General features: G+C 43.6%; 22 protein-coding genes across 42 annotated transcripts in view; 18 read left to right on the top strand and 4 right to left on the bottom strand.

Moving 5' to 3' along the window:
* The first annotated feature begins 10,459 nt into the window (after nt 1-10,459).
* LOC102699346 (small G protein signaling modulator 1-like) lies at nt 10,460-19,082 on the top strand. 5 transcript variants are annotated; one of them, XM_015832638.2, is made up of 13 exons: nt 10,461-10,616; nt 10,948-11,326; nt 11,455-11,645; nt 12,482-12,580; nt 13,161-13,264; nt 15,253-15,776; nt 15,888-16,061; nt 16,141-16,263; nt 16,344-16,432; nt 16,520-16,720; nt 17,368-17,784; nt 18,531-18,614; nt 18,696-19,082. In XM_015832638.2, exons 3-13 carry the CDS (start codon nt 11,481-11,483, stop codon nt 18,720-18,722), a joined length of 2,007 nt encoding a protein of 668 aa, XP_015688124.1. In that variant the 5' UTR covers nt 10,461-10,616; nt 10,948-11,326; nt 11,455-11,480; the 3' UTR covers nt 18,723-19,082. The 5 variants fall into 5 exon arrangements, with proteins under 5 accessions (XP_040380178.1, XP_015688122.1, XP_015688124.1 ...); XM_006643556.3 differs by having other exon boundaries at nt 15,253-16,061; XM_040524244.1 differs by having other exon boundaries at nt 10,460-10,616; nt 11,397-11,645; nt 15,253-16,061; nt 16,344-16,720.
* Nucleotides 19,083-35,345: 16,263 nt separating this feature from the next.
* LOC102699902 (monocopper oxidase-like protein SKU5) lies at nt 35,346-38,519 on the top strand. The gene is made up of 5 exons (NM_001361322.1): nt 35,346-36,451; nt 36,572-36,937; nt 37,007-37,085; nt 37,664-37,866; nt 37,961-38,519. The coding sequence occupies exons 1-5, from the start codon at nt 35,406-35,408 to the stop codon at nt 38,052-38,054; spliced, it is 1,788 nt and encodes a 595-aa protein (NP_001348251.1). The 5' UTR covers nt 35,346-35,405; the 3' UTR covers nt 38,055-38,519.
* A 1,464-nt stretch (nt 38,520-39,983) lies between these two features.
* Nucleotides 39,984-45,213, top strand: LOC112163589 (uncharacterized). The gene is made up of 8 exons (NM_001361323.1): nt 39,984-40,595; nt 42,535-42,626; nt 42,708-43,408; nt 43,685-43,755; nt 44,026-44,115; nt 44,202-44,381; nt 44,570-44,668; nt 44,773-45,213. The coding sequence occupies exons 1-7, from the start codon at nt 40,215-40,217 to the stop codon at nt 44,630-44,632; spliced, it is 1,578 nt and encodes a 525-aa protein (NP_001348252.1). The 5' UTR covers nt 39,984-40,214; the 3' UTR covers nt 44,633-44,668; nt 44,773-45,213.
* Nucleotides 45,214-47,764: 2,551 nt separating this feature from the next.
* On the top strand, nt 47,765-52,241 carry LOC102700375 (R3H domain-containing protein 1-like). Its single transcript, XM_006643560.3, has 6 exons — nt 47,765-48,253; nt 48,488-48,711; nt 48,823-48,894; nt 49,519-49,604; nt 50,853-50,927; nt 51,029-52,241. The coding sequence occupies exons 1-6, from the start codon at nt 48,230-48,232 to the stop codon at nt 51,541-51,543; spliced, it is 996 nt and encodes a 331-aa protein (XP_006643623.1). The 5' UTR covers nt 47,765-48,229; the 3' UTR covers nt 51,544-52,241.
* Nucleotides 52,242-53,354: 1,113 nt separating this feature from the next.
* LOC102700654 lies at nt 53,355-57,594 on the top strand. Its single transcript, XM_006643561.3, has 14 exons — nt 53,355-53,480; nt 53,641-53,723; nt 53,811-53,882; nt 53,991-54,069; nt 54,328-54,395; nt 54,612-54,713; nt 55,312-55,401; nt 55,472-55,546; nt 55,643-55,675; nt 55,757-55,837; nt 56,276-56,329; nt 56,406-56,477; nt 56,550-56,624; nt 56,947-57,594. Exons 1-14 carry the CDS (start codon nt 53,444-53,446, stop codon nt 57,094-57,096), a joined length of 1,071 nt encoding a protein of 356 aa, XP_006643624.1. The 5' UTR covers nt 53,355-53,443; the 3' UTR covers nt 57,097-57,594.
* Nucleotides 57,595-58,096: 502 nt separating this feature from the next.
* On the top strand, nt 58,097-65,101 carry LOC102700932 (sphingosine-1-phosphate lyase). Its single transcript, XM_006643562.3, has 15 exons — nt 58,097-58,490; nt 58,562-58,607; nt 60,311-60,462; nt 60,594-60,653; nt 61,193-61,417; nt 61,522-61,663; nt 61,888-61,938; nt 62,030-62,121; nt 62,995-63,121; nt 63,238-63,253; nt 63,593-63,700; nt 63,776-63,830; nt 64,396-64,542; nt 64,636-64,714; nt 64,809-65,101. The coding sequence occupies exons 1-15, from the start codon at nt 58,306-58,308 to the stop codon at nt 64,929-64,931; spliced, it is 1,608 nt and encodes a 535-aa protein (XP_006643625.1). The 5' UTR covers nt 58,097-58,305; the 3' UTR covers nt 64,932-65,101.
* A 5,339-nt stretch (nt 65,102-70,440) lies between these two features.
* LOC102701207 (putative pentatricopeptide repeat-containing protein At2g01510) lies at nt 70,441-73,516 on the top strand. The gene is made up of 3 exons (XM_015843652.2): nt 70,441-70,880; nt 70,962-71,035; nt 71,118-73,516. Exon 3 carries the CDS (start codon nt 71,163-71,165, stop codon nt 73,494-73,496), a length of 2,334 nt encoding a protein of 777 aa, XP_015699138.2. The 5' UTR covers nt 70,441-70,880; nt 70,962-71,035; nt 71,118-71,162; the 3' UTR covers nt 73,497-73,516.
* Nucleotides 73,517-73,534: 18 nt separating this feature from the next.
* LOC102701760 (probable bifunctional methylthioribulose-1-phosphate dehydratase/enolase-phosphatase E1) lies at nt 73,535-76,842 on the top strand. The gene is made up of 6 exons (XM_006643565.3): nt 73,535-73,626; nt 73,982-74,104; nt 75,135-75,616; nt 75,705-76,219; nt 76,322-76,440; nt 76,583-76,842. The coding sequence occupies exons 3-6, from the start codon at nt 75,446-75,448 to the stop codon at nt 76,678-76,680; spliced, it is 903 nt and encodes a 300-aa protein (XP_006643628.2). The 5' UTR covers nt 73,535-73,626; nt 73,982-74,104; nt 75,135-75,445; the 3' UTR covers nt 76,681-76,842.
* Nucleotides 76,395-79,500, bottom strand: LOC102701482 (snurportin-1). Of its 2 annotated transcripts, XM_006643564.3 has the most exons (8): nt 79,164-79,500; nt 78,809-78,992; nt 78,476-78,726; nt 78,237-78,351; nt 77,939-78,031; nt 77,174-77,317; nt 76,967-77,081; nt 76,395-76,480 (listed from the first exon to the last, which is right to left on the bottom strand). In XM_006643564.3, the coding sequence occupies exons 1-7, from the start codon at nt 79,475-79,477 to the stop codon at nt 76,968-76,970; spliced, it is 1,215 nt and encodes a 404-aa protein (XP_006643627.1). In that variant the 5' UTR covers nt 79,478-79,500; the 3' UTR covers nt 76,395-76,480; nt 76,967. The 2 variants fall into 2 exon arrangements, with proteins under 2 accessions (XP_006643627.1, XP_015699139.1); XM_015843653.2 differs by lacking the exon at nt 76,395-76,480 and having other exon boundaries at nt 76,802-77,081.
* A 149-nt stretch (nt 79,501-79,649) lies between these two features.
* On the top strand, nt 79,650-88,667 carry LOC102712315 (serine/arginine repetitive matrix protein 5). Of its 6 annotated transcripts, none has more exons than XR_005811774.1 (6): nt 79,650-80,775; nt 81,314-81,827; nt 82,987-84,796; nt 85,249-85,355; nt 85,492-85,574; nt 88,586-88,667. XR_005811774.1 is itself a non-coding variant. In XM_040523830.1 (3 exons), the coding sequence occupies exons 1-3, from the start codon at nt 79,764-79,766 to the stop codon at nt 84,398-84,400; spliced, it is 2,940 nt and encodes a 979-aa protein (XP_040379764.1). In that variant the 5' UTR covers nt 79,650-79,763; the 3' UTR covers nt 84,401-84,973. The 6 variants fall into 6 exon arrangements, 1 of the variants encoding a protein (XP_040379764.1); XR_005811775.1 differs by lacking the exon at nt 88,586-88,667 and adding an exon at nt 86,963-87,144; XR_005811773.1 differs by lacking the exon at nt 88,586-88,667 and having other exon boundaries at nt 85,492-86,524.
* Nucleotides 87,226-88,586, top strand: LOC102702043 (chaperone protein dnaJ 20, chloroplastic-like). Its single transcript, XM_015843291.2, has 2 exons — nt 87,226-87,961; nt 88,120-88,586. The coding sequence occupies exons 1-2, from the start codon at nt 87,551-87,553 to the stop codon at nt 88,156-88,158; spliced, it is 450 nt and encodes a 149-aa protein (XP_015698777.2). The 5' UTR covers nt 87,226-87,550; the 3' UTR covers nt 88,159-88,586.
* Nucleotides 88,668-89,489: 822 nt separating the features above from the next.
* LOC102712593 lies at nt 89,490-93,244 on the top strand. 2 transcript variants are annotated; one of them, XM_015835834.2, is made up of 7 exons: nt 89,490-89,989; nt 90,053-90,146; nt 90,219-90,376; nt 90,469-90,556; nt 90,666-91,954; nt 92,561-92,665; nt 92,754-93,244. In XM_015835834.2, exons 1-7 carry the CDS (start codon nt 89,762-89,764, stop codon nt 92,832-92,834), a joined length of 2,043 nt encoding a protein of 680 aa, XP_015691320.1. In that variant the 5' UTR covers nt 89,490-89,761; the 3' UTR covers nt 92,835-93,244. The 2 variants fall into 2 exon arrangements, with proteins under 2 accessions (XP_015691320.1, XP_040379777.1); XM_040523843.1 differs by lacking the exon at nt 92,754-93,244 and having other exon boundaries at nt 92,542-92,626.
* A 409-nt stretch (nt 93,245-93,653) lies between these two features.
* Nucleotides 93,654-95,706, bottom strand: LOC102712870 (non-specific phospholipase C6-like). Its single transcript, XM_040523845.1, has one exon. It carries the CDS (start codon nt 95,384-95,386, stop codon nt 93,782-93,784), a length of 1,605 nt encoding a protein of 534 aa, XP_040379779.1. The 5' UTR covers nt 95,387-95,706; the 3' UTR covers nt 93,654-93,781.
* Nucleotides 95,707-96,044: 338 nt separating this feature from the next.
* On the top strand, nt 96,045-97,068 carry LOC102713146 (thylakoid lumenal 17.9 kDa protein, chloroplastic). The gene is given in 3 exon segments (XM_015835874.2): nt 96,045-96,304; nt 96,395-96,533; nt 96,664-97,068. Coding segments are annotated over 3 exon segments (780 nt in total). The 5' UTR covers nt 96,045-96,068.
* Nucleotides 97,069-99,930: 2,862 nt separating this feature from the next.
* On the top strand, nt 99,931-103,863 carry LOC102702501. Of its 2 annotated transcripts, none has more exons than XM_040529980.1 (2): nt 99,931-100,047; nt 102,230-103,863. In XM_040529980.1, exon 2 carries the CDS (start codon nt 102,258-102,260, stop codon nt 103,596-103,598), a length of 1,341 nt encoding a protein of 446 aa, XP_040385914.1. In that variant the 5' UTR covers nt 99,931-100,047; nt 102,230-102,257; the 3' UTR covers nt 103,599-103,863. The 2 variants fall into 2 exon arrangements, with proteins under 2 accessions (XP_040385914.1, XP_006643631.1); XM_006643568.3 differs by lacking the exon at nt 99,931-100,047 and adding an exon at nt 101,918-101,990.
* Nucleotides 103,864-104,645: 782 nt separating this feature from the next.
* Nucleotides 104,646-107,008, top strand: LOC102702786. Its single transcript, XM_006643569.3, has 4 exons — nt 104,646-105,295; nt 105,830-106,070; nt 106,207-106,324; nt 106,491-107,008. The coding sequence occupies exons 1-4, from the start codon at nt 104,757-104,759 to the stop codon at nt 106,580-106,582; spliced, it is 990 nt and encodes a 329-aa protein (XP_006643632.2). The 5' UTR covers nt 104,646-104,756; the 3' UTR covers nt 106,583-107,008.
* Nucleotides 107,009-108,279: 1,271 nt separating this feature from the next.
* On the top strand, nt 108,280-110,684 carry LOC102703068 (probable inactive shikimate kinase like 1, chloroplastic). Of its 3 annotated transcripts, none has more exons than XM_015838262.2 (9): nt 108,280-108,455; nt 108,589-108,647; nt 108,727-108,781; nt 109,128-109,288; nt 109,366-109,448; nt 109,537-109,645; nt 110,023-110,101; nt 110,245-110,309; nt 110,434-110,684. In XM_015838262.2, exons 1-9 carry the CDS (start codon nt 108,332-108,334, stop codon nt 110,500-110,502), a joined length of 804 nt encoding a protein of 267 aa, XP_015693748.1. In that variant the 5' UTR covers nt 108,280-108,331; the 3' UTR covers nt 110,503-110,684. The 3 variants fall into 3 exon arrangements, with proteins under 3 accessions (XP_015693748.1, XP_015693752.1, XP_006643633.1); XM_015838266.2 differs by having other exon boundaries at nt 109,128-109,282; XM_006643570.3 differs by having other exon boundaries at nt 108,601-108,647.
* A 1,075-nt stretch (nt 110,685-111,759) lies between these two features.
* LOC102703341 (translocon-associated protein subunit beta) lies at nt 111,760-114,149 on the top strand. Its single transcript, XM_006643571.2, has 6 exons — nt 111,760-111,992; nt 113,151-113,249; nt 113,333-113,441; nt 113,525-113,596; nt 113,723-113,728; nt 113,809-114,149. Exons 1-6 carry the CDS (start codon nt 111,820-111,822, stop codon nt 113,926-113,928), a joined length of 579 nt encoding a protein of 192 aa, XP_006643634.1. The 5' UTR covers nt 111,760-111,819; the 3' UTR covers nt 113,929-114,149.
* Nucleotides 114,150-117,532: 3,383 nt separating this feature from the next.
* LOC102703621 (DNA excision repair protein CSB) lies at nt 117,533-123,392 on the top strand. Of its 6 annotated transcripts, none has more exons than XM_006643572.3 (7): nt 117,533-118,736; nt 118,856-118,949; nt 119,049-119,510; nt 119,602-119,992; nt 120,171-121,642; nt 121,938-122,378; nt 122,473-123,392. In XM_006643572.3, exons 2-7 carry the CDS (start codon nt 118,857-118,859, stop codon nt 123,142-123,144), a joined length of 3,531 nt encoding a protein of 1,176 aa, XP_006643635.1. In that variant the 5' UTR covers nt 117,533-118,736; nt 118,856; the 3' UTR covers nt 123,145-123,392. The 6 variants fall into 6 exon arrangements, with proteins under 6 accessions (XP_006643635.1, XP_040378582.1, XP_040378587.1 ...); XM_040522648.1 differs by having other exon boundaries at nt 117,533-117,758; nt 117,853-118,736; nt 118,856-119,510; XM_040522653.1 differs by having other exon boundaries at nt 117,533-117,758; nt 118,442-118,736; nt 118,856-119,510.
* Nucleotides 123,393-125,533: 2,141 nt separating this feature from the next.
* LOC102704183 (vacuolar protein sorting-associated protein 60.1-like) lies at nt 125,534-129,559 on the bottom strand. Of its 2 annotated transcripts, XM_015832793.2 has the most exons (8): nt 129,413-129,496; nt 129,182-129,333; nt 128,986-129,079; nt 128,761-128,832; nt 127,393-127,417; nt 126,375-126,576; nt 125,974-126,132; nt 125,534-125,893 (listed from the first exon to the last, which is right to left on the bottom strand). In XM_015832793.2, exons 1-8 carry the CDS (start codon nt 129,479-129,481, stop codon nt 125,821-125,823), a joined length of 846 nt encoding a protein of 281 aa, XP_015688279.1. In that variant the 5' UTR covers nt 129,482-129,496; the 3' UTR covers nt 125,534-125,820. The 2 variants fall into 2 exon arrangements, with proteins under 2 accessions (XP_015688279.1, XP_006643637.1); XM_006643574.3 differs by lacking the exons at nt 125,534-125,893; nt 125,974-126,132; nt 126,375-126,576 and adding exons at nt 127,734-127,882; nt 128,112-128,223 and having other exon boundaries at nt 127,252-127,417; nt 129,413-129,559.
* A 1,186-nt stretch (nt 129,560-130,745) lies between these two features.
* Nucleotides 130,746-132,928, top strand: LOC102713425 (protein NRT1/ PTR FAMILY 6.1). The gene has a single exon (XM_040525078.1). The coding sequence runs from the start codon at nt 131,031-131,033 to the stop codon at nt 132,906-132,908; it is 1,878 nt and encodes a 625-aa protein (XP_040381012.1). The 5' UTR covers nt 130,746-131,030; the 3' UTR covers nt 132,909-132,928.
* Nucleotides 132,929-133,208: 280 nt separating this feature from the next.
* LOC102713696 (LRR receptor-like serine/threonine-protein kinase RPK2) overlaps nt 133,209-134,986 on the bottom strand; it is a 3,007-nt gene continuing 1,229 nt past the window's right edge. The window contains exon 1 of the mRNA XM_006645362.3: nt 133,209-134,986. This exon is cut by the window's right edge and continues 1,229 nt beyond it. Coding sequence (XP_006645425.3) covers nt 133,229-134,986 — 1,758 coding nt within the window. The 3' untranslated portion in view covers nt 133,209-133,228.

The raw sequence follows: 134,986 nt of genomic DNA on the forward strand, positions 1-134,986 counted from the left end.
ACTTGGTACAGGTCGTACTTTGTCCTGGGTCTTTCATAGGTGCCCTGGAAATTGGTGATGAACCGGCCGCAAAGCTCGGCCCAAGAGTCGATTGACCGCTTTGGAAGCCCCGACAACCAATGTCCGGCCGAGTCATCCAGCGCAACCGAGAGGTAATTAGCCATTGCCTTGGCGTCTCCTCCTATGGCACGAATGGCCATAGAGTACACCGTCAGCCATGCTTTTGGATCAATCGAGCCGTCGTACTTCTTTATGCCAGTAGGCTTGAAGCCAGTCAGAGAAGTTAGTTGACTCAAGTTCATGGTAAAGGCCGGGATGCCATCTGTCGTGTCAGTGTCCGAGTTCTCGGGTGACCGATGCCTAGATGCCTGACTACGACTACGGTCGTGATGGTGACCATCCCGGCGTGCTCGGCGTTGGTGTTCAAGCTTGTGGCGGAGGTCGAAGGGGCCTTCATTGTGTAGGCGCCTCCTTTCTGCCTTGAGGTCTTGGCGCTGCCGGTCCAGTCGGCGGATCTCTTCATCAATGCGGCGTTGCCTATCGGCGTCTCTTCTTGACGAAGTTTTAGGGGATCCGCGGCGCGATCGGTTTTCAGTCGGTTGCCACGAACCAGTCGGCTACCGGGAAACGTTCAGCCTAGATCTTGGCGATCTAGATGACTGAGCCTCCGAACAGGCCGCTAGTGTACCTGAAGTACGCTGAAGGGATTGTTGGATCGCAGCCGTCGTCACCATGGCTTTGATCTTGTTGATGGTATTGACCACCTAAAGATCATGTTGTGGGAGTTGCTGAACGACGTCGCCGAGTAGGTCTATTGCCGCTCGGACGTTTTGTTAGGGCATCTTGAAGACATCGTGCCCCTCGACTAGAGTTTGCAACATATTACGCTGCATCTTCCGGGACTGGGCGCGTAGCTCGGCATGCCACTAGGTCGCACGTCGTTCCCGCTCTTCCCGTTGCTGACGCTCCTTGTCATCCTGAATCCGGCACTCTTTCACCAGTCGGGCAGCTTCCTCCTCATGGTGTCTCCCCTTAGAAGTGTTCGAACTAGTCACTGAACGGTGGCGAAAACCTCGCGTGGTGGCACAAAGCTTCCCGTGCTGTTGCACGTATCAAAGGTCCGTACCTACTCGGGTTTCATGTCCACCTCCATGGGGGTGGCCTCTTGGCTAGCCTGCCGCTCGGCCGACTTTGGAGATTGGATCTCGGTACCATGTGACCCAGATTGGATTTGGATCTGTTCTGAGACCTTCGTGTCAGGCTCGAAACGGCAAACCTCTTCGCCGGAGTCGGCCTAGCTGGAGTTGGTGTAGGAGAGGGCGCCAAAATGGTCAGTCTGAAGCCAGATGCCACCGAACTTGAACGTCGAACCCAGTGGGAACCTCTTCTTCATGATATCGGAGTTGAAGTCCATCGAGGTGGTCTGCAAAAGAGCCTTAGCGAGAAAAGAAAATAGCGTGATCCCCTACCTGGCGCGCCAACTGTCGATGTTTGGTGTCGGCAATAAACTTACGGGGTGGCTATTACGCTGGGAACTCGATGGTTAGGATGAAGAATGAGATGATTTACCCGGGTTTAGGCTCTCGACTTAGCGAGATAATACCCTAATCCTGCTTGTCGATGGAATTGGATGTGAATAGCTGTGTCCCCGGTGGGGTGCCCCGTACTCTTATATAGTGGGGGGTAAGGCTTACAGATATGACAGAGTCCTAATTTAATAAGACTAAGATCTATCCTTATTTGGTTATGACTCGGATATGGTACACACGGCATGCAGTCCGGTAGTTACCAAACCCCTGGTCAATGCCATAGGGATACAATACAAACTCCTTCCTATTCGATACTCCTTTGACCGTACGTAATCGTGTAGTCTATAGATACCCCTGGTATAGATATCCCACAGACCTATTATTGCAAAATTCCTGCTTTATTTATTCAAACATGCATTCTTTTACTATTTTTATTTTTCAGGTAACCTATTATTATGCCGTTGTTATCCATCTTTATTCATATTATACCAGGGGTAAATCCAGTAGAGTTAGGCCTAGGTAATGCTTAGCTTTGCCTAGAACAGGGTTTAGGGTTTAGGTTTGGTTAATGCCAACTAAAATATTGATAATGGTGGGCTATGGATGCATGGTTTTGAGAGTCGCACCCATGGCAATTAAGGACTGGTTCGCAGGAAACCCTGGAAGTTATTTTAGTGTTAACCATAAGCTAGAGTAGGCAAACAGTGGGATTTGAAGTGTAATTGCAAACTATTCAACGTACCTAGGCTAGGGTGAGCGTGATGGAGTATGGATGGGAGTCATGGTGTAACGATGGGCTATGTTGCTTCCAGTGTAGAGTTCTAATCTGATAAGACTAAGATCTATTCTAATTCAGTTATGACTTAGATCTGGTATACACGACATGCAATCTAGTAATTACCAAACTCCTAGATGATACCATACAGATATAATCCCCTTCCTATTCGGCACCCCTTTAACCGTATGTATTCATGTGGTCTACGGATACCCCTAGTATAGGTATCCCACTTCAGCCCCCGGAGTCGTCTATAGCAGTGTAAATCATTTGCGTAGATGGCCACATCATCGGTTATGTCTTCACGCAGTATGCCTGACGAAATCCGAGTGCTTCCCGAGTGTTTCTCAGATGATCCCGAGTACTCCATAATGATTGTAGAGGCTATGGAGGGCTCCGAACGAAAGAAAGAAATATATGCATTGTAGATGCACCTAATAGGTGTAGCCCCCGACTCTATGCTTAAATGCATAACAATTAAACATATAGTCACCTATGGATTGTTACCTAAAGGCATTCTCAAAATTCTGAGTTGGCCGACTTAGGCAGCACCATTCCGAGTGATTCTGGACCCGAGTGGTTTGGAGATGGTTTTTGTGTTATGTCTCCTCAAACATATTTTATTCTGCCTGTAGGGTAGGTTACGCAAACTTGCCCAACCGTTACAGCCGAGTAGTTAATACCGAGTATATTCGGGTTTACTCAAAGTTTAGGCATAGGCTAAAAAGCGTAATTAAGTGCCATGCGCGATATCAAGCAGTGCCTGTGTCAATGCAGCCATGGACCTAGATATTAGGCGCACTGTTGATCCCGGTTTTGAGGAAATTACGAATTTATGTCACCGTTTGGCTTACCCATAAAAATCGCAACAATCCTTAAAAAATAGCATGGTATCAATTGTGCCAGCGTCGAAAATTTCGGCCCGCTTTGCCCGTGAAGAGACACAACAACACTTAGCCTGGTAACGGAAATTTTATAGCCGTTGGGCACATTAACGGTCCATTTAGCTTTTCCGTTGACGTGCCTCTTCATTTTCTTCTCCGCCGCCGCCGTTTCATTCCCCACTCACCGCTCTCTCACCTCCTCACTACTCCGGTGAACCCATATCGCTCAAAACCTAGCATGAGCCCACGAGCCCGCCTTGCGCATGCCCCACCGATCAATTGCCTCATTCCGCCACCGTCATCCCACGCCGTTGGTGACGTCGGCGAGGAGGCGGGACACACGGTGACGGGGTCCGACGACGGTGTTGGGCGCGGGTTCGTCGGCGACATTCTGCGTCGACAGGAAAAACGGTGACTGAGGGCGGCGGCGTGGGTTTTATAGCGGGGAAGGGGTCGTCGGGGTTTGGAAAGGGGCGCGGGCATGGAAGGTGGCGCGGAGATGGAAAGCGGCGGTGCAAATCGCGGCGGGCAGCGACGTCGAGCCGGACTCGGGGGAGGCGGCCTGACAGGCGGGCCCAGCCTGTCAGCGGGCGCGGAGGAGAAGGGGAGGGGTAGCGGACTTCGCGCGGCGCGGCGAACGGCTGGGCCGACGGCCCAACGGAGGGGGAGGCGCGCTCGTGGGAGGAGAAGGCCGAGCTGGGCCGCGGCTTGGGCCAGCCCGAAGGGAAAGGGAGGAGGAGGGAGAGAGAGAAAGAAGGAAGGAGGGAGATTTGGGCTGCGGCCCAAATCAAGGAAAAAGGGGAAAAAGAAAGGAGACAAAGAAAAAGGGAAAAGGAGGAAAATGCCTCAACTTGCCAAATTTTAATTTAAATTTTTGGGGCAGATTTTATAATTTAAATTTCAACTTTAAATCCAGTTTAATGATTTCACGGACTTCGATTTATTTAGATTAATTCTTTAGAGGGTATTTTCCTGAGCTTTAATTAGTCCAATTATTATTTAACAATTTCTTTATTGAATTTTGGCTTGGGATAGAACCTTGGGGTGTGACAGGCGTGGACGGATGCATGTGCCTGCATCCGCATTAAAGGCAGCGTGGCGTGCTAGGTACCCTCCCATCGGCTTAAATGCAGTGGTTGGGGACAAGGGATGCGCTGCGCCCACATGCTTGGTGGGGCATGTGTCATGCCCAAAAAATTACATCAATTTCCAAACAATAGCATGTATTAAATCGGTCTAGGAATCAGGCCCAGTACACATTATGACAAATTAATACATAGTTCCATGACTTAAAAACAAATAAAAACAATTATCTATCGGAATGCAGCAGAAAAAGAAACAAACTAAACCATCTAATCTTGAGCTTGGTGATCACGGCTCCACTCCATAGGCATTTTTTACGGCGGACAAACCTTACTTCACCCTTACAAACAACCTTCTGACACAGGCTCTGACACTTGCTCTTGTGGGGGAAAAATTAAGCAATGCTGAGTACAAACCACCGTACTCAATAAGTAACACCTAAGAGAGGAGAAATAATGAATGCAATAGGGTATCAACGATAGGCTAAGGTTAATTTGCACAAAGCGGTAGTAATTAGCAAAATAGTAGATAAAATAGACTGAATAAAAAGTAAAGTAATTATTTAAAATAATCATCCACTAGCCAATGTTACACCACATTGTAACAGGGCCAAACCATTGTCCAGCGTTACACCACACTGCAATAGGGTCAACCCTCTACCCAACATTAAACCACATTGCGACATACCCAAAACACTGTCAACGTTACACCACGTTGCGCAGGGTTAAACCAGTTCCAAGATTAATCAGGTTATTAAGCGTTCAACTAATCCCAGCGAATCTGTCAGTTTGCCCCATAACCGCGGGCACGACTATTCGAATAATTTTACTCTGATCAGAGGTGTATAACTTTACCCACAAGACATGGCTCCCCAGCATGTTACCATGCCCCAACGTATCACCAGGATACCTCAGTACGGAAACCATGATAAGACCTTTCACCTAACCCTACCTAGACAATCGCACCATACTTCAGATTTTGCCCCCTCCTTTATACTAAGTCAGGCAGCCTCCTCTTGTGCCTAGGTGAATCCGGAAGCAACAGAGGCCATCATCTACCACGATACCATCCATACTCCATCACGCCCACCCTTGCCTAGGTACGTCGAATAGGGACAAGCTAGACTACGGATCTCACCGTTGCCCACTTTGGCTTGTGATAAGTACGTGTAATACTTCCAGGGTTTCTTGAGAACCGATCCTTAATTGCCATGGGCACGACTCTCAAAACCATGCACCACAACCCACCATAAGCAATATTTTAGTTGTATTTAACCCACATCAGGAGATTAATCATGATCAACAACTGCTATAAAGTCTATCATTAATTAATTAATTAAGAGCCTATGAGCTAGTTGAACTAAGCATGACTAAGCATTGCCTAACCCTAATTCTATCCAAGTTATTCCTGGGATGAAAATAATAATAAGTAGGAATCAATGGATATAAAGGTAATTGCCCAATAGGTAAATAAGTAAAGTAAAGAAAATTTGCATAAAATAATGCATGTTTGAATTTAAAGCAGGGAATTTTATAAACATCGGGTCAATATGATCAAAGATGGGTGCCACTTGCCATGCTCTGGCCCACAAGGAACTTCTGCGACGACTTCGAGAGCGATCGGCGCTTCAATGGGCGAAAAACCTACGATAAATTGAGCAAAACAAGCAAACTAGGCCATAAAACTACTGAACAGAGAAATAAAATATTTTTAATGGATTCTTGGCATTTTTTTAGATTTAATGAAATTTGAATGGACTTAAACGCACACCGGATGAATTAGTTATGAATTTTACAAGTTTAACTGTGTTATTAAACTAAATAGAAAATACTTAAATAGAATTATTGCGCAATTATTGGAGGTGTTGACGTCAGCAAAGAGAGAGGGAGTGCTAACGGTTGGGTCCCACTGGACAGTGAGAGAGAGAGGGAAAGCTAACAGGTGGGCCCATGGTTTGGTGAGACAGAGAGAGTATTGTGCGGGGCCCACATGTCAAAGAGGGGAGACACAAACAGGTGGGGCCCAATGGCCCAAAGAGAGGTGGTGACCGGCGGGTGGGCCCCACCAGTCATAGAGAGAGTAGAGAAGGGAGGGGGTGGGGTGCTCGGCTTCAGCCGAAGGGGAGGAGGGACAGGGCGACCGAGCGACGGCGGTCGACGGTGGCCGACGACGAGTGGCAAGGGTGACGGTCGGCAGCAGCGCACGACTGGTCGTGACCGACAAGGGGTGACGGCTACGCAAGAGCGGTGCCTAGGAAGCGGCTATGCGGTGGCTGAGCGATAGCAGCGTGCTAGCGGCGACGGTGTGGCAAGGAGGGGAAGGGGGAAGACGACGACACGATGACGGCGACGTGAGGGAGGGAGTGGTGGCAGCTGAGCGGGCGGTGGTGCAGCGCTAGCGGCAAAGCAGAGATGGAGCGGCGGTGTGGCGACGGGGAGAGGCAGCATGCGGCGATAGCCAGGTGCAGCGATGGCGGAGGGTGTAGATGGGCGGCATGACCAGCCGACCAAGGGCCGCGATAGGCGCTGCGAGGCGACGGGTGGCAGCGGCAGCCAGCGTGACGCGGCGGCGGCTAGCGTCGCATGGCGGCAGTGGCTAAGCGCGCATGCGGGCGTGACGGCGGCGCGCTAGCGGCGGAGGCTGAGCAACGACGCTAGGCGGCAAGCGACAGCGCGGGCGGAGAGAGAGGAGCGAGGCCAACTCAGGATCGACAAGCGACGCGGTAGCGCGGCTGCCGCGCACGGAGTCGACAGCAAGCGGTGATGGCACACGTGGTTACCGGCACGGCGGTGGCCGGCGGACAAGGAGGAGACGACAGCGTCGGCCAAGAGAGAGAGAGCGAGACGGCGGTGCACGACGGGGACGGGGCGGCACCGAGGCGGCGACGGCCGAGTAGTGGCTTTGACGGCACGACGGAGGCCAGAGAGGAAGGAGAGGGGAGAGGCGATGTGGCAACGGCGACGCGACGAGCGCGCGTGAGGACGTGGTGTACAGCGATGAGCCGAGGGAGGATGAGGGAGGAGGAAAGCATGGCAACGACTGGTGGTGGGGAAGGGACCACGGCGGCGGCGGCGACACGAGGATAAAAGAGAGGGAAGGGGAAGCGCGGGCTTACCAGGAATGGTGCAGCGACGGATGAGGGCGATGCGACGACGACGGTGGTGATCGACGCGACGCGATGATGGAAGGGGCAAGCAGTGGGCGACGCTCAGTTGAGGAGATCGGTGGAGTGAGGCGGGTGTGTGGGAGGAGCGAAGGGGAGCACTGTCACGCCTAGAAATTTCTTACATGAATTTCTAAATTTTATTGTGTATTAAATCCCCGTCCAGGACCAGCCGGAGTACACCAATAGACAAAGTCGATTACATCACTAGCGTTCTTGGAAACAACAATAAATGACAATTAAAGTCTAACGACATGCCGCGGAAAGTAAAATAAAGGACGTCGGGCTCCAACGCAGCTTGGCTCCAATCCACAGGCAGCACCTTGATGGCGGACAAGCATCAAACCTTAGAGTCGTCTCCATCTGAACCGTATTCTACCTCTGAAGGGAAAAATACCCAAGGCTGAGTATAACCACGTACTCAACAAGCAGCACGGAAAAGGAGTAATAAATGAATGCAGGTAAATCTCAAGGAGTGGCTAGGGTTACTTGCACGAAGCAGCAATTACGTAAAACAAATATTTAAATAGAATAACAGGATTTAAATAAATAAGTAAAGCATTTAAATAAAGTATCTCTAGGCTGTTCAATATTACACCACGTTGCAACAGGCCCAATCACTACTCAACGTTATACCACGTTGCAATAGTCCCAAGTAAAAGCCAGATTACTCAGGTTATTAAAGGTTTTACTAATCACACTGAATCTGGGAGTCCGCCCGTGACCGTGGGCACGACTATTCGAATAGATTGCTTTGATTAGAGGTGTACTACTATACCCACAAGACATAGCTTTACTGCACTTGAACGTACGTCGACATGCCACCATGACACACCGGAAAGGAGACCGTGATAGGACCCGTCACATAACCCTCCCTATTTAATCGCAACACACTTCAGGTTTCACCCCCTCCTTTACACCAAGTCAGACAGTCCATTCTTGTGTCTTGGCGAATCCGGAAGCAGCAGAGGCCATCATTACACCACGATTGTCCGTCCATACCCCATCATACCCACCATTGCCTTGGTACGTTAAATAGTTCGAAGCTATGCTTCAAATCCCACCTTGCCCATACTTAGCTTGTGGTTAGCACTAAATTACTTCCAAGATTTCCCGTGAAGTGGTCCTTAATTGTCATGGGTGCGACTCGCAAAACCATGCTCTCACAACCCACCATTATCAGTATTTTAGTTGGAATTAAGCTTGACCGGGTAATGACTCATTAACAGCTAAAATCAGTCTAACAGTGATTAAAGGTTCTCATGTGCTACTTGTTCTAAGCAAGACTAAACATGGCCTAGACCTAATACTACTTCAAGAATAATAGGTCAAACCCGGAAAATAACATAAACGGTAAATACTTTAAGTAAATAATGCATGTTTGAATGAATAAAGCGAGAATTTTATAATAAATGTGATCAATATGGTCAAAAGTAGTGTCACTTGCCTTGCTCAGCCTCAGGAGAGATCTCGGCGATGATCTCGAAGTAAACCGACGCTTCGGCGGGGTCCGAATCTAAGCGACAAAGCACAAAAATAAATAAACAGAAACAAACTCTACTAAAATAACAAAATAAACTATTTTTAATAGATTCTTGGTATTTTTTTGTATTTAATGAATTTTGAATGGATTAAAACGGAGACTAGATGAATTAGTTATGAATTTTAGAAATTTTCTGGGTTTTTAAACTAAAAAAAAATCCTAAATGAATTATTGCGTAATAATGAGATCCGCTGAAAGTAACTTAAGCAACATGGTGAGACCACTTGTACTATTGATCTGCATCGTGAATGCCCTTACAACGCTAGCACCGAGAGTGGATACAACTCTACTGTCTCATTTTTCACGCGCGCTTCCTAAGCAATGTATTTTTTATGAAAAAATTCTTCATAAAAGTTGTTTTAAAAAATCATATTAATTTATTTTGTATTTTTAATAGTTAATAATTAATTAATTAATATATACTAATCTATTAGTTTTATAACGTAAGATGTTTAACTTTTTTGGTTGCAATGTTTGACCATTCGTCTTTTCAAAAATTTGTATAAATATAAAAAATAACAAGTCGTGCTTAAATTTCTTTGATAATAAAGTAAGTCACAAGCAAAATAAATGATATTTCCATAATTTTTTCAATAAGACAAATAATCAAACCTTGCAACCAAACAAGTCAAACATCTTACATTAGTAAAACAGAGAGTATTACGTTTTCCACGTCAGATAACTACACCACTTCTCCCTCCAGCTCCCTCCAGCTGAACGCAGCCCTAGTGTTGTAGCCTTGTAGGGAGGCATGACGCAAGGGAAGAGTCACTAGGCAGGAGATCTAGTGCTGCTTGACCTGCGGCCGCTAGATGTGTTTTTCACCGAGCTTGTTGCAGTTGAATATGACGGTCGACGTGGATGTTGAACCGTCGTCGTTTAAAGGGAGAGGAGATGGTGTAATATATGGTTTCTGTTGGTTTGGCTTCCATGAGAACACCTCTGTTATCCCAAGCTTGTTGCAGTGACGGTTGGTGTGGGCGTTGAATCGCCGCAATTCAAAAGGAGAGGAGAGGGTGTAATATGTTGTTTCTGCTGGTTTGGCTTCCAAGAGAACACAGAGATGAAGAAATTTAACTATACGCCACTCTATCTATATGTCTTTAATAAAATATCACTAGTATATTTTTATAAAAAATAACACACTTCATCTAATCCCTCCATCCTATTTGAAGGTGTATTTTCATTTTTTTCATTAAAACAACGTGAAATGTCCAGAATGCCCTCTTCTATTCTGAATAGATGTGAGCTGGCTGGACAGATCTAGCGTCGGCTCGTCCTCCCATCGCTCCATCAGGCAGCCACGCCCGACGCCGCCCTCCCCCAGTTCCCCGCCGATCTGCACGGTCGCCGCCGGCTTCCCCGGCCGCCGCTGCCGGACCCGTGCGCCTCCCCGGCCTCCGCGCCCTCCCCCCTCGGGACTCCGCGGCCCACCGGCCTCCCGGCCGCCGCCGACTCCCCCTGCAGCCGCGGCCGGGCGGCGTCCTCAGGCCCCGCGGCAGGTCGCCGCGGCCATCCCCCTGCAGCCGCTCCATCCCCGGCTGCCGTGGCCAGCTCGCCGCCTCGGGGCGGCGCCGGCAGTTCTCCTCCCCCGGCTGCGGCAGTACCCAGCCGTCGTGCTGCCAGCTCTCCTCCCGCGGTAAGCCCTATTTCAATTTTAGTGCTCTAATTTTTTTGATTAGTTAGTATACTGCTACGATTTTAGTTATTGCATTTCCCTGAATTTAGTGTTTAGTTAGTGTACTGATAAGATTTTAGTGAGTGGATAGCATAACCGATTTGCATGGTAGAACCTAGAAATTAATTTTTGGAGTAAGAAACGACTTTAGTTACTGCTTATTATACTGAATTTAACGTTGACGACACAAATTCATGTATATATGATTTATTATATGATGATGAATGCCTGGGATTTAATTTTAATGTTTGCAAATCAACTGAATGGATGCATTTTAATGTTTGCAAATAAGCTGAATGGATGCTCTGTCCGCCTGGGTGCTGTTCGGTTTTTTGCTGGGCGTTCTGTTGGTTTTGTTAAAGGCAGCTGAATGGAGTGGCATATAGTTAAATTTCTCACCAAAGAAGAAGACGACACCACCTGCGAAACTCAATTAAGCCTCCAGAGGCGAGGAGGACGACGGCGGCGAGACCTCCAAAAACTACCGTCTGACTCCTCATCCCATTCGATAGTGGGATTGAACACTAAAAGTGCTGATTAGTGCGTTCAAAGAGAAGCGGACAGATATTGAGCTTGAGCCAGAGAATCCGAGGATGTTTTGGATCCACGGCGCTGCTATGGCTTCCCTGCCCACCCGGTTGCCCGCCACAGCCACCTAACTAGGTGCATAGGTAGGGATCCCCATATCCGATGTCTTCCTCTCTCCCGATTCGCCCGATTGATTGATTGCCTGCTTGGTAGGTCGCATGCCATCAGATTTCAATCTCATTTGGTTCCCTGTCCCCAATACCAATTCCAGCTACTTGCTCCACGACAAAGAGGTAGATGTCGGCCACGGGCCAAGACAACGGAGATACCGCTGGGGACTACATCAAATGGATGTGCGGCGCCGGTGCCCGTGCGGGCGGCGCCATGGCCAACCTTCAGCGCGGCGTTGGCTCCCTCGTCCGTGACATTGGCGATCCTTGCCTCATCCCCTCCCCCATTAAGGTTCGCGTCTCCTACTCAGCCATCGGTACTCCCTAGTCTATCTGCTTTATATGTATATGGATATGGTATCGATTTGGTGACTATTTTCTATGCCATAATTTTTTCCACCGCTCTAAATTTAGGCTTCTCTACATCTATCTTATATATTCGGTGGTAGCAATATGATTCTGCTCAATCACTTATATATTCATCATATAATGAAGCTGTGTAAAACTCTTGTTATTCACTTATTTGGCATTTGGCATATGTAGTATAGATAGCACTTTCATCCCTGGGATTTTCTTTTATCATTTTTATGCATATACAATCAGCATTTAGCATATGTATATTCTGTATTGCTCAATCGTACATGTTATCTTAAACTTAAAGATAAATAATAATTGCAAAGCATACGAGCTCATACATGTTGCTGGATGCCACATAGGCTGCACAACTGGCTAAATATTTTGATACTGCTTATCACGATTTATGCTGTTCGAAGTTCACCGGTAGCCTCAAATGCAGGATGTTAGGGAGATAAGTCTGTCAAAATATGCTCCCTAGATTCACTATGCTTATCCTAATATGATCATGATTCATGATCGCAAACATTTCAAGAAAGGTTGCTAATTTGATACCAGAAAACTAGGGGCATGTTATGCAATATTACCCATTCAATCCATTCAAATAAATTTCCTCATGAACTCACATATTGAATAACTAATTCGCACTAATCATATCCTTCTGTCCACCAGAGTATATGAGATTGTCTTCTATATGTAAATTACTTCATATTGGCATCTTTTTTATACATAATTGCAAAATTGGCACCTTGTTTTCCCTCTGAAATTGTGCAGGGGAGCAAAATGCTCAAACCAGAAAAATGGCACACATGCTTTGATAGTGATGGAAAGGTCATTGGTTTCCGTAAAGCCCTGAAATTCATTGTCTTAGGGGTGAGTTAATTTTTTCTTGTGTGCTTCAAAAACTTGTTTTTCATGTATTTTAGCTGTAGAGTGCTTTTTTTTAGTCTTCAGGCATTAACTTTTAGAGCATATGCACTTATTTTTCAGCATGATAATATAGCTTTTTATGACTTAACATATGTAGGGCGATAATCTGTGTGGTATTTTCTTTTTTTCACCCTAACTTAGAGTATATGTACACTAGCTAAGTTAGCACATCAGCTCAATCGAGGTTCATCGGCCATATCTTGGAAAAAGGCATCAGGTTTTAGTTTAATTATGTTGATAGACTAGGCCTGGATAATTGATCATTGTTGCAGCAGGCTATATTTAATACATATTTTCCTTGATTAGTGAGTTTTTATTTTCATTATACCACTGATAATTGAGTTCTATGCTTTGATGCATCAAAGAACATATCTTGCCTAACTCATGCTATGCACAGATGTATCTTTTGGCGTGTGTTCTGGCACTGTCTAAAGAAATTTTCTATAAACTAGGAATGATGAAATCACATTGTACTGTTCTTCTTCACATAAGAATATTTCTTACCTCTATAATTGGTTTGCAGGGTGTGGATCCCGCTATTCGAGCAGAAGTTTGGGAATTTCTTCTTGGCTGCTATGCATTGAGTAGTACCTCAGAGTATAGGAAGAAACTAAGAGCTGTTAGAAGGTTCGACACTTTCCTGTTTCTCAGTACAAGGATACCTTTTTTTTACAAATGTAAGTGCATAAATGAATTGCATTTATTATCTAGAATGAAATCATGAATGCTTGTTATTTATTATAATAAAACTAAATATGCTTATCCTTGCTAGTTTTCTTATAGCGCTGTTTGTAACCATGGGTATAAATGGCAAATGATATTAAAAGTTTAAAACAAATGGGTTGATATGTTTATCTAGAGTACCAATCTCAATCTTTTGTCAGGTATTCAAAATAACTTCATTTTCATTGTGCTACCTCCTGTTCACTCTTGGGATTGAATTGATGGTATCAGTACTCATAATGAAGATTGCGATTTTAGATGTTGCATACAATCCCTAGGTACTTTGTGGGTGATACTAGGTTGAATATTATCCACCAAACCTGGAGTTGTATCAGATCAGAATTGAATTCGGGGAGAAAGAGAAGACAATTTGGCAGAACATATTCCTTTGGTTATCTTTTTTTTTTTGAAAACACAAGAGGTATGCGTTTCATTTCATTAAGGGTAAAGGAAAAAACAACACAATACAGAGAAGAAAGACCTGGACGTCTCCCATCCAGAGACACACACTCACATGACACACGCACAGGCCAGACCACCCAGCAGGCCTAGCTGAAGGGGTTTATTTGCTCCCAAGGCAGTTTAAGAAGCGCAGAAGCTCCGGCTAAACCCCAAAGTCTCTGCTCCTGCTCGACTGTTTGCAGGGCCACTGCAGTGTTAGGAGTAACGCCACTGCTTGATCCTTTTGGATATCTAACAGTTCCAAACAGCCTGTTCACTAACCCCTTATCCATTCAAGGGGTGATTGTTTGGCTTTTTCAGGGAAAAATATCAAACGGCATATTTGCAAATGAAAAATAATTTATGAATAAAAATTTTATATACGCATTCTTAGCGATCTAAAAGCCAAGGCTGGAAAATAAACTACAATGAAAAACCCTAAAATCAACTCTGAATTTTAAGGTTGAAAAGTCAAATTTTGGCTTATAAGCATAAGCAAAAGCAAAAAGACGAGGGTGTCACTCATTCGGTCCATATTTGGCAAACAGGTGCTGGACAGAAAATGTGTTTTTCATAGGGGTTTGAACCCAGGACATATTAAATATTGTTGTAAGTGGTAGCCAACAATGCCGATGGGTCTTTGTGTTTTATAGTGGAAGGATGCATTTTATAAGTAGATGGGGTGGCATTGTGCACTAATATAGTAATGCAAATATACCTTAGTGTATTGTGATATCTATGTAATTATAATTACATATTTTGTAGAAAGCCTACTTGATTGTTTACAAATTCCTTTTTTTGTCTAACTATTGAAGCGTACCTGTGCTATTATAAATAGACTTATTATGTGATATGTTCATGTTGAATTGATTGGTGTATGGTTAGTCCTCTCTGTGCATTTGCTTGTTTTATTCGCTCAAACCCAACAAATTTTATAATCAACATCATGTATTCATCCATATCAAACGTTGTGTTATAAATTCTACATTTTGCCATTGACAAGTGACAGGTTCTACTAATTACCATTGAAAAACACGAGTTCCGTGAAATGCAACAGCACGAGTGTTTTTCTTCCTTTTTTTGCCATTGTTATTACAGTCCCGTCAAATGCAAGTGTGTTTTGCTCCTAGAGTATGGTAAAAGGGACTTCTTGCATAGGGTTATAGGAGCATTTGATGGAAAGCTTGCAGTGATGGCGAAAAGGGGAAAAAAACACTTGTGCAATGGCATTTCAAGTCGCATTCATGGGTGGTAATTTGTAATATCTTGGTGCGTGCTTTGTGTTTTTATGTTATGATTTATTTGTGGAGCAGGAAATCAACATTTAGTTAAGACAATTCTGAAATTCCTGTAGAGTGGATTTTTTTTTGTTTTTGTTTTAGAAGGCTTTATACCTAGGGCAATTTGGAGGCATATAACCTTATATGGTTAATTTATTCACTTTTATGCAGGGAAAGATATCAATTTTTAGTTAGACAATGCCAGGGGATGCACCCAAGCATTGGTACAGGTGAGCTTGCTTATGCTGTTGGCTCGAAGCTAATGGATGTCAGGACTATGTCAAAAGAAACCCACAATGGAGAAGAAATTAGCACAAGTCACCAAGCTTCACAAAATACAGCTGGCAATATACTAGAAGATTCAAATTATGGCTCTAGTGGTACACACCAGTCACAAAAAAGGAAAAGCTGTAGTAAATCAGCTGAACTAGTTGGTTTTAACGTACATAATGGTACATCTCTTTATAATTCTTCCAATTTTATTGTGACTTCTACAGAAGTGAATAGTTGTTCGAAAGATTCTCGCGATTTCAATGACATCCGTGAACCAAGATATGACACTGAGACCTTCGATGATTATCCTTCTCTACCTTTTACAAGCTTGTTCTCAAATGGTGGTGTGGGCAGCAACGGAGTTGATAAAAACCATTGTAGTTTCTCAGTTCCTGAAGATAGGCTAAGGCACCGTGATGAACGTATGCACAGCTTCCAAATCAATAATAACATAGATCTCATTATAGAGTCGAATTCATGTTCCAGTGATGCGTTTCGGGCTAGTAACAGTGATTCAGCCATCTTTCACTCAGATGCATACAAGCAGGATAGATGGTTAGATGATAGTGGCTATAACAGGGAAGTTATCAATTCCTTGAGGATATGTGATGCACCAGAAGCAGATTTTGTTGGTGAAACTAAATCCAACAGTATGGTTGCCAGCAGAGATCGAGTCTCTGAATGGCTTTGGACACTGCACAGAATCGGTATGCTCGTTTTTCCCCTCATCACACAATTGCAACGGTATCTTGTGACTGTTCTAATTTGCAAAAACACATGTTACAGTGGTTGATGTGGTTAGAACAGATAGTCATCTTGACTTCTACGGTGAATCAAGAAATATGGCTAGAATGTCAGATATACTCGCGGTTTATGCATGGGTTGATCCTTCCACTGGGTACTGCCAAGGTATATGCATATTTCAGTGGCATCTTTTTTACTTCCTTTTTAGTTTCTTGATGTTTCTAAACAGGATAAGTTGGTTACAGGTATGAGTGATCTACTTTCACCTTTTGTTGTTCTCTATGAGGATGATGCAGATGCCTTTTGGTGCTTTGAGATGCTTCTGAGAAGGATGGTAATTTGCATATATTTCAAATTTTATTGTCTATTAGTTTGGTTTCTATGTTACTCCATGGATAATATACATCCTGTTGCACTTCAGCGTGAAAATTTCCAGATGGAGGGACCAACAGGAGTTATGAAGCAGTTGCAAGCATTGTGGAAGATCATGGAAATGACCGATGTAGAATTATTTGAACATTTGTCAGAAATTGGTGCTGAAAGCCTTCATTTTGCTTTCCGGATGCTGCTAGTGCTTTTTCGTCGAGAGTTGTCCTTTGAAGAGTCACTTAGCATGTGGGAGGTGTGGCATTTGAAGATATATGTATTATCTTTTATCAGATGTTGTTTAGGAATGCTCTAGTGAATGATCGTTTGTCAGCTGGTATAGGTCTAGTGGATGTTGGTTTAAGCCATTTTCTTATTTAAAAAATGGTATTACTAGTTAAATATTTGAAATAGTAAAATAGACATCTTCGATTTGGGTTTAAAATCACCAGAGGTAGTTCATTATGATTATAGTTACTGTTTTTGAGGTCATGGTTAAATTAATTTATGTGCATTGGATAATTGCAAGGACATATGTGATATTCGGCAAGCACATAATCACAAGTGGCATGTGAACTTTATACTCCCTTCAGTCACAATTATTTGAAGTTAGGACAAGCTGTGGTCAAACTTTAAAAACTTTTACCATCAATAATATCTCAAATGCTTAGTAGTTTATAAAAATGAAAAACAAGATGTGTGTAGATTTTCCTTGAAAAGTATTATCATAATATGATAGAACTTGTTAGATTTATAAACTCATTCTTATATAAAATTGATGGTCAAAATTTCAAAGAGTATTGACCAAATATTGTTCTAAACATCAAATATTTAATGTTACTTAAAAAATGCTCTTCACACTGCAGTCTTGATCTGTTAACTAACTGTGCTTCTTGTTTTCAGATGATGTGGGCTGCTGATTTTGATGAAGATGCAATTTTACATTTGGAAGAGAATTGTCTAGAGCCATTGCTGGTAGATGTGAGGAATGATTTATCATGTATATCATGTGAGGTGAAAGAAGAGCACCGGATGGACAGTTACACAAGAAGAAAATCCAAAAGCAGGAATCCCCATCATAAAAATTGTGAAATGCGTGTAGCTTGCAACCTTGGAATGAAACCCAATACAAGAAATCCCCTCTGTGGCTTGTCAGGAGCTACTATTTGGGCAAGACATCAACAGATGCCGCATATAAGCACAGATGTATTAGCGCAGAACAGAGATGATGATCTGCCTATATTCTGTGTGGCAGCAATCTTGGTAATCAATCGCCACAAGATAATTAGAGAAACTCGTTCAATAGATGATGCAATCAAGGCAAGTTTAAGACAACTTCCTTTCATATTCTGACCAACTGTGACCTATATTTGCATTAGATTTGTGCATTTCATTTTTAGTGAAATTAAAATTTTGCTCAGACAGTACAATAACATATTATGGCCAATCATTTATGCATACTAGCATATTGCCCTTGTTGCAATGGTATTTTATTAAAAAATATCATTAGCATGTTATTAAAGTTGGTTTGATATAGGTCTTAGTTATTTTTCCTTTCAAAAAATAGGAGGGAGTTGGTGTTATAGGAGTATAGATAATCGCTGGGCAGGTAGAGAGTTGTTGCACACTGACACAAACGGGCCTGCACACCATTGACAGATAGAGTGGACGAGTGGTTAGACAGTGATAGAATGAGCCCGCGTGTCATTCACTCTAGAGGTGGTGGCAGATTATCTTTTTAGTAGTAGTAGAAATGACTCTACTGATGTTGTCCTCTGCTGAATTGATGGTTTCAGTTAGATGATGCATATTTTAGTTCTGATAACCATCAACGTTTACAAGTTATGACAGCTGATAATTAAAATGTTGCACAGCCTTTCTCTGAAAAAAATGGTAAACCTGTATATGGTAATGATATAGTTCACTGTGTCGGACCAATTCCTCCAGTTGAATGAGAAGATTTATGGTTAAGTCTAGTCAGGTTTACTTCTGATGCAACTTATTGGCATATTAATGCATGTATTTTTTTTTTCACCTGAGGTTGAGTTGGTCAATTTTTTGCATAGATGTTCAATGATAATCTACTGAAGATCAATGTAAAAAGATGCATACGCATGGCTCTCAAGCTGAGGAAGAAGTATGTTTACAAGGTAAGTTGTGATAAACATACATGAACGTCATCCATTGGTTGATTTTTCAGAGCTCGCTTCTAATTTGGCCTTGGGATACAGTTATTGAAGGGGGCTCAGAATGACTAAAAAAGGACACTGAAGTGAACAAAATCGTATGTTTTTCAACCATGAACTTCTTGTAATTAGTACGGAACTATATATATTCATTAGAAGTCCGAAAAATCCGTCATCACTCGTTGCACGGTATGAAGAGCTCCCTCTGTCTGTTTCTATTTTTTTTTACATAGGCAGTAACCATGGTGAAGGTGTTAGGACTGGATGGCAAACATAATCTGTTGTCTTATTTCTGGGACTCTGTACATAAGCATACCATATATAGTTGAAAACAATAGACGAAGCGGTGAAGGATAAATAGAGAAGGCCGTCATGTTAGTGTACCATTTATGTTGTAATTGTTTTTGTGGTGTGAGGCCATCTGCCATGTCACGGAACGTACCTACATGATTTCTGATAAATTGGAGGTTTTTCTTGTTGCCAAACGAATTGCGTGAAATATCGGTGTCGGCGGAGAGAATGAAAGAAAGAGGAATGTGTGCAAAGTACTCGTGGTAATTCAATTCATGAAGTGCATGGTCGTGTTCCGCAAACTTATTCTAGGTCTTATAGTCTTAAAAAACTATGTATCTACTACTTGTTCCGCAAACTTATTCTAGGTCTTATAGTCTTAAGAAACTATGTATCTACTACTACTTTCATTCTAGAATTCAATATTTGTCCTAAAATAATTGTCATCATGCAGCACTACTTGTCTGGTCAATCGCCTCTTATTTAAATTTATTCCTATTATACCCCTAACTACTAACTCACTCTAAACCATATAATATTTAATAATAGGTACTATAGTTTTTTCTTCTCAGACCTTAATATATAGTAAACAACCTAGAAAGACATGTGAGGCGGAAGAAGTGGGTTCTAAATTTCCACGACCCTTCTAGGATCCTTATGTGGTGCTCATGTGCCAATTCCACATGGATATTTACATGGTAATATGTTATCATCTTAAACTCTACACTAACAGATAAATAGGGCCTATTCAGGAATTTTATTTATCCTATTTTCCTTCTTTTTTTTTCTTTTTGGTTTCTCCTCATTTCTTTTCTTTTCTTCCGTTTTCCCTCCCTTTCTATTCTACTGCTGTATCTTGGAGGATGACAATGGAAGCATGAGTTTGGAAGCTGATATTGAAGGTGAGCTTGACGGTGGCTGCGTATGAGCTTGATGGTGGCAACCGTGACCGGGGGTGAGCTCAACATGCGACCATGGCCATGGGTGAACTTGAGGACGGTGATTAGGAATGAGCTCGATGATGATGCTTGTGACCGGGTGGAAAGAGCATGAAGGTTGGCCGTGAGGGGCGAGCTTTCCAACGAAGATGTGATAATGGAGGCATGACTTTGAAAGCTGATATTGAAGGTGAGCTTGACAGTGGCAACCGTGACTAGGGGTCGACAATCGGGGATGAGCTCAACATGCGACCATGACCATGGGTGAACTTGAGGACGGCGAATAGGGATGAGCTCGATGATGATGCTCGTAACCGGGTGGCAAGAGCATGAAGGTTGGCTGTGAGGGCGAGCTTTCCAAAGAAGATGCGAATAAAAGGTGCTTGGTCGGGTGCAACCTCATCGAAACCAGTGACGCTACCGGATAGGAACGGAAGGTTGTCGTTCAATTGAAGCCACCCTTCACCGCTGTCATCATTCGTGAGCCTAAGTCACCACCAGACACTTCACTAATGTGGCTCTTAATCGGTTACCACAACGAGCATGACGAGGCCAACGGTGACAAATAGGGGTCAAGTAGAAGGTCCCTTCGATGGCTTGGAACTTGCCAAGACCCTCCTCATCAACCCGAGCTCTCCCAACCTTGTTGCCACCAACTCCTTGATGCCCCCGAGCTCTCTTGGACATTGTCACCATTGGTACCGCTGTCTAGCATGGATTGCACATCTCGTGACTATTTCCGACTGCCTCTAGTATATCCACCGTGAAAGGATTGATTAAGGCCTAGAAGGAAGGGTAAATAGGTGAGTTTTAGAGAGGGTGAATAAGCGATCTAATGTATTAGATATTCTGATGTGTGCAACGACAGCAAGCTAACCCAAACAATAAAGCCAACTATGTCTTTGAAGCTCTAAGACAAAGTCTAGAGGAAGGTCCGACTATGGAGTCTCAGACATTCCGACAACTATCAGATTGTTCGGTCACAACAGAGATTGTTTGGCTTTGACAAGACAATTTGACTAACACAATGTAAAATGCATTACATAAACGACAAGAAATAAACCATAGAGGCTAATCAAACACACTTTCTACAAGAGCAAGCTAGTGAAAAGGTATATATCAAGCTAGATCAAGAACACCATAAGCTGAAGATAGAAAACGATAAATGCATGATAAAGAGAAGGTACTATTTTTTTCTCGAAGTTCATAACCAACGTTCCTAATCTTTGTTGAGGAAGCTTCTCTCGAAGTCAGATTTCTTTCGATCGTTCTTCTCTCCAAGCAACCATCTCCAGTGAAGCCTCAGTCTCTAAGCTACCACCAAGAGCAAGCCCATGCTTCCAAGTGGTCACATAGACCACAATTGGATTCCACGCAGCTCCACTTGATTAGTTAAGCTTGCTCTACTGAGCAACCACCAAGATTCCACTATCTTGATCTCTTCCTTTTAGGAGGTGAGATCAAACCTTCATAAGGGTTCTCGAACAACCACACCCTTTGGTTTCTCCAAAATTACAATTCTTCTCTTCCTCATACTCTCCACTCCACTCACTAAAAGCACACATGCTTTAGAACACAAAGAGAGAGGTGGGAGGGAGTTTAGCCTTCAAAACATGCAACTCAAGAACATCCAATGCTAAAACCTAGCTCAAAAGTTCTTCATTTTTTCTCTTCTTGGCTCTTGAACACTTGCTTAGATTCTTAGGGTGAATGGGGGTTCAAAAGCCTCTAAACGTCTCCATGACAACACCCACTCATAGCCCATCTCCTCAATTAGCCATTTTAAAGCCATTGCACAAGTCAGACTAGCATGTATAGGGTCGGATAGTCTAGCCTTGACCCTGATATTCTAACTCTTTATATTTTTTCTACCGTCACTGACCAAATAGTTGTTATGCCCTAAAGGTTCGGACAGTCCGACTCAACCCATACTATCCGACCTACTTAGGCCCTGTCACACCCGGAGTTTATCCTAAGCCTGATTCGTAAAAGAAATTCGTAAATAATAATTGGTTTAATTAACTCGGGAAAAATCCCTCTAAAAGAATTAATTTAATTAAATCGAAGTTCGCAAATCGATTAACTGGATTTAAACTCAAATTGCAAAGTATAAAAATTTGCCCAAAAAGTTAATCTAAAATTCGGTAAAAGTGGGGCTTTCCTTTTTTTTCCACCTTTTTCTTTCTTTTTCCCTTCCTTCTCAAATTGGGCCAAGTCCAATTTTCCTCCCCTCTCTCTTTTTCTTCTATTTCTTTTTCCTTTTTGCCCTCCTCCTCCTCGGGCCGGCCCAGCCGAGCCGGCCCAGCCAGCCAGCCGAGCCGGCTAATGAGGACATAACTAGCTCGGATATAACCATGACTACATTATGTATTAATCAACCAAAGGTGCATATATTCTATATTAGATTTACTTATTATATATTTGAACAAATGTTGCTACACATTGAGTTTCGTGTGTTTTTGTTCACAGAAGTACTTGCTTGGGCGAAAGAAATGAGACGGCGCGTAAGGAATGCATGGATGATTGAAGAAGTTGATTGGGGACTAAACCAAGACCTTCTCCAAGTCCACTCCCATCTCACCACGTCACTTTTGGTCCATAAAAGATAAGAGATAAAGTTCTACACGTTTTGTATTCAGATTCAGCCATCCTGATAGCATCAACTTCAAACGGACCTAGCCGCTGATCTAGAAGAACTTTTCGGGCCCATGAGTACTTGTTAGAAAGCTTATGGAGTCTACTTTCGGATGGTTTTCGTCCTGCGTCAAAATTCCTACCGAGCTCCCAGAAATCTGCAAAACAAGCCACGTATATCATCCAGTTCGAATCTGTTTTTGGTTTTGGGCCTTGTAATTGTGTCGTGGGCTTAGGCCAAGGGGTGTGCGCCCTAGGAAAACCCTAAGACGTCCCTAACCCTATTTATTTAGTAGCCGTCATTGTTTAGAGGGGGTTTTGCTTAGATTAATCTGTCAAGAACAGTTTCGCCGCTAGATCGGTTTGTAACACCCCAACTCGTCACTTTAATCATTCATCTGTAATTTTGGTTGTTTTCTTTCTTGTTTTGTTTGTGTTCTTCGATTCGCAAACAGGGATTAGCCTTCTCGGTGAGGCCATTTGTGTTCTGGCACGGTGGTAACCAGAGAAGACGTGGTGCTGTGATTGCGGGGCTCACGAAGCCAGATCGACGTGTGTCGCGACTCCGCCCAAATTGATTGTTTACCAGAACCTTTCAGAAGATCGAGAACCCTAGTCCACATCAGTTGGTATCAAAGCTCTAGGTTCACCATCAGGTTCGCTCAGTATCTTTACCCAAGTTTGAGTTTTTGTTTTCGCCTTTGTCCTAGAGTCTAAAAAAAAGCCAAAAAAAAATAGTCGATAGTCCTTCCTTTACCTAGACCGTGTTTTAGCCTTTGCATAATTCAATTCAGAGTCCGTAGTGTTGAGTTTGTGGTCGCTAGTTTAGTTTCACGTTTTTTGGTTCTAGATCTATTTGTCGTGTTGCGCGAGAGCCTGCCTTGAGAGATCGAGTTCTACTCGGTTTTGGTTTGCTAGCCGCCTTGTGTTAATAACCCGCTTTCGCAAGCCTGATTAGATAGGTCGCAAGCCGCCTTGTGTTAATCGCCCTACTTCTGCTAGCCCCCTTGTTAGCCGCTTGCTAAACCTACTTGCATTCTATCCGGGAATCGAAGTTACCAAGCCGCGAAACCCTGTTTCGCGCCCCTTTCGGTAAAACAGCTCTAACTTTGTCATACGGACTTCGATTTGGACTTTTTATACTTTCCGGACATCTACAGAAAATTTCGCATTCACTTCTCCCCGACTTTGTTAGGTTTGGCAAATTTCTCGTTGCGAAATTCAGCTTGGAAAATTGAGTTTTCGCCATTGGAAGTTTGTATCACAACTTCGCACCTGCTTGAGAATTTTCCATAGGCACGTCTTGCATCGGTTTAGGATATAACTTTACGAGTTTGTTATTTGTGTCCCTGGTTGAGAGAAAAATATAGAAAAAATGTAGCTCCAATCTTACCCGGTAGGGAAACTCGCCTTCCAGAAGATGGATCGTGGTGTACTCCGGCTCATAAGGGTATCCTGTTGTGAACAAGACTCTTGCCAACTCTGCCACGAATCCAGCCATCCCGTTTCCACGATGGTACAAAGGGTGGTTGGCCATCTAAAGAACACAAGGATTTGGAATCAATAGATGCAAAATTTTGTTTCAAGATAAATAAATCATAAAAGAAACAAAGTAAATAAAGTTTTACCCGTAAATCGATTTACTCGCGCTTTTCAACAAAAGGGGTTTTGTCTTTTTAAATCACTCACGCTTTTAAAAAAAACACTAACCCATTTTCAAAACACTCCAACTTTCGCAAACGATGCACAAACATGAAAAGCAGAGGGCTCTTAGGGCTTCCATTGGGCTGATCCTACGGTCAAAGATGGCTCTGATACCAACTTGTCACGCCCAGAAATTACTCACACGAATTTCTGAACTTAATTGTGTATTAAATCCCTGTCCAGGACCAGCCAGGGTACACAAAAAGACAATGTTGATTACATAACCATCGTTCTTAGAAACAACTGAAAATTACACTTATTCTAGCGGAAATGCAGCGGAAAGAAAACACAGGTAGACTAGCTCCAGCGGGTACGGCTCCAGTCCACAGGCAACACTTCGACGACGGAACAGCTCACTCCTGAGAGACACCTCCATCGGACTCGACTTCTAGCTCTGGGGTGGGAAAGTTAAGCAAGGCTGAGTACAGACCACCGTACTCAACAATTAACACGGACAAGGGGGGAAAATATAAATGATGCAATGGGATTAACAAGGACAGGCTAGGGTTAGTTGCGGTAAAGCAGCAGTTGAGCAAATAACAGAGCTTAAAAGAATAAAGGTAATTAAATACAGTAAAGCATAAGTAAATAAACAGTTGTAAAATACCACAACACTGTCCAACGTTACACCACGTTGCAACAGGCCCAACCACTACTCAACGTTACACCACGTTGCAGTAGCCCCGAGTGATAACCAATTTACTCAAGTTATTAAGGTTCACTAATCACAGTGATAACCAATAGGACCCGTTACACAACCCTCCCTATTTAATCGTACCACACTTCAGGTTTCACCCCCTCCTTTACACCAAGTCGGGCAGTCCCCTCTTGTGCCTTGGTAGATCCGGAAGCAGGAGAACCTTCGTTACACCACGATTGCCCGTCCATACTCCATCACGCCTACCCTTGCCTGGGTACGTCAAATAGTTCGAAGTCATGCTTCAAATCCCACCTTACCTATTTCGGCATGTGGTTAGCACTTAATTACTTCCAGGGTTTCCCGTGAACCGGTCCTTAATCGCCATGGGTGCGACTCTCAAAACCATGCACCCACAGCCCACCACTATCAATATTTTAGTTGACATTAACCCGAACCGGGTAGTGAATCATTATCTCAGCTATTCAGAACTAAGCATGATTACATGTGATCCCATGAGCTATTTGTTCTAAGCATGGCTAAGCATTAACCTAGGCCTGACTCTAATCAAGTTACCCCTGGTCCAGCAATGAATAAAGTTGGATAAACAACGGCATAACAATAAGGTTTACCCGAAAAATAACATAAAGTAAGTACTTTGATTAAAACAATGCATATTTGGAATAATAAAGCGGGGAATTTGCAATAATGGGTTCAATATGTTCAAGGATGAGTGCCACTTGCCTTGCTCTGGCCCTTGGGGGACTTCGGCGACGATCTCGAAGTAAACCGGCTCTTCGGCGAGGTCCGAATCTAAGCGACAAAGCACAAAAATAAATAAAACAGGCACAAACTCTACTGAAATAGCAAAAGAAACTATTTTAATGGATTCTTGACAATTTTATGAATTTAATGAAATTTGAATGGACCTAAACGGAGACTAGATGAATTACTTATGAATTTTAGAAGTTTTCTGGGTTTTTTAGCTAAACAGAAAAGTCCTAAATCAATTATTGTGCAATTAATGGGGCTGCTGACGTCAGCGAGGAGAGAGGAAACTGACGGCTGACAGGTGGGGACCACCTGTCGGTGAGAGAAGGGGAGAGGGAGAGACTGACACGCGGGCCCGGGGAGGAGAGAGAGGAGGCGGGCGCGGGACGACTGACGGGTGGGACCCACTCGTCAGCGAGAGGGGAACAGAGGGGAGCAGAGCGCGCGGGCTCGGGCGGACAACGGCGACCGGCGGGAGCGGCGGGTGACGCGGCAGCGGCGACGCACGGCGGCGGCGGCGCGACGGCGACGGCGCGACGGCGACGACCGGCGAGCGGCGACGGCGCGACGGCGACGACGGCCGAGGCGGCGACGCACGGGCGCTACCGGCAGAACAGCGGCGACGGCTGGCACGGCGATGACCGGAGAGCGGCGAGCGCGGACACGCGCGGGCGCAAGCGACGGCGGCTGGACGTCGGTGACACGAAGGCGACGACGACCACGGCGGCCGGCGGGAGGGACGAGCTTCGCACTCGTCCGGCGACGGCGCGCGACTCAGCGGCGGTCGGCCGGAAAGGGGGAGAAAGAGCGGAGGAGGGTGCGGGTGCTCACCGGTGGCGGCGAGAGCGCGGGCGGGTCGACGAGGCCGAGGCGGAGGTGATGACGCGGGTGGGAGTGGGAGATCGGCAACGGCGGCGGAGATCGACGGGTGGCGGCGACGGGCGAAACGCGGCGGCGGAGAGGTTGGAGGAGCCGCGGCGGGCGCAAGACGTCCACCGGCGACGACGGCGAGAAAGTGGGCGACGGCGCGCGGCGGCTCGGGATTTATAGGGTGGCGGCACCGGCTAGGGCGGGCGGAGGTTGGAGACCGAGTCGGGGACGATGCGGTCTCGGCGGCGGCGGTTGCGGCGGCGGCGGTTGCGGCGCGGCGGCGGACTCGGACTCGGCCGGCGCGGCGCGGGCGCGAGCTGGCGAAACGGTCACTGACAGGTGGGCCCCACCTGTCAGTGGCGCGAGAGCGAGGAGGGAGGCGGCGCGGACTCGCGGGCGCGGGCGAGCGGGCGAGCTTGGGAGCTGGGCCGAGCGGCGGCCCAGGCGGGGGCGCGCAGGCGGGCGGAGCGGCCGGTCGGCTGGGCCGGCCGAGGGGGAGGCGGTGGGCTGGCTCGGCTGGGCCGGCCCGGGAAGAAAAAGAAAAAGAAAAAGAAAAGGAAAAGGAAAGAGGGAGGAAAATTGGACTTCGGCCCAATTTGAGAAGGAAGGGAAAAAGAAAGGAAAAAGGAGGGAAAAAGGAAAACCCCACTTTTGCCGAGTTTTAAATTAATTCGTTTGGCCAAATTTTATACTTCTGCAATTTAAAATTTAAGTCCTGTTAGTCGATTTGCGAGCCTCGATTTAATTGAATTAGGTTCTTTTAGAGGGATTCTTCCTGAGTTGATTAAGCCAATTGTTACTTACGAATTTCTTTTTACGATTTAGGCTTAGGACGAAACTCCGGGTGTGACACCAGCTCACTCCCTCTCCCCCTTTCTCTCTCCCACGGGGGCTCCGCGTGTCAGCCTCCCCTCTCCCTCTCTCTCTCACCGCCATGTGGGTCCTAGCTGTCAGCTTTCCTCTCTCCTCGGCGTTGACGTCATTCCCTCCAATTAATTGCGCAATAATTCAATATGGTTTTCTGCTGAGTTTAAAAACCCAGTTAATATTCTAAAATTCATAGCTAATTCATCTAGTCTCCGTTTAGGTCCATTCAAGTTTCATTAAATCCAGAAAAATGCCAAGAATCCATTAAAAATAGTCTCTTTGTCTGTTTTAGTAGTTTTATAGCTTGTTTTTCTTGTTTTGCCTTGTTTGTCGTAGGTTTTGACCCCGTCGCAGCGCCGTTCGTCCCCGAAGTCGTTGCCGAAGTTCCTCGTGGGTCTAAGCAAGGCAAGTGGCACCCTTCATTGAACATATTGATCCATGGTTATAAAATCCCCACTTTATATTCAAACATGCATTGTATTCAAATCTATTTATTTTATTTATCTATTGGGCAATTACCAATATACCCGTTGATTCCCACTCATTATTATTGTCATCCCAGGGTTAATTTGACTATAAATAGGCTTAGCCATGCTTAGTTCAACTTGCTCACCAATTATTATTTAATTATTGATTAGACTTTGATAGACCTTTAATGGTTGTGATCATTATTAATATCCCGATGTGGATTAATGATAACTAAAATATTGCTTATGGTGGGCTGTGGGTGCATGGTTTTGAGAGTCGTGCCCATGGCAATTAAGGACCGGTTCTCAGGAAACCCTGGAAGTCTTACACGTACTAACCACAAGCCAGAATGGGCAACGGTGAGACTCGTAATCTAGCTTATCCCTATTCGACGTACCAAGGCAAGGGTGAGCGTGATGGAGTATGGACGGGCAATCGTGGTGTAACGAAAGCCTCTGCTACTTCCGAATTCACCAAGGCACAAGAGGGGACTGCCCGACTTGGTGTAAAGAAGGGGGTGAAACCTGAAGTGCGGTGCGATTGTCTAGGGAGGGTTAGGTGAAAGGTCTTACCATGGTTTCTGTACTGAGGTATCGTGGTGATACATTGGGGCATGGTAACATGCTTGAGAGCCATGTCTTGTGGGTAAAGTTGTACACCTCTGCAGAGTAAAACTATTCGAATAGCCGTGCTCGCGGTTATTGGGCAAACTGACAGATTCACTGGGATTAGTTGAACCTTTTATAATTTGATTAATCTTAGAACTGGTTTGACCCTGCGCAACGTGGAGTAATATTGGCAGTGGTTTGGGTCTGTCGCAACGTGGTTTAACGTTGGACAGTGGATGATTATTTTAAATGTTACTTTACTTTTATTTCAGTCTATTTTATTTACTGTTTTGCTAAATTACTGCAGCTTTGTGCAATCTAACCTTAGTCTATCCTCGTATCCTGTTGCATTCATTATTCTCCTCTCTTGGGTGTTGCTTGTTGAGTACGGTGGTTTGTACTTAGCCTTGCTTAATTTTTTCCCCCACCAGAGAAAGTGCTAGAGCAAGTGCCAGAGTTCCAGTTAGAAGGTTGTTCCCAAGGTTGAAGTGAGGTTCAGTCCGCCGTCGAGAATGCCTGTGGTGTGGAGCCGTCATCACCAGCTGAAGCTGAAGATTAGATGGTTTAGTTTGTTTTCCTTTTCCGCTGTATTTCGATAGATAATTGATTTTATTTGTTTTTAAGTCATGGAACTGTGTATTAATTTGTCATAGTGTGTACTCGGGCTGATTCCTGGACCGAGATTAATGCATGCTATTGTTAAGAAATTTGGTGTAAATTTCTGGGCGTGACACGCAACCGCCGCGCAACGGCCGCAGCCGGATCCGTCGCCGTCGCCTACCCGGTCTCCAACGGTCGTCCTGCCCTAGCCGGCGCCTCTCCCCTCTATAAAACCCCCTCGCATGAGCGCCGCCGCTGCCCTTTCCTCCGCTCAACCGAACCACCACCGCACTCCGCAGCTCGGCGCCGCCATTCGGTCTCGCCACCGCTCGTCGGACGTCGCCGCCTCTCTGCGTCGCCACCGCCGCCTCGAGCTCGCCGACCTTCCGCCGGCTTCCGTCACCGTCGGTGGGCACCCGAACGCCCTCGCGCCTCTTCCTCCCCTCCGTCACCGCACCCGACCTCCTCACCGCCGCCGAGCATTCTCTGCCGCCACCGCCGATCGACCGCGCCACTGGTCGTCATCACCTGTCGCGGGTCCTTGCCGACTTGCTGCCGTCCTTCGTTGCCGCCGGTGAGCCCTCCCCTCCTCTCTCCCTCTCTTTCCCTTTTCGCCCGTGACCGCCGGAGCCGCCGCTGTCGCCGCACCTTCGCACGTTTCGGTCGCCGCCGACGTGTGCCCGTCCGCCGTCACCTCCGCCTCACCGTCGCCATTGCAATCCCGCCGCTGCCGGCGCGTCGCCGCGCCCGTAGCACGCTGTCGCCATCGTCGTCGCCCTCCCTCTCCGAGCCGGCGCCGCCCTCCTCCCGGCGCGGCCGCCGTCCCCGTCGCCCGTCGGTTCGCGCCGCTGGTTCACCATCACCCGCCGGACCTCGCGTCACTCGCCGCCGTTCGCCGGACGCCGTTGCCACCTTCCTCTGCTCGGCCGGCACCGTCGTTCCCCTCCTCTCTCTGCCCTGGGTCACCGACTGGTGGACCCCACCATCGGGCCTCCACTCCTCTCTCCCTCCCATCACACCGCCAGGTGGGGCCCGCCCGTCAGCCGGCGCCACCCACCTTCCTCTCTTCTCCCTGGGCCCACGTGTCATCCTCCCCCTCACCCCTCTCTCTCACTGCCCGTTGACCCCAGCTGTCGGCGCCACCCTCCTCTCTCCTCGCTGACGTCAGCAGCCCCATTTAATTGCGCAATAATTGATTTAGGACTTTTCTGTTTAGTTAAAAACCCAGAAAACTTCTAAAATTCATATCTAATTCATCTAGCCTCCGTTTAGGTCCAATTTCATTAAATTCATAAAATTATCAAGAATCCATTAAAAATACTTTTCTTTACTGTTTCAGTAGAGTTTGTGCATGTTTTATTTATTTTTGTGCTTTGTCGCTTAGATTCGGACCCCACCGAAGAGCCAGTTTATTTCGAGATCGTTGCCGAAGTTCCCCAAGGACCAGAGCAAGGCAAGTGGCACTCATCTTTGATCATATTGAACCTATTATTGCAAATTCTCCGCTTTATTTATTCAAACATGTATTGTTTTAATTACAGTATTTACTGTATTTATTTTTTTCGGGTAATCCTTATTATTATGTCGTTGTTTATCCAACTTTATTCATGCTAGACTAGGGGTAACTTGACTAGAGATAGGCCTAGGTTAATGCTTAGCCATGCTTAGATCAAGTAGCTCATGGGATCATTTAATAATCATGATTAGCTCTGAATAGCTGTAATAAGGATTCATTGCCCAGTTCGGGTTAATGCCAACTAAAATATTGCTAATGGTGGGTCGTGGGTGCTTGGTTTTGAGAGTCGCGCCCATGACAATTAAGAACCGGTTCACAGGAAACCCTGGAAGTTATTTCCGTGCTAACCACAAGCCAGAATGGGCAACGGTGGGATTTGGGGCGTAATTACGAACTATTCAACGTACCCAGGCAAGGGTGAGCGTGATGGAGTATGGATGGGAGTCGTGGTGTAACGATGGCCTATGCTGCTTCCGGATTCACCTAGGCACAAGAGGGGGCTATCCGACTTGGTTTAAAGGAGGGGCGAAACCTGAAGTGTGGTGCGATTGAATAGGAAGGGTTATGCGACGGGTCCTATCATAGTTCCCTTTCCGGTATGCCATGGTGGTATGTCGGCGCACGTTCAAGTGTAGTGGGACTATGTCTTGTGGGTACAGTAGTACACCTCTGATCAGAGTAAATCTATTCGAATAGCCGTGCCCACGGTTACGGGCGAATTCCCAGCTTTACTGTGATTAGTGGACCTTTAATGACTTGGGTAAACTGGTTTTCACTTGGGACTACTACAACATGGTGTAACGTTGAGTAGTGGTTGGGCCTGTCGCAACGTGGTGTAACGTTAGATAGTGTTGTGGTATTTTACAATTGTTATTTACTTATTCTTTAAGTTATTTAATTACCTTTATTCAATTTTAATCTCTGTTATTTATTTAAATGCTGCTTTATTGCAACTATCCTTAGCCTGCCCTTGATTATCCCTATGCATCATTTGTTACCCTCTTTTCCGTGCTGCTTGCTGAGTACGGTGGTTTGTACTCAGCCTTGCCCTATTTCCCCCTCCAGAGCTAGAAGTTGAGTCTGATGGAGGAGACTCTCGGGAGTGAGCTGGTCTACCGTCGAAGCTTTGCCCGTGGACTAGAGCCGTACCTGCTGGAGCTAGTCTGCCCTTTCTTTTTGCTGCATTTTCGTTAGAATAAGTATTATTTTCAGTTGTTTCTAAGAACGATGGTTATGTAATCAATATTATCTTTTTGTGTACCCTGGCTGGTCCTGGACAGGGATTTTAATACACAATTAAGTTCAGAAATTCGTGTGAGGAATTTCTGGGCGTGACCTACAAAGTTGCTTGTGGTACATGTTTCCTCTTTTCTTTTTTTCTCACACTATTTTTTTTGGGTGGGGTGGGGGTACAGGTAAGGATGGCAATAAGTCAGGTTTGGAGCGGGTTCCGTAAAAACCTACCCGTCATAAAACCTGTGACAGTAAGCTAAACTCATACCTGTGAACCTTAATAGTTGCAAAGCTAAACTCGTACCCATACTCATTGGGTACCCGTAACCCAATAGGTACCCATTGGGTGAAACCATGCCAAACAAAAAATATCTTAATCGAGACATCTCTATGAGTATATTCAGGTTCTTTAATATTTAATTGTAGGTACCAAGCAAGTAGACATAGTTAATTGATTAATATAGCAACAAGAAAATAAAAAAGTTAGACTAGGAAGCAAATAAAATTAAGGAAAAAGTACGAATTACCCCCTGAACTATCACGGTCGGTCGAATCACCCCTCTAAACTCGAAAACCAGACATCCTTCACCCTAAACTTTCAATACTGGACAAATTACGCCCCTCGACCCAATCCAAGGCGGTTTTGTCCTACGTGGTGTACACGTGGCAGCCCAGTCAGCATTTTCTTTTTTTTAACCGTGGGGCCCACATGTCATACCCTCCCTTTCCCTCTCCCTCTCTCCTCCTTCTCCTTCTCCTTTTCTCTTGGGCGAACAGGCGAGGGTGGCGCACGGGAACGGTCGGACGGCGGGCGGATGCCCACGCTGGGTGGGGACGACCGGATGGTGGGCTGACGCCTGCGCCACGACAAGCAGCAAGATGGGGCGGCGGCGAAGCGGAGGAAGGCGGTCACGGCAAGCGGGGACGGTTGGATGGCGGGAGGGCGCGAGCGAGCGAACGGCGGGCGAAGGATGCCGGCGGCGACGAAGCAGAGGACTCGCCAGCGGCGGCGACGAAGTGGAGGATGGCAGCGGCGGGCGGCGCCATCGATCTCGGCGCGTGGGGACGAGGGCGAGGGCAGGCGGGGCGAGGATGGCAAACGACGGCGCGCGTGAGAGAGGACGGCGGACGGCGACACCGCGGACACCGGAGCCGACCCGCTGCCCCCATGTGACGCCGACCACCTGTCCGCCTGCCGCTCGTCTGCTTTCCTCCGCTTCGTCGCCGCTGCTCAACCTCGTCGTCACGGTGCGACGCGGCCGTCCGCCTGCTGCCAGCACGCCCGTGCCCACCCGCCGTCCGACCGTCCCCGCGTGGTGCCGAGCACCCGCCGCCGTCGCCCTGTTCGCCCGAGAGAGAGGCAGAGGGAGGGATAGGGAGAGAGAGGGTATGACATGTGGGCCCCACGGTTAAAAAAAGAAAATATTGACTGGGCTGTCACGTGTACGCCACGTAGGACAAAACCGCCTTGGATTGGGTCGAGAGGGGTAATTTGCCCAGTATTGAAAGTTTAGGGTGAAGGACGTCTGGTTTTCGTGTTTAGGGGGTAAATTCGGCCGACCACGATAGTTCGGGGGGTAATTCATACTTTTTCCTAAAATTAAGCTCATACCCTAACGGTTAGCCATCCAATCATATCGATGCAAGCAACCAATCATGCATCAACAATACTCTCTCGCTCCCGGCTTATAATTCCGGATAATAAGTATGCTCTCTAGTGAGTATTTCAAGATGTCGCTAGATTTTTAGACGCCAACAGGTATCCATGGGTTAAATCTAAAACTCGTACCCAACCCATAGCCTCATGGGGCACAAACCGCGTAATACCCAGAAACCCATAAGTGAAAATCTCCATCCATATCCGCACCCACTTTGTATAAAACCCGTCGATGCCCTGTACCGCAAGAGCCATTTGCAGCCGATGGGATAGAGTCAAACGTTTCAACAAGACCTGTCTTAATTTCCGAGCCTTCCTCTCTAAGGACTTTTTTTTTTTGCTAAAAGAAATTCTAGGGAGTTACTTTTTGCCTTTTCCTAACCTCTATTCATTTTCTTGTCACGTTTCTTGACTTGTGAGTGGGTTACTGTATAAGTCTTTTTAGCTAACTAGAAAATTATGGGAAAAAATAATTTTAATTGTATATAAGTATTAAAAGAAAGATCTCATAAGAAGCATGATATTGTGTTGTATCGCATGAGCAAATAAAAAATATAGAATATAACCTAGGTCAATTGGTTGGGTTCCTCGTGGTGGAATTTGTCCATCGAGGTTAAATCTTAGATTTGACATATATTCTTGTATTTATAACTAAATATTTTTCGGTAGTAAACGGTATACCTATCCACAGCGAAATGCTCATGGTGATTTTGACAATAATAAGACATGTAAGCCCACTCTTTGAAAATTCTCATAGAGATCAGGTGTGTACGCATCATTAAAAAAATACATTAAGCATAACTTATAATTTTGTATATTTGTATAAAAATTTAAATATAATGAACGATCAAATGTAAATCTAAAAGTCACCATTGTCAAATAAAATCATGTTACACGTACTAATATGTACTCCAATATGATTAATTAAGTGTCTCGATGAACAGCCGAAGGAAATTATATATACTAAATTCTTGCAAACATAATAATCATGCGGTGATTGGCAAGTGTCTAATTACAGATTTATTAGCTAACTATTTCTGTTAGGACAAAATTATCTAAACATCCATGCTAGATCGTATTAGTTACAAAATTATCCAAACATGCATGAATTGGATTAATTGCCGCATACTCATATGGATTCATGCGCAGACAACGTTACAACATGAACAAATCAGATTTATACTGAGATGACGACGTACGAACGAAATACAACGCAATACGACTTGCGCGGGGACAGACCAAACTTTTTTTTTTCTGAAACCAAGGGGACAGACCAAACTCCTGAATACACACACAGGCCATGTTCGGCGACACCTCGTATGTACCAGATTTTCTCTTTTTCAAGTCTACGCTTCTCGAACTGTTAAGCCCTATGTTTTACGAAAATTTATATAGAAAATTACTTAAAAATCTTATTTATATATTTTATATTTTTATAACTAATAATTAGTTAATTATGTACTAATCTATTACTATTTTTTTCACGCCGATTATATATCTATATGTCGAACGCAGCCACGATATAACTTGCTCGAGACTGACATAACTCTTTGGCATAATTATTATTCTATTTTATAATAAGAGATGCTCCGTTTTATATCATAAGACTGTATTTATCTATATTTATTCATCGATATAAATAATTATCATCTGTATAAATGAAGAGAAAAATTTATATAAAACATAGGAAATACTTTATTACTCATGGGCTAATTTATCGTATGTTTTCGTGCCGGGTAAAGTTCCCACCACCGAACATATATTTTCAGCCTTTCTCTTTTCCTAATTTATTTTCTCACTTAACTAGAGTGTAAAGTGTCCGCTCGCTTTTCCTTTATAGAAGAGAAAAAGGAAAGGAAAATAAACTGTCTTGGGAGCTGGGAGTGGGGAGTCGCTGTACAATGGAGTAGTACTGTACTCCCCGCTTCACTCTCGCCCCTTTCGCTTCGAATTCGAATCCGATGGATTCCGTTCGCCGCCGCCGTCGATCTGCCGGCACCTGCGCCGTCCTCTTCCTGCTGTTTGTGCTGCTGCGGCAGTGTCTGGCGGGGGATCCCTATGCCTACTACGAGTGGGAGGTGTCGTACGTGGCGGCTGCGCCGCTGGGCGTGAAGCAGGAGGCGATTGGCATCAACGGGCAGCTGCCGGGGCCGGCGCTGAACGTGACGACCAACTGGAACCTGGTGGTGAACGTGCGCAACGGCCTGGACGAGCCGCTGCTGCTGACGTGGCACGGCGTGCAGCAGCGCAAGAGCCCCTGGCAGGACGGCGTCGCCGGCACCAACTGCGCCATCCCCCCGGGCTGGAACTGGACCTACCAGTTCCAGGTCAAGGACCAGGTAGGCAGCTTCTTCTACGCCCCCTCCACCGCCCTCCACCGCGCCGGCGGCGGCTACGGCGCCATTACCATCAACAATCGCGACGTCATCCCCCTGCCCTTCCCCCTCCCCGACGGCGACATCACCCTCTTCCTCGCCGACTGGTACGCCAGGGACCACAGGGCCCTACGCCGCGCCCTCGATGCCGGCGAGCCCCTCGGGCCCCCCGACGGGGTGCTCATCAACGGCCTCGGCCCCTACCGCTACAACGACACCCTCGTCCCGCCGGGCGTCACCTACGAGCGCATCAATGTCGACCCCGGGAGGACCTACCGCCTGCGCGTGCACAACGTCGGCGTCGCCGCCAGCTTCAACTTCAGAATCCAGGGCCACAACCTGCTGCTTGTTGAGGCCGAGGGCTCCTACACTTCGCAGCAGAACTACACCAACATGGATATCCATGTCGGCCAGTCCTACTCCTTCCTCGTCACCATGGACCAGAACGCCACCACCGACTACTACGTCGTCGCCAGCGCCCGCTTCGTCGACGCCGCCGCTGCCGATAAGCTCACCGGCGTTGCCATCCTCCACTACTCCAACTCGCAGGGCCCGGCCTCTGGGCCTCTACCAGATGCCCCAGATGATCAGTACGACACCGCTTTCTCCATCAACCAAGCAAGATCAATCAGGTACCTAACCTACTCAAGTATATCACCTGCATTGGCAATTTTACATTGCTCATCCAATCATCCTGCCCTAGTTAGTAGTTCCTGTTATTTAATTATGATCAATAATTCATTCTCCCTCAGATGGAATGTTACAGCCAGCGGCGCCCGCCCCAATCCACAGGGCTCATTCCATTACGGTGACATTACCGTCACTGATGTGTACCTACTGCAGAGTAGGCCGCCGGAGCTCATAGACGGCCAGATGCGCGCTACTCTCAATGGAATTTCTTACATTGCTCCATCAACTCCTTTGATGCTCGCACAACTCTTTAATATCCCAGGAGTCTACAAACTGGATTTTCCTAATCGTCCAATTAACAGACCACCAAAACTTGACACCTCCATTATAAATGGCACCTACAAAGGTTTTATGGAGATCATATTCCAAAACAACGCCACAGCCGTGCAGAGCTACCACTTGGATGGATATGCCTTCTTTGTTGTTGGGTAAAAATTCGCAGCTCTCCCTTTTTTTCCTGCCCTGGTTTTACTTATGTAGGAATACTTCTTTCTCAGGATGGACTACGGACTTTGGACAGAGAACAGCCGTGGTACATACAACAAATGGGATGGTGTTGCACGCTCCACAATCCAGGTGAAATTCATGTTCCACTTGCCTTTATAGAAGCCTGTTTTTTACTACGCCACCTGGCCTTGGATGCTCTGCTGGCTGAAACCCAAAGAAACTACTATGCTCGTACATTTGTGGCTTAATGGAAATGGAAGTTAGCAGCCTGATATGTGAGACGTGTACTAAGTAGTAACTGAGTGGCATATTTTTAGAAAAATGGATTAAAACCCCGGCCTCTACATCCAAAGTGGATGTAGGAAATCAATGTATGTCTCATATGCAGTGGTTAGTGTAAGAGGAAATGCCATCAAATATCCTTATCATGCAGATATGGAGTGACCAATTATGTGCTCAACAAACAATTCCTTTGAGTATGACAGTTTTGAATTTTGATGATATCGATTATAGCATACCTTATTTTTTTGGTTTTGTTAGTGAACTGCATATGCCGATTGAAAGTGTCTCTTGATTGCATTTTATTTATATGAAATTGGGAAAACCCTGGCATTCAGTCAATACTGTCTAAAATATAACCAAGGGATGAACTCTCTGTAATATTCCGTTATGGCAGTTAGCTTGACTTGACATGTGCAAGATTGCAGGTATTCCCTGGCGCTTGGACGTCTGTCCTTGTCTTTCTTGACAATGCAGGCATATGGAATCTGCGGGTGGAGAACCTGGACGCCTGGTACCTGGGGCAAGAAGTGTATATCAGTGTGGTTAACCCGGAAGATAGCAGCAACAAGACCGTGCTTCCCCTTCCCGACAACGCAATTTTCTGTGGTGCACTGTCAAGCTTACAAAAGTGAGGCTTCTCATGACATCATTGTTCAATTGCAGCCCAGGGATGCCTGCCTGTTATAACATGTATAGCATTTGTTATTGTTGATTCTATGCAGGGAGCAATCTCATAGATTCCAATACTCAGAAGCTTCTCAAATAGCGCGGTTGTGGAAGATGGTTTTCCTCATTGCATGGTTGGTTCTTTGGTAGCAGTGAACGAGCTCAGCTGTGTCTGCTGGGATGGTCCGGAGACGAGAGAGCTCAGAGCTGGTCCCAAACATGGATGAGTTCTCAGCCCAGGTTGTAGCAGGGTGGTATATTTTGTCAGATACGAATCGGTTAGCTTGGAATTGAGTGGTGTGAGCCTGTCTGCGAAGAGCATGTCTGTGAAGGCAGCATACACACGCTTGACTTGATTTGGTTTGAAGTCTAGCTAGCACTAGGGGTAGGTTGCTTATCCGCCGCTGTCTGATAGCTGAAGGTCAACCTGCAACCAACAGCTTCCTCGCCTTTCCTTACATGTTAATCCATTTGTTTTGTTGGTGTCCGTTTTCTTGGGTTGACAATAGACAGAAAATTAAGTTGTTTTAAAAGAACAGAAGCCAGAAAATTATGAAGCAACCTGAAATTATGAAGCAGCCAGAAAACAAAACGTAAAAATTATGAAGCAACCTGAAATTGAAAACTACGAGCATATCTCCTTCCCCTCTTTCTTTAATTATCAACTCTTATTGGCATAAAAGATTCGTGATCTTGAAATTGACAACTCTTCTTTAACCAAAATACAGAAAAATGATAATCCTGTCCTAAGAGTGAAAGACAAGGAAAAAAAATCAAACGAAATATTCATGAACACACTGGAGATGAATAAAACACATGCATACTACAGATTTATGGTATTTATGGTAGTGGCATGGAACCAAGAACTAAATGAAATTCGTAAAGAACTAATCCCAATAAAAAACCATGACCAAGTTCACCATGTATGTTTTGCAACACACGTTTGAAAAATTCTTAAACTACCGCCAACAAAATTAGAACTAAGAAGAGGTATTTTGACATTACTCAAAAAGGCCGGTGGATGATGCGAGAGGGAGGATTTTTTTTGGCTGAGCAAAACCGCCCCTAAAACCGACCAATGGGTTTTTTGAATGGATTTATAAAGTTTAGTGTGTTGCTTAAACGGTTTTAAAGCTCGGGGAGTGGATTAACCCGAGTGTCAAACCTCATTGGGTGATCGTGACTTTTTCTGAAAGAAAACGATCAACCCGCATCCGTGTAGAACAATCTATCGCGACGTTTACGTCCTCCGGTACTCCAATTAGTATTCTAAGAATATGTCAGATTACAATCTTAATTCTAAAGTCCTGTCTGTTGCTCTGCCGAATAGAGTACCGTTTCCGCACACATGCCATGGCTGTGATGTATTGCTGATTTCCCCCAGGTTTGATCCCACAAGAGGAGGCTGACTTTTAGCGGACAAATGCTTTGTTTGGCTAGTTGGCCTATGCTTAGAGCAAGTTCAATAGTCAATTATTAACTTCAATTTAACTTCAATTTATCTATAGTCAATCTAAAGGTCAATTCATACGATAGCTACTTATAAAACCTATACTACTTTGTTCCACCTATCATACACATATTATGTCTTAGAAGTCTGTACTGTAACTGGCTATAAAACATATACTACTTTGTCCTACCTATCATACACACATTATGTACTGCAGTTGACTATAAATTTGTATTCACTTCTCTTCTCTCTTCTCTCTTATCTCATTAAAATATATTTATAGCTGGTTTATAGTCTGCTACCTCTTAGGAGTACATTTTCGCCTTTATCTTATCGTTTCTATTTATATTTATAAGTAAAAGTTTAAATTTTTAACATTAAATTTACAGTTAAGTATAAGTTTTTTCACCTGAGTTTATTTTTTAATTTAACTTTTAGATTAAAAAAATAGGCATATAAAAGTTTTTTTATAGATTATTTTTTGTTTGCAAACCTTTTTTTTTTTGAGCTGGACAAGCTGGAGCTGGAGGATTCTCCAGCTGTGTCGTCGAAGCCAGCGAAGCTAGATAAGCAGGAGAAAAGCAAAGCAGTAATATATCCTCTCGTTTCTTCCAGGACATCGAAGATCCCTCTCCACGCTGCACAAATGCAATGCCCAAAGGAGGCAAGGCAGCAAGGAAACCCAACCCAAAAGGGCCAAGGGCTAGGGCACAGGGCAGCAGCAGATTGGAGAAAGCATCCGATTCCATGTCCATGGCTGCCACATGCATGCTCCCTCCTCCTTCCCTCCCTCAATTGAGACTTGAGAGCTAGCCAGAGGCGTCGCCTCCGCCGGGCAAGGGTTCAAGGCCAAACAAACCATGGCGTGCACGGCGGCGCGCATGTTCGCCTCCAACGCCACCCTCTGCGCCTGCGACCCGGGCTACTACCTCTCCGCCGTCAACGGCACCACCACATGCCTCGGCCTGCCCGCCGCCGGCTGGCAGGTCGGCTCCGTCGGCGCCTCCCGCAACCAGAGCTTCTACTTCCTCACCCCTGTCCTCTCCCTCGACGTCGTTCGCCGCCTCACCCAGTCCCAGGCTCTCCTCCTTGAGGCCGCCATCGCTGCCCTCCTTTCCTGGTTTGCCTTCTGCGCCTTCGCCAGGTTCACCGGCCACGATCCCACCGGCAAGAAGAGGCTCTTTCGCGCGCGCTTCTGGGTCAGCCGCCTCGATTGCATCTACGACACCAGCCACTGGGCGGTAGTTATTCTTGCTCTCAACTCCTCCTTCCCTTTCCTAATTGTTTCTTCAACTTTACAGATTTATTAATAGTATTAGTATGCATGTTCTTTTCCTTTTCAATCGAGTCAATCGCAGAACCTTAGGGCCTGTTCAGTTTGTTACCAAAATCAATCATTTCAAATATTGTCAGTGCCAAAATTTCCATAGATAATAAACTAAACTAAACCTTACCAACATTTGGTAATTATAGAAACTTCTACTCACAAAAGTATGCCCAAAATTAGTAAGGTATCAAACTAACATAGCCTACATATCTTGACCTTACCAAAATTTTGGTTTTGCCAATAGGTGGTTTTGTTTATTTGGACAACAAAGTGAACATGCCCTTAGATTTTTCATTAAAAGGAAGGAGAATATTTTACAAATTTACTTGCTTTTGAGACCTTCACTCGTATCAGAATTGAGGATTGCTTTGCTTCTCTTTGCTTCTTGCGAATCTCCTCCCCTAAGGAATGTCTCTCATTTACTTCTCGTCCTTGACATTCCTTTGCCTCTCCTTCTACTTCTAACATTACACTACACTTTCTTTGATAATGGATATAGAATTGTGCATTACACTATGAGTGCGTGTTACAAGGAAGGAATTTTATTTTGAGTAAAATACATGGTTGATCCTTAAACTTGGAAGTGGATGCCCTTTAGGTCTGTAAACTTGAAAATTGCACATCTAGATCTTTAAACTTGGGAGCAGGTGTTATTTAGGTCTGTAAACTTGAAAATTGCAAATCTAGGTCCACCATCTTGGTTTAATTAATCATATTCGGTCTAAACCTCATTTGACTGAAGCTAACCGTTGATGTAGCATTTCACGTAGGTAGCGCATTTGCAAACAACGTCCTCCACGACAAACAAGTGTCTAAATAATGCCTTCGCGCTATAGTAGCTCCTTGGAATCCACGGGAGTCCCCAAAATCCCTTGCCTCCTCTAACGGCTAGGGTTAGCGGCTGAGGTGACGAAGTGTGGGGTAGTGACGAGGGAGTGGTGAGCGGTGGCAAAGTACAAAATAGCGACGAGAGAGTGACCGAAGGCAGCGAGGTTGTGGCAACTACTAAACAAGGTGGAGCTTGGAGACACCATGGTGCTATGCCATTGAAGCCACGCTTTGCCCTTACCGCCACAACCTCATCGTTTTTTACTGCTCGCCAAATCCCGCACTTCATCGCCTAGTCGATAACCCTAGTCATTGTGGGAGGCGAGGGATTTGGGGATTTTTGTAGATTCCAGGGAGCTACTATAGCGCGATGGGGTAATTGCAATTATTTTGATATTTTTCATCGCGAAGGGGATTGTTTGCAAATGTGCTACTTACGTGGAATGTCACGTCAACGGTTATCTTCAGTCAAATGAGGTTTAGACATGCTATGATTCATTAAACCAAGACGGTGGACCAAGATGTGTGATCTTTAAGTTTACAGGCCTAAATGACATCTGCTCTCAAGTATAAAAGCATCTCTAGCAGCTCATCTAAATTTGGTCATCCATATTTTCATTTGGATGATCATCTAAAACAGTTTCATCCTTCATATCTCTTTGTACTCTAGTAGATCATCCATGTATGACATCCTCCATATCTATTTAGAGGATGGTGAGAGAACATCCAAATATGGAGTTTCTCTTTCCTAATATGGATGATATCCAAAAATATAAAATGAGATGAATATTCTGCTGGATCTCAGTTTTTATCCTTCATCCTCTATTTTCAGGATGGATGATGGGATGAATGTACTACTAGGATGCTCTAGGACGTAGATGTGCATTTTTAAAGTTCACGGATCTAAATGATATCCACTCCCAAGTTTAGAACCGGCCATGTATTTTACTCTTTTTATTTTCTGCACATTTCCCTCTTCACACTAATTTCTCCTTCTCAAAGTTGCATTGCATGTTGTGACGTAGGATGACCAGCAAATATTGAGGAAAAGAAAAACAGAGCTGGGAGGTATGTGCTCAGTGTCTAGCCTGATACTCTTCGTTGGATTAGTCACTGTGTAAGTGCTTTACTGGTGTTAAACAAAGTTTAGTGTTGGAATTCGTTACTACTCACTAACAGGGTTTCTTCTTTCTTGCAGGCTATTGTACCAAGCAATCCAAAGACGCAATATTGAAGTGCACCGGGTCAAACCAGCCAATGCTCTGGATTTGTTGACTTTTGTCAATGATATCGAGTTCCACATAACCACCATCTCTAGCATGTCTTGCGCTCAGTTGGTTGCCCCTTCTACAATTGCAATGGGAACACCTGGATCTATGGACTTCAGGCTGCTGTCTTTGTCAACATTGTTGACCTACGATTGCCAGAACACAAGCCAGGGGCCATCTGTTTCACTCAAGTGCAATGGCTGCCGAATCCCACCAAGAGACCACTATGTATCCTGGCAATTTATTGACCTGCCGAGGCAACCAGCTGCTGCTGTTGGCTTCCAGTTTAATCTGACTGCGAAGCAACATGGAGATGACAAACATGTGAGCTTTGTCAGTGGTACTATAAACTCCGACAATTTTACTGATGACAAGCTGAAGACATTCAGAGGGAGAGATTCCAATGTTCTCAAGATTCAATTGTTTCCTCAAACATACATCAATCATCGCAACTTGAAGCTCCTGCAACCTCTGGTTCAGGATTTCACTCAAGGGTCTTCCTTTTCAGATGTTAGCAGCTTGAATGCTTCCTTGCAAAACCCTATTGATGGGATAATAAATACTACACTCTCCATAAGCTACCTTTCCAACTACATTGTGGAAATTAGCAATGAAAATGTGCTAGGCCCAGGTGAGCTTTTCTGGTTATTACTGATATCCTATATAATGCCATCTTTCCAGCCCATTCGAAATCAAGTTTCTTTACCATGTGCACTCTTCCCTAGTAATCAAACACTTGCCAATTGTGATATTAGTATTACTAAGATTTGCACTACTAAACAGTAAATACCCATATGAATAGGCGAATCCTGATGCAGAGATTTTGCTCCATGATGACTTTAAATTGTGTTTCCCCTAATCTGAATAGCTGGTATTTCTAGCATCTAACTATGCTTATTTTATGCAGTCAGTATAGTTGCAAGTATTGGTGGCCTTTATGCTTTCAGTGTGGCAATTTTTCTCTGCCTTATGGCTCAAGTAAGTCATCACAAAATTTATCCTTCTCTGTTTAAGAAAACTGCCAATTAACTAGCCTAGCACTTATAGTATGGAGTCCTGATTTCTGAATCTTTGCATCCTTATCATGTTATTCGTTCCACTAAGATTTATTAATATCAACCTATTAGTCATGAAAACTTATGACATCATTTTAACTAAAAATAATAAACACACTTGCAATGTCCTCTTATCATCATGGGAGATGACTTAGTATGCAACTGCTGCATAATTGATGCTATGGCTTTCCAGTGTGAAGCTAGGATAAAGAAGCTCCGAGACGAGGATACCAGAATGCTGAAAATATTGAGAAAACGGCGTGCTCAACAGAATTGGGATAAGGTAAACATGTCCTGATCTACTGATGAACATTGGTGTCTATTGGACTGCATCCCTGATCAAGAGCATATCGGTTTTGGTCGTAATAGGTGAGGAAGTTTGTCATGTATACCTGGGGCCCTAGCAACTTGGATCCAAGTGATAGAAGTGGCAAATGGCCTGAAGGTTCAGTGATGGATTCTCTCCATGGATCCTTCCATAAGAAAAGAAAACCGATTAGACGAGCAACCTCGAATGGTAAAAAATCCAAGGGAGCTCTTGCTGATGGGGTAAAGTAACTATCCTTTTCAACTACTCTTTGTGGTACTATTTATACATTTGTTATTTAAAACAGTAAAATGTGTTTATATCACAAAAACGGGTGCACTTTTTAATGCCTTTTTTTTCTGACAAGGTTTGTACTTTGCTGGAAATCTGAATGATTAGGTTTTTTTCTTCTTTCTCAATGACATCACAGGGAGTAATTGACATCGAGAGAGTTGGGGAAATGGAGCAGTCAAGTAGTTCTAGACAGGCTTAATGGATGAAGGTTTTGGATGCTGTTAGTCCTTGAAATGTAATTGCTCTTAGTCCCTGGCTCATACCTGACTCTACACAAATGTGCTTGTAATTTCTATCCCTTTGAATAGTTCTGCATGAAATGAATTGTTTTGGTTGCAGCAACATCATTAGCCAGTTTGACTGGAGAGGTATAGCTTGGATATCTGGCAGGTCCAACATGACCGTGCTACTGGAGAGGGTTTCCTTTTTAACTATTAATCAGCATGTTGGCTGTTCCTAAGGTCAGGCCAGATCCTCTTTGATTTTCATGGGGCTTCGTTTCTTGAGTTGCTGAACAGTGATTAGGGAATACTATATGTGTGTGGTTGGGTTTCATATAGTGTGGATTTTAGTAGTAGCTACCTTCACCAGTTACCACCCTCCATGTGCAATTGCAGTGGGGGATGAAACAAAAAGATGCCTTATTCTTTGTATGAAGCAAATGGTGGAATTTGTTGCATCGTGTAAATCTTCATGCGGTTGGTGTGTTTTGCCGTCAGTTTTCTATCTTATTGATCCGGCTGATTATACGTATGCCAAAATTTATATCCTCCTGTTCACTTTCCTAGCTTGTGTGATTCAATAAGTAGAGAAAGGTTACCTTTAAACCCCAATTTGGGAAGAGAAGGCAAGGGTCCATCCGAATGTTGAACTGAATTCGCCTTCGCAAATCCTAGTCGTGATTCAACTGTCACCGAGATCTGGATCGCTGTCTGCCTGTCTAAATTCCTCTCTCTCTCTCTCTCTCTCTCTCTCTCTCTCTCTCACCTTCAACTTCAACCTTTTGCTTTTGGGCTTTACCACGGTTGAAGAAAAGAGAGTTCTCTCGTAGAAATTAATCTGTTCTTATAACAATGGGAAAAAATGCTATGAATCCATTTAGTCTCAATTAAATGTATTTTTAGGTTTTAATAATTAAAATCGAAGTTAATGGTTCGTACTCTCATCGTCCCAAAATGTGATCAGGTTGGTAACCAAAACTTATGTTGAGATAGATGGAGCAAGTCTTAACCAATTGGTTAATGTAGAGTCGTACTTGGATCAAAATAACTGATATATACAGATTAATAGGAAATCACAAGGTGTACTTATCTCAATTTCGCTGTTCCCAAAATTTAATATACTCCATCTTGCAAATACTCCCTCAAGTTTTTCCTTTAAGACTGACATTTTTTTAAATATATAAAATTATAGGTTAGACTTAAATTATTTTTAGTGATAAATCAAATTATAACAAAATAATTAATAATTATGTAATTTTTTAATAAAAAATGGTGAAACGTATAACCAAAAGTTAACCACGTCAAATAGAAAAAATTTAATAAACTGCAAACTTATCTAGTACCGCAATTGTCATTTAGTAAATAAGATAAGAAGTTTCAATGAAACAATTTTCCGCCAAAATCGTGGAATAAGAGCATCCTCAATAGGCCCTCGTAGAGAAGCCTAAAGAAAAAACCTGGTACTATCTCCGTCCCAAAATAAGAATGTTTTTCGTTTTTCCGTGTCCAACGTTTGACCGTTCTTCTTATTTGAAAAATTTGTTAAAAAACTTTAAAAAAATTAATCGCGCATAAAGTATTATTCATGTTTTATCATCTAGTAAGAATAAAAATATTAATCGTAAAAAAATCTCAAATAAGACGAAGAGTCAAAACATTGTATCAAAAAACTAAAAAATAATCTTATTACGGGACGGAGGTAGTATTTTTTGCCACATCAAATCAAATAGGTGCTTAATCCTAGCAGTAGGCGCTTGAAAGTGCATCGATGCTAGGAAGACGCTTAACTATATCAAGCACTCAACTAGCACCTATAACTAAGTTTTAAGCATTCATTTAAGTTGCTTACATTGGATTATTAAGGGTTGTTTAGATGGGCTAAATGTCACGTCGGATATTTGGATACTTATTAAACTAGTATGGTGACCCACGCATAATACGCGGAGCATTGTTATAAATTGTAACTATAGGGAATCTTATTTTCATAATAATTAGTTTTTAATTGTTAATTTAAATTTAATTTTTAAAAATTATATTTTTACATGGAACCCCTTTTACACGTACTCTAAATTGTACTGGTAAATAAACTCTTCTCTATAAAATATTTAATTTATAATTTAAATTTTATATATTTCTAAATTGTATTTATATATTGACCTTTTCTATTAATTTTACTAATTTTTAACTAAAATATTTCTAAATTGTATTTATAGATGACTCTTTCATCAATATCAATTATTTTAAAAATTCTAATCGATATTGGATTTTTTCTAAATTGTATGTACACATGGACTCTTTTTTCTTTATTTTTAATTCTAAATTTTTAATTATTTTTAATCTGAGATTTATTTGTCCATATTTATTTTCCTCTTATAGTTGTCCGATTAAAAAAAATATCTTTCCTTTATAGATATATATGATCTATCCGATTGATCTTTATTTTCTCCTGCGTGGACAGATGGACTCGGAACCACTCTCAATACCGTGACGTTAGGACTCTTTTTTTTTTCTCCTGCATGGACTCTTTGTTTTCTCCGATTGATCGGACTCTGTTTCGATTGAACTTTTTTTCTTTTTTCTCTCTTTTTTTTTCAATTAATCTCAGAATTTTTAGACATGAGAGACAATGTAGAGATTTCCTATTACTTTATATATATAATTATATATATAATAGATATTATACATAGATTAATTATAAAACTAATTACAGACATGAGAGCTATTTCGCGTTACAAATTTTTTAAGTCTAATCAATCTATAATTAACGCATATTTGCATATTTACTGTAGCATCGCATAGGCTAATTGTGGATTAATTAGACTTAATAGATTCGTCTCGTGAATTAGTCCAAGGTTATGAATAAGTTTTGTTAATAGTCTATAATTAATATTTATAATAAGTATCCAAATATCCGATGTGATATGATGCTAAAAAAGTTTAGCCCAGAAACTTTTAGACGAAGCTCTTGTCACATGGTGTCTATTTCCTTGTGCTAAGCACTCATTTAAGCTTCTAGCAGGGTCGATGCCCAACTCATCTGGCTAACAGAATTCTAATAAGAAACGACTACAAATTGACTTGGATTCTTATTTTAATTTGAGATATTTTAGTCGAAATCTCCCCCAAAGTAAAATTGGTACAGGTTGCCCCAAATTTATACTACGTTTGTCCGCCCGTGTTCTTCTCCTCTTCTCCGTGCGGTTTCGTTTACTTTACTAGACGCGGCGGCGGCGGCGGCGGCGCCACCGCTCGCCGACCCGCCCGTGTTCGCCGGCTGCTCACCGCTCCACTGACCGTACCCGCGTCTGCTCATCCCGCGCCGTCCGCCACAAACCCCACCTGCTCGCCCGCGCATCCGCTGTAGCTCCTCCCTTGCTCACCCGCGCTTCTCCCGTGAAGAGGCCGGGAAGGAGCAGAGGGGCCCCGGCGGGGCATGAGGACAGACGAAGTGAAGATGCGGCGCTGCTGGGAGAGAGGGAGTTAGCAAGAATAAACAAGGAACTTTTTGAGAGGAGGAACCTTTTATTTATTTATTTAGTAAACTAATAAAATCGAAAATACTGACCATACGGAAGATGAGCTCCACTCAATTCGCTATGGTATGGTAATTCTGATACCTTTACTTGCTAGTTACTAGATAGATGGCAACTCTTTTTTTTTCTTATTTTTCTTTGCTCATGCCTGACTATATATCACGGCAACACCTGCTATCCTTTCAGGACTATCATGTATGTAAATCAGTACTAAATGTGTTGAGCATATCCAAAATTAAGCATGCCTTGCAGTTCTTGTGTTGTTTTGTGCGATTGTGAATGGAACTTAAACTGAAACAGGTTGAGGAGCTGGCCTCACTCATCAAAGACAACCTCTACAGCAAGCACCTCGTCCTCTCTACTGAGGAAACCCTCGTTGGGGTCCTACAGAACCAGTACCACAACTCTGACGACGAGGATGATACGGTTGCAGCATACCGCAGGACAAATAGGAATATCATCGAGCTCCAGCCTGCCAGCTCCTATCAACGTCTTCTTTTGCATCGCCTTGCAGACATCTACGGGTGCCCTTTCCAATCCCATTCGACCTGCCTCACCTACTCTCTTCTAAAGTATACTAACTTAACTCGATAATATTTGCAACAACTTATTTCTTGCTTTTGGGTCACTGCTAGGTTTGTTCATGAATCTGTTGGTGAAGGTGAAGATCGACACTTAGTTCTCCAGCGCTGCCCTGAAACAGCCATGTATGATAACCTCTTTGTTACTGATTGCTGCCTTATGCCCTCATTGTGCTCTTTCTTACATTATAAACATGTATAGTTTTAATTACCCACCTCCATCGTGCTTAAATGCAATAGAAAACATATTGTTTCCACAAAAGAATGTCTGAAGGGAAATAACATAAAGGTTATTCCCTTCATTCCATATTATAAGATTTTCTGGTCTTGCCTAAATTCATATGTATGCTAATGAATCTAGACACATACAAAACATATATATTGATACATGAATGAATCTAGGTAAACTTAGAAAGTATTATAATATGGAACGGAGAGGGCACTTCATAAACTCACTGTTAGTTAGTCCTTACCATCTCACCTCAATTGTATCCCTAGTTCCACCTGTGATGATCCATTTGGCTGCTCACAATTTAAGATAAGCATGCCATTTGCCTCCTACAGCTACTGTGTTGACTCCGCAGGGAAGCTGAAATCACGCTTTTCTTGTGATCTGGATATTTCCTTTTAAGAACTTCTGACCTAGACATACTTTTTACTCATATCTCTGTTAATGTTTATATCATGAGTCATTATTCTGTAGTTATGGTACCTTTGAGTTAAATTTAGCTGTTATCTCATGCCATGCAGCCCACCTGTCCTTGTCAGCGATGTATTATGGGAGTATGACAACGAAGATACATCGACATCTGTTGTGGTAAAGAGGAAAGATACAGGTGAATTGTGGTCATTTCATTTTTTGGATCATTCATGACGAAGTATTTTAACGCATCATTCATAGTTGATATTTAGGTTGTGTTCATTTCTGGGTGTTGAGAGCTTTTACACACCCCCCCCCCCCCGGCACAAAAAACAGAGCAGTGGATCTGCACATGAATAACTAATTTTTAGCTAAAAAGTTGAAAATGGATCAATATGATTTTTAAAGCAACTTTCCTTTTTTTTTTTTGCAAAAAAACACACCGTTTAGCGGTTAGAAGTTGGGATAGGGAGTTGCCGAATGCAGTCTTATACTGTCATATGAGCATTATAAATATGGACACAGTCAAACAGAAAACCTTCTAGTGCCTTTGAGTTAACATTGAAGAGCACTGATGGAGTGACTGATTTTCCTTGAAAAATCCTTGCATTGCGCTCTTTCCAGATCACCCAGCAGATCAGGACAAAAGCCGTATCAAAAGATTTTCGGTAGCTTGTGCCAAACACACTCCTTGTGTCGATCCACCAATCTTGTAGCTCTTTGCCTGATTCTCCTGGTGTTTGGAACGGGACGTTTACCCTGGTCCTCCAGCGTCTCCACACCCTGCTTGTGTATTCACATTTGACCAGGAGGTGGTCACGTGTTTCCGTGTCTTGGGAGCAGAGGGCGCAAATCGGTTGGTTGGGCCATCCCCTCTTTTGTAGATTATCTGCTGTTAAGCACTTCCTCCTGATTGCTAGCCAGACAAAGAACTTTACTTTCGATGGCGCTCTCGTTTTCCAAAGCAACGATCCCCAGCAGGTGAGTTTGTTTGCCATGAAGAACATATTATAGGCCGATCTGACCGTGAAGGTTGCATGTGTTTCCAGCTTCCAGATGACTGTGTCTTGTTCGTCGCTGTTTAGTTGCCTCCCATCTAACTCATCCCATAGTTGCAGGAATTCTGCCATGGCCCTGACTGATAGCAGATCACTGGCAGTTTTTTCCATCTGAATTTGAAGTGGGTAGTCAATGTGACTTGCATTTCCTTCGTTGTTTCTAAAGGCACAGTTTGATGTTTCATCAGACATTAAATTCCATAGATATCTTCTTGTTATTCTCTCGAGAAATTATTATTATTTTTTGATTACTCAGAAGACATGCGTGCACATACCTGCCATCGGCACAAAAAGAAACCATTCTATATGTATAAATGTGATGCATTGTGCATTCGTATGTGTGTGTAACCGGTTCGTAATTAGCAGTTTGCATTCTCTTCTAGCAGATATTGAAGAAGCTTGGAAGGAAGATGCCCAAGAAAATATTTCTGCTGAAAGCTCACATCTGAAAAATGATGCAGGTACGTGGCACTTGTCATCCACCTCTCAACAAACTGCATAATTTCAACAGAGGAATGTAGGCATGAAAAAAAAAGTAACCAACCAATCCTTTTTATTTCAGATTTGAAGGATTTGCAGCAGTCAGCTGCACTTCCAGCACTGTCACTCAAGGAGAGGGAAGCCGCTTATCAAGCTGCTCGTGAGCGGATCTTCTCAACGCATGATGCCAAGGGAAAGGATACGGCAGTCGTAAAACCTAGGCATGTTCCTGCTGTTGCTCGACGGATGATCGCACATGCACTTGGCAAAAAGTTTGAGAGTCCGACAGAGACTGCAGTTGTGATGAATGGCAAAGGAAAGGAGCCAGCGGAAAGTACTAGGAGCAAGTTAAACCCAGGCACAACAGGTAGCAAGGAAGATACCAGATACGTTGAGAATGACAGGATGAGGTCGCACAACAGGGACCAAGTTGAGCAGAGCTGGCGTGCAAGTAACAGCAGAGCTGCTAGTAGTGTTAGCACTGATGAGCTGAAGAGGGAGCAGGTTGGCGCGGCAAAGAGGATATTTGCACATGCACTGCGACTGCCTGGTATTGATGGAAGTGACGGTTCAGTGCAGAAAGGCAGGATGGGATAGGAGGCTCTCATGTGTAGTGTAGCTGTGCAGGTAGGAAGCAGGAGTGGACTGAAATAGCATCGGGATTATATTTTTCTGTGAAATTATCCTGGTAGAAAATGAGATGGAAGTCCTGTGTTGTTTGGCTCCTCTATTCCAGAGTTCCTTGGTGGAAGAAGATCAAGGCGCAAAACTCTTTTTGTTGGGGTGGCCCAAGCGGGTCCCCGATTTTCATTAAGAGAGGGAATGTACAAGTATACAAAGTAGAGCAGCAACTACTGCCTAAGAACAGTAGTGGAATAATAAGGCGCAAAACTCAATGCTGGGGGGATATGCAAGTGGAAATGGTGAGAGTTGGCTGCTGATGGCAGCAGTTCTGGCAGGACCGAGTGCAATTGGCAGGTCCTTATTTTTGCCTGAAGCTGCAATTGTCAGGTTTTATCTTCGCCAGAAGCTACAAAGGGAGCAGATGCCAAATTTTAGCTTTATTTTGCTGCAGCCAGACAAGCTGGGGAGGCACGATGATCCGCCTACTTTTTGATGGTTTCAGTAGTAGAGTCTAATTTTCATTTGCTGCTGGTTACTTAAATGGGTAAATACACAGGAGTGTTTTCTTTAATTTAAAGAGGACTTGTATAAATACATGTTCATGTAATTGGTTTCTTCAAAAAATACTATAATATGTGTTAATGCCACAGCAAAATTCGGTAATACACGTGTAAAACATGTCGTAAAAATATAAATTAATCTGAGCACAAATCACTGATAATGCAACCGGAATAAGTTCAGTGTATTAGTAGAGGTGTGCATATGATATTTATGTCACCAAATAATAAACAAACAAACATGTATATAGTCATGTTTTATTGAAATATAAAAGTATTTGAAGATACGATAGTAATACAAGGTTCCACCATTATACGTGTATAAGATAAAGGTAACAAAGAAAAAACCCTCGGAGGTGAAAAGGAAACACGTGAAAATGGACACAGTAGCCACTCCTGTCATCCCGATGCTAATGGTCATACAAAATTTATACGTAAAAATGCACAGCAAATAGCACCTTCCAGAAATATGATCCTCAGCTTCTCCTAAAAGTTTTAAACAAATTAAGTATAGTTGCAGATGTATATATTATGAACCTTTGAACCTGACGATCATGGTCAACCATCTTTTTCAGAAAACACATGTCGTATAAAAATTATAGAAAAATTTAACCAAATGGTATATTTGCAAATAAAAAATAATTTATGAATAAAAATTTTATATACCTATTCTTAGTGATCTAAAAGCCAAGAATAAAAAAAATATGCTTAGGTGAAAAAAACTCCAAAATCACCTTCAAATTTAAGGTTAAAAAAATTAAATATTAACCTACAAACGTAACCATAAGTAAAAGACGAAAAGATAGGGTGATTAACTCCAATTAGTACATACTATAACCTGCTCTATAGCTTTCTTGTCAAAAAATAACCTATACTTAGTGATATTTAAACAATATATCCCAAAACTTATAGCTAGTCAATCAATAGACTGGCTCCCATCATTTCGCTGCTGCAACTGTTTATAAATGGATTTAGTATCGTAGTTTCTTGTCATGGTTAATTTTATAGATTTTTTAAATTTCTATATACACGCATACAAAAGTTTTACATATAAATTTTTTTCATTTATAAAAGAGGACAATGCAAATTTATCACCGGTTTAAAACATTACTATAAAACTACCACTAGTAAATTACAAAAATACCATTGGAATTAGTATCTTGTAATTTAGAAAACTAATGGCAAATTTACAAAAGAACCCTAAAAAAACTGATGGTTTATGTGGCCATAGATTGTCGGGGTCGGAGAAGAGGACTTGAAACCCTAGGTGCCTCGACGATCGCGCTGGCGTTCGCCGGCCAGTGGCCTCCGCCGCCATGGTGCTGGGCAAGATCGCCATAGTTATAGGCTCCGGTAGGGATCCTCTCTCGCGATTCTGTGCGCCTAATGCTGCTCTGCTGTACAGGGTGGCTGTTTGGCCCAATCCCCTCCCTCCCTCTCGTCTCAATGCACTCCTGCTGCTGTTCCATTTCTAGCTTCAATTAGCTTAACTTGCTTGGATGGATGGTTGCAGGAATCGTTGGGACAGTACTCACAACCGGAGATGCCAAGATTGCGCTCCCCGATTTTAGGGATGTGCTCTCTGGTGCCTTGAAGGTTCGTTCGTTCGTTCTTTCTCTTTCAACCACCATTCCTTACTTTCACGAAGACACGAGGTTCCATTGCTCCTCTCTTCCTCTCTAGTTTGTGACCAGGCAAGATAAAAAGGATGGCCCATCAACCAGCAGCCCTCACACTGCTCACTTGCTATCTCAGGTTCCCCCTTGTCATCTCTTTGCTCTACTACTCCATCGCTGGATGGTTTGGTATTATGCTCTCCATGATTAACTCGCTACTCAATTCCTCATCTAACAAATGTTTTAGGTCAATCATCTCAGAGAGGAGCTCCAACTTCTGGCCAGGTCAAATCAAGTTGCTATTGTCACCGTCGATGGTAGACCAGGTCTCTTCCTTTCTACTCTGCTGTACCTGCAGTGTGATTTTCCCTGGAATTATTAACCATAGTCTAGTGGCATTTATGTCTTCTTTACCTTTAACATCGTTTTTTTCCATTTTCCTGCTGCTCATTACCTTCGAGGAATGCGTTAAACCTATTTTGTGAAATTGTTTGGTGCCCTTTTGAATACCTATTTTTTGTGTATGTTATTTCTGCAGCAACTCCATTGTTTTCTATAACTCCAGCAAATTCTTCCTTTTGCAGGCCCTGGCGCTTATGGTATAACAGCTGTTGTTGCTGGGGCTCTCGGCTATCTATACATAAGGTGGAAGGTAAAAATAACCTCTTGTTTCCAACTTGTTGAAATGGTGCTATTGAAAATTATAAACATGACATCTTAGACTATCCTAAGCAAAGTTTTTTGTTTATCTCATTCCTCCGTTTCATATTAGAGCAGCTGTCATAAACTGCAAAATTGGGCAATCTGCCTGTATCCTCTGAAGATCTATCGCTGTTACTTCTATCAAAACTGACTCAGTGACTTGCAGGGTTGGAAACTTTCTGATTTGATGTTTGTGACGAAGCGTGGTTTATCTGATGCCTGCAATGTAGTTGGCAAACAATTGGACCAGGTTTCAGATAACGTAAATGTAAGTTTGTTCTTCATTCACTGCAATATGAATATTACACTATTTAAAACTTTTGGATGCCCACTGCAATGATCCTATGTTTCTCTCTAGGAAATTGCAACTGTTGTTTATTATATAGAGTCCTATACTTTAATGCCCCATTAAAGTTTTTGATCTGCAATATGTCAAATCACTATTTGACTGCCACCACAAAAGAGAGAGTACATATCAGATTGCCCGATTAAAATGGTTAAAATAGCTTGAATTTGCCACATAACCTTTCTTGGATATTTATATTTACATCGTTATCCATTCCAATCTTGTTTCCAGTGTTCTGTATATTTCATGCCAGGTTTGTTGTGTCATATTATCCCACAAACACACATTTACGACTATGTATGTTTTTTTATATGGCATCTTTGTAATTCCAGTAAGCACCCTTGCCCTATTTGGACATAAACAAGAAAAGTGAACCCGAGAAATGGAATCTATGATTCCCACTTCCCACTAGATATGCCTCTGAAATTCAGACTATCTTTGTCATACTGTTGCATCTGGGTATGCTTACTCGTGCTGTTTTAATTCAAATTCGTGTTTATGTGAAATATTCTGATATCAGGCTGCAAAGAGGCATCTGGCAGGAAGAATAGATCGTGTAGATTGTACTTTAGATGAATGCCAGGAAATTACAGAAACCACAAGAAAAGAGGTTTGAATGCTCAAGCATTATTTTTCTAGGATTTGTGTAGTTTACGCTTGATACAGAATTGATTTAATAGGTTACAATCATCCATGGAGATATAAGTGCCTTCCAGGAGGAAATGCAGTCAGTTCATCTTGTGGTTCGTACTCTGGTAGGTGCCTTTTACTCCACATATTCTTTTTTTCCCAATATAGCTATTTTCCTCCCTCGTGCTAGATGGAAACTGATGCTTTCCCTTGTATTACAGGAAACAAAGCTTGGACGACTTGCATGTACCCAAGTAATTAAGAATTTGCAATGCTGCGACTTGCTTCACCCCCAGTTATACATTTTCCTAACCTCTTTTACTGAAATATCTTAGGATCGTACAACACGAGGAATTTATGACTTATGTGAGTTCACAAAAAGGTTGGACAAGAGCCCAAAAGCTGACACTCATCAGGCAAGTCAGCACGCACTACATTCGTTGTCCTCCTTTTTTTTTTGGGGGGGGGGGGGGGGGGGGGGGAGGGGGGTGCGCAGACATTGCCATGTTGCAATCCTGAAATTCTACTCTCTTACAATCCCATGCTACAAGCCTACTACAACTGTACAAAATTGTTGATGGTAAAAAACATAAACTTACACATAAGTTTCTGATGGATTGTGTTAAATGTCTGTTCAGAGATTGATTTAGCATTCCAAGTTATGATATGGCTGTTGCCTTCGCGAGCACTTTAATATATTCCTTTTGATCCATGAGATACACCTTAGGCAATGTTCCTTAACACAGTTTCTTGTATGATACCAATTATGACGTGTTTAGTGGAAGTGTGGCACCATGAAGCTTTCTTATATCATCCTTCTATACTGATAAGTTGAATTCTCGATTGGTTTTCAGGTAACATCATCAACTCCTCTTCCAACTATTGAATCGCCACAGAGAATTGCAAAGGTAAAGCTGTGTCTTTTTTTTAATGTTTTACATGATTTGGATATTGTTATCTGACATTTTATCTTTCTGACCATAGGCTGCTTCTTTGCCTCTGAGTTTGGAGCCAGAGTTTTCTGTCACTCAATCACCTGTAATAGAGTCACCTAAGGTTAGGTTTGGTTTAGTATTTGAGAGCATGTTTGACCTTGGTTATTGCATCTAATTCATTTTGCTTGTGTAGGCTGTCCATTCTCCTACAGCTATTTCAGCATCAGGACTGAGTATGCTAGCTGAAACATCAATGCCACCTAAAAGGGTAATATCATATAACGTGCTTTAAAACATAATAGGGCTTTGAGTGGTCTTTGCACTTTCCGCTTAGAAAGATGAAACACTTTCACATTGAAATACTAGCTCTTTACAAAAGATGATGCTGTATTGACTATGCTTGGGTGGACAAATTAATTGGGAGGCTGCATTATACTTTCTGACAATAGGTCCAAGTATTTATCACTTTTTGTAGGTCAACTTCTTGTTAACTTCCAAACTATCTATACCACTAAATTTGAACCAAACGTAAGGAGCGTGTATGCTCTAAACTGTGCTGCTTAAATTCTCATAATCATGTGATTCTCCAGGGTATTTTGAGCCGAGCAAGTTCTATAAAAGAAGGATCCCTGGAGCCATCAAATCGGGCGTCAAGTTCAGGCGAACCAACCATTGGGAGGCATGTTTCGAATTCAAGACTGTTTGGAGGGTTTGGATTTTTAAAGAGTTCTGCCAGTTGAGATACGTGGCATTGTCACGGTTTTTACTCAAAGAAGAAATTGGCTTGACCTTCTTACTCCCCCCTGTATATGTACTACTACTAGGTGCTAGTAGAAAAATATGGCAGTTAGCAATGGGGCATCACTTTGCCCTATTGGAAGTGCCAAATTTTTGTAGAAATGAATGAATCTACACCCAATACATTAGAGAACAATGCAGAGATATCTGCCTGCCGGTTGTGGTTGTAAACAATTTGGTGCAGAAAGAGACACCTGATAGCTGCAGTAATTTATAATTTGGGAAGGTTATATGTTATAGCAGTAGGAATCAATTATGGCATACATGCACGTTTTGGCCTACTGTATCACTGATTATTGATTTCAGATTTGCAGTACTTCCAAGTTAGGTACCGTGTATGATCGATTTGTACTCCACCCAGTGTGTATGTTTTTTTACGAGCCATATTTGCCAGCCTAGATATTGTAATATACTAATATCCTTGTTATTGATGGACGGAGGTCAAATATTTTGGGCCTTACGGCGATACTAGTACTAATTAAACGCTCGTTCGTCTGCTTTTGTTGACCTGGCTGACTTTAGCTGTGAGGTGATCCTCCAACGGCATATTTGTAAACGGTATATCTACAAGTGAAAAATAATTTATAAATAAAATTTTTATATATGTATTTTTAGTGATCTAAAAATAAAAATAAATGCTAAAATATAAATTTGGTAAAAAACTCAAAATAAACTCTAAATTTAATATTAGAAATTTAAATTTTGACATACGGTAAGCATAAATCAAAAGACACAGATGTATATATACGGTCTCAATCAGGTCAATCTCGATAGGCCCAATTAATTCTGTAGTAGTAGATTTTCTTTAATTATATAAATGATATCAATCAAATGAAAAAAAAAATCTGCAGCAAGAGCAGAGTGCACGCATGGGTGGGGCGGGGCGGGCGGGGCTTCTAGAAAGCTGATATATTGGTCTAGCAAGAGCAATGGCAGCTGTGCTTTTGCCATCAATTCCGTATCTTGTCTTGGGGATGGGAGAGAGGTCGTCTCCTGCTCTTCCTTCTCATCATAGTACTACTACTACTGTACGTCTGTACCTCGTAGTGGAGGGAGTAGTATAAAGGAAATCAATTCACTTCGATTCCGCCCAACCCAACCCAATCCCCCAACCCAAGGGAAGGAAGGTGGGAAGAAGAAGGCTATCAGCCATGGATTTGGTTCTGCGCCTCCGCGATGCCGCCAACCACCACCTCGCCCGCTACGAGCCACTCCTGCTCCTCGCCGCGCCCCTCCTCGCCCTCCTCGCTGCCCACGCCATCCACTCCGCCGCTTCCGCCGTCACCGACCGCGGCCTCCGCGCCGTCCTCCTCTCTCTAGCCATGGCAGCCATCAAGTAAGTAATCGACTTCTCCTCTCCTATTGCTAATTGCTTCTTGCCACTACTAATCTTACATACGCTTGCAGGTTGCTTCCGGGAGTTAGCGGCTACATCGATGCTGAGAAGAGGAAGGTCTCTTCGTTTTTCTCTCTTCTTTGCTTCTTCCTTTTAGTCAACTGTTACATATGCATGTGTAAAAATCGCACTTCTCCTTGCTGCACCGATCTATGCATGCTTCGTCTTTGATTCACTGTGGGAATTCTCTTGATATTCAAAATTAGATGCGTCTGGTTTAACACATGCAGACGCAATAAAGTGGCAATGCTCGCGTGCACGCAAGCGCAACTAAGCTTAGCCTCTCTGATGTGTTTGGTTCCAGGGATGGGATGGGATGGGTTAGAACAGAGTCAACCCATCCCTGACCCTGTTTGGTTGATGGATGGGTGGGATGGGTTGGACCCAGGAGAGAAATATTCCTCCCAGATCCAGGTCCAACCCATTCCACCAAAATGGTAGGACGGATTCGTCCCAGGACGGCCATGACAGAGGGGTGTCCATTTTATTTATTAAATTTATTTAAAATATATTACTTGTATAAATATACATTCAATTACTTTAGGTTATTCATATATTAATCCTAGTATTTAATATTTTATTTTGGATATGAGAGGTAATCTTTATCCCATCTCATCCCTTCAACCAAACAAAAACAGATCCAACCCATCCCATCTTATCTTTTGCACCAAACAAAAAACAGGGTTCAACCCATCCATCCAACCAAACAGAAAAATGAAATCAATCCATCCTACAATTCAGGGATGGAGCCAATTCAACCCACCTCGTTCACGAACCAAACGCATTCTTAGAGGAAGTTTAATACAGTAGTAGAGCTAACTACTACTACCTCCGTTTCATATTGTAAGACTTTCTAGCCTTGTCTAAATTCATTAATTGATGAATGCATAAAATTTATATATATGTCTAGATTCATTAGCATCCATATAAATCTAGGCAAGCCTAGAAAGTCTTACATTATGACACGGAGGGAATATCTATAAACATGTAGGAGATGATTTTTTGGCGAAAAAGCCAAATGATATATTTGTAAAAGAAAAATAATTTATGAATAAAACTTTTATATACGTATTCTTGGTGATCTAAAAGTCAATGCTGAAAAATAAACTTTGGTGAAAAAAACACCAAAATCAATTCCGAATTTAAGATTGAAAATTCAAATTTTGGATTATAAGCATAAGCAAAAGCGAAAAGATGGGGTGATATTCTCCTATCTCTTTCTTCCACTTATGTATTTATCTGGAGCATGTGCAAAAAGCTTTTTTGCATGAAAACCAACCTTCCCTCATTTTTCATCCTCTCTTCTTCACATGTGCTTGTAGCCTACTACCTTCATCTCAAAATAAATTTCTTTTTGCTCATTCTAGCTTGTTCTAAAATAAGTTTATTTTTGAGTAATCATTGCATTGGAGTTTGTGAAAATAGTGAATAAATGCGTTATGAATAGATAAAGTATGGAATAATTGTATTGGGATTTGATAAAATGGAGTGTATTCTAGTCTTTTTTTATTTTTGTATTGATATGTGTGTGAGGGGTGAAAAATAAAGTTATTTTTCAACGGAGGGAGTACTATTTATACCTAGTCTTATTATGCCAAGGTAAATGCGATTGATTTCAGTTAGGACATGTTCATGTCAAAATAATAATAACAACAATAAATTCAAAAGACATGCTCTGTCTATGCATTTTCTGATGTTTACTTTGCTACCAGCACATCCCCGGATATCTCAAGTCCTCATTATTGGTGCTATTATAACAGGTTGTTGACCAGCTGCAGTCTGGTGACATGTCCACCAAAAGTAACCTACAGGCCGAATTGCCAACTGTTGGCCTTTCCAATGAAGTGATAAACAACCTTGAAACATTGAAAGCTAGAGATGTAAACTGGCAGGGAAAATGTTCTGGCACAGTGTATGCGCATCCCATTCTCGCAGAAAACAAAAATGATTGATCATCGTTGCGTGATTGCTTTTCATTATGTTGTACACATATCCCTTACATTCTGCATCTCAACTAATCATGTTTATAAATTTTGCTTGCAGCTATATTGCTGGTCGAGAAACTGAAGGCCATTTTGCATTGATAAACAAGGCTTACTCTATGTAAGGCTCATAATATTGCTCCTGTCTCAATCTCTATTAAATAGAATATGCCAACAATAATTGACCACCATGTTTTCTAGTAGGACGTGACTTAGAAAGTATAATAAAGTGTATTTCTTTATGATCGGTTGTATTAGGAAAAGAATAGTTTTAATATTTTTATTGTTTATCCTAGGGAATACCAGTAAGTAGATTATTCTGTCCATCCAACAATACAAACATTTCTAGGTTGTTTAGCAAATGTTAAGGTTAGGGGTGGAAAGATGGTTCGGGTAAGATGAGAAGAAATTTGAATGGGAGGTGCATGATGGGATTGGTAGTAGTGTAGGGATGCTTATATTCTTGTACGAAATTCAAATGCCTATATTGTTGGACAGAGGGAGTAACTTGAAATGTATAGTAGGAGAACATTTATTCTTCCAGATTCAACCAAGGGCCTCTGCTAGTATTTGGGGGAATTGTCTTCTCCATAACATTTTCAAAGTTACCATGTGAACTTTAGGTTTCTAATTTATCATAAATACTGTTAACACTTTCAGGTTTTCACACACAAACCCATTGCACCAGGATGTATTCAAGAGTGTGGCACAATTAGAGGCTGAAGTAGTTGCAATGACAGCTGCTTTGCTTGGCAGCAAAGAACAATCATCTGGTGGAGAGATTTGTGGTAATATGACATCAGGTGGAACTGAAAGCATATTATTAGCAGTCAAAACATCACGTGACTATATGCGAACAAAGAAGGGAATTACAAAGCCTGAAATGTGAGATAATGATGGGTTATGTTTTGTTTACTCTGCAAATTCTTCGTGCTTTTGAATGCATCGCAATCACATTATCTCCTTGGTAATAAAGGATTGTGATACAGGATAATTGCTGAATCAGCACATTCTGCATATGATAAAGCTGCTCAATATTTCAATATTAAGGTACGGCGTGTGCCAGTCAACAAAGAGTTTCTTGCAGATGTGAAAGGATTCAAACGTTGTATAAATGGAAATACAATAATGGTGAGAATTTATCCATGTTTATGTTCCTTCTCTGGTTAGCTTAAAGCTGTTCTGATGTGATGATGCGTCCATTCACCTTAGATGAAAGATATTTCCCTTTGCATCTTCTTATGGATAGATTAGCCTGTACCTTCTGATCCCGTGTCTTTTCATAAGGAAAGATGGGCCTGTTCCTTCTGTCTACTCTTACATGTAATGGTCCCTAACAATTTTCTGTTGTACAGATGGTGGGATCTGCACCAGGATTTCCTCATGGTTTAATTGACCCTATTGAGGTATGCGTATCAGTCATCGTTATGTTAAAAAAACCCAATATTTTTCTTGCTTCCTTATGCTATTGTTTCTTAATATCTGGATCATCTCCAGGAACTAGGGGAATTGGCTTCACGATATGACATTTGCTTACATGTTGATCTATGCCTTGGTGGATTTGTATTGCCCTTCGCCCGTAAACTTGGGTACCTACTTCTTTCATAATGTGACATTTTATCATTATTATCCGCGCTTGAGAAAACTTTGAAGAACTCGCTAAATATACTGTAATATGCACATTTAATCAATGGTTTGCCTATTAATGATTGCTTTAATTTCCATAGAGGAGACCTCAAACTGTCTATGTTAGCAATCTGTTGGTATCTGTATTTATACTGCTCTTCATCTGTAATCTTGGACATTCCTTCATGACCATCCATTTGTTCCATTTATCTGGAATTAATCGAGGGTTTTCAGATGATGCTCTGACTTCTTATCAGTAATTTCAACACTTGCACGAACTTTCAAAAAATTGCCAGAACATTTCGTAATATGCATTTTTAATCACGTTACACGATGGTGTTCCTGTTAATGGTTGCTACCAATTGTGAAGTGTGAACTAAAAAAACAAGGTTATGGCAATATATGATATAGGGTAGCCACATATGGAAGAACCGAAGAAGTGTGTGCTTACCTTTTGCAGTACCCAAACTAATGTGAAGCGAGCAACATACTATGCAGAATTTTGCCAACCCCTAGTCACAAATCAGGTCCGATGAATCTGGACTGGTTTAAACTAATCTTTAGATATATAGTTATCTTGATGTTCATTTATGTCCCATTTATTGACTTGCATATCTTTGTGTTAAGCTATGTGCATCTTAGTTATGCAGAAGCCGAAAGTGTCTTCGAGATCACCTTGATGTAATCATCTGAGATCAATAAAAGCTTCCTTTATCTAAAAAAAATCTTTGTGTTAAGAGAAATAATTTGATTCATTACTTATAACTTCAATCATATTTGCGATCCATTTGGTCAAGGCTGCTGTTATATTTCTGATCCGACCAATGCATATACAGGTACCCTATTCCCCCATTTGACTTCTGTGTCAAGGGAGTTACATCAATCTCAACAGACGTTCATAAGTATGGATTAGCCCCAAAAGGGACAAGCATTGTTCTATACAGGAATCATGAAATTAGAAAGGTGAAAATAACATTGGAGTATTTATTTTCTTTAGTTTTTCTCAGATATTCTAACACATTATTCCATTCCCTCCATGTAATTGGCACTGTCATCTTGGATACTACCACCAAATTCAGCATCAATTTGTTGCTGGTAAGCTTCAATCACTTCCTCTTAATTAACTATTTTGGGGGTTGTCACTTCAATAATCTTTGGACTTTATTTTGCTATGGAGAGACATCATGGTGCTGTCACATAACTATGGCAGCTTAACAGATATGAGCATGTTGCCAAAATGTGTTAAAAAGTTAACAGTGTAGAATATATTGTATAGGGACGTTGCATTTGGTAACTCAGGAAGAAATGTAGATTCATGCAATGAAAATGGTAGCTTGTATCCCTAGTAATCTTTAATCTTGTCTTTCTTTCCACGATCTGACATGAACAACAAATCCTCCTAAAATGGTTTATTTTGCTTCCTTCTTTTTTCAGTTACTGAGTGGACTGGTGGGCTCTATGTTTCACCTACTATTGCTGGAAGCAGGCCTGGCGGGTTGATAGCGGGAGCTTGGGCTGCTATGATGTCTCTTGGACTGAACGGTAAGAGGTCATCAGTCGAGTGGTAGTTAATTAGTAGAACAATATTTCTAATGGATAATTGTGCTTGGTTTCCAGGTTATATGGAAAACACTGGTCATATCATGGAAGTTTCGAAGAAAATACAGAGAGGGTAAGTTTCTTTATTTATCACCCTTGGAAGCCTAGACTATAAACATATATGAAGGCCGCGTTCGGCTACCTCCCTTGCTAACTAAGATTCTCTCGTTTTCACGCGCACGCTTTCTAAACTGCTAAACGGTGTATTTTTGCAAAAAAATTCTATAGGGAAGTTACGTTAAAAAATCATATTAATCTATTTTACATTTTTTATAATTAATAATTAATTAATCATGTACTAATCTATTACTATGTTTTTGACGCTAGATAACTAACCCTCATTCTCTCCGCACCGAACGTGGCCGAAGACTGACTATTGGGGTGTTTTAATATCATTTAGTTTCAGATTTTTTTAACAGAAATGACATTCAGATTAATATTATTCCCCATAATTTTAGAGAATGCACATTGTGTTGAAGTACTAGACAAATGCGAAATTTTAGATGCTCTTTTTTTTAGGCAAAATTTTAGGTGCTCTTTCATGTAGATGTGCTGCATCTGAATCCTTGGAAGGCTTGTTATTACGCATTTTAGCTATGCTTAAAGGAAAAACATAAGTGTATTGATCCACTGCGCAGGATTGAAGATATTCCAGGGTTGTTTGTGATTGGAAAGCCAGACATGACTGTTGTGGCATTTGGCTCAGATGTGGTTGACATATTTGAGGTGAACGACATAATGACATCAAAAGGCTGGCACCTTAATGCTCTGCAGAGACCCAACAGGTAAAGCAAATGATGGGCTGGTTTCAGACAAATAACCGTAGTTTGACTTATTCATGTATGGTGTGTGTAGCCTGACGATGTTTTCTTTTTCAGTTTACACATTTGTGTGACACTGCAGCACACGGTCATATATGAGGAATTCTTGAAGGATCTGAAAGATTCAGTGAACACTGTGAGTTAACAGCCTATGCATTCAGACATGAGTATAATATTGTAAGAAGTTACTAGAAAGGAAACCGATTTCTGTGTAAATTGCGATGGTGTAGGTAAAAGCAAATCCAGGGCCAATTAGCGGGGGACGAGCTCCGATTTACGGTGCGGCTGGCAAGATGCCAGACAGAGGCATGGTTAGGGAGCTGCTGGTGGAGTTTATGGACGCCTCTTGCTGAACATATTATAAAATATATATCTTTTGCTCTTGTTGTGACATAGGTGATTACTGGTGCACTATTATGATCATGTTCATGCACCACCATAGAACCAAAACATAGCCATAGAATGAAATGCTTATTTTATCCAATAATAACAAAATAAAGCTGCCTGCATGCGTTTCAGTTCACTGCACTTCTCTCTGTCTGTCGAAGTGTCTGGGCGCGCCGTACTGCCGTTTACTGCTGATTTTAAAAGAATTAATGCTCTTTTCTTTTGAGTCTATATAATTGTATTATCTATACAATACATTTAAAAATAAGATTTAATTTGATATACAGCTCATGGCTTATGTTTTCGTAGATACAATTGCATTTTCTACTTAGAACTTCCTCCGTATTTTAATAGTTGACTTTTCAGCACATGTTTGGCTTATCTTATTAAAAAAATTTAAGTAATTATCGTTTATTTTTTATTGGATTTATTATAAATTATATTTAAATTATAATTTATATTTTTATATTTGCATAAAAATCTAGAATAGCATAAATAATCGAGTATACCCTAAAATTCAACGTTGTCATTTATTAAAATAAAATGAGAGTATATAATAATAGGTTTCTTTAAAAGTAGAGTTACATCATATATATTATATATAACTAGCTTTTATAGACATAATTTAATTTTCTAGACAACTATACTGATCAATCTATGCTATCATGTCTTGAATATATCATGATCAGATAGTTAATATATTTATTTTTCCTAATTAATATGGGAATTTCTAAATCTCCAAACGTGGTTTCTACTTTTTAAGCTTTCTTAATCACATAATAGACAGATGAATTATTACCAAACTTGTAATCATATGTACGCCAAGCAAAGGATAAGGGTTATGTATATGACCCTTTAGAAAAAGAACTGATGTGGAATATTTTGATTTTCACAACTATTAACTGATTAAATTAAGGGTTAACCAGATTCAGGTCATTGTAATTTTTGCAGTTTTGAAATATGTTATTATTATTTAACTATTTGAAATCATACCATTATAACTTTGCAATTATTTGACATATGCTACTGTTTACTCCTTCAATGCATTTCTCAATTTTTTTTAACCAAACTACCCCTCTCTTCTGGTCATTGTCGAAGATAATGTCACTACCGAGCTCTCCCTTCTCTTAGAAGGACATTAATCATCCCGCACTTTAGAAAATCCACCGTAGTTGTGCACTGTTTAAAATTGAAATGTTTGGAGGACTCAAAAAACTTGGTTGAAAATGTCATAACAAGGTTTAGTGTGCCTCTATCACACTTCGTTGTCGAAAAACGACTCATCTTATTTAATTTTCTTATGATTTTGACCACAATTTATAATTCTCAATTATAAGTTTTTCATACTTCCGAAGTCAATTGTATTTTGACTATACTTTACCATTTCTGACTGAATGTGTAATTTGATTTTAAATTTTATTTTAGTTTGTATAATTAAAATTAACTTGACCCGATATAATGCACGAATATTTTTTTCCTATTATACATATAAGTAGAGATAGAGAAAGACAAAAATTTACCTCAGATCCCTCAACTTAACGTCAAGTGTCTAAGGTCACTTAACCTCAAAACCAGATATATTTATCCCTAAACTTGTATAAACCGTAAAAATATATCTCTTGGCAGTATTGACTTAATTTTTATCCGGTTTTGCTGACGTGGTGTCGATGGGTCCAACATATCTGTTTTTTTCTTCCTTTTGTGCTTCATTTTGTTCCTTCCCTCTGTGCTCTCCTCTCTTCTATGCTTCTGTCTCCCTCTTTCCCATGGGTGGCAGCGGCCGGCGGGAATAGCATGACACCACCACGAGAAGGTAAATGGGTTTGCTCCTACCAGCGGCGCCCCCGCACCGCACGCAGGATGGATGGTCCTGGTGGCGCTTCCATTCTTTCATCGGACTAGGTTGCAGCGTGAGCGTAGTTGCTCGTTTCTTCCTCGACGCATGCATAGCTATTTTATGACTGTTGGAAATATGATCACAATTCGATATATTTTAATCCAAAATATTACGACAATATGCATTATAATTTTAGGGAATAAACTAATAAATAGAAACGGTAAACCTATCATCATGCTTAATATAGAGTAAGCATAAACATTCATTTGATTATCATATAGCAATGAAACCATTGCTAACAGCAAGATGTTTAACAAAGAATGAGGTATGCCCTAAGAATGACCCTTCACTGGTATTCGAGGCAAACTACTTCCGTTGGTGCCGTTTCCCTGCGGGCCGCCATTGTTGCCACCATCACCATGCGCGTTGCCTCCTCCATGCGCGCCTCCGCCCCAAGCCCCCGTCGACCTTGTCTGGCTCCGTCACAAGCCCACTCGACCGCCGCCTCCAGCCTGTCGTCGTTCCCGCCAAAGCCCGGGAGAGAAGAGAGCGATATCTAAGAATATGTTGCCTTTAGAAGTGACACTTAATCTGTGGATTCTGAACCTACCTGTCATAGACACAGAGAATGATGAATTGTTAAATGGAGCACTGTAGCAGGCGACAAATAATTAACTGTCCTAAGAAGAGAGAGATGATAACACATAAGAGAAAGGAAAAAGAAAAGAAGGAAAGGAAAAAAAACTTGACATGTGGGACCCACTTATACCCCGTTAGCGAAATAAGGAAAAAAAGTCAATACTGTTGTGAGACTTTTTTTAATGGTTTATGCGAGTTTAGGATACACATATCTGGTTTGGGGTTTAGAGACCTTAAACAACCTCAACGTCAAATTGAGAGATCTTAGGTGAACTTATTCGATAGAGAGAACCTAGGGAATAACGGGACAACATTCTATTAGGGTAGAGAGAACCTACGGAATAACGGGACAACATTCTATTGGGTTGTAAGTTAAGTGTGGGCCTTATTTGGGTTGGAGCATGAGTTGGATGGGATGAGGAGAAAATAGAATTAAGGAAGAGGAGGACGTCCAGAGATAACGGAGGCATGAGGATGACCGCCACATGACATGAACTCCAAAATCATCTCCAATGCCGCGGCGGCCGTCCCCCGCTCTGCCACGCCTCTCGACACCCACATGCAGGGGTAGAATTGGGCCTGGGGCACCCCACTCTTGCAAAAAATTTTCCTTTACTAGTACCTATATATTCCCTAAAAAAATAAAGGCCCAGTAGATTCAGCCCCACTTATTTGGTTTGGGCTAGTCCTACATTAGGCCTTAGCCTTTTCGCAGCCCAGCAGAAGAAGCCCATTAGTAATTACTCACTCAACCCATTTCGCCAAACCCTAGCTGGCCTAGCCCTCACTCTCCTGAATTTTTTGAATTTTATTTATTAAATAATTTACAAATTTAATTTTGCATTTAAAAAAATCACAAAACTAATCTCCTGCCGCCCTCCTAGAGGGCGGAAAGGTGACGTGGCAAACGGCCACTCGGTCGTGAGGAACGACCGGTAACGGGAGGGCAGCAAGGGCTTAAATGCAAAATTCGCCGTGTCGCCCAGGAATTTTACGATCAAACCGTGGTTTGATATATATATATATCGTATGTAATTGTTTAATCATAAATACTACCTTGACTTATAGGTAACCGTTCCACTCAGGATTGCCTTGGGTCTCCTAGATAGAAGTGGGGGACAATGACCTCCGAGCCAAGTAGTACTACTGATTAACAATTTCATATGTTATACATATATCTATCAAACCATGGTTCAATTGAAAAATTCTCGGTTCAATCGTAAAATTCCCGGGCGGCACGGAGAATTTTTTATTTAGGCCCTTGTCGCCCTTACATAGGGCGGAAAGGACCTAAATACAAAATTCACTGTGCCACCATTTCCAACCGTTTCTCGCGATCGAGTGGCCGTTTGCCATGTCACCTTTTCGCCCACCTAGAGGGCGGCAGGAGGTTAGTTTTATGATTTTTTAAAATACAAAATTAAATTTGTAAATTATTTAATAAATAAAATTTAAAATTCAAAAAATTCTCATTCTCCCCGTCTCCCTCTCTCTCGTTCTCCAGCGGGCTTTTTAACTATTTGCCACTCTGCACTAATGAGATGCCACTCTTCCAAGTTTTTTTACAGGAATACCATGGGTAGAAGACGTTGCACACGTGGATGTACATATCAGCTCACCACATGGACCAGTGAAATGAAAGGACATGTTTGCCCCTAGGTTGAGGTGAATATAGCACGCACTGCCCCCTGCCCTCCCGTGGCGTCTCTCCCTCCCAGAGCTTACCGCCGCCCGACGCTCACCGCCGTTCCTTTGCTCGTCGGCAGCCGACCGACGCCGCGCCGTCGACCGACGACGCTCTGGGCGAGCGCTGCCGAGCGCTGCTCCGAGCGCCACCGCTCCGCCGAGGGCCGCCGCCGTCACCCGCCGAGCGCCGCTGCTCCGTCACTCGCGAGCGTTACCACTCCATCGCCCGGCGAATGCCGCTGAGGGTCGCGGCTGCCGGCTTCGTCGCCCGCGAGCGTCGCCGTCGCCCAGCTGAGGACCGCCGCTCCGTCGGCCGCCGAGGTCCGCCGAGGGTCATGGTTCACCGACTTCGTCGCTCGCGAGCGCCGCCCCTCCGAGCACCGTCGAGCGCCGCCGAGGGTCGTGGCTCATCGGCTCTGTTCGACTCTGTCGCTCGCGAACGCCGTCGGTTCGTCGCCCGGCGAGCGCCGCCGAGGGTCGCGGTTCGCCGGCTTCGTGGCCCGCGAGCGTCGCCGCTCCATTTGCCCGGCGAGCACCGCTGTTACCCGCCGAGGGTCGCTGCTCCGTCGTCGGGCGAGGACAGTGTCACTTGATTTCTTTGGTCCACTTGGCAAGCTGAGGTGTACTTCCACATATACAAATTTGACGATTTGTATAGAGGGCGTCTCTTACCTATGGTATTCCTGCAAAAAAAAATTGGAAGAGTGGCATCTCAATCGGTGCCTCTCCGTAAGAGTGGCAAATAGTTAAAAAGCCCTTCTCCAGCGGCTGGCGTCTCGGGCGCCACGGCGACGGCGTGAGTGCGTGACGGCGGGTCGGGGGCGAACGGCGCCACGGCGCAAGCGGGCTGCGCGGCAGAGCGGCGGCCAGCGCTGTAAGCTGCGGCGCGCGGGACGGCGGGAGGAGAGGCGGGCGCCGCCACAGCGGGCCAGCGGGCAGCGACGGCGGGGCAGCGCCGGCCGGCGGCGACGGCCAGGGCGCAACTGCGCGGCGCGAGGTCGAGGCGGGACGCAGCGGCCGGCGCTAGGACCTAAGGCAGAGGCCGGAGTGGGCGCGCCGGCGTGGTCACGTGGGGAGGGGCCGCACCATCGCTGTGCTCGCCGGCGGTGGCGCCGCCGCCAGCCCGCCACCGCCCACCGGAGTCCGGACTCAGAGGCTAGAGCAGAAGGTTGAAGCCTTGAAGCAGTGAAGCCTGAAGGTAATTTTATGTATTCTCAATTTTTCCCCTTTTCCTTTCTTAGTTTCTTAGCAATTGGTCAACTATTGAGATGCATTGCTTGCCTTGATCCAAGGAATTCTTTTGCTAATTACAGTGAAGAAAAGCTAATTGAACTTGCCAGGATTTATGCGGCTGATTTCTCTGAATATGATTGTATTCTCCTTAGAGACCAACTTGACACATTCATTTATGATGTGAGAGCTGGTCCAGAATTTTCAAGCTGCTCTGACCTTGGTATTCTAGCTGTAAAGATGGTTCAGAGTGATAGGCACACGGTTTTTCCATTGGTATATCGGTTAATTGAACTAGCCTTGATTTTGCCTGTTGCAACGGCAATAGTAGAAAGAGCCTTCTCAGCTATGAGCATTATTAAAACTGAACTACGGAATAAGATGAATGATGAATGGATGAATCACTGTATGATATGCTACATTAGAGAGATGTTTTTGCTAGCATAGTAGCATTGAAGATCGCGAGATTATAGAATGTTACATCCTATGAGGACACGGAAGCATAAGTTATGTACATCTAGAGGTTTGTCGTGCTTTGTTTTGTAATTTAATAAATAATTAAGTTCTCATAATTTTCATGACTTACATATATATAATTTTGTAGGTTCGGGTTCAAGTTCTCTCCCTACTGTTAACGAAGAGTGAAAATCACGAAGACTTGGAGATACACATCACTAGGTATGCTTATAAAATTTAGCTTAGTCTTGTATTTTTTTTACCGTCACTGTCCTTAGTTGAATGAATTTATTTTCATGGATAGTTCTTGCCCTATGCGTCTAGAAATCCTGGTTCCGCCACTGCCCACATGGTCAAGATGGGCTTCGACGTCCCCACCTACCGACTCAACTTCGCCCTCTGCTCCCTCATTTCCTCCGGCCACCTCCACCGCGCTCGCGCCATGTTCGACCAAATGCCCCAAAAGGACATCTTCTCCCTCAACCGCCTCCTCTCCGCCTATTCCAGGTCCGGCGATCTCTCCGCCACTCAGAATCTCTTCCTCTCCTCCCCTCATCGCAACGTCGCCACATGGACTATCATGATGAGCGCGCATGCTGCCGTCGGCACAAGCTCCGATGCCTTGTCGCTCTTCCGTGCCATGCTCGGGGAGGGCGTCACTCCCGACCGCGTCGCCCTCTCCACCCTTCTTAACATTCCCGGCTGCGCTGTCCCGTCGCTCCATCCCTTTGCCATCAAGCTCGGCCTCCACACCGATGTTTTCATCTGCAACACGCTGCTGGACGCCTACTGCAAGCACGGCCTCCTTTCTGCAGCCCGGAGAGTATTTCTCAAGATGCCGGACAAGGACTCTGTCACGTACAACGCCATGATTATGGGCTGCTCCAAGGAGGGGCTGCACGCCCAGGCACTCCAGCTATTTTCTGATATGCGTTGTGCCGGTCTTACCACCACCCACTTCACCTTCTCCAGCATTCTCGCAGTGGCAGCAGGTATGGATCATCTCCTCCTTGGGCATCAATTTCACGCTCTCGTGGTTAGATCCACATCAATGCTCAACGTCTTTGTTAACAACTCGTTGCTTGATTTCTACTCCAAATGTGGTTGCCTTGGCGACATGAGGAGATTGTTTGATGAGATGCCAGTGCGGGACAATGTCTCCTATAATGTGGCTATTGCAGCCTATGCTTGGAACCAGTGCGCCACCACGGTGCTGTGGCTGTTCAGGGACATGCAGAAGCTGGGTTTTGACAGGCAGATATTGCCTTATGCTACTATGCTAAGTTTAGCTGGTTCTCTTCCTCACGTGCAGATCGGGAAGCAAATACATGCTCAGTTGCTCCTTCTGGGCCTTGCTTCTCAGGATATTTTGGGCAATGCCCTGATTGATATGTACTCAAAATGTGGCATGATCGATGCTGCAAAGAGTAACTTCTCTAACAAAAGTGAAAAATCTGCCATTTCATGGACTGCAATGATCACTGGGTATGTGCAGAATGGACTGCATGAAGAAGCACTGCAGTTATTCTCTGACATGAGAAGAGCTGGTCTAAGGCCTGACAGGGCAACGTTTTCAAGCATAATCAAGGCTTCCTCAAGCCTCACAATGATTGGGCTAGGAAGGCAATTGCATTCGTACCTCATAAGGTCAGGCCATAAGTCCAGCATATTCTCCGGGAGTGCGCTTGTTGACATGTATGCAAAGTGTGGCTCTTTGGACGAGGCACTACGAACATTTGATGAGATGCCTGAGAGGAATTCCATCTCATGGAATGCTGTTATTTCAGCCTACGCTCAATATGGACAGGCAAAGAATGCCATTACGATGTTTGAAGGCATGCTTCATTGTGGTCTTAATCCAGATCCAGTCACCTTCTTGAGTATACTAGCCGCATGCAGTCACAATGGTCTTGCAGATGAATGCATGAAGTACTTTCGCCTGATGAAACACCACTATAGCATATCACCCTGGAAGGAACACTATTCTTGTGTTATAGATATGTTGGGTCGAGTAGGATGTTTTTTTGAAGTTCAGAAAATGTTGGTTGACATGCCATTCAAGGATGATCCAATAATATGGACCTCCATTCTTCACTCATGTCGGATTCATGGAAACAAGGATTTAGCTAGAGTGGCAGCTGATAAACTGTTCATTATGGAACCGACAGATGCAACGCCCTATGTTATAATGTCCAACATATATGCCAAAGCTGGTCAGTGGGAAGATGCTGCACATGTGAAGAAGATTATGCGAGACAGAGGACTTAGGAAAGATTCAGGTGTCAGTTGGGTTGAAATCAAGCAAAAGATATATAGCTTTTCTTCAAATGACCTAACCAGCCCAGTGATTGATGAGATTAAAGGTGAGCTAGAGAGATTGTACAAAGAGATGGACAAACAAGGCTATAAGCCCAACACGAGCTGTGTCTTGCATCTGGTTGATGACGAGTTAAAGCTGGAGTCGTTAAAATACCACAGTGAGAGATTGGCCATTGCATTTGCTCTGATTAACACCCCACCTGGGGCACCAATCAGGATCATGAAGAATCTGACTGCCTGCCTAGACTGCCATGCTGTCATCAAGATGATATCAAAGATTGTTAACAGAGATATTATTGTAAGAGACTCACGCAGGTTCCACCATTTCAAGGATGGGGTTTGCTCCTGTGGAGACTACTGGTAGGAACTCAAGCTTCACATGATTACTTAATGAGGAAGTGAGATTACCCAGGAACTGAAAAGGGGTTCTTAGTCAGATGTAGAATGCAGGCTGCATCTGCTGATGGATGACAAAAGATTGATACATACCTCAGGTACAGCCTATGTACTTATCTTGAGTGAGGACTTGCAATTAGTGTAGTTCTGCTGTGCTTTTGGTATTGTATATTTGAAGTTTGCCAGATTTTACTTTAGAAAAACGTTCCCACTTCCCAGTAATTATTCTTGCATAGGAGTAGATGTTGCTGGATGTTTGTGTGAGGGCCATTTTGCAATAACAGCTAAGGGCAACTTACAATCTGCAAGGCACAAGAGTTTCCCTCCTAGTAGATTCTATCAGCTTAATTGGGGTACTCTGAAACTGAGTACCATTGCCGTAGTTAAGGTTTTCTGAGACAGGGATGATGCCTGAATGAATTAATAATAGTGCAATTGTGTTGATTCCTAAAGTAGATAACCCCCTGGAACTGAAGGAGTTCTGGCATTGGCCTTCTGTTCTCCCGTGACTTGTCTTCTGCGCGCCATCATTGATCACCACCGCAACAAGAAGATGATACACCCCCAAAGGCCAAAGTATGCTCTCTTTCCTGCCTTTTCCCTCTCCCATTTACAGATCGGTTGTCTTGTACTTATGATGTTGCTAATGTGTAAATATTATTACCTCTGTCCTTAAAAATATATGGAATTCTAGGAATGAATCTGGACAAATGCTTGTCCGGATTCATCTGTCCTTTAAAATATATAGATTCTAGAAATGAATCTAGACAAATGCTTATCCGAGTTCATTCCTAGAATTCCTAGAATTCCTTACGATGTGTTTGGTTCGTGGACGAGGTGGGTTGGGTTGACTTCATCCATGGATTGTAGGATGGGTTGGTCCCATTTTTCTGTTTAGTTGGATGGATGAGTTTAACCCTGTTTTTGTTTTTTGTTTGGCGGAAGGGATGAGATGAGATGGGTTGGACCTGTTTTTTGTTTGACGGAAGGGATGAGATGCGATGGGTTGGACCTGTTTTTTGTTTGGCGGAAGGGATGAGATGGGATAAATGTTACCTCTCATATCCAAAATAAAATATTAAATACTAGGATTAATATATGAATAACCTAAAGTAATTGAATGTATATTTATGTTTTTTGTTTGGCGGAAGGGATGAGATGGGATAAAGATTACCTCTCATATCCAAAATAAAATATTAAATACTAGGATTAATATATGAATAACCTAAAGTAATTGAATGTATATTTATACCAGTAGTATATTTTAAATAAATTTAATAAATAAAATAAACATCCCTCCGTGCGTCGTAGTCGTCCTGGGACGGATCCATCCTTCCGTTTTTGTGGGATGAGTTAGACCTCTCCTGGGTCCAACCCATCCCACCCATCCACCAACTAAACAGGGTCAGGGATGGATTGGCTCTGTTCGAACCTACCTCATCCCTGGAGCCAAACACATCCTTACATTATAGGATGGCGGGAGTACATATTAGTATAATTTGGTTGGAGCAGGATTTATTGTACTATGGATGCTGCTACAAACCTATTCGGAGAGAATGCAAACCCTGTTTCTTATAATGAATGTTTCTATTTCCATTTATTTTAGGCATGGGACAACATGAAAAGGCTTCTACGAGAATGATGAGAAACTGAAACATTAGCTTTGATTCATCCAATTACATTCTGACATTTTGAAGGCAGCAATGCGACGTGCTTGTGGTTTGGTTACCAGATGATGGGGTGTGTGAATGAAATGATGACCGAAATCTCAAATCTGGGTGGTGGGGCGGGGGGTCAGTGGTCACAGTCGCGCGCGAATATGCCCATATATATCCAATCCATTTATCTATCCATTCCATTTCGCCGTTCTCTTCCATTCAACAATATTATTCCATCCGACCCCGAGTGTAGCATGCCATGCAAATGCAAATGCAGGCTACCAGCATTTTCAGCAGCAGCCGGGCCTGGACGTCGTGGCGCCATTCTGTCCCACCATTCGGCGACGGAAATAACAAGCATGGCCGCCCCGGACGACGCCGAGCAGCGAGGGCCATGGCCGCATCCGAGCTTCCTGACCTGAGCCCAATAGTGAGCTTCTTGTACCGGTCTCTGTTTTTCTTTTATACTATTCTAATGGATGGAGTTAGGAGTAGTGAATCGGAATCGGTGATGGCAGCGACGCGTGGTGCTGGACATCGAGGGCACAACGACGCCCATCTCGTTCGTGGCGGACGTGCTCTTTCCCTACGCCCGCGACAATGTCCGCAGTCACCTCGCCGCCACTTACGGCAGCAGCGAGGAGACGCGCGCAGACGTGGCCCTGCTGCGCGCGCAGGTGGAGGAGGACCTCGCGCAGGGGGTCGACGGCGCCGTCCCGATCCCGGCGGATGGGGAAGGAGTAGCCGTGGTGGTGGAGGCCCTTGCGGTCAACGTGGAGGCCATGATCCGCGCGGACAGGAAGGTGACGGCGCTGAAGCAGCTGCAGGGGCGCATCTGGCGGCGCGGCTTCCACAGCGGCGAGCTGCGGAGCGAGGTGTACGACGACGCGGCGGAGGCGCTGCGGCGGTGGCGTGCCAAGGCCTACATCTACTCCAGCGGCAGCCGGGAGGCCCAGCGCCTCATCTTCGCCAACACCGCTGCACACGGCGATATCCGCGACCACCTCTGCGGATTCTTCGATACCACAATAGGGTGGGCCACTCTCACTCTTCTTCTTCTCTCCTCCTTTTCCCTTCATCGGTTCTTCCTCCTTTCCGATTCACAACATAAATAAATATATATATACATCTGCAGGCCCAAGCGCGAGGTTAGCAGCTACTACGAGATCTGGCAGACGCTGGGCACAGACCGCCCCTCCCAGATCCTCTTCTTGACAGACGTCTACCAAGAAGCCACTGCTGCAAAGGCTGCAGGTCAGCTTTAACGAATTGCCATTCCATTTCCATCCGCTGCCTGTCACACCAAACACATTGTCATTACTGCTTGCATGAGTATTACAAATCAACACAAAGACACTTTTGATTCACAGCACGTCTTCTATTATTTCTTCCGCAGGTCTTGAGGTGCTAATATCTATCAGACCTGGAAACGCACCGCTCCCTGATAATCATGGCTTTCCCACAATCACATCATTCGCTCAAATCTCCATCTGAACCTAGCCACCAATACCTTGTTTCCTACTGTACAATCTGATCTGAGCAATATTAGCATAGCGCATTCAGCAAATCGTTAGGTTTACGGCAGACACCAGCTGGCGTGTAAATAAACATGTAATGGTCTCAAGCTATTACTATCAAGTTTCCATTCCATCCAAACCTTGAACGACAATTTCATACGCGTATACTTTACAATTGTTCTTTTTTCCGCATGAAGATCATTACTGAATCTAGTAAGGTAAAATTAGCACATGAATTCTGATGTGGTAAATCATTCCCTCACCTCAACCTTGCATTTCGACATCTGTAGATTCAAGCTCCATATTGTTTGACTGAATAGAGGCAACAAGATCTTCAATTCTCAGAGGAGCATGCCTAGCAGCATACTGAAACAAAGCCTGAATATACAAATCATGATCAAACCATGGCCTCGGGTCATGAATGAGATCATATTTTCCCAAGAAAAATGCATTCTCAAGTGCCCACTTACTTTCGAGTGGCTGTCAGCAAAAGCACGAGCACGGTTGGGCTTTCCAACAAACTGCAGCTCACTAATCTCCATCTTCCCATCCACAAGTTTCACTCTTTCATCTCTGACAGCAAAGCGAAGAAGATTCCCTGGCCGAAGATTTGACTGTTCAGCCATGCAACAATAAGTTAATGCTTCGAACTGATTAAGGGGTTGTTTAGATGAGGTTAAAAACACTTATTATAAATATTAAACGTACACTAAGTATAAAACTAATTAATCCATAATTAGTGCATGTTTACCGTAGCATCACATAGATTAATTATGGATTAATTAGGCTCAATAGATTCATCTCGTGAATTAGTCCAAGATTATGAATGAGTTTTATTAAGTCTACGTTTAATATTTATAATAAGTGTCCAAATATCCGATGTGACATAGGGCTAAAAAAGTTTAGCCCTATCCAAACACCACCTAATTCAGGTAAGGACATCACAGTGTCGGAAGGCACTTCTGATGCCTACCATAAGGATGTTACTACATAAGCATAACATCATAGCACTTCCAGAAAGGGTACAAAACGAATATAATCATGCAGTAATTTAATATTTTTTACGCGAATGCAGTGGTTTAATGTCAACAACGAAAGCTAGGAGCACCATGTGGAAGCCACTGTGATGCAGACTTACACCCTTAAAGATAGGGAAACCATGAAGGCATAGAATCCTATATGATTATTACTCTCTCTCTTTTTTTTTAAATGTAAGCTGCATTACACAACAGTACCTTCTGAATGAATTCATTGTCCAAGCTACCAAACACAACTGGAGGATCATCAGAAGTAGTGAGCTTTCCATCCTCTTGCAGCTCGAGCACAACCTAATTGTACAAAACGAAACAATGCCAAAAAACTAATGAAGGCAGGACATCAGCGTTGGCAATATCTCTCTAAAAATATTGAAGAAAAATATTAAATATGATGTCCTTTTGTAATGAGAAGCAAAACCCTCCAAATTAGAGTTCTATCAGCAAAATATATTATCTTGTAGCTGCAATATGAAATTGTGAATCAAACAAAACATACGTGCTGCTCATTTGGGACTTGTCCCTTGCTATCTGTGTCAATAACATATTGACTACAAGCCTCATCTTTCCAGACCAGTGCAAGGGGTGTGATGCCAGCTTGATAATGTGCGTGCCTGTCAAGAGAGAGCACCCAAAAAAACTGGTTAGCCGATGTAGTGATGTAAATTGTAAAGGCAGTTAGCAGAAAAGAGGGCATGCCTAACAAGAAAACATCAAAAAGATATAAAGAGAGGTTACTTGTTGTAAAACAGCAAGCCATCTTTAACATATGGTGTGCTTCCTGAGTATGCTGCTTGAAGACCCTCAAGTGTGCACTCATATATAGGGACAGCACTGAATCTGTAGCGATGGTATGTTGATGGAGGATCACCGGCAGTAGTCTCCGTGAGCTTAGAGTTTACCCAAAAGAACCTAAACTCAGCAGTACAGTTGTACAAGGAATAGCCTCGCCAAGAGATCATATCAATGATATAATATGTTTCATCAGGCTGCGGGTCAAGAACAAAAGGCGTTAGCACAAGAACAAAAGGCAGGCAGCCAGGTGAACAAGGATCGAGCAGGTGGTAGCACCTCATGAAAGATGCAATCAAGGATGGAGTAGGAACTTGCTGGGCCAGAGATATCTCTCTTTGATCCATTCGGAAGAGCAGAAGGGAATCGGTGAAGAATTGATCCGTTTCGGAGCCTGCTAATAGTGATGCCATTGCAGGAGACGACCAAGCACCGTTTCCCGGCAGGTCTGGCGAAAACATGCCTACTCAAAGAGAAAGGAATTGTTGTTGCAGGAGCCACGCTTACAGCTCAAAGCAGTAAAACGATATTTGCAGCTTAAGAATCATACAGCAGTAAAATGAAGCAGTTAACTAACAGGGGTATCATAAATTGAAGGATGGGAGAAAGAGAAAGAGAGGGAGAGGGACCGGACCAGTCGGTGGCGAGGTGGGGAGGGGCGTCGGCCATCCACTCCGGGAGCATGATCTGTCGGGCGAACCAGCGGCGAGCGTCGGAGCCGCGAAGCTTGGAAGCGGCCGTGGCGACGTCGGCGACGGTGGGCTCATGATCGCGCTCCGGTGGTGTCTCGGCAGAGGACGGGGAGAGGAGGGAGTTGGCGAGGCTGCGAGCGCGTGCCTGGGCGTCGGCGCGGCGAGCAGACTGGGCCTGGAGGGCGAGCTCGCGGCGGCGCTGCTGGTCGGAGATGGCGGGGCGCTTGTAGGGTCGATTCGGAGGCGGCGGCGCCATTGCTGCTGCCTGAGAGGCCGAACCCGACGAGACGGAGCAAGAGGGGTCTTAATGGGCCTGGCCGGATGGGATAGAACGGTGGGCCGGGCCCAACAACACACGAAACGGAGGAGGAGGAAGAATCCAATACCCAAATCGCCTTCGCCCTGTTGAGATTAGAGAAGCGGAAGGAGGAGGAGCTGCTGCTGCTGCTGCTGCTCTTTCCCAAATCCACCCCCACCCCCACCCGTAGGCAGAGGGCAATCGCTTCCTCCACCAAACCCTAGCCCTAGCCAGCCCTCCCCCCATGGCGGCGCCCAAGCCCATCTGGGTGCGCCAGGCCGAGGAGGCCAAGCTCAAGTCCGAGGCTGACACCGCCGCCGCCGCCAAGGCCGCCTTCGACGCCACCTTCAGGGCCCTCTCCGCCACCGACGACCCCGACCAGGACCACCGCCCCGCTTCCCCTGCCCAACCCTCCCTGGACGCTGACTCCGATGACGACGACCACCGCCCCCATGCCCCTCCCGGTCCACTCGACCCCTCCAGATCCTCCGCCGCCGGTCCCGGCATCGCCGGCGGCTCCGCCGGCTCCCCCGCCACCTTCACCGTCCTTGCCAAGGACCGCGACTCGCGCAGGCTCCCCACCGGCGGCGGGCGCCTCCGTGTCCGCGTCTCCCCCGCGGCTGGCGTCGGCGGCGGCGACCTCGACGGTGCAGTCAAGGACAACGGCGACGGCTCCTACGCCGTCACCTACGTCGTTCCCAAGCGCGGCAACTACATGGTCCATGTCGACCTCGACGGCTCGCCCGTCATGGGGAGTCCCTTCCCCGTCTTCTTCAGCGCATCCAACACCGCCGCCAACGTGACCACGACCTTCCCCACCACGCTCCCGGCTGTCTCCTCCGCCTATCCCAACATGGTCAACCAGACCATGCCCAATATGCCAAACTATGCAGGCTCCCTCTCGGCCTCGGCTGCCTTTCCCGGCCTTATCGGCCTCATCCCTGGTGCCTCTACTGGTGCTTCTGGTGGGGTTGTACTGCCTGGTGTTGGCGCCTCGCTTGGGGAGATATGCCGGGAGCACATCAATGGCAAGTGTACTAAGGTCACGGACTGTAGCAAGCTCAATCACCCGCCACAACAGCTACTCATGTCCGTGCTGGCTGCCACTACATCAGTGGGTGCACTCAGCCAGGCGCCCATGGCACCATCTGCTGCTGCCATGGCAGCCGCTCAGGCCATCATGGCTGCCCAGGCACTGCAGGCACATGCTGCGCAGATGCAGGCTGATTCCAAGGCTGGAGGAGGGGAGGCTTCAGGTAATATGCCTCAACCTTATAAGAAACAATGTTTTCATGTCCCTGGCCACTCTATTATGAATGTATAGGTCTGTGTTGCCTACTTTCTTTGACAGTTAAACGGTCTGCAAAATGCTTGCTTAGGTTTATGTACTGATGCTCTTGGTTTTTACGGTCTTTGTAATCTTTACTATTACGGACTCTATATGGAACTTCATAACAGTTGCATCAATATTTTCTGTTGCTTTGCTGAAGCTAGCTAAATGCCGGAACAGATCAAACCAGATAATACACTTTCTGAGCAGATTGGATGAATCTAAGCTCTTTTTTGGTATTATTTTCATTAAGACACTGGGAGTACTCCTGAAATTAGCTTTAATACACTGTGCCTATTCAGCCATCTTAAATCTTTCTAAAAATGAATTTCAATTGTACTTTAGAGACCAAATGAGAGAACCATGGTGTCTGAAGGGACTAATATGTAATATAAGAACTTTAACAGTTTTTAGTTTTCATGCCAAAGGATGCATTGCTTATGTTGCACATTTGATCATTGTAGGCTCGACAAATAAAGCTGATAAAGGTGACACTCTGAAGAAAATGGTTCAGATTAGCAACCTAAGTCCACTTCTCACGGTGGATCATATTAAGCAGCTATTTGGGTACTGTGGAAAAGTTGTCGATTGCACTATCACAGACTCGAAACATACTGCTTATGTAGAGTACTCCAAACCAGAAGAAGCAAGTGCAGCTTTAGCACTCAACAACATGGATGTTGGTGGTCGCCCCTTAAATGTGGAGATGGCTAAATCTCTCCCTCCCAAAACTAGTTTGGCAAATAGCAATCTGCCCATGATGATGCAGCAAGCTGTTCAGTTGCAACAGATGCAATTCCAGCAGGCACTGATAATGCAACAGACAATAGCAGCCCAACAGGCTGCTGCGCGTGCAGCCACCATGAAATCTGCCACTGAAGCAGCAGCTGCAAGGGCAGCTGAGATAAGCAGGAAGTTGAAAGCAGAGGGCTTTGGTGGGGAAACTGTTGAAGAGAAGGATGCTAAAGGGAAGTCAAGGTAGTGCCTTCTTAAGCTTTATCTGAACTGTTAATGGTATGCTTTTAGTATTTGTCGAATTTGTTTTCTCATGTTGGAACATTCTGGTCATTTTGCTCATAAAATCTCGGTGACAGAGACTGCCCACATTCCTTGTGGTCTTACTCCCCCCAGTTTCAAAACTTTTGACATGTTAGACATGATCTAATATACCAAGGAGTATTAAATAGCATCATATGCTTAGGTTAACTAGAGCAAGGCTAATAGTATAGCCAACAAGTTGGATCGGCTATAAGACTCTTTGTAGCCTTCTTTTAGCCTACCCATATGGTAGTTAGCTCTTCATCATTAATACATGACCCACTTGTCTCTCTCACAAAGTTTCTTAGTTCTTGTGTCCGAGCTAGCTATAAGCCGCCTGCTTTTCCTCTCTCTCCTCCATGTCAGCATTTAGCCGGCTTATAGCCTACTATTATACTTGCTCTTAGTAAGTTGATGCAGCTCAGTGGTTTGAGCCCACCACTCGGTTCTGTGCATGCTAGGTTTGAATCCTAGCATCACTTCATTTTCCATTTTTTTTTTGTGTGGCGGGCGCTGGCTGGTGCCAGTATTTTCGCTCGCAGACGCTGGTGAAAAAGTGTTCACTTTGAATGTGGTGCATGCTGCAGCGCTCAAAATGTCGAGAATTAGCATTCTTTAGTTACAACTTACAAGGTTAAAACGTCAATAATTTAGAGACTGTAGGGAGTATACAGCTTTGATTCTAGGAAATGAAATTAGATAAAAAAAATTATGTGCAAAAGTTTTTTCTATGTTCTTTTTGGTACTAGAGGTATGATAGATGGTGCACATGATATTAGAAAGTTGTGCTTTATTTTGATTAGTTAGCTTTTGTTTTCAATAATTTGGTCTATATATGTGTGGTTTTTCTTATATCAATCAGACATGTCTTGCATATTTTCAAAGTGAAGCATCCCTAAGAGAATAAGAGATGTCTCAGCATGGTGACTTCCAGCAACATGACTCCTTATTAACTGCATGAGAGCATGAAATTTTCTCCTGTCACATTTTTAAGCTCAGACATGCACCTACTTTGAACAAAAACAATAAAGAAAAAATAGTTCATTTTTACTTTCTACATGTTGCAAGATGAACACTGACTAATATGCCTGTTTTACAGGTCGCCATCACCGTCTGCCCGTAGATCCAAATCTCGGTCAAGATCACCTATCAAGTATCGCCGGAGCAGGCGGTCTAGATCATACTCTCCCCCAGTTAGACACACACGTGGGCGCCGATCACGTTCACCATCAAGATCTTACCACTCAAAGTATGGTAATGATCGATCTCATCGGGATGATAGGGACAAGTATAGCAGGTCTGGGAGAAGAGAGAGCGACCGATCTCATGACCATTATTCATCTAGCTCAAGAAGAAACAGAAGCAGGAGTATAAGTCCAAGGTATAAGAAGTCCTCCAGATCTGATTCTCGGTCACCCAAGCGACAGAGAGAAGAAAGTTTAAGCCCATCAAAATCACGGAGGTCAGCTCGAGCTGGTTCAAGGTCACCCAAACATCACAAAGGAAGCAAATTATCACCAGCTCGTGACCACCATTCTTCTCGTCGTAGTAGGCATTCTAGATCCAGATCTCAAGAGAAGAATCGCAACAGTGACAAGAAAGACGGCAAAAAAAATGAAATGGAGGATAACAGAAGGAGATCTGATAGAGGTAATAGAGGTGACAAAGATGAAAAGTATATAAAGGATCCACTTGAAGATAAGAAAGTAGATGCATCTTCTGTTGCTCACAAGAGGAGTTCATCCGCATCAGAAGATGATATGGTGAATAGTAATTCCAAGAAATCCAAACATGATGATGCTTTGGAGCATGACGAGAGGAAAGATGAGCATATTGAGGATGATATAAGAGATTTGGATTCTGCAGGATCAAAATCTGATAAGAGAAGCTTAGGAAATGGTGATCATGAAAAACAAAACCATGATACAAATAGGAAACCAGACAACAAGAATCATGACAGGGATGATTCTTCTCGTAAGGACAGAAAATACAGAGAGGATGAATCAAGACATTCTAGAGATAGACGCTCCCATCATTCATCTTCAAGATCCCATAGAAGTTCAAGGCATTCAAGGGAAAAGTATCATGCTGATACTACTGATCAGCATAAATCAAAGAAATCACAAGAGGGTTCCAAGTCTAGGAAGAATGATCATCTCCTTGATGATTCCTTCTATTCGGATAGAAGGAAAGTTCAGAGTGAGGACTCCCCTCGTAGGAAGCATAAAGTGTCAGCAGCTAGTTCAGATGTTCATGGCATCAACCATGATACTGAACCTAAGCTGCAAAATGATTTCTCAGAAGCTGATCAGGATATCCAGGAAGCCCAGCCAGTGGTTCATGAAACTAATGTGTCTTCCGCAGAATTTTCATTGCCTGCACCACTCCTTGAGGACCCATTTCCCGCACAAGAAGGCAAAAAAGATCCACATTCTACTGTTGCTGACCTTAGTGGGCAACATGCACCTGAAGCTGATGATGCATTTGTGGGCACTGAAGAGTCTGCTATATGATATTAGCCACAATGTTTACTTGATGGCTGATATATCATTCAGTTGGCTGATCACAGAATCTACTTGATCAATGGATGCAGATAGATGAATTGGTGCTTGTTATCTTCCTTTCTGATTTAGGAGTTTTATTTGCAGGATATGAAGAACATGGAGAACTTGAGTGCTGACCGGAGTGTTCATCTGATCTTTAAAAATGTACTCGTTAACTCTCTAGATGGAGATTTTTTCTGTGGAGTAAACTTCTAGATGTAATGTTGGAGCTTGTGAGGTGATTTAGTAAGTGAGGTCAAACCAACCATATATTTGTCGTTGCAGGCTTGTGGTTCCTTGAAGAGTTGGAGCTCATTCTGGGATGTTATTTGAAGATACCAAGGAAGTTCACACCTTTCCATACAAGTAAAGTCCATTATACAAGGCTATAACCACTTTTCTTGTAGGCTATGATACATTTCAATTGGCATGCTTTGGCTAGAGAGATGATCCAAAGATGTTTCTAAATTGTAAACATCCTTTGATTAAGCTGACTTGCTCGCTGTATTTGTTCTGCCTATGATTTTCATCATGTCTGCATCAGTAATGTCAAAAAGTTCAAGCAGCTTAACACATATCGAATTCTCAGAGGACATAACCAGTCCATTTTACTTTGGACTTTGTTCAACGCAGACTTGTTCTGTGGTTTTTGTTTACTCTCTTGCCTGCTGCTTAGGTCTGTCGAGTTTGTCTAAAATTAATGTGTATTTCGAAAGAAAAAGATAGTGTGTGTACTTGAGTATCATGGCATTCATTATTTTTCTTTCCCTCCTGTTTTCTTTTTGTTCTTTTTTTCCCTTTTTTTTTCTGAGAAACAGGGTCCACCCAGAGGCTAATGTAAGTGACTGATGAGGCAATTGTTGATAAAAGTCCGAGCAACCTTTTACCCTTGATAGTTCCAGAGATAAGCAACACATCTTTGAAAGTAGCATTCTTTGTCTTTCTTTTGCCCACTTTGAATTTATGTTGGTTTAGTTACTATTTACTAAGCACTACCTCTGTAAAGAGATATTGGTGCTTTACCTGCTGTGATTGGTGCTGTCATTGGAAAACCTGTGCAGGTTTTTCAAAGGCGGTTGCTGTTGGAGTATATCTGGTTTGAGGGGAGCCAGCTAAGTCTAAGAGCTGCCTGCCTGTAGAAGAGGTAAGGGTTTAAGATGTGCTCTTCATAAGATTTTAGCACCCACAGATTATTACCTCGGTGTTGGCATTTTGATCTTGCAATGGGGCTGTGCTTCTGCGTATGTCATATACTCTCCATCATTTATTGTATTGGGTTACTGTGATGTTAGAATCTTGATGTTTGTTTTACTGCAGAAACAGATGCAAATGCGTGCGGCATATCAGCAGTAAAACAAATGCTGATATGCCGCTCGCATTTGCATCTGTTTTCCATGCATGTTTTTTGTGTGTTTGGTTGTCTTTATTTAGGAGCGGAGTTGGTATTGGGTGGTCAATCAATGGAGATGTCAAGTTGTGTCGGATGGCAGGACAACGGTGGTTCGGTCCCAGAGTATTGGGTGGTCAATTAGTAGTAGAAAGTATTGATGTTAAGCTCAACTCGGTATATGTTTGGATCAACTGAATCTATTGCAAAAGGACTTGGGCATTCGGAGATGCTTGAAGTTGTAGCTGGTTTAGCATATTTTACTAAAAAACATGAGCTATTGGATCTAGTTTCCCTTCAACTGTTGATGACTGCTGCTACTAGTGTTTGGCAGTATCAGCGGCGTCCGGTATAGCAGGGGGTGCATTATTGTATTTGTAGGCAATCCAGTTGAGCATGCGTGCTGCTTGTGGATCTAGCCAGAAATCCGTGACTGCGAAAAAGGTGGAGAAAACAGCGCAGGAGTGAGGGGAAAACATATCCTGCATTTGCTTTCGTTCGCATGAGTTGCCTGCCCTGATTTCATGTCATGTTTGCCATTTTGCTATTAACAAGGCACAAAGACGTCGAAGACAGCGATATCAATCTTTATTCCTTCTGTCGTTCGTACACCTTGTTTGGCTCCATCCAAAACTCTCTTTTTTCAATCATGCTAAAAAGGGTGTAAGGGCATTTTTATGATGAAGACTAGTAATATAAATACGTTGCAAGACATGGGGATTGGGAAGGCTACCTACAAAAGTCCTGACCTAGTAACATGTACTAATAGTAACTATGATTCATATATATTAATAATAAGTTGATATCAGATCTGCACTTAAAGTCTAAACTATATCCAACTGACATGATCGATGGAGAGAGCAAAGCAAGATCGTATAATAAATATCGATGGCCTTGCATGTCGACATCCTATTGTGATGTGTTTTATCACTTTACGCCTGTTTATAATTTGCATATTTGAAATGAAACTAAATAACCTTAAACCCCAAACGAATGTTTAAATGTTCAAAATTAATGACGTCAAATAGTAAAAATTAAATGGAGTATTAAAGAATATATAGAAAACGTATAGAGCTTATATATTCTTTTTGACGGAACGAGAGAAATAACGAAAACACAATACTAATAAAATACTTGTATTACAGAATCCACGCAACAGAGCAGATGCAAATATTAGAAGAAAAAAAATGTCAAGAGGATGGGACATGCAGCCAGTGAAAAAGGAGGGATGAAAGCTACTGTATACAATACTCCGTATATACGTACCGCTTCCTGTGTTTCTTGTCCTCCACACATTAGCAATAATAAAAGCAATTTGGTTTTGTTTATTTGGAGTATTATTTTGTTTATTTTAGGATTGATTGTTTTGAAATTATAAGCATAAGGGAAATAGTTTATTTATGATTAAAAAATATTTTGAGGTTAAACTTGTTCTTAATGGTCGAAAAGCGTAGTTTGGAAAAATGAACTTTAATTAGAAACCTCAAAATTAACTGCAAAATTTAAATTATAAAATTTAATGTTTAGCTTATCATTATAAGTAGAGGGCAAAATAGTATATAGAGGGCTTTATGTCGCTGCTAGTGCTACGGCACGGCAGTGGCTGTTGCAAATGAAAAACAAATTGGAAACCCAATACACACGGACAGACAAAAGGAAGGCTGAAACTGCTTGAGAGGAGAGGAAGCAAAGCAGTATAGACAGACAGCCAAAGGCGAAAAGACAGAGAGGCCATGCCCCACCTCGCCGCCGCCGCCGCCGCCCCAAACTCCGCCGCTCGCGTCGCCTTCCTGCGCCCGGGTCCGGGTCCCGTCCCCTGCCCGCCGCTGAACGCGCGTGCCCTTCGCCGGGACATGCGCACCGCGGAGCAGCCCACGTTCTACGACCTGCTCGGGATCTCGTCGGAAGGCACCCTCGACGAGGTCCGCGCGGCCTACAGACGGATGGCCCGCAAGTATCACCCGGACGTCTCGCCGCCCGACGCAGCCGCCGAGAACACGAGCCGCTTCATCGAGGTGCAGGAGGCCTACGAGACGCTCTCCGACCCCAGCCGCCGTGCCACCTACGACCGCGCCCTCGCACGCGGCGTCTGCCGCCTCGCCTTCTCCGCACCCCGCCGCGTCGCCCCCTACTACCACTACCAGGTAGTACAATTCATTCATCTCTACTACTAGTAGTGATGCTGGCCTAGTATTCATATTTTTCTTAGCCCCTTAATTACATGTGTTTGATCCAGCAGAGCAGCCTGACTTAATACTATGTCCTGCCCACCATCTCATACTTGATTGGAATTCTCTCTCAGGTTCCCTATATCAATTCAGTGTTTGTAGGACGCGAGTAGAGATATTTGCCCTTTGTTGCCTGTGGCATACATACAAAAACAGACGGACTCTCTCTTGTGTTACATACGTTCGGATACAAAATTCTCCTTGATGCAAAATATTTGTATCTAGGTGATGAATTGTTCGCCCATAGTGAATGAACAACAATACTTACAAATTGGAAAGTCATGTTTGTCTGTCATATTGTACTACTACTTATTAAGCTTATCCAAGACATAAGTCTGAAAGGTTGTGCCTTCCGTGTAATGCTAAATTGGGATCTGGCTGTTTTTGTTATCTGATTTCTACTTTAATTCGGTTCATGATGTTGAAACCTGTAAGTTGATAGTCTCCATTTCTATTGTCAAACCATTGTTTCCTTTGCCTGCATTTTTTTTCCATGCTAACTTGCCACATGTGCGACACAAAACAAAACCATGGGATCAGGAAGACAAGTCTGGCTGGAGGAACACTTGGGGAGACCAAATTGAGGAGCTGAAAAGGAGGAGCATGAGGAAGGATTCTGAGGAGAACCTCTCCTGGGGAGCTCGGATGCGAAGAAGAGCCGAATCATCATCCTCTGAGTAACTATGGTCGTAACGCTTCCAACTGCAACCCTAGTGCTATGTGTTTTGCATCAGCGAAGTTACCATCAGCTGTTAACGAGTGCAAGGCTAGAAGGGTGTGCTGTGCTGATATTAAGCTGTATATTACTAAAGATGATGCGGCAACACTATGCACAAGTCCGGCATATGGTGGGCATTGTAGCGGTGGCATCATAGTCAGGAGCCCGAATGAGGCTATCTAGGTCAGTATACCCAGTCCATGAATGATGAAGTCGCCAAGTATGATGTGTACAGTTGAGTAGGATGGCTCTGCGTTGCTCCTTGTGTGCTCCAATGTAAATAAGGGGGTAAGAGCAACTTGTGAGAAATTATAAGCATGTCTTTGATCTTGCAACATCTGTTGGTTTGTATGGACTGTGGAGCATTAAGGAATTGGAGTAGACTGAATGGTGATGCGTTTTGGGGATAAGATCGTAATAAAGGATGATAGTTGATGTCATTTTCACTTAGCAACGAAAGGCTGGGAAGGATTGGGAGCCTCCCTGCCCTCGAGTAGTTGTGAATGAATCTATGGTTGGGTCCACTCACGACGACTAGCACTTGTGCACCGGTTCTAGAATCAATTCTGCGCACCTGTGGCTGTGGTAGTAGGAGTGTTGTTTTCATAATTTAAGGACCGGACTATTTTTTATTTGAGTGAAAATGGTCGCCAATAAAACATTTTCAGTGGAAAAGATGGACCCTAAATTTGGGCTGCCCAACTCTTTTGGGAGGAAATGGCCCATATAAAAGCCTCAGTTCGTGACATTTATGGGCCTGAGTGTGGCCTGCCTTTTTATTTTTCTTTCTTTTCACTCTCTACCATTTCCCTCGCAGCTAGCTTGTTTTGGCGCAAAGCGAGCGCGATTTGGCGCCAAATCCCGCCGACCCGCGCCGCTTATTCTCCCTCCCGCTCGCTCGCGAATCCCATTCAGACTGCGACTCTTCTGAGAGAGAGAGAGAGAGAGCGCCGCCGCCGCCGCCGCGCCTAAGCCAAGCATTAACATAGGGCCAGGCCATGCCCACCCAGCGCTCCCCCCACCTCACCTCTCGCCGCCACGCTGAGCTCCTCCGCCATCTCCTCCAAGATGGCGGCGCCGCCGTCAAGGACCTCCGCCTCCGTCGTGTGGTCCCGCTCGCCTCCGCGCCCCTATACGACTCCTCCCTCGATGGCGCCGCTGCCAAGCCCGGATCTGCCGAGGCCACGCCGGGGCCGCCAGAGGCCCAAGACCGGGAGCGCAAGCCGGTGAGTCTTCCTTGGCACTTCCGTTCCATTTCATCATCTCATCTCATCTGGTTCATGGATTAGGCGGCGGTAGTCCAGCGGTCCAAGCTCGTGCGCGCCCCGTCCTCCTTCGGCTACCGCCGCTTGCTGCCATTCCTCAACGAGCTGACCAACCAAGGTACAGTTACTCCACCATCCTCCTGGATCTCAAGTACCCCTTGTTTCTTAGCTCATTTCCTCCCTGGTTCAGAATCAGAAAGCCCACCTGGCAAGGACAACACTAAGACGGAGGAGTTCCGAACTTCTCCTTTCCATTCAGTTGATGCCGATTCTGAAGCTGAAGCTGAAGCCTGTCCTGTCAAAGAAGAAATCAACACTGTCCCTGCTCATCTGCCAAGCAGCAAAATGGTGAGTTTGATGTTTCTTTCCGATATCCCATATGCTATATTCAGGTCGGTTCCTCTTTAAGCTCAAAACATTGAAATGTATGTATGTTTCAGTGCCTTTCCCGGTGTCAGAGTTCAAGGTTTGTTCACCATCCCAGCTCATTTAGCTACAAGAGGATGCTGCCATTTCTCATAGAGAACGGTAAGATAAGATGCGTTCTTTACATGGTGCGAGTGATTGTGATTATGGTTTACGGTCGCACATCACATCCCTGATTTAACTCATAATGTGCAACTTTCTGTTTTCTCAGATATCTCTTCTCAGGAAGGTCACAGGACCAAAATTCCAAGACTCGTGCAAGAAAAGCAATCTTCGACAGATGAGGATGATAAAATCTTGACCAGCATACAGCATCATTTTACTATGTCAGGAAGCTCTGCTGATGAATGCAAAACAGCTCAAGGCAAAAGATCAGTGGAAGAACAACAATCAAGATTGGGCGTGGCTTATCTACCTGATGGAAGCCTGCTTCAGCCTGCTGTTTCTGAAGCCTCTCATCTACAAGCGAGTACAGTTGAAGTGCGAAAACTCGCAGAGGAAAGAGTGGTGGCTTCTGATGTATATCTCCTATCTTCAGACAAAGGTGAATTCACATTGAAATGGAATGACGGCCTGCCTGCTGGACTGCATCAGTTTGCTGTTTCAGAAGATTTTCCTGAAGAAAGCAACAAAACAGAAGTTGAAACAATATTAGAAGAGAATGAATCAGTACCAGATGGAAATTCTGTTCTTGATGGTGGACAGCTTCATGTTTATGATTCAAAAGCCTCTCCTCCAGAAGGCACAGCTCAAATGCAGAAGGCCACACAAAAGCAAACAGTTACTTCAGATGGTGATGAGGGGAACACTCTACCCTCATGCAAGCATGGATTTCTTGCTAAAGAGCAGCCTCTTCATGTTATAGAGGAATTGCCAATAAAAGGCAATGCTGAATGCTATGAGGTACAGCAAAGCCAAAGCTCAGAATTGGGATCTTCTGATGTTTGTTTTGGTGGTCCTACCAAGGTAGTAATACCATCAGGGAATTGCCACGGTGCATTAGAGCAATCTGATTCTATGGTTTCTCTAGATGAACCATTGCTTGATGCGGAGATGACATGCATTCCTTTGCACCCTTGTGCTACTGGTGCGCCCGTGCCCTACTCGGTGGAGGAAGCGCCTGCTGGTGTTCTGTACACATCTGACCATTGTTCCACTGGTGCACCCTTATCATCGGAAGAAATAACTGTTTCCAGTTCTGTTGTGTACAATGAGCCAGCGTCAATCAAAGTGAGCCCATTAAGGCAAAGAGGTGCCCCATGTTTGGAAAAACGATGCCTCTCCCCTAAGAAACTTTCACCAAAGAAAGGAATCCTCAAGAGAAATACAAGGGGATGCAAGGGAATCTGCATGTGCTTGGACTGCAGCACATTCCGTTTACGTGCCGACCGAGCTTTCGAGTTCTCTAGGAAGCAGATGCAGGAGGCAGATGATATAATAGATAACTTACTGAAGGAGGTGTCAAGTCTTAGGAATCTCATGGAGAAATCTGCTGGCCAGGTACGTGTGATAACGAGCATTTCACTTTAGTTTCCTGCCCTCACAGTGATCAAAGTTTATATGCCCTTTATCCAAGGGGAAGTAGAAATACGTTTATCCTGTTTTGCTGCTTGTCTTTTATCATCAGCAATGCCAAAGATCAGGCCTTGTACATATCAGAATCTGGGATGGTAGAATTTGGCAATCCTTTTTGAGAGAACACAACTAGTTGGGGGCCAAATCTCTTTTTAGTTACGAGGAATTTCTTGTTTAAATGGATGATGCTTTGTTTCATCTTTGCCAAATTTATAAGTAGAAGTTGTTAGGGTGCCTTTGTGCAGCAAAACATATATGTAGCAGAATACATGCATCTGTTCAGTGCTCATGAATGGCAGAATGCATTTTGATGCCATAAATTGTCATTTCTGGGCTAAGGCCTCCAGGGCTAAAATCTTATGCTGTCAGTTTCTTCCTGTTTCTTTGCACATTACAGGTAGATTCTTCAGTGGATGTAAATTTAGTTAAAGTCTGTTTCAACTGGCTGAGCATTGCTCTCTCTTTTCAGTGCTATTTTCAAATTGACACTTCTGAAACTGAAAGACAATTAGTTTGGTTGAATTGCAACAGGAGCCAACGCAAACAGCCTGTCGACGGGCTGCACAGGTAGAGGAGGTGGCCCGAGAGCGTCGTAGGCAGATGTTCATGGAGCTCAACTCGCACTGCAGAATCCCTGTAAGTAGCTACCTTCTGTACCGATAGTCAGGTATTTTGTGCGTAAATAGGAAGTAGCACTGCAATTTATCTGTTGTCTGTGACTCAGGGACCAAGGGTTAAATTTGCACAATATCTTGAAGAGAGGATGTCGTCGTCACCATCATCTGGCAACGGTAGGAGCAGATAAACTGGGGAGACGGGTGGGCCTAAAGCCTGTTAATCCAGCTTCTGAATTTCTACCTGGTTTCTTGTGCAATACAATGCAATGCTTGTATTAGTATGTAGAGGGTGGGTGTTCCATTGTCGTGAAGAAAGGAAAGGAGATGGGAAGTTTGGCATGTAAATTCAAGTTTTTCTAGAGTGGAAGTGCACCAGAAACATGGTTATCTAGCTATATTATTACCACCGGTACTGCAATAGAATCAGACATGTTTCGAAGGGAAATTGCCGCTTTTGTAGAATATAACATGGCATGATGCAGTATCTATCTGAATGAATCCACCAATGAGAAAGAGAACTTGTAAGCAGCAGCATACATGCATGGACATGTCTAGCCCTAGGCGGCGTAGAGGTGGACGCCGACGGCGACCATGAAGATGGCGCAGAAGCCGAAGAAGAGGATGGCGTGGACGAAGATGGAGGCGGCGCTGGTGCGCATGCTGTGGAACTCGGCGACGCGGCCGTTGCTCCCGGGGATCTGGCAGAGCAGCCCCGGCGTGACCAGCACGAAGAAGAGCAACGCAATCAGCACAGGGCCCCAGTCACCAGACCCCATCTTCTTTCTTCCTCCTCGATCTTAGCTTTGTGCTTTTCTAGCTCAGCCTCAGCCTGAGCCTGAGCCTGAGCCTGAGCACTGCACGTATATATATATGCTTTGCTGCTACAAGCTTTGTGTGTCGGCTGCTTGTTGCTGGACGATCGATAGATGGCCGGCCTGACAAGCGACAAGTAGGCCTGCACTGCAATTCACTACTAACTGTGGAGGCCGGCGCTGGGCGGCATCATATATATATGTGTGTCTTAAAGGAAAGGACCAAAGGCAGATCTTTTTTCAATTAAGTGAGGTTGGTACGTATTCTATGATCATCGATATACAGTAACAGTACAGTAGTGAGTAGGAGTAATTAACCCAATCTAGGAACAGCAGGTGGTGGTGGTCAAGGATGGTTTCATGGTTACAATGGCGGAGTCGTTTGCGCCCAAGCGCTTGGCCGTCTTGGTGGCGTCCAGAAAGCTTTTGAGCGCTCGCCTCACGTACGCGTCCGCCTCCTTCACCCTCATCCTCCTCCTCCCCTTCCCTCGCTCCTCCTGCGCGAAGCTCGACGACAGCATGTAGTCGCCGTTGAGGAAGGCCGCCAGCTGGACGAGCTCGCGCTGGAAGTCGGACAGCCATCCTTCTCCCTTGGCCGCTGCCGCTGCCGACGCCGGCACCTCTGGCAATGTCTCCGGGCAGTCCGTCCTTGGCTCCTCCAGCTCCGTCAAGATATGCTCGAAGGTGCCCGCCCACGCGTCCCTCCTGGTCAGGAAGTCCGAGCTCAGGTTGAATATCTTCTTGATGGTCGCCGGGATGGAGGAGTGCTCGTACTCCGACGTGGCCGTGGGCCCTCCCGGCGGCCTCCCCACCACCGTCCCCTTCCTGATCCACGGCGACACCATGATGGTGGGCACCCTGACGCCGAGGCGGTCGAACCTGAAGAAGAAGGGGAGCGGGCCCCGGATGCCGTCGGGGCTGGGTACGCCCACGTTGGGCGGCGGCACGTGGTCGTAGAACCCGCCGTGCTCGTCGTAGGTGACGATGAGCAGCGTTTGGTTCCACTGCGGCCCCGCCCGCAGCGCCTCGTACACCTCCTTCACCAGCCTCTGCCCGTTGCCCACGTCGTGCGCCGGGTGGTCATCGTCGGCCGGCGTCCCCGTGAGGTCGAAGTACCGGGGCTCGATGACGGACAGCGCCGGGAGGAGGCCCCGGCGCGCGTGGTCGCGGAAGGCGGCGTCGTAGCGGCGGAAGGTGCCGCGGGCGACGTTGGCGACGGTGCGGAGGCGGCGGTAGAAGAGGGTGGTGGGGATGGTCTTGAAGTAGACCCTGTAGTCGAGGCCGTCGTCGGCGAGGGAGTCGAAGATGGTGCGCTGCGGGTAGCCGCGGAGGAGGTTCCACTTGTCGTGGGCGACGGCGCCATGGGAGGTGGCGGAGTAGAGGAACAGCCGGTTGGGCTGCGTGGGCCCCGGGATGGACGAGAACCAGCGGTCGAAGACAGCGAAGTTGGTGGCGAGCGCGGAGAACGCCGGCAGCCGCGAGGGGGTGAATCCCCGCATGACGGCGTCGGTGAGGAGCGCGCTGACGGAGACGGCGCTGCGGACGAAGCCGGACATGTCGGAGGGCGAGGAGGCGGAGGAGGAGGAGGAGGAGGCGTTTGGGCGGAAGCCGAGCAGCTGCTCGAGGACGTCCTCGAAGGCGTGGGCGGGGTCATCGGGGACGACGAGGTCGGCGTCGGGGGAGACGCAGCGCAATGAGGAGTCGGAGGGGGCCGGGTTGCACTCTGCGCCGGTGAGGCCGTCGATGGGGAGTCCGAGCAGGCGGCGCATCCAGCCGAGCATGTGGTCGAAGGAGCGGTTCTCCAGAGCCAGCACCACCACGTTCTTGATCCTGGATGGCTGTACTGCCGCCTGTGCGTGTGCGCCGGCGAGCATTACCATTAGCAGTGGCAGTAGCAGCAGGTGACGGTGGTTGCGAGGGCGAGCCATGGCGGGTTGGGCTTGGGCTTGGCCGTGGTGAAGGACAGTACAGGCTTTCCTGCAGGAGCAGGACGAAGAAAAATTAAAAGTTGGCGGTGGATGCGCATCGCCTAATATAATGAGCTGGCTTCATTTGGCGCCACTTGCTTCACCCTGGCTGTGGCTGGAAAGAATTTTGAGCTTCTCCATCTTCTCGCAAAGTGATGAGGAGTACATACTTATTCCAAGATGAAGATGAAGATGCATGTGACATGTACAAACAAATTAACTGGCCGACATACATATACACAGCGCGTGAGTGGAGCCTCCGTTGCTGGTTGGTTTGTTGGTTCACGGGCTCACCCAGCCCAGCCTGCCTGCCTGCACGCCCTGCTCATTATATTCTCTCTTGTTAATATATATATATATATATATATTTCTCTTGTTAATTACTCCTGCTGAATTATTAAGTGATTGCATTTTCGTGCAGTGGTTTGTTTCTCCTACTATAGCTACACCGATAGATCAAACATTTGTAAAAACAAATGGCTAGCTAGAGTTAAAAAAAAAAAGAAGAAGAAGGAGCACGCAGTCAATTTCTGAATTTTGGGAGAAAAAATGAAAAAAGCAATTCCATTTAGTATTTGTGGACGGGTAGATAAGAGGATGAGATGCGTGTGAAGGACAACCGATACTGCTACGTACGTACGTAATGACGTCATCTCTATCATCCGCCGCCGCTGCTGCTTGTTGCAAGAGAGGCGGTGGTAGCAGTAGCAGCAATCCTCCTCCTCCTCCGGTGGCTCGAGTAATTAGCAGCAGCAGGCGCAAGGTTGTCTTGTTGTTGTCCGCAGCGGCAGTGGTGCCGGCGGGGGCTGGGGCGGGGCAGGCGTCCACCCCATACTCCCAGTCCCAGTCTCAGCAGCAGTTTGGTCTCGACGCCAAAGGGTAACGTACAGATCGAAATTAATTAAGAATTCAATCCAATCCAATCCATCCTCACATGCATCTAACGCGTGGATGGGGATGGGGATGCAGGAGGATTAGGGCGTGCCCGTCGACCAATCCCGGATGCGTCTCCACAAACCCCACCGTCGGCGCATCTTGCTCCTTGGCGTCGCCGCTCATCGTCCCCGCTAACACTAATACGATGCCCGACAAGGCCGCGGCTGCTGCCGTAAGCAACCATGCATATATCGATCTCATTACTCCATTAAACTACTCTATATATATATATGCATATTGAGTATATATATACACTACTATCTCGATCGAATTCTCGATCTTGCCGCGATGCATGCATGCAGTCGTTGCTGCGTCAGGCGATCCTCAGGACGCAGAGGAACGCGGTGATCAAGGCCGACGAGGACACGCCGTATGGCCACTACATCCAGGCGGAGGTCGACGGCGGCCTCACTCTCACTGGTGCCGCCCGCGACGTCATGGAGTTCCTCCTCAAGGACGACAAGCGCCTGGACGATTCCCAGTTGCTCGCCACCTACCGATGCGTCGCCACCAGGGTCACCTTCGTCTACCCCTTCACCACCGCCGTCGGCGACTCCAAAGGCCAGACCCAGAGGATCGCCGCCGTCTTCCAGGACCTCGGATGGTACGCCCCAGACCTGCTCAACGCCGCCGACGCCACTAACGACCACTAACTTCTTCTTCTTCTTCTTCTACCTCAACTTGCTCTACGTTGTTTTTCTGTATAACTTATATACAGTAATATATCCATGCATTATAAGACATATACATATATATATATATATATATATATATATATATATATATATATATATATATTGAAGATCAGACTGAACATCATTATAAATTAAGAAAAGAAACGTGCTTTATAGAAACCATTTGTTTTTTTTCTGGTTTTCGTGAAAACGGTGGTTTTTACGTGATATGGGATAAAAGAGGACAGACAACTCCTCTTTTAGATAGTACAGATAATACTATAATGTACCAATCTCATTAAGACCCTGTTTGGTTTAGTCCTGCTAATGGGTTGGATGGAAATGAGTTAAATGGGTTGGTTTTAATTTGGATTGTGTTTGGCTGGGTGCAAATAGATTGTAACTTCAAATGGTCTGGATTGGATTGGGTTATAGAGACAAATGGATTGGTATGGACAATATTTGATTAGGTTATTTTAGGTTCTAAATGGATTTAACCCGTAAAGGGTAAATGGATCCTTTAATTGGATAGCTAATGAATAAGACAATAGACATACGTGGGGTCCACATGCAGAAATCGACCAAAATTTGCACAAAGTTGCTTTTATATATAACAGATCATCCCACTAAATTTCAGTCAAATTTGATAAACTTTTATAGTGTGAACGTGAGTTTTAAAATTTTAGGTCCGAGTTTATACATATCAAATGGTGCATCCATTTTGCAAGAGTGAGTTGAATCCATTTTAACCAAATGGGTTGGTGCGGGTTGGGCTAAAATCAAAGTTGGATTGGTTTGGATTGGATCCCAATAAAGAAGAATTGGTGCGGGTTGGTTTGGTTGACTAATTAGCAAAGAAATGGATTGGAGCGGATTTGGATTGGATTACAGTCCACTGGCAAGCTTAGTTTGGTTGGCCCCGAAATAGCCGCAATCCCTATGGATCAACCTGACACGGAATAAATCCTAGCCAACGGGAATATATATGTTGCCATCATCTTTTCACTTACATATAAGCCATATTTGAATTTCCTCCCTTAATTTGGGTTTGATTTTAGGGGGGGTCACATCAAAGTTTATTTCCTGTCTTTGTTTTTAGGTCGTTAAGAACATGTATATAAAAATTTTATTCATAAATTATTTTTTGTTTGCAAATATGTTGTTTGGCTTGAAAGAGCCAAACAATCACCTATGTGTATTCAGTTAAGTCTAGTCTGGGATTCTAACCCAGCCGATCCCTTTTTCCCGTCCCACTGGCCTAGGAGAAAAAAAATAATCTACACAACCGGTATGGAAGGTTGTTAAGGTAAAGGGAAAAGCAGAGATGGCGCAAAGTCTATCTAGAGGTGATGCTGGTACAGAACTGAAGTAGGGGTATCCAATAGAGAAAGACATGTCGGGTAGGCTACAGGAGCAAGGGGAGAGAACCCAAAGGGTTAGCTAGCCAAATCACTTGTACTTTGGGCTTGAGTGGGCTTTGCGCTGAAGTGAACCCACACCAGTTGATGACAATGTGTGTGTGTGGCGTGAGTATTCTATATAGCAAAGGAATTGCATAGATAGATAGTGGCTGCCAATCCGGTTGGATTTGGCGAGTTGTATCGTGTTCATGTATCTTCCACTTTGTAATTCCATCTAGCCATCATGCCCACCTCCAGTAGCCTTCTTGTGGTTCTAAAAAAAGTATCCTCGCCGTGTGTAGGGGGGGGGGACATCACGACATGGAGGTGATGCTCTCCCCTTCGAGTTGATTGTGTAAGATACATGTATGGTGATAAAGATCGATGCACCACACGCCCACGGTAGCAGTACAAGACATATAATATGTATTTGAGGATATCATGAATTTTTATTTAAATATTTAAAAACTATATTTTTGTTTCATAGTTTTACCTATCTATGTCCCAACACTCAACAGGAGAATTTTTATCTTACACAACAAACAACCGTTGAAACAAAGCGATGGAGTGAACAACGATGTGGTGGCAATTTTGTAGGCGACCCCTTGCCTTCTCACATAGGTAATTTTTAAGCTAGCAAGGGGTTGTCTGCAAAAATGGTGTTGCCGTGCGGTTGCCATGTCACTTACCACCAACATATTTACACATAATATAATTTTTCTGGTGTTACAACATAATCAATCTGTTAACTATAAACCGTCCTTTTTAATCACATTCTACTATCCTAAAAAGACATTTGGTAAGACGGTAAGAGGCCACTTGAAAATAACCACCACGCCATTCTTGGCCCCACCACTTTGGCCCAACGACCGTATGCCACCTCACTAAACCGTTCTCTAGGAGGGTCTCTTTAAAAAAACTCTTAGAGAGTGTTTGGGTATAGAATTACAATACTTGAATAAAAATATAATTTTGCAAATATTTAAAATAATAAGTATATAAATAAAAATAGAAAAAGCACGCCTTTGTTTTGGGCCTTAATTTTTATCACGGGTTGTCGAGCCAGCCTATGCATTTTTTACTATTGTATGCTACGCTATTCCATTTCAATTCCATTTCAAGCGGTATAGCTTCTAGGTTGGACTAGGCAAGGTTGGGCAATAATGCTCTCCGGTCAAAATTTCCCTTTTTGCTCTCTCATGTATTGTTTCTTTGTAAGATTGGCTCAAAATGTTGGTTACCATATAAGCTTGTAGATGGGTTGGACTAGGATCGTTTTAATAGTTTGTTTTCACGTTTGGATGAATAGAATTGGACTAAGAAGTCTAATGGGATAGGGTGGCTTGGAGAGAGGTGAAAATGGTTTGGATTGTTCTGGTTTTTGGTTATAGATTTTTCAGATCCAAATGGATTCAGTCCATGGGTTTTTGCTATTGTCAATCCCCATTTCTCTAGTCTCTAACCCATAGTCATCTTTGTCTCCTCCACAGCACAAATCTAACGTTGCGACCATCCGTCCGTCCCCTCCATACCACCAAACCAAGCAGAAGCACAACAAGCAGTCCTCACCCCAAGCTGGAGGCCCACCACCGCTGCGCAATCCCTAACCCAAGTATTGTAACCGCCCAATCACATGGATGTTAATTTTTGCAAATGGTTGAAATACTATATGCTTTAGAAAAGGAAAAATCGGAGCACCTAACATTGGCATATTGCGAAAGATCCTCTAACGTACTATTGAGGAAGCCTTGGTCACTAGCATATAGAGCTCACCTTTATCGAGGTCACATGTGAACCACTAAGTTTCTTTGATTTTACGCCAGAGGGTCTTGATCCAACCGAACCCTCTAGAAGGTAATACACAGAAAGCGCTATATAAGGCAAGCTAGGACGCACCGAGACCATAGAGAGATTGAACATATTTTCTAACCTTGAACTGCTTGTGTTCAATCACATTACTTTCCCTCTAGGCCCCGCTTGCCTCTTCATGTATACTTAGGTTTTTATGTTCTTCGTGGATCTCCTTCATTATTGGTGGATATATTATCCCTGACTGATAGTGGTACAATTACTATTATCTGTATCATAATTGATTAATGTCATGCGTCGAAAAGCCAAGGTAATTTATTTTCTCCTTAATAGTTTTTGGACTCAAAGTTTTATGTTTTTTCAACCAATAGTTAGTCCTATTAGTTTGCTAAATCAAATGATATATTTTCCTAAATAGATAAGGGTGAATACCGGGATGGAGACGCATGAATTTTATATGCAACCGTTCAATTATAGTAGGAATTAGAAACAAAAAAATGATGGGTTTCAAACGTACAATGCTCCACCTACTTCAACATCGTGCATGCATGAAACCAAATGCAAGGGTCGGATATACCTATACCCTTGTAAGTCCCTCTATAGTTTCCACGATTCCCTCAACATGTTCTAATCTAGTATAAAGATGTATATTTGCCTTGAATTGTTCCTTTATCTTTTATTTTGTTACATTAATTGATTCTTATAAATAATGTAGTGCAGTATACTGTAGTATATTTAGGATTAATTGGGTAGTGTTATTACTAGTTGCTGGCATAAAAATAATTTATGTATCTAACTGAAAAGGTTAGGACAAAGAGAGAGAGAGCAATGTGTCCAACTAGTGAATTCCACAAACTAGCTAGATACACATGGAGTATACGTTAGCTAGGTAGTTAGGACCACAACAAATATCACATGATCTGTGCATTCATGGTAATGCAATGCAAACCATGCACACTACAGCCTGATTATTAGCTAAGTAACAAAATGAGTTAGACAACTACTTGCGTTACACAATTGGCATGCATGCATGCGTGAAGGAAAGGCATGCACCGAAAGCAAGCTTGCTAGCATCCATGCATCAGTGTTAAGCACGCAATATATATAGGTTGGAACTTATTAAGCTACATACATGCATGCATGCCTGAATAGTTCATCCATCCGTTAGTCGTAGATAGCAATGACGACAGATACACTCTAGCTTGTAATCATTAAAGTAATTAAAAGCAAAACAAACTCCTTGCATGCATCCAAGACTTCCAGAGCTAATGGTTCGTCAGCTAGCTATAGAGATAGATCAGAATGTATGACACATCGATTCAATATGATTGATGATGCATATGCATGGTATAGTAAAGGACAAACAAATGTATATAATATAATTATTATTCAATTAACAAGCAAATTGAGATGTAGCATGAGTCTACTTTATTTTGGTTGTTTTTAGCACAAAGGGTAGTGTGGAATGCATGATCCTAGATATATACACCATGCATGATTCAGCTTTGTGAGCCCCACACGAACTAAAGCTATCAGTTTCACTACAAAAGATACACGCAAGGATAAACGGTTTTATCAAACCCACAAGAAATGGGCAAACCTTTTTCTTTCTTGGGCATATATAAAACATGTACCCTACCTTGCATATTCTCTTCATCCTCACATCACATTGTGTTCATTCTCACATCACCAACAAATTAGTTAGTTAGCAATAGCTAGAATTTCTGGAGTTGTAGATCAAGCAAGGTAAAGCATCACCTACTAGCTTATTATTCTTGAAACTAGTATTAATTAGTTTCTATACCTGTACCAGTATTATGAAAATTCTTGCTTTGAGCAATGCCATCTGGTTTGTAATAAATCTATTCAACTATTTTTCTAGGACTACAAGGTAATATAATGGTATTTCTAACATTTTTGTTAAACTTTAAACTAGAAAGTTAAGGGGGAAAGTAGTAACAAATGTGTGCGCCCTTTCTATATAGGTATCATCCAGTGGTACAAAGAGAAGAAATGGAGCAAACTTTGGATGTATGTAGATTGTCGAGACCACCAATGCCAATGGCCCAACAACATATGGATGAATTTTGGAGGGATCGGCAAAAAGATATTGAGACGACAAAGGACTTTAGTGAGCACGTGATCCCTATGGCCCGTTTAAAGAAGATTGCATCTTCCCAAAAGGGTAACATGATGATGACCTTTGACATGCCAGCATTCTTGTCAAAGATGTGTGAGCTCTTTGTACAAGAGCTTGCTATCCGTGCATGGGCATGTGCTCAATCCCATAACCGTTGCATCATACTAGACATTGATATTGCTGAAGCCATTGCCTCCATAGAGTCTTATGACTTTCTTGTTGATATCCTCCACAATCATCGTGCAAAGTACAACTCAACTCCTTGTTCAGTGCCTACTACAAAGCGTTGTAGGCTAGTTGATCAGCCTTCCATATCTCACCTTCCCCAACAACACCAGCGGCCACAATTTGCTCCAACATATACTTCGACCATCCCTATGACTCCCAATTTAATGCCACCAATATCTCATTATAGACCAGCCTTGTTTTCATCCTTACCACAAGAAGTGTCTGTGTTGATGGCACCCACACCCAATGTGAATGGATCAATGTTGCTTGTCCACAACATAGCAAATGGTTTGGGCTTACAAGGAAACAACATCAACGTAGTCACCAACAATAACGTCACAGACAATACTATTGACTCTAGTGCACTTCTTTCAACTACAAATAGTCCTACTTTGCTAGAATCTTCAGGGGCACTACTAAGAACCCCAAATTATGACTCCTACATATGTATGATGGGTATGATCAACTCTAGTGATGCCAGTGGATCTGGTACAAGCAATGTTGTTGTTGCTAACCAAACAAGTCTTGCCCTCCCTGGCCATTTTGATCCCACCATCATCCTGGAGTCCCTGTGCCCTTCGTTCTTACCTAGGGACAACGATGACATGATTGTTGCTATGCTGGAGGATGCACACAATAGCAACACAATGTGTGTTGCTAATGATGTTGTTAATGATACTGCTATGGTTTTGAATGGTCAACAAGATCAACATGAGAGAGAAACTAATGCTGAGTGTGATGATCAAAACGAGATATATGGAAACATTGATGTCGAAACAATCAACGCTACTACCACAGATGGTAATAAATGCAGTATTAGCTGGGATGAATTGGGTATGGCCGATGATTCGTTGCTAGAGACATTTTTGGAGGAGCTTCAATTAAGAAAGGACGATGCTTTGGACACCGGGATTGCACTGGACAAAAATTCACACTTTGATGATATCGTTTGGTCAAATCCAAGCACTAGTAATGGAAACAAATAAAGGAGCTGACAAGTCTTTATTTATATCTTTGTGTAACAATTAAGTTGTAAACCTTTGATATGATTTCTTTCGTATAGTAAGAAAAAAGTGCTTGAGTATTTATACCATAGTACAATCCCGCTTACCATCATATACTAGTTGGATGAAGTTGGAAGTCAAACAAATGCTATAGCTTTAATGAAAAATAGAGTGAAGTAAGGTAGAGCTCTCGAAAAGAAGAATTAAATTGTTGAATTGAAGCGGCATTAGAGTAGCTATGCAACTCTAGCTCCAATCAAAACTGATCAAATAATCACTTATGTTTATGCTTATAAGCCAAATTTTGACTTTTTAATATTAAATTGGAGTTGATTTTAGGTTATTTATCATATTTTATTTTTCAATCTTAGCTTTTAGATTGCTATATATATATATATAATTATTTTTCGTTTATAAATAAACCGTGAAAAAACCAAAAGATCAACCGCTAAAAGTTTATTAAGATGTAGTATCAACCAATACTTTGACCGAGGATTGAAGAAATACACACACACCTGTGGTTGATACATACTCATAGACCATGTTTGGCACGAAAAATGTAGTAATAGATTGGTACATGATTAATTAATTACTAACAAAATATAAAATAGATTAATATAATTTTTTAAAATAATTTTCCTATAAAAATTTTTTATAAAAAATATATCATTTAACAGTTAAAAAACGTACGTGTGGAAAACACGAGAGAGGGTTAAGTTGCGCCTGCCGAACGCGGCCCGTTGAATTCGGGTGTGCATGTGTGACCCAATCATTTATCAAGTGACAAAGTAAACGGGAGCGAAGAGGAGATGACCGACGCGTATGAGTAGGGAGCATCCAACCCACCAACCACACGCACACGCTGGTAGTAGTAGTAGGAGGAGAGTAGTGAGTGATGTTACCAAAGTAGGCGTAGCATAGGAAGTTTCCAGAAGAAGAGGGGTGGGAGGGAAGGGTAAGAAAGGAAATGCGCAAGCAACGGTCACATTCATTCCCTCCCTCGATTTCACCCGCCTCCTCCTCGCGCTCCCTTCCCTTCCTTTCCCTTTCCTTCTTCTTCCTCTCCTCAACGAAACCCTAGCTAGCTCCGACCCTACCTAACCTAGGAGGGAGGGACGGACGGACTGACTAGGGCCTCCAATGGGCAAGCTCCTCTGCGATTCCTCCGCCGCCGTCGCCGAGGCCCTTCCCCCTTCTCCCGCCCCTCTCCTCACCTGGACCTCCCCCTCCCCATCCCCTGCCCCCGCCCCCTCCACCTGGGCCGCCGTCGCCGCCCTCGAGGACCAGCAGCGCCGCCGCCTCCACCGGATCTGGGAGCGCGGGGTCGCCTGGAAGCCCCCCGCCCCGGCCCCTCCCCTTGTCTTCCGCCTTGACCACGCTGGGGAGGTCGATGCCGACGGCAACTGCCTCTTCACCGCCGCCCGCAGGGCCGCCGCCGCCAAGCCCGACGCGCGCGACCTCAGGCACCGCATCGTCCGCCGCTTCGCCGACGTCTATGCTGCCGCCTCCGCCCCCGACAGGGAAGCCGTCGATGCGGCCGTGCGTCACCTCTACCACCCGGATCTCAACTCCGGCTGGGGCGTCCACGTCGTGCAGGACCTCAAGCTGCTCGCGCCCAAGGCCCTCCGCGACGACCTCGACGCTGCCATCCGGGACCTTGTCCAACTCGGCATCCAAAGGTACCACGATGGGATCCCCTCTCTCAAATCCAAACCCCTTTGCCTTTTTTTTTTTCTTGTCGTTAATATTCATTTCACCGCTTGCTGTAACCAGGCATACCAAAAATCCAGTCTTTCCCATTGATACAAATTACAGCATTTCATGTTTCTTCAACTATTTTGATGCTACTGCGCCTAGCTCCTGCCGGAATGAAATGGTCAAACACAACCAATTTCTTTTTTTTTAAAACTCATAATGTCACCAACGCGTATGCACATGTAGTGGGAATCAAATTGGATATCCACCATTTCCATGTACTAGATGCTGCTCGACCTATTATATCAGTTCGTATATTTAGTATTGTCATGTTTTACCTTGGTACAGTTGTACATCTTGATCACAGAATGCCAAGTTGCTAGGCATGTTAAGCAGAAATTTATGCTTCCTGGTGCAACTGTACTGTTGTAACAACCCATGGATTGGAGCCTGCTCACCAAATCAAGCTGTTTCCTATCTACTTCTATATACCAGTCTTGACGTTGACTGCTTTGCAGGGAAATGGCAGCTGAAACTATCTACAAGGAGAGGTGCATAGCTGTAAACAACGGAGATAGTTGGACCAAATACATGTCTGTTTCCGGTTCTGCAGAGGACGAGCACGATATAATCACTCTGCAGTACACAGAGGAAGGCCTACTGACCATTGATGAGAACCGGGATGGCCATGCAGCAGCTTTTGGTGATGATATAGCTATTGAATGCCTAGCAACCGAGTTCAAGAGAGAAGTTTATGTGGTAAAGCCCATGGAATGTTATGCATGATAGTTTGCTAGTCACCATAGATCTGGCTGCTATCTTGCATCTGTGTTTGATAGTTTTCTCAGCACTTTTACCTGCCATCTAACAGGGCCTTTTCTTTGTGCACCAATAGGTGCAAGCGCATGGAGCGGATGCAATGGTTGATGAGGACAACTGTGTGTTCTTTCTTCCGCACCGGCCTAGAGGAGAAATATGCGAGCCACCAATTTTTCTTTTCATGAAGGGAACAGGTTCGTTGTGTCTTTTGGGAATCCTTTCCCTGCAAGCCAGTACGAACTGAATATTTGGCGTAACAACATATGTCACAACAAAATTCTGTTGCTGTTAAATTGTGTTAGGGTGAATTCTTATGATGTATGCACACCTAAAGTTGATGCCCAATTCTATTACTTGCAGCATGGTGTGGTGCTGGTGCTGACCACTACGAGCCTTTGATAGCCACTGTCCTCCAGAATGTTACTCCAGACAAGGCAGCTGTTGTACTCTGAGGATGACCGCCTTCTTTTTCTCTCCCCCAGTTCTAGTCACTGATGGAGTTGAGCCAATTTTGTAATCAGAGCTAGAATGCTTTATTCAGGAGCAAACATCTAGTATGCCCAAGAGAGCAGAGATGATCTAACATTGCGCCGCAGGGTATTGCCTGCATGAAGTTGTGTACTATCATTCATTTTGTATGTTGATTTGATTGGTGTATGTTTTGATAGGTTCTGACTGGTGAGAAGATTCAGAGTGGTAGAAATTTGAATATTGGATCTAGATTCTGTTGTGAGTTTTTGTGCGCAATTGTAGCCGGCATTTTGGTATTGCCTCTGCCTCTTGTGAGGATGAGGAATTTTTGTTTGCTTGTTTGTAGGAAAATGATTGGACATTTGAAAATGATATGATTCTTTTCAGTTTTGGGTTACTCGTTATTCTATCCGATGAACTGTTGCTCAATCTGACTGGATCTGGGTGAATTGTTGAATTGGTCTGCAAAAGAGATGTACATTGCCATTGTATCTTCCATGACAGATTTGACTGCCCTTTATGAAAACAAAGAGCTCTTGTTTACATTGCCATTGGATCTTGCCCTAATTGAGCCACATGTATGGTCTCGATGCAACCAGATTGTAAATGGAACTTTCGTGCAATCTAGTTATTCATGATCAACGTTTTATACCGTTCCAAAGGGCCGGGTTTTTTTGTTTAATACTTTAAATACGTGAGCACCGTATGTGTCGTCAATGTGATCTCTCTCCAAAAGATTTTTGGAACTAAACTGAGGCCTTACTCGGTCTGTTTCTTCTTAAATGGTTTGGTAAAGCCATGCTAGTACATACATATCATGTCCCTCAGCCACTATCCATGGTGTGTTAAGATCTTCACTGTCAGTTACGCTAGATTTGTCAATCAATTGTTGACATCTTATCACGGATCTCCTCTGTAAAAGAAGGCAACTTGAATGTGGACAAAGAAACAAAGAGATCTTGGAAGACCATCCTCCTTAAGCAAGTAAGGCAACACAAAAATACATCATCGTTCTGATGAAATGACCAGAGATGGAAGTAAATAAAAGCTTGAACGGTCATAAATCTCATGTGGAATTAGTGTATCATTGCAACATCAGCCGCTGTCTCACAACATTAGTGAACTTTCATTATTCCTTTCAAACACCACCCAAAGGAGACACTCTATGGTCAAATCGATCACAAGATGGAAGAAACAAACATACAGAAAGAAATGAAATGCACAAGTGCATATGGTTGAATGCTCAGAAATCTCATGCGGAATATGATGATGGCATGCACATGGCATCACGATCTAAGAGTGACGGATGCTACTGCAACCAAACGAGATCATCATTTTCATATGCAGAGCCACTTTCCTATTCGACTCCTCCCACAAAAGTATGATAAAGCGAGAATCACAAAGACGAAGGAAGTTGAGAAGAAAGACGACAAAAGAAAACTGGATGATAGTTGAAACCCATCCATCATCTGAAAAAATAGATACGAGCATGGTTTCGGTGGCGAAGGCGGAGGAACCAAGGAGGAGAAGAAGGAGGAGGAGGGGAGAGCGTGATTTTATAGAGGGAAGGAAGTGGGACCGGACCCAAGAGGAGTAGTCTATCTGACACATGGGCCCGCCCGTATTCTATTTTCTTGTTCTTATATTATATTTTTGGCTCCCCCTCCCCTCCCCCTCCCCCGCGCCTGCGGATAACGAACGGTCGAGCGCAAGAGAAAGAGCGCGAGGCAATGGCGACGATGAGAACGGCGGCGGCCGCCTTGGGCACGGGCGCTCTCTCTTCTTCTACGACGAAGCGCTTCTTCTTCGCCGCCCCCAGCCGCGTCGCCTGTCGTCGTCTGCGCGCTTTCCCCAGTATGTATGTAGTGTACTACCCGTATCGTATTGTAGTAATAGCTCCATCAAACCCTAGGAAGATTTCGTCGTCGTCGTCGTCGTTGTTGTTTCCGGTAATACGATTTGGATTTTGGATTTTAATCCAAAAAAGGTCGTGTTGCAGACTCGGAGCTCACCCTGGAGGAGCTGAACCCTTCTGTCGAGCTGCTCGTCCGTACAATCCTCATCTTTTTTTTCCCCTTTGGGTGGGGGAATATCTCGACTAATAATGCGTTGCAATCCATTCCAGAGGAAAACTGCGGAGGCCGTCGGCGATTTCAGGAAAACGCCCATCTACATCGTCGGTCTGTCGTCCCCTCCCCTCCTCGATCTCATCCTCTCTCTCCCTCCCTCCCTCCATATGCAATCAGTCTTCCTCACAATCGAATATTCCCCCTAAATGTTTGACGGTGTTAACTTTTTATACACGTTTGATTATTTGTCTTATTAAAAAATTTACATAATTATTAATTATTTTTATATCATTTCATTTATTGTTAAATATGCTTTTGTGCATATATATAGCTTTATATATTTGACAAAAAAAATTTAATAATATGAATAGTCAAATATTTATAAAAAAATCAACGGCTTCAAACATTTAGGGACGGTGGTAGTATTTGTTAATTATCAATGACCTGGCAATGGCAGGAACGGACTGCACTGCCAAGCGCAACATCGCCAAGCTCCTTGCCAATTCGATCATATACCGCTACCTCTGCAGCGAAGAGCTGCTCGAGGATGTTCTTGGAGGCAAAGATGCCCTCAACGCTTTCAGGGAATCCGACCTCAACGGTTACCTCGAAGTTGAGGTTTTTTTTTTCTCTCCAAACTTTTTCTGCTTTCTTGACAAACCAACAAACCGATCAATATTGAGTGTTGATGGCAGACTGAAGGGCTCAAGCAGTTAACCTCCATGGGCAGCCTTGTGCTTTGCTGTGGGGATGGTGCTGTCATGAACTCAACCAATCTGTATGTCGATCTTGTCCCTCCATTCCATATTTCCGTTTCATCCCCCATATTTGTCACCCACTTATGAATGCTTGTGCTCAATTTCAAGTGGGCTACTGAGGCATGGAGTCTCCATTTGGATCAATGTTCCTCTGGAATTGGTGGTGAATGATATGTTGAAGACGCAAGCTACTTCAGACCCTGATTCCTTTTCTGAGGTTTGTTTCCCTGCCTTCTTCAGATTCCATGCAAAATTCTCTTTAAAACTGCAGTGTTCATAGTTATGCATACTACAGATTATTGTAGTTACACTATGTCCAGCAATCATGTATTTGTTAATCAACAATCAACTTGGGCATCTGCTAAAACAACAGCCTTGTTCCTCTGAATATGATGTAGTTAAGTACATGCCCTAATAATATTTTCCTATGCGAAAGACACTGCCCCCAATTGCTTATGCCTAGTGAGTCTAGGTTGGCAAGGACTCTTTCTTTGTTAACTCCATGGCTTGGATTAATAAAATGACTGGGTGTACATTGTTGCTATGTGACTGCTTAATATCTGCCAATCACGTCAGAGTTATCGTGTTTTGCAGGCAATGAGCAGAGTGCGACAGCGATACGATGAACTGAAAGAGCGCTATGGAGTTTCCGATATAACTGTTTCAGTCCAAAGTAAACCCGAGAGATGCATAAACAAACATCTTTTCATCCACATATAGTTTGAAATTAAAAAAAGGAGAAACAAAGAGAGCAAACATTGAATTAAGTAATAGCATAATGCTGTCGTCATTAACTTGGTGTCGAATACCTTTCAGACGTAGCGTCTCAACTGGGTTACAGCAGCATTGACTCAGTGACCCTAGAGGACATGGTCCTTGAGGTAAAGTAAATTTACAATATGGGTATCAGTCAGGTTGATGAAGTAAAAGGTGTTGTAGAGCTGGGCAAGACAGACAGACAGTATTTTAATTTGATGTATTTATTGTGTGTATTATGAACAACAGATCGTGAGGCAAATAGAGAGGCTGATCCGAGCGAAGTCGATGATGGAAGCTGCTGGGAAGCCCTTCTAAAAAGAAGCCGAACCCTTCCGGGACGAAAGGAAGCAAAAGGGGGCGCCACAGCTACTGATTATTAATTTTTTATACTCGAACAGAACAATTCAGTATTTACAGCTACTAGTGACTTGTGAGGGAGGAGGATATATGCTGGAGCAGAATGAATGAAAACTGGATGTGAATTTGTCACTGGCTGACTCATATTTTATTTCTGCTTCTACTTATGCTTATAAATCAAAATTTAAAATTTCAACATTAAATTTGGAGTAGATTTTAAAAGTTTTTTATCGTAATTTATTTAGATTTAAAAGTTTTTTTATCGTAATTTATTTTTCTAGTCTTAGCTTTTAGATCATGTACATAAAAGTCTTTATAAATTATTTTCTATTTACAAATGTGATGTTTGTTTATTTTTTTTCTAGAATAAGCCAAACGATCACAAATAAAGCAGTTGTCTGTCTATATTACTTAGTAAGGCCTTATTTAGTTCCTAAAAATTTTTAAAAAAAACATCCCATCGAATTTTTGAACACATAAATATAGTATTAAATATAAATGAACTAAAAAACTAATTGCACAATCATGGAAAAAATCTTGAGACGAATCTTTTGAGCCTAATTAGCCCATGATTAGTCATAAGTGCTACAGTAACTAACATATGCTAATGACATATTAATTAGGCTCAAAAGATTCGTCTCGCAGTTTCTTGGCTAGCTGTGAAATTCGTTTTTTTATTCGTGTCCAAAAACCCCTTCCGACATCCGGTCAAACATTTAACGTGATACTTTTTCCAAAATTTTTCTCAATCTAAACACCACTTAAGTTACGGGATTTTGTTTGTTTTTGGGGGGAATTCGAGTAGGAAGTCAATTTAATTACTGGACCGAGCATGCATGCTGATGAGTGAGGAGGCCCAAAACCAGCCATCCCCATCGGACTGAGGCCTTGCTTAGTTTTTAAAATTTTTTTAAAAAACATCGCATCGAATTTTTGGATACATAAATAAAGTATTAAACATAGATAAACTAAAAAACTAATTGAAGAAATCTTTTGACGAATTTTTGAGCCTAATTAGCCTATGATTAGCCATAAGTGCTACAGTAACCAATATATGCTAATGATAGATTAATTAGGTTTAAAAGATTCGTCTCGAGGTTTCTAGGCTAGCCGTAAAATTCGTTTTTTTATTCGTCTCGTAAAATGTTCCAAATTTTTTTTCAAATGTAAACAGCACTGAGACTGAGACTACTAGTACAAGTCCAATCGTGCCGAGGGGGGCACGCACGCAGGAGAGGAGAGACAGATCCAGCCCGACCCCGTCCCGTCCCGTCCATGGCGCGATCCATCCTCTTCCTCCTCGCCGCCCTTCTCTCCGCCTCCGCCGCCATCGCCGCCGCCGCCGATGTGCCCTTCCTCGTCGCGCACAAGAAAGTCTCGCTCTCCCGCCCCAAGCCTGGCGTCGAGCGCCTCGCCGTCTCCCTCGACCTCTACAACCAGGGATCCGCGTCAGTAATCTTCTCCTCCTCTCCTCTAGTTCTCGTTGCAAGGAGGGAACCTTCCGTTTTCTTCTCGGATCTGCGTCTGAGGATCCGTCCGCTATTTCTATACATAGATCCACAGCTGCCATCTCATTCTCATAGTTGCCATCTATTCAACCATTTTTTTCCCTGCTGCTTTTTGTGTACTAGTACAATTTTATCCTACCAATTACGGGCACGCTATGTTAAATTGCATGGAATTGTGCTCCATCTCATGATCTCTTGTTATCTATCTAGTGTCTCAAATGTTATGTGATTCGCTTGCAGTGCACATATTGTCTTTTTTGCTAGTTTAGATTCTGTTATTTTTACATGATTCTACTTCTGTAAGGAACCACACACGGTCGTTTATTTTCCAGTTACTGTTGGATATACTCCAGTTTGGATAACTGGACTGGTACATTGACTGCTATGTTCGGCTCATTTCACTGAAATTAATAGGTTGAACTTGCCAGCTGATCACTCTACGCCTCTTTTTTTTCCCCCTTCGTATGTTCTTACAAAACCTGGTATGTGCATTTTCTCTGTTTGAAGTCTGAACTTTTCCATGCTGCCCAAAGCTCCAGCTTACAATCACCAAAAGTAACAACGTACATTTTCTTACCAGACAATTAAAGCTAATTTAAAACTAAAGCTGATAATTGGAGCACAAATACCATAACTTACTCAATTTATGTACATAATATGGATTGTTGTTGAATTTTAGATTGGAATTGTTTTATTGGATCTCGATGGCAAAATTTGATAAAATTTAGCTTAGTAGCAACAAAGGGAGAGCTTGGTACCGTGAGAAAGTTTTAAAGTACTATTTGGTCACTTGATAAGAGACTAAGAGAGAATTTGTTGTGACAGCTTAGGAGGTGGGTTTCATTAGGGATCTATATCGAAATATGTTTTTGACTGTGCCAATACTTTGGCCATGCCTACTATATATAATATAGGTTATGGTTATCTATTCTTCTCCCTGAAAATGCATTATCTATATAAACTATAGTTTCATTGCATGGGCAAAATCTATCGTTGTTTCTTTTTTTTTTTGTTTTGGTTAGTTTACTTTGTCAATGTAATGTGATGGCAAACAACTATGTACATCACATAATAAACTGACTGTACAATTTATTGCAGAACTGCCTATGATGTGAGCATTAATGATGATACTTGGCCAAAGGAGGCATTTGAACTTATCTCTGGAGAGGTGTCAAAGACATTGGAGAGGCTTGACCCGTGAGTTCATTTCATGCTGCATCTCTCTGCTATCTTATTTCTTACAAGATGATAGAGAAAATGACTTCTTTTGTTGCTTTTAGTGGTGCCACTGCTTCACACGCATTTGTCTTGGAGACCAAAGTACAGGGCAGGTTTCAAGGTTCACCTGCTGTTATCAAATACCGTGTTCCCACAAAGGCTGCACTTCAGGTATAATCTGTTGCACTTAGAGCAATCTTTTTTTTTAATGATATGCTGCCTGCAATTGCTCAAATAACTTTTGTATGGTGAAGGAGGCCTATTCAACCCCCATCCTTGCACTTGATATTCTTGCTGAGAGGCCTCCAGAAAAGAAGTTTGAATGGGTAAGTAACTGTGCCATTGCATGTACGTTCCAGTGTCTTCCCCTCTATTCCTAATATGCTGGTGTTGTTTATGCTGCTGCCACGCGCCATGTGGGAATCCTGGATTTGCTCTCCTGGTTGGTTCAGGCTAAGGTAAATTCTTTGTTTTCTCCTATGAGTAGTTTTTCTTGTGCGTCTATGGTAGAAGTTACTGAGAAATTATCCTTGTGCAGAGGCTTGTGGCGAAGTATGGGTCGCTGGTGTCCGTTGTTGGCTTGGTTGGAACGTTTATCTACCTGGTTGCAAGCCCGTCAAAATCCAGTGGTGCAAAAGCAAGCAAGAAGAGGCGCTGATATACTTGCCTACCATAAGACAGTGTTTGTTCTTTTTTCTTAAAAAGAGGAAGAGATGGTAGCAGGTCCATTAGATTGGTAGCGCGAGAGCTTTGAAGCTGCCGCATCCGTGAACTGTATGAATTTTGGTTGTTTGTGTTTTGGAAGTTGAAAACCCAGACCAGAGAAGTGGAGTAGATTTGATAACAGATGAAATCTCAATGCATAATTTTGAAGTTGCCATGTTTTCAATCTATTGCGATGTCTGTTGTTGGGAACGACAGACGAGGTGACAGATCACATGGGATTGATTGATGTTTGTAGGAAAATGTTTCGGGGATATTGTTTGGTTTTTTCAGCGGAAGAATCTATCGATATATCGAAAAATAATTTGTGAATAAAACTTTTACATATATATATATATATATGTTCCTAGCGATGTAAAAGCTTTGATCGAAAAATAAATTATGATGAAAAAACCATAATCAACTCCAAATTAAGGTCGAACAGTTTATATTTTGGCTTACAAGAGCATGTACAATAGCAGGCTATAAGCCAGTTATAAACATATTTTAAAGAGATAAAGAGAGAAGAGAGGTGGGCTATTAATTTATAGCTAGCTGCACACGGACGTGTGCATATGATATGTGGGATCATATACTAATGTTGTATGAATTAGCTATTAGATTGACTATAGATAAATTGGAACTATTGGTTGGCTATATTATTGAACTTGCTCTAAGTAAAAGCGAATAGACGAAGGTGTCACTAAAGTTCACACTCCCTCTGTCTAACAAAAAACTAATTCTTTTGTTTCTGTGTAAAGCGTCTGACCATTCGTTTTATTTAAAAAATTTCAAGAAATTAAAAAAATATAGTCGCGCATAAAATACTATTCACGATTTATCATCTAACAAAAATAAAAATATTAATCGTAATTTTTTTCAAATAAGACAAAGAGTCAAACATTATAGATAAAAAGTGAAAGATTGATTTATTTTAGGACGAAGGAAGTAAGAAGTACTGCATCTTCCTAAAAGTACATTTTTAGCAAATCTCATGCATACAAATACAAATAATGTCGTTTACTTTAAGAAACATTATTGCTTTTGTCTTTTACTTTAGTAAATTTCAATATGTTTGTTCTTCATCTTAGCAAACTTAAATACATTTGTCTCTATTTTTATCCATTGAGCAGCTAAGCTTATGAATGTCGTTTACTTTAAGAAACATTATTGCTTTTGTCTTTTACTTTTGTACTTATGAATATGGTGAATGAATTATATAAGTTAGAAGAACATGCGAGACGGAATATGATTGGGCAGTTCCGATTCATCTATGTATTATGGCTTCCCGTTAAGGCCTATAAATTCGTGTGTTTGACCGGAGGAAGGACGGGAGATGCTCTGTTAGATCAATTGAATTATAACCGTTTAGATTGACGATATAATTGTATTTTTTAATTGCATAGGTACAAAAGTATAAGGTAAAGAGTTTCAATTCAAATTAATTGTACGTTTAGTCCTATATTTATCTAAAACACAATTGTATCCATAAGAATGCAATAGTCTAAATTTTCTAAAAAATTAACCTAGTACAAAATTACGCCAGAAACAACCATATATTCTTTGACATCCGAAAAGCAACCGTCTCTATGAGCAAGTTTAGTAAGTAGAGCAAACTACTGACTATAATTATATATTAGAGCTAACATGTATAATAAATTAACTATAGATTGTTTTTAATATATTTTCCTATATCTTTCTATCACTTATATATTTAACATATGAAGGTGGAGATAGTTGTTGCATAAGAGCCAATCCGCTTAACTTTTCATTTATCTCTCCCCATGAAAGCTTATTAACTTGTAGCCTGCTATCGTACTTGCTAAATCTATGTAAGTGAGATGTCTCCACTGTACAAACAAGTGATTGAAGTGCAGTTTGGACTGCCATTAGGTTGAAAATAAGAAATACATACATAATAAGACCCTGTTTGAAAAGTAGAAATTAACTATGAAAAACAAAGGGCATTAAAACAAACATATAAATAGAAAAGGAAATCAAATTATAACTTAAGGCATGTAAACGTAGAATTAAACCACTTATTCCTATTTACGTGAAAGGCATTTCACAACTAATAAATGTGAAAAGCGCGGAAAGTTGGAACACTGGAAGGGCATTACAGCGTAAAACTCTAATAGGTCCATTTATCAATGGAGTATTCCATGAGGTTTCTGCTTTTCTTTTCCCTTCAAAAAATTCAGCTTTCGTATAATCAAGAAAAGGCTACGACAGAAGATGTGGAAACATGTGTTTATAAAGGTAAGTGTTGATGTTAAATTTGTTTATCTGACATGTGACATGGTTGCAGTAATCTAAGTAGCACTTAAGATTCTAGGTTTAAATATCAATAGGAGCATGAATTTTAGATTGGTATTTGAGAGGCTAGTCCCCTACTTGGGCTAAATTCTCAAAATAAAAAGGCTGCACATATCCGAGTAGATATAGAGGCCGGGTAAAAAATACCCTTCTCTAACAAATCTGACAATCTGGAATGCAGAATACACGCAAATGCCTAGCAGTATGTACTTCGGTTCAATCCAGGACCTAAATTTTCATTATGTGCGGGCGTACCTAAATCTTCATCATGTGCGGGCGTGCTTGTCAGTATGATCATATTACTATAACTCACAAGATCAGCCCAATATACGAGTAACTTAGAACCAAACTAATATAATCACTAGCAACAATACATGTTTTGATCGGAATATTAGACCTAACAAAGGAAGTTCCGATCTAACCGATACAATTGCTAAATATAATTACCCAGAATGATCTAAGATACACAGAGGGTGGTGATAGGCCGAGGGTAGTTATTGATCTGTGATATCTTTTAGAAGGACCTCGGGAATACATATTTATGCTCATGCGTGAATACTAGTACATATCAACATGTCACATGTTTTTAAAGACAAAACTAAACATATTCTTAATTGGACACTAGACTTAGGCCGCATTCGGTTGAATGATTTTGGTGTGAGTTATCTAGCGTGAAAAACGTAGTAATAGATTAGTATATGATTAATTAATTATTAATTATAAAAATAAATCGATATGATATTTTAAACAACTTTTCTATAATTTTTTTGGCAAGAAACACATCATTTAGTAGTTCGGGAAGTATGCATGTGAAAAACGAGGGAATCTAGATAAGTTATTCGGACAGCCGAACGTGACCTTAGTCTTAATCGAATATGACACATGTTTTCTAATGAAAGAAAAAATAGTCCTAATCGGATACTGGACTTAATCCTAATCAAACATGACACACGTTTTGTAAAGACAAAAGAAAACTAGTCAGGATTGAACACTAGATAACTTTTTAAACATAAAAGGAATGTTACTAAATCTTGCATAATTAACAAATATAATTAATACCCTATTTGGTAGGGATTCTCGTTCTCGATAGCAAAATCCAATCCAACGAATAAAAGTGATTTCGATTAAGGTAAATCATAAGAAACGATACCTTCTTTTTACACGTGACACGTGAATCGGAAAAAAAAAATTACGGTCACCAATATATCTATTCCCACCTCCTCTCTCTCTCCCTCTCCAGAACAGGAACGGATCGAGAAGTCAGGTGCGCTTAGAGCCCGGATCGACTACGACGACGCCGCCCAACATCGACGGAAAAATTTAACAGATTTGCCACCGACGACGCCTCCACCGCCGCCCCCCCACCGACGACGACGACGTCCAACACCGAAGATGCCGTCGCAGAGCCCGACCTCCCCGCCGCCGTCGTCGGCGCCGACCCCGGCCACGCCGCCGGAGTGCCGGTGAGCCGTGAGCATCTTCCCTTCTTTTGATCCTCCTGTCTTCACAGAATACTAAATTGACTTGTGCTTGCTTATTTGTATGCATGTTGTGATTCTGGAAGACAGCCAAGCGTATTTTTGTTTACTTTAACCATTATTTGTTAGCACTGAATGTATGATTCGTTACCTGCAAACATCTCAAACTGCATGCTATTTTGATATCCAATTTGTTGCTAAGCTAGACCTCAATTTTGTCATTTTGGTCCGTATATTTCTGTTATTTACCTGTCATATATGTTGGACAATTTTCATAGTTATATAAGAGGATTGCTTTGTGGTCATTCTCTCAGTCTAGAAAGGCACCTTTTTTTTTATTTTGTGCATGCATATTTATGCTAAACATAGTCTTCATGATTCTTTTACGATTGTACTATTTCTTCAACCAATCCACTAAATAATCGTACCACAATCTGACTCTAACAATAAGTACTAAGGTCACCTCTAACAATAGAAATAGCATACTATCTCTAAATATTTTAAAAGATAATTCTCCAATGGTCTAGCTCTTAGCAAATAACTCATAATACAAATGACCCCATCATTCATCCTCATTTGATATTAAAATATGTGCAAGAGACTATCTCTTGATTAAGAGATAATTTTTATCTTTTTTTATTAAAAAATTATATAGTACATCTTATCTAAGATTAGATACCCATTGGAGGAGTACTAAGAGTGTATAGGAAACACAATTACCAAGTCGTCAAAGACGAAGAGAGCATTAAAGGCGGTGGTGGCTGCCGAACCTGTTTCTTCTTCCTCCTTGTATCCTCCCTGCTTGTGGAGTCGGAGAGGAGGCACCCAGCCAGGCAGAGTGGGGAGCGGATTGGGATCGAGACGAGACGAGGAGAGGAGATTTTTCCTTCCTTCCGCCTCCCTCTCCCTCTCCCTCTCCCTCTCGTCAACAGGAATACGCCACGCCTAGGGTTCCTGCTGGCCAGGCCAGGTGAGCCCTTCCTCCCTCCCCACACCAACGCCTCGACTTTCTTTCTCTTGCATCAGTCCACTCATCCAATCCAATCCAACCCCTACCCTAATCTATCAGCTGCTTTCCCTTCCCAATAGTATGGAGGACGACGACGATGACCAACGCTTGCTTCACAGTCTTGGCGTCACATCCGCAGACATCCACGACATCGAAAGGAAAATCATATCACAGGCAGGCAACCACCCACTTTCACACATCAATCTCTCCATTGCAATTGCCAGGCTCATCTCTCTCTTATTACTCATCAAACTCCATTGCATTGCATTGCAGGCAACTACTGATCCTGCACAACCAACCATCAGTCAACAGCCTCATCTACATCACAAGCTACGCTCTGTGCAACTCGAAATTGACGCTGTAGCCTCCACCATCAAAGGGTCTAAGCTCGCAGAACCCGGAAACAAACCACAGGAGGATAAAGGCAAGGATATCGCTACTCATGGAGGAGACCTCCAGCAGGCGCTCGCTGCTGAGCGTCTTACAAGCCTCAAGAAAGCTAAAGCACAGATACAGAAACAGATACTACAGTCGGATACTTCTCCATCCGGCTCAAATCGGAAAGATAATATGCTAGCCTTTCTGGTTGAAGAGGAGCCGAGGCGCAAAAAGCTACTAAAACCACCTGTAGGCCCTAAAAAGACCGTGAAACGCCGGCTGAAAACAGTCACCTATGATGATGACAACGACTTTGATGCTGTGCTTGATGGAGCTTCTGCAGGATTTATGGAAACTGTGAGCAACTAAACCCATCCTTTCACGGCCTCATTCCCTGTAATATCTGTTATGCTTCACACTTTTCTAACAATGTAGTTATATTCTGTAGGAAAGGGAAGAACTCATTAGGAAGGGTTTGTTGACACCATTTCACAAGTTGAAGGGCTTCGAGAAACGTGTTGAACTACATGAACCTTCTCAGAGGCAAGATGATTCTGCAAGACAAACCGAAGAAGCGATCATGGAAGCTTCCAGGATTGCTAGAGTTGCTCAGTCACTACAGCAGATTGCGCAGAACCGCCCAGCAACCAAATTGCTTGATGCAGAGTCTTTACCTAAGCTGGATGCGCCTGCTGCTCCATTTCAGAGACTGGGAAGACCCCTGAAACGTCCTGTCTCCCCCAGTTCAGATCAGCAGGAAAAGAAGAGACCAAGAAATAAGACCAAGAGACCGCTGCCTGCCAAAAAATGGAGGAAAGCAAACTCAAGGAAGTTGGATGGTAAGTCAAGGATTCTTCATAGCTTGTAGGCTTTCCTGTTATTCTAAATACGTTTTCACTTTCAAAAGGAATACTTCATCTGCTTCTCTGTATAATACCAGTGCTCTGAACTAATTCCCATTCTTTTTCGGGTGAGATCACTGCTCTGAACGTACTATGCTACTTTCTGAACTTGCAGACAACGATGTTGGAGATGCATCTGCATCAGTTTCAGAGGATGATGAAGATCAAGTTGCAGAAGGTTTTGACGAGTTACCTGATGTTACTCTTGAAGGAGGTTTGAGAATTCCTGGCACAATTTACTCGCAGCTCTTTGACTACCAGAAAGTGGGAGTGCAGTGGCTATGGGAGTTGCATTGTCAAAGGGCTGGTGGGATAATTGGAGATGAAATGGGCCTAGGAAAGACTGTGCAGGTCTTAACGTTTCTTGGTTCCTTACATAACAGTGGGCTCTACAAGCCTAGCATTGTTGTTTGTCCTGTAACCCTTTTGCAACAGTGGCGAAGGGAGGCCAGTAGATGGTATCCAAAGTTCAAGGTGGAGATCTTACATGATTCTGCAAACAGTTCAGCTAAAAAGAGCAAGAGGTATAGTGATTCTGACAGTGAAGCTTCCTGGGACAGTGATCTGGAAGAAGAAGAGGTTGCACGTGCAAAACCTGCGAAGAAGTGGGATGACTTGATTTCACGCATTGTGAATTCAGGATCAGGTTTGCTTCTGACCACATATGAGCAGTTAAGGATCCTAGGGGAGAAGTTGCTTGATATAGAATGGGGATATGCTGTATTGGATGAGGGTCACCGCATAAGGAATCCTAATGCTGAGATTACTCTTGTGTGCAAGCAATTGCAGACTGTGCACAGGATAATTATGACGGGTGCACCTATTCAAAACAAACTTTCAGAGCTGTGGTCTCTCTTTGATTTCGTGTTCCCTGGAAAACTAGGTGTCCTGCCTGTTTTTGAGGCTGAGTTTTCTGTTCCAATTACTGTTGGTGGGTACGCTAATGCAACACCATTGCAAGTGTCCACAGCATATAGATGTGCTGTTGTCCTCCGTGACTTGGTCATGCCATACCTTCTTAGAAGAATGAAAGCTGATGTCAATGCACAGCTTCCCAAAAAGACAGAGCATGTTCTTTTCTGTAGTCTAACACATGAGCAACGTGCTACGTATCGTGCATTTCTTGCTAGTTCAGAGGTGGAACAAATATTTGATGGGAACAGAAATTCCCTTTACGGGATAGATGTCCTAAGGAAGATATGCAATCATCCTGATCTACTTGAGCGAGAACATGCTGCTCAGAATCCTGACTATGGGAATCCTGAAAGAAGTGGAAAGATGAAAGTGGTTGAGAAAGTCCTTACAGTATGGAAAGAGCAAGGTCATCGTGTTCTTCTTTTCACTCAGACACAACAAATGCTTGACATTATAGAGAACTTCTTGACAGCTTGTGACTACCAATACCGAAGAATGGATGGGCTTACACCTGCAAAGCAAAGAATGGCACTTATTGATGAATTCAATAACACAGATGAGATTTTTATTTTCATTCTGACCACAAAAGTTGGTGGATTGGGCACGAATTTGACTGGTGCAAACCGGATTATCATATATGATCCTGACTGGAATCCTTCGACAGACATGCAGGTATGGGCTGTCTATATTTTTTTTTCTTTAATTCTGCAAATTATTTTATATTTCTCCCAAAGAATTGTCAAAACTCTAAGAGGGTGCTATATAAATGTCTTGATGTACTTAAAAGAGAATGTTGACTTTGAAAAACTGCATGACAGTGAGTATACTGATACTGTTGCTGGCATAGTATTGCCTTGTATTCACTAAATTTTGAATTATATATAATTTTATTGTTAAAAGTAAATCCCTCTGAAAACTTGCATTTTTATAAAGTTACCGTACTAACCAGATTAAACTCTATGGTTAGGCTAGAGAACGTGCATGGCGAATTGGGCAAACTAGAGATGTGACTGTTTATAGACTGATCACGCGTGGAACAATAGAGGAGAAAGTCTACCATCGTCAGATATACAAGCATTTCCTCACCAACAAAGTACTGAAAGACCCTCAGCAGAGGCGGTTTTTTAAAGCCAGAGACATGAAGGATTTGTTCACACTGCAAGATGATGACAGTAATGGCTCAACTGAAACATCAAATATTTTCAGCCAACTGTCTGAAGATGTCAATATCGGGGTTCCAAGTGACAAGCAACAGGACCATCATTGTGAACCTTCTGCTACACCAACAATCGCTGGGACTGAACCGAGCTCATCCAGGCATGAACAGGGGAAGGAAGATCATAGCTCTGACCAAGCAGATGAGGAATGCAACATTTTGAAGAGCCTTTTTGACGCTCAAGGCATTCATGTAAGAAATATATATATTTTAAATCTCAGGGCAAATTGGTTGCCTCAATTTTTGTTTCTAACAAAATGATGCACTCTTTGTTGGATTTTCTCAGAGTGCGATCAATCATGATGCCATAATGAATGCTAACGATGACCGGAAGTTGCGTCTAGAAGCAGAAGCTACACAAGTGGCACAGAGGGCAGCCGAAGCTTTACGACAATCAAGAATGCTCAGAAGTCGTGAAAGCTTTTCTGTTCCTACATGGACTGGAAGAGCTGGTGCTGCTGGGGCGCCATCCTCTGTCCGCAGGAAGTTTGGGTCAGCACTCAATAGCCAGTTGATTGGTTCTTCTCAGCCATCAGAAACTTTGAATAGGAGGGGCCAAAGTCTTCAGGTGGGTGCTCTAAATGGCAAAGCACTGTCCTCAGCTGAGCTTCTGGCCAGGATACGAGGAACCCGAGAGGGAGCGGCTTCAGATGCACTAGAACATCAGCTCAATCTGGGATCAGCTTCCAATCACACATCAAGTTCATCAGAGAATGGCCGTGCGTCAAGCTCTTCTACTAGGAGCACGATCGTGCAGCCTGAAGTCCTAATCCGCCAGTTGTGCACCTTCATACAGCAGCATGGAGGTTCAGCCAATTCAACGAGTATAACTGAACACTTCAAGAACCGGATACTGTCCAAGGATATGCTGCTGTTTAAGAATCTGCTGAAGGAAATAGCAACCTTGCAAAGAGGTGCAGACGGTGCTACATGGGTGCTGAAACCTGAGTATCAGTAATTTTAGCTGTAGCTGATCAAAGCAAAGTTTTGGCTAGTTGTAGCATACGACATAAATTAAATTCATTCAGATTGGGTAATGCGAAAAATATAGAGGGAAGTGCCTATAATGCCTTTTTGAAGCCTTTTGGCATGGAAACTGAATTCTTTTGTAGGGAAGATATAAATATGAAACAAAAACATGCTCGGTGACAAGTTGTAAATACATGAATACAAACATGTGTCGCTGGAAGGCGTTTCTTGTGGATCTATATGTTGTCTCAAATGATCGGTGGCACGCTGTGCGTGTCCTGTTGATTGATACCTACTTACCTGCATTTTAGAGTTCATTCTGAGGGTTAAATGGGAGAGCACTCTATCTGATTTAAATTAAACAGATTGTTGTATGCCTGTCAGAGAATTCTAACACAAGCATGAGGCTTACAAGGGTGCTCCGGAGAGGGAAAATAATACATTGCCGTTGTTTTGAGAAGCAAGTAAAGATCTCGCAATCATACTGAGACTGAGGTATACAAGATATGCTTATAAGCTAAAATTTAAAATTTTAATCTTAAATTTAGAGTTGATTTTAGGATTTTTTACCGTAGTTTATTTTTCGACCTTAACATTTAGATGGAATAAGAATACGTATATAAAAGTTTTATTCATAAACTATTTTTTATTTATAAATATGTCGTTTGATTTTCTTTTTAATAAAAACTCAAACATCATCCAAATAGTCTGGCGCAAATCTTGTTTTAAAAGTTATAATTGTGTGGTATCAGACTTAACTGATTCATGACCTTCGGGGAATGGTAGCTTCAGTTTCAGAGACTAGGAATCCTTTTATCTATATATGATCATGTTTTTTCTTAAAACAAGTGTAGCACAAATTAACAATCTTAAATTAAAGTTGATTTTAAAGTTTTTTCACCGTGATTTATTTTTTATCGCTACAAATACGTATGCACAAATTTTATTTATAAATTATTTTTTATTTATAAATATATTGTTTTCACAATCGCCCCTTACCATCTTTGGCCTTCACCTTTCACAGAGGTCAAAGGATTCGATCAGCGCATGCAGCGTCAGCGTGTGCTCCTGTCGGATGACCATTCGCTGATTTTTGGCAGTTGAGGAGGGCGATAGTGTAGTAGGCTCGACGCACCCTCGGTTCTGAGGGCATACACTTACGGTGAGCTAGCGAGTGGCTTTATTAGGCCATATTGGCTTTATTAGACCATATCAGAGAGATTCATTCATCTCTAGCTAAGACCGACTCGTGCCTCTACCAAGCTCCTCGTGCCTTCTCTAGGCTACACTTGCCTCATCAAACTTTTGTTAGAGGACACGACTTTGTCCGAGACAGTGCACGATGTGAGGTGAGGAAAGAAGGTCGCAGATCTAGACAAGCTGGAAGAGTGGATGGCGGCACCAGTGAGGAGAGGGGGGAGCCGATGGAGGTAGGACGTGCTCTACCGCCAAGCCGTTGAGAATCGTCGTCGGCCGTTGCCAAGATCCGCCGCCGAGACTCTAGACCTGTCGCCCTCAAGCTCCGTCGGGACGCCGCCACGCATCGTTGATGGGACTCGCCTGGATGCTAGATCTGCCCGACATTCGCCAAGGGGAAGCGGCCTCCGCCGTCACTAGGACTCGCTGCCGGTGAGAGCTACCGCTAGGACTCCATCGAAGAGAGAAAAGGAGACGAGGAAGATGGAGAGAGGGAGGGAGATGGGTATCAAAGAATTTAGAAAAATATATGTAGATCCCACCCAAGGCACCATGCACCATGAGACGAGTGTCTTAATATGTCTTTATCCTTGGTGGTATCTCTTTTTTTTTTGCTGAGAATACTCTATCGAGTAGTTTTTATAGTGCATGCCCTGACCCAAAGACTAGCACACTCTTCCTTTTCCCGTGCTTACGATTATAAATCAAAATTTGAACTTTTGATTTTAAATTTAGAGTTAGTTTTAGGATTGTTTTCATCATAGTTTATTTTTAGCCTTAACTTTTATATCGTCAAGAGCACATATATAAAAGTTTTATTCTTATATTACTTCTCTTTCATATGTCATTTGATTTTTTTTTCCCTGAAAAAACCAAAAGATCACCCCTAAAAAATACTGAATGTTCTTAAGCATTTCTTCCGGTAAAATTACAGATTTAAGGGGTAGTCTCGTTAAACTAAAGATTTATCCCAAAACTACGTACTCCATAACAGTAATATTCTGATAGAGTTACAAAATCGTAGTTTTGTAATAGAACTAGTACTAAAATTTGTGAATTTTATTATGACATTTTGGTTAAAGTAATTGTAATTTTATGAAATTTATTTTTGTATCTATTGTTTATGATTTCACCTGCATGTCGTTGCAAACCCTGAACTTTGATATTGATGTAAGCATCCATGAGACAAGGAGGATGTATAGTCGTTGTATAGATGGAGCAAATGCATATGTATGTAGTATTGTATTATATGTTATAAACATACGAAGATGGTTTTGAGTAGCTAGACTAGCTTAGCTGGACAGGATAGTGCCTAATTAACAAGGTAGATGGAGCGCTACATGATGATTAATCTGTAGCTACATCATATCGAATTAAGGTGGAGTGGACTGAAGCCTCCGATCGTAGTAGATGACTCCATCATGTATATGGATTTTGTCCAGATTCATTCAATCAGTCAGTCAGTCAGTCAGGCGGCCTGCTGGTATGGCGCCTCGCAGAACTCCCCTCCCAGATCGTCGCACGCCTCCTCGGGGAACACCCTGCAACGCAATTCCAGTTTCACATATTCTTCATCTGTTGTTTTAGACTGATTTCAGTTTGGTATAGATGGATGGCTTACGTCCTGGGCTCGTCGTAGGACAGGTAGTCCCTCTCGACTTCCTCCGCCCGAGCAGCAGCAGCAGTAGCTGATGATGATGATGGCAGCTTGGCCTCCGGGTACATCTGCACGTTGCACGCCTCGCCGCCGATCAGGTCGCACGCCTCCATCGGGAACACCCTGTTACAGCAGTAATTTGTTCCAAGATCTCTCAGTTTCTTCACTTCACTTCACTTGAAGGCATGCATATATCTATATGATGTGTGACGAGTTGCATTGCACAGTGGTCCATACAATATGCTAAAATACTAGCTACAATTAACAGCTGGTTGACAAGCTTTAGCTAGCCAGGAATGATTGATGGAAGATGATGATGTATGTATAGTTTAGTTACTAGGGAAGGGAAAGGGAGTAGTACATACGAGATGTTGGAGCTGTAGTCCACCTCTGCAGCCTCCACCGCGACGGCCGCCGAGGCACGAACGCGCACCGTCAGCGCCCTTGTCGGTGTGGCGGCAACACGAGGACGAGCTTGCATCTTCGCATTCACTGCAGCCGGCAGCACGGCCGACAACCCAACAACACTGCTAGTGGCGGCCTGCATCTTCAACTTCTTCAACTGATTCCCCCCTCCTGTTCTGTATCTGTATGGGCTGCCTTGCCTTCTCAAGTGCTTCTCACTTGCTTACCCTTGATTGATGGCTTTCTTCATATCCTCCTCTTTCTTTATACCGCCAGGTGCCACAGGAGCCTCTTCTCTGGATAAGATTCTGCCGATATGTGGTGTACTTCCATTTGGCCTCTACCCCACCTTGCTGCATCATTCTTGGATCAATCTAAGGGCCCCACCCCCAATGCCAGATCTTTCCTTGTACACTTGTAAAGATATTTCTACCCTCTCTTCATACTTATCTTGCCTCAATCCTTACAAATTGCAAAAATAGGAACAGCCAAAAAAGACACAGCAGTTGATGTTGCAGTAAGAAAAGAACCACCTATCCGAGATATTTTTCTTCTTCCCTTTCCCACTTTCCTTTCTTTGCAGCATCCATTAATTCCTAGACAAAATTTTTGGTTTTCCAAATAACAACTACTCTACAATTCAGGTAGCAAGCAACCCATTGATGTTGTACTTGCAACCAGGCACGGATCAAATGACATTAGGACGCCATTCCAAAATGAAATAACCAACACCAACAAAGCATAATTCGATGCACCTAATCAACCTCAACCTATCAAAACTTGGAATCCCCCTTTCTAAAAGGAAGTATGGCAGAGCAGAAAGGATTGCAAGCTAGATTAACAAATCAAGGCTGAATGAAGGGAAAAAAAAACATCATACATGGATTAATTCTTCGAGTGCAACACGATGGGTTCTCACATCAATCACACACAAGGTACATGAATTACTGTTCTAACTGCGAATTGATGCCCGAGGTACTGCTGGCAGTCCTAGCTCATCCACCTGCACCAGATAAAAACAAGCACCAGGCAACATTCAGTACAAGCTTAAAAAAGCAAACTATTGTGTCAACATTATTGGTTCACAGTTCACACAAAATATGGCTGTTAATCTACTAGTGCATGCAGGAGAATATACAATTTTTGAAATACGGACATTGAATAACAAACACTGGAAATTCGTGAGTAATAACTTAAGAAAAGAATGGATAATTCTTTCACCCACACCTCTAGTGCATAATACAGGAGACGAGAGAATTTTTGAACTGGTTTTTGAATCATCATGACAAGCAAACATCTGAATAACAATATACACTAACCTGCTGCCTGCTTACTGGGACCGCTGCAGGAGCAGTGGGTGCAGCTGGCAAGTTAAGCTCCGCATCAAAATCAGATTCCTTTTCTGGCTGAAGATATGATGGGACTGCACTTGACTCAAACTCCATATCAGCCTCCAAAGCATCCAACTCTGCAGTGTTCAAGAAACAATTACAGTATATATATTATTATCTCTAACTCTGCAATGGTCCAGAGAAGAGTAAAGGCATGGCAAAAAGATATAAATTAGATCTAGGAAATTATTGGCATGAATCTATGCTATTACTTCCAGCTGCGTATGAATGAATATACTACCAAGTGAAGTGCCAGCCATATGAAAGCAGTTCCCAATCGGCTAACTGATGGCACAGTGTCCATACCTCCCATTAGTTCCTCCTCATCAACATCGTCGGGGATGTTGTAGCTTCTACCAAGAGATTCTTGTATTTCATTGCTCACATCCATCAGATCTGTCATTTCATCTTGCATATTCTGGAGGAATGCAGGAACGAATCAGGACATTTGTGTTACACACAAGAAAGAAGAAGTTGAAATACTCAAAAACAGTACAACAAGCAAGTTCAAGAGCCAGGGATAACTGCACTTAAAATATTGGCAGTCGTGGTTTTTGTATAGTTTTCTTGTAAATCAATGGATATACTAGTGTGAAATGTGTTCATAATCTAAAAAAGGCCAAATCCTGCAGGAAATATAATAGGACAGTGTCTGATACAATGGATATACTAGTGCCCAATAAAATATCTGCAATGGAGCATTGGGAAAACAATTAGTCTGTTGGCATATATAGTCATGAAGAATCTGGAGACAGGGTTTTCCTTTTCAGTTACAAAATAGAAGACTTGGCAACAACTTATCAAGCAACACACATGATGCAAAAAAAAAACAGGATGTAGACAAGTCAAACTGCAGCAGCTGACAAAGCAATGTACATGAGGAACAAGCTAGTAGTAACTTGTTAAGGTAACAGTAGCAAGTGGCAAGTTAAGAAGAGGTGAAAGAGAAGCATACATCGATGTCCTCAATCTTGACTGTCTTCATCATTCCCTTGAGCTCTTTATTAGCGGCCTTCATGGCATTCATCTGAGGAATGAGAAAAGAAAGAAAAAAAACATAATGAGTAAGGTTGAGGATTGTGAGCCATAGACATGGAGACTGACAAGAGGGAAGAAGGCAGGCTATATATATATATATATATATATATATATATATATATATATACACAATACAACATACAGTCTGGTGAGCGTCTTTGAGGCCATAGGCAGCGAAAGCGACTTGGTCGAGATTATAGGTCTGGTTGTAGAGCATGTTGCGCTGTTCTTCGTACCTAGGATTTGGATGGGATTGGGAGAGGCAAAAGCAAGCATCAATTCGATTCAATGCAATGCAATGTAGAAGAAGAAGGAGGAGGAGGAGAATAGAAAAGTACATGCGCTTGTGCTTGAGAAGCCTGATGGCGCGTGCCTTGATGGCGTCCTGGGAGGGTCCAGGACGAGTGTTCCTGATCTGGTCCTTGTAGCGGGCGAGGTCCTCATCGAGCCTCTTGATCTTGTCGTCGACGCTCTCCCCCCTCTTGTTGATCTTCAATGACACACATGCCACGTCATGTCATGCCATCGGTAAGAAGAAGAAGAAGAGAATGGGTGAATAGAATAGAGACTCGGTCGGTGGCGTCCTGGATGGATGGGGGCGGGTCCTTGTTCTTCTTGGCCCCAAAGATCTTCTTCATCTCCGGCGGCGGCGGCGGCGGCGGCGGCGAGAGCGAGTGTGGGTGTGTTACTTGGGGATCGACTTCCCAGGTAAAGGAAAGGAAAGGAAAGGGGGTCGTAGTGGGCCGGCCTGGTCTATCATGTAATGGGCCGAAATGGCTCACCGTTAGTTTAGGTGGCGTTTAGACTGACATAATTTTTGAGAGATGTATTACGTTAAATATTTGATTGGATGTTAGAAGGGGGTTTTTGGACACAAATAAAAAAACAAATTTCACGGCTAGCCTAGAAACCGCGAGACGAATATTTTGAGCCTAATTAATTCGTCATTAGCACATGTTGATTACTGTAGCACTTATAGCTAATCATGAGCTAATTAGTTTCAAAAGATTCATCTCAAGATTTCTTCCATAATTATATAATTATTTTTTTGGTTTATTTATATTTAATGCTTTATTTAGGTGTTTAAAAATTTGATGTGATGTTTTTTTAAAAAAAATTTGGAACTAAACACTGCCTTAGTTGGATTGGACATCCTCCTATTATACTGGACTGCCACTGCCCTGCACAGATAGTGGTAGCACTCGCAACTCCTTTAATGAGGTCAGAGAGGGAGAGAGAGACAGGTGTCTTGATCAATTCATTCATTCATTCCATGAGTGCTCTCTCTCTCTCTCTCATTCATTCATTCATTCACTTTTCAGTTGTGCTATAGAAAGGAGGGCACTCCGGCTGCTACTGGTAGTGGGTCTTCCACTGAAGCAAGCAAACATGCATGCACACTTGTTCGTTTTACAACAACCAGACACACAAGTAGTAATGACTTCCAATCGATCTGGCCGGCCGCATATATGAAACCAATTGCGTGATGGATGGATTGTTGAGTGAGTAGCTACGGTTGAAGCACGCACATCGCGCGCATTACATACATTTCTCAGTCCTTCAACATCGATCACTCCTCTTAATTTTCTACTCCCACACCCACAGACCACAGTGGCACCAACAAATCATTAACTCAATGTACTCCGATCTGATCTATGATATCTATCCGTATATAGAGCAGTAGTAGGACCAACCAAATTAAATTGGTTTCCTGTCCGGACCGTCCTGTCTAGCAACCTTAATCACCCGGCTACCAGTATAATTTATTAGTGACCTGTGCCGCAAAATCCATTACATAAAGCATCCCTAGTCACCCCCGTCCAAACAAAAAATAAAAATCAAGATTCCCATAAGTTTGGTTTATATATATATATATATATATATAAATGGAGAGAGTATGAATTTGACGTGTACTGCATCTGCAGTAGCGGCGTAGAGAGTAGGGCGCGCTCAATGTTACCTGTATTCCTGTACTATATCTACGACCACTCCATTAAATTTACTAGTATTGTAATAACTAGAATTGACATCTCTACCGTTAATTACTACACATCATGGCGCCGTTCCTTCCCGCTATGCTAACTCTGTAGCTGCGTGTTCAACTCATTTTGATTCGTTGAACAAACGAGCTCAGCTAGCTGTGTTGAGCCGTGGACGATCGATCGCATTTCAATTCAGACGAAGGGAATGGATCCACAAGAGGAGATCAAGAAGAAGAGCAAGAAGCTGTCCTCCCACTTCGAGAGCAGCACGCAAGGCCATGGCCATGGGGCCACCCCAACACCGTCTCCGGGGACGGGGACGGGGACGGGGACGACGCCCGTGGACATCCGGGGCGAGGCCATGGGGGAGGCGGAGCTGGCGCGCACCGGCGGGTGGGTGGCCGCGCTCTTCATCTTCGGCAACGAGATGGCCGAGCGCATGGCCTACTACGGCCTCTCCCTCAACATGGTCATCTTCATGTTCAACGTGATGCACCGCCCCTTCGCCGCCTCCGCCAACGCCGTCAACAACTTCCTCGGCATCTCCCAGGCCTCCTCCCTCCTCGGTGGCTTCCTCGCCGACGCCTACCTCGGCCGCTACTGGACCATCGCCGCCTTCACCACCCTCTACCTCCTCGGCCTCGTGGCGCTCACCCTCTGCGCCACCATGCCCGCGCTGCAGGCCCCGGGGCAGGACGAATGCGACGGCTTCGCCAAGCTGCTGGGCAGGTGCCAGCAGCCGCGGCCCTGGCAGATGGCCTACCTCTACGCCGCGCTCTACACCACCGCCCTGGGCGCCGCGGGGATCCGCCCCTGCGTCTCCTCCTTCGGTGCCGACCAGTTCGACGAGCGGAGCCCGACGTACAAGCGCCGCCTGGACCGCTTCTTCAACCTCTTCTACCTGGCCGTCACCATCGGCGCCATCGCCGCCTTCACGGTGCTGGTGTACGTGCAGAGGAACCACGGGTGGGCGGCGGCGTTCGGAGCGCTGGCGGTGGCCATGGGCACATCCAACGCGCTCTTCTTCCTGGGGACGCCGCTGTACCGGCACCGCGTGGCGGGGGGGAGCCCGCTGACGAGGGTGGCGCAGGTGGTGGTGGCCGCATACCGGAAGCAGGGGAGACCGGAGGCGGAGGAGGGGCTGTGCTTGTACGAGGTGGCAGGAGCGAAGTCGGCGGTGCGCGGGAGCGGCAAGATCGAGCACACGGAGGAGCTGAGGTGGCTGGACAGGGCGGCGGTGGCGGTGCCGGAGGTGCAGGATGACCCGTGGAGGGTGTGCACGGTGACGCAGGTGGAGGAGGTGAAGATCCTGGTGCGGCTGGCGCCGGTGGCGGCGTGCACGGTGATGCTGAGCGTGGTGCTGACGGAGTTCCTGACGCTGTCGGTGCAGCAGGCGTACACCCTCAACACCAGGGGGCTCCCCGTCGCCTGCATGCCCGTCTTCCCCTGCCTCGCCATCCTCCTCCTCCTCGCCCTCTACTACCGGGCCTTCGCCCCGCTCGCCCGTCGCGTCACCGGCCACCCGCACGGCGCCTCCCAGCTGCAGCGCGTCGGCCTCGGCCTCCTCCTCTCCGTCCTCTCCGTCGCCTGGGCTGCCCTCTTCGAGCGCTACCGCCGCGCCTACGCCATCCGCCATGGCTTCCTCCCGCTCTTCCTCACGCCCATGCCGGGCCTCAGCGCCTACTGGCTCCTCATCCAGTACTGCCTCATCGGCCTCGCCGAGGTCTTCTGCCTCGTCGGCCTCCTCGAGTTCCTCTACCAGGAGGCGCCCGACGCCATGCGCAGCCTCGCCTCCGCCTACGCCGCCCTCGCCGGCGGCCTCGGCTGCTTCTTCGCCACCGCCATCAACACTGCCGTCGACTCCCTCACCGGCGACCTCGATGCCGGCCGCCCCTCCTGGCTCGCGCAGAACATCAACGTCGGCAGGTTCGACTACCTCTACTGGCTCCTCGCCGTGCTCAGCACCATCAACTTGCTCGTCTTCATCTACTTCGCCAAAGCCTACAAATACAGGGTCAAGCCCGCCGACCACAACACCGAGGCCCAAGCCCAACCCACCCATGGCATTGCCAGCAGCACATAATCAAATTCTACACTGTAGTAGCATTAGTATGTGCCAAACAAATCATATTGATCAAACAAAGGGCGATATCTTCTTTAATTACTTATATGTGTGTAGTGCTATCTAAATTTTACTGATCAGTTCTCACATGCACTTAGAATAGTAGCTACTACTGTCTACTAGCTATAAATATGTAGTAGCTGATTCAAACAAAGCTCAGTTAGATCAGGTACAGTAAAACACACTTACTGCTATATAAGTTAGCAATGCACTGGGTAGATATGGATACCAACAGTTTGATTCATTTGGCAAAAGTTTTGGAGAACTGCATCTTGTACACTTCACTGCTCATTTCTCAATTGCTTCAGCTTTTCTGCAACCTGTCTCATTGATGGCCGATCAGCTAGTGACTCCGAGGTGCACGACAGAGCAACCCTTAGCATCTCAGTCAGTTTGTCCATTGGCGCTACGTCCCAAAGTCCTGGAGAGAAAAATTCAATCGTATTTCCTTCCTGCGCCAACATCCTTCCCCAGCCTACGATTGTGAAACCATCAGTGAACTGTGAGAACGATGGATCCAGAGACCTCTTTCCCGACATCAACTCTAAAAGAACAACCCCAAAACTATAAACATCAGCCTTGTCCGAGACTCTACGAGTTGTTGCATACTCAGGGGCAACATACCCAAAGGTTCCAGCAACATCAGTAGTGGCATGCGTCTGCGTCACTTCCATCAGCCTCGCCAAACCAAAGTCTGACAAGTATGCATTCAGCTCCTCGTCCAGCAGAATATTGCTCGGTTTGATGTCTCGGTGAATAATTCGAGGTGTGCATGAGCAGTGAAGGAAAGCCAGCGCTTCAGCAACATCCTCGGCTATGTTCTGAACTTCAGTCCATGACACCTTTCTGCTCCCCATCCCATTTATGAACGTCTCAAGGTTCCCACCGGACAGATAGTTGTAGATCAGGAAAGTGTCTGATTCTCCTATATGGTATCCCATAAGTGTAACGAGATTCCTATGTCGAATTCTTCCAAGGGTTCTGATCTCTGCATCAAACTGCTGGAGTCCTTGGAAACGGCCCATGGCTAGCCTCTTCACGGCTACAAGAAAGCCCGGAGCAAGCTCAGCCTTGTAGGTAGAACCAAAACCCCCTGAGCCGATCAAGTTCTGGATGCTGAAGTTACTTGTTGCTTGGACAAGGTTATCATAAGTAAGCTCAGGAGGGGCATCACCGAATGTCACAAGCATTTTTGCCCTCAAGTTTGCAATCTTCGCACTTTTCCTCCTTTCACACACGACGAAAATAAGCACCACAAGAAGGAAAGAAACCATGGCAGTTGCTGCAGCAACTATAATCACCATCACGGACCTGGATCTACTCATTTCACCATCCTGTTGAGCACCATTTGTGGAATCAGGCGTTGATAGAGATCCGTTTGGACCTAAACATGGATGGAGCAGGGGATTGCCGACAAAGGAACCACAATCAGTAGAGTGTCTAAGGCGAGGAATATCCCCTGACAGGTTGTTGAATGATATGTCAAGCACCGCCAGCTGAGCTAGCTCACTGAAACTGGGAGGGATGCCTCCTGAGAGCATGTTGTGATCAAGCATTAATGCTTGAAGTTGTGACGCATGAGCTAAACTTGATGGTATTCTTCCTGTCAAATAATTCCTTGACAAATCCAGAACCTCAAGAGCAGACAGATCACCGAAAACCCCAGGAATCTCACCTGTCAAATTGTTGCCCCTCAAGATCAGGCTCCTCAGGAAATGGAGGTTAGCGACACCAAGAGAGATCAACCCATTGATTTTGTTATAACCAGCATCAAAAGTCCAAAGTACTGGACAGCTTGAAAGGGTGTCAAGACCGCCAGTCAACTGATTATCACTCAAATTGACTGTTACCCCACTAGCACCCTTGCAGAATCCGAAAAATCCAGAAGAAAGTGTGCTATTGAACATATTGCTGTTGAGAAGCAACCCATAAGAGAAGTTTCCTCCAAGATGCAAGGCAATAGATGGCAATGGCCCGCTAAAGCTATTGTTGCTGAAATCATGGATAACAACATTAATAGCATCCCTGGACAATGCAGC

This window comes from Oryza brachyantha, chromosome 1 (genome assembly GCF_000231095.2).
Source record: "Oryza brachyantha chromosome 1, ObraRS2, whole genome shotgun sequence".
NCBI classification, from domain to species: domain Eukaryota; kingdom Viridiplantae; phylum Streptophyta; class Magnoliopsida; order Poales; family Poaceae; genus Oryza; species Oryza brachyantha.

Excerpts from the sequence above, each read along its gene's own strand:
- LOC102712593 (XM_015835834.2), top strand. The coding sequence starts at position 89,762 with ATGCCCACCCAGCGCTCCCCCCACCTCACCTCTCGCCGCCACGCTGAG. Across the intron at positions 90,377-90,468 it reads ATCTGCCAAGCAGCAAAATG|TGCCTTTCCCGGTGTCAGAG; the intron begins GTGAGTTTGATG and ends TGTATGTTTCAG. Across the intron at positions 90,557-90,665 it reads GCCATTTCTCATAGAGAACG|ATATCTCTTCTCAGGAAGGT; the intron begins GTAAGATAAGAT and ends CTGTTTTCTCAG.
- LOC102699902 (NM_001361322.1), top strand. The coding sequence starts at position 35,406 with ATGGATTCCGTTCGCCGCCGCCGTCGATCTGCCGGCACCTGCGCCGTC. Across the intron at positions 36,938-37,006 it reads TATGCCTTCTTTGTTGTTGG|GATGGACTACGGACTTTGGA; the intron begins GTAAAAATTCGC and ends CTTCTTTCTCAG. Across the intron at positions 37,086-37,663 it reads TTGCACGCTCCACAATCCAG|GTATTCCCTGGCGCTTGGAC; the intron begins GTGAAATTCATG and ends GCAAGATTGCAG.
- LOC102701760 (XM_006643565.3), top strand. The coding sequence starts at position 75,446 with ATGCAAATGCAAATGCAGGCTACCAGCATTTTCAGCAGCAGCCGGGCC. Across the intron at positions 75,617-75,704 it reads TTCCTGACCTGAGCCCAATA|CGACGCGTGGTGCTGGACAT; the intron begins GTGAGCTTCTTG and ends CGGTGATGGCAG. Across the intron at positions 76,441-76,582 it reads CACTGCTGCAAAGGCTGCAG|GTCTTGAGGTGCTAATATCT; the intron begins GTCAGCTTTAAC and ends TTTCTTCCGCAG.
- LOC102700932 (XM_006643562.3), top strand. The coding sequence starts at position 58,306 with ATGGATTTGGTTCTGCGCCTCCGCGATGCCGCCAACCACCACCTCGCC. Across the intron at positions 58,491-58,561 it reads CTAGCCATGGCAGCCATCAA|GTTGCTTCCGGGAGTTAGCG; the intron begins GTAAGTAATCGA and ends ATACGCTTGCAG. Across the intron at positions 63,701-63,775 it reads GATGTCTCTTGGACTGAACG|GTTATATGGAAAACACTGGT; the intron begins GTAAGAGGTCAT and ends CTTGGTTTCCAG.
- LOC102712870 (XM_040523845.1), bottom strand. The coding sequence starts at position 95,386 with ATGGCTCGCCCTCGCAACCACCGTCACCTGCTGCTACTGCCACTGCTA.
- LOC102701482 (XM_006643564.3), bottom strand. The coding sequence starts at position 79,477 with ATGGCGCCGCCGCCTCCGAATCGACCCTACAAGCGCCCCGCCATCTCC. Across the intron at positions 77,318-77,938 it reads ACAATGAATTCATTCAGAAG|TCAAATCTTCGGCCAGGGAA; the intron begins GTACTGTTGTGT and ends ATGGCTGAACAG. Across the intron at positions 77,082-77,173 it reads TTGCTGACAGCCACTCGAAA|GCTTTGTTTCAGTATGCTGC; the intron begins GTAAGTGGGCAC and ends TTGTATATTCAG.
- LOC102703621 (XM_040522640.1), top strand. The coding sequence starts at position 118,857 with ATGGAGGACGACGACGATGACCAACGCTTGCTTCACAGTCTTGGCGTC. Across the intron at positions 119,993-120,170 it reads AAACTCAAGGAAGTTGGATG|ACAACGATGTTGGAGATGCA; the intron begins GTAAGTCAAGGA and ends CTGAACTTGCAG. Across the intron at positions 121,643-121,937 it reads ATCCTTCGACAGACATGCAG|GCTAGAGAACGTGCATGGCG; the intron begins GTATGGGCTGTC and ends CTCTATGGTTAG.
- LOC102712315 (XM_040523830.1), top strand. The coding sequence starts at position 79,764 with ATGGCGGCGCCCAAGCCCATCTGGGTGCGCCAGGCCGAGGAGGCCAAG. Across the intron at positions 80,776-81,313 it reads TGGAGGAGGGGAGGCTTCAG|GCTCGACAAATAAAGCTGAT; the intron begins GTAATATGCCTC and ends TGATCATTGTAG. Across the intron at positions 81,828-82,986 it reads GATGCTAAAGGGAAGTCAAG|GTCGCCATCACCGTCTGCCC; the intron begins GTAGTGCCTTCT and ends CCTGTTTTACAG.
- LOC102713425 (XM_040525078.1), top strand. The coding sequence starts at position 131,031 with ATGGATCCACAAGAGGAGATCAAGAAGAAGAGCAAGAAGCTGTCCTCC.
- LOC102702501 (XM_040529980.1), top strand. The coding sequence starts at position 102,258 with ATGGAGCAAACTTTGGATGTATGTAGATTGTCGAGACCACCAATGCCA.
- LOC102700375 (XM_006643560.3), top strand. The coding sequence starts at position 48,230 with ATGAGCTCCACTCAATTCGCTATG. Across the intron at positions 48,254-48,487 it reads GCTCCACTCAATTCGCTATG|GTTGAGGAGCTGGCCTCACT; the intron begins GTATGGTAATTC and ends AAACTGAAACAG. Across the intron at positions 48,712-48,822 it reads CGCCTTGCAGACATCTACGG|GTTTGTTCATGAATCTGTTG; the intron begins GTGCCCTTTCCA and ends GGTCACTGCTAG.
- LOC102703068 (XM_015838262.2), top strand. The coding sequence starts at position 108,332 with ATGGCGACGATGAGAACGGCGGCGGCCGCCTTGGGCACGGGCGCTCTC. Across the intron at positions 108,456-108,588 it reads TCGTCTGCGCGCTTTCCCCA|GTCGTGTTGCAGACTCGGAG; the intron begins GTATGTATGTAG and ends AATCCAAAAAAG. Across the intron at positions 108,648-108,726 it reads ACCCTTCTGTCGAGCTGCTC|AGGAAAACTGCGGAGGCCGT; the intron begins GTCCGTACAATC and ends AATCCATTCCAG.
- LOC102704183 (XM_015832793.2), bottom strand. The coding sequence starts at position 129,481 with ATGAAGAAGATCTTTGGGGCCAAGAAGAACAAGGACCCGCCCCCATCC. Across the intron at positions 129,334-129,412 it reads TCCAGGACGCCACCGACCGA|ATCAACAAGAGGGGGGAGAG; the intron begins GTCTCTATTCTA and ends GTGTCATTGAAG. Across the intron at positions 127,418-128,760 it reads TCAAGATTGAGGACATCGAT|GTGGATGAGCTAGGACTGCC; the intron begins GTATGCTTCTCT and ends TATCTGGTGCAG.
- LOC102703341 (XM_006643571.2), top strand. The coding sequence starts at position 111,820 with ATGGCGCGATCCATCCTCTTCCTCCTCGCCGCCCTTCTCTCCGCCTCC. Across the intron at positions 111,993-113,150 it reads CTCTACAACCAGGGATCCGC|AACTGCCTATGATGTGAGCA; the intron begins GTCAGTAATCTT and ends AATTTATTGCAG. Across the intron at positions 113,442-113,524 it reads CCACAAAGGCTGCACTTCAG|GAGGCCTATTCAACCCCCAT; the intron begins GTATAATCTGTT and ends TGTATGGTGAAG.
- LOC102701207 (XM_015843652.2), top strand. The coding sequence starts at position 71,163 with ATGGTCAAGATGGGCTTCGACGTCCCCACCTACCGACTCAACTTCGCC.
- LOC112163589 (NM_001361323.1), top strand. The coding sequence starts at position 40,215 with ATGGCGTGCACGGCGGCGCGCATGTTCGCCTCCAACGCCACCCTCTGC. Across the intron at positions 43,409-43,684 it reads TGAAAATGTGCTAGGCCCAG|TCAGTATAGTTGCAAGTATT; the intron begins GTGAGCTTTTCT and ends TATTTTATGCAG. Across the intron at positions 44,382-44,569 it reads AGGGAGCTCTTGCTGATGGG|GGAGTAATTGACATCGAGAG; the intron begins GTAAAGTAACTA and ends ATGACATCACAG.
- LOC102700654 (XM_006643561.3), top strand. The coding sequence starts at position 53,444 with ATGGTGCTGGGCAAGATCGCCATAGTTATAGGCTCCG. Across the intron at positions 53,883-53,990 it reads CTGCTCACTTGCTATCTCAG|GTCAATCATCTCAGAGAGGA; the intron begins GTTCCCCCTTGT and ends CAAATGTTTTAG. Across the intron at positions 56,625-56,946 it reads CATCAATGCCACCTAAAAGG|GGTATTTTGAGCCGAGCAAG; the intron begins GTAATATCATAT and ends GTGATTCTCCAG.
- LOC102699346 (XM_040524244.1), top strand. The coding sequence starts at position 11,481 with ATGTCGGCCACGGGCCAAGACAACGGAGATACCGCTGGGGACTACATC. Across the intron at positions 11,646-12,481 it reads TCATCCCCTCCCCCATTAAG|GGGAGCAAAATGCTCAAACC; the intron begins GTTCGCGTCTCC and ends GAAATTGTGCAG. Across the intron at positions 16,264-16,343 it reads TTCCACTGGGTACTGCCAAG|GTATGAGTGATCTACTTTCA; the intron begins GTATATGCATAT and ends AGTTGGTTACAG.
- LOC102702043 (XM_015843291.2), top strand. The coding sequence starts at position 87,551 with ATGCCCCACCTCGCCGCCGCCGCCGCCGCCCCAAACTCCGCCGCTCGC. Across the intron at positions 87,962-88,119 it reads CCCCCTACTACCACTACCAG|GTTCCCTATATCAATTCAGT; the intron begins GTAGTACAATTC and ends ATTCTCTCTCAG.
- LOC102702786 (XM_006643569.3), top strand. The coding sequence starts at position 104,757 with ATGGGCAAGCTCCTCTGCGATTCCTCCGCCGCCGTCGCCGAGGCCCTT. Across the intron at positions 106,071-106,206 it reads TCAAGAGAGAAGTTTATGTG|GTGCAAGCGCATGGAGCGGA; the intron begins GTAAAGCCCATG and ends GTGCACCAATAG. Across the intron at positions 106,325-106,490 it reads TCTTTTCATGAAGGGAACAG|CATGGTGTGGTGCTGGTGCT; the intron begins GTTCGTTGTGTC and ends TATTACTTGCAG.